The 144179-nt window shown below is 45.9% G+C and overlaps 5 protein-coding genes across 5 annotated transcripts; 2 read left to right on the plus strand and 3 right to left on the minus strand.

Annotated features, from left to right (window-relative positions):
• Window positions 1–1156: 1156 nt before the first annotated feature.
• LOC142563250 (uncharacterized) lies at window positions 1157–30041 on the minus strand. Its single transcript, XM_075673802.1, has 15 exons — window positions 29983–30041; window positions 29010–29092; window positions 26484–26566; window positions 21496–21637; window positions 19291–19388; window positions 13589–13670; window positions 12945–13091; window positions 10675–10710; window positions 7875–7961; window positions 6490–6558; window positions 4671–4760; window positions 2974–3107; window positions 2313–2366; window positions 1772–1807; window positions 1157–1178 (listed from the first exon to the last, which is right to left on the minus strand). The coding sequence occupies exons 1-15, from the start codon at window positions 30020–30022 to the stop codon at window positions 1157–1159; spliced, it is 1203 nt and encodes a 400-aa protein (XP_075529917.1). The 5' UTR covers window positions 30023–30041.
• Window positions 30042–33930: 3889 nt separating this feature from the next.
• Window positions 33931–44622, minus strand: LOC142563251 (uncharacterized). Its single transcript, XM_075673803.1, has 5 exons — window positions 44393–44622; window positions 40804–40877; window positions 39395–39600; window positions 35482–35602; window positions 33931–34011 (listed from the first exon to the last, which is right to left on the minus strand). The coding sequence occupies exons 1-5, from the start codon at window positions 44556–44558 to the stop codon at window positions 33931–33933; spliced, it is 648 nt and encodes a 215-aa protein (XP_075529918.1). The 5' UTR covers window positions 44559–44622.
• A 2289-nt stretch (window positions 44623–46911) lies between these two features.
• Window positions 46912–66559, plus strand: LOC142564090 (arylsulfatase B-like). Its single transcript, XM_075674932.1, has 10 exons — window positions 46912–47324; window positions 48260–48419; window positions 51987–52099; window positions 53973–54083; window positions 55529–55681; window positions 56291–56417; window positions 59804–60094; window positions 61893–62271; window positions 64256–64460; window positions 66354–66559. The coding sequence occupies exons 1-10, from the start codon at window positions 47214–47216 to the stop codon at window positions 66486–66488; spliced, it is 1785 nt and encodes a 594-aa protein (XP_075531047.1). The 5' UTR covers window positions 46912–47213; the 3' UTR covers window positions 66489–66559.
• A 23709-nt stretch (window positions 66560–90268) lies between these two features.
• On the minus strand, window positions 90269–90730 carry LOC142563252 (juvenile hormone acid O-methyltransferase-like). Its single transcript, XM_075673804.1, has one exon. The coding sequence runs from the start codon at window positions 90728–90730 to the stop codon at window positions 90269–90271; it is 462 nt and encodes a 153-aa protein (XP_075529919.1).
• A 14296-nt stretch (window positions 90731–105026) lies between these two features.
• On the plus strand, window positions 105027–113291 carry LOC142563253 (juvenile hormone acid O-methyltransferase-like). The gene is made up of 3 exons (XM_075673806.1): window positions 105027–105497; window positions 107510–107666; window positions 113101–113291. Exons 1-3 carry the CDS (start codon window positions 105027–105029, stop codon window positions 113289–113291), a joined length of 819 nt encoding a protein of 272 aa, XP_075529921.1.
• Window positions 113292–144179: the final 30888 nt, after the last annotated feature.

Genomic DNA, 144179 nt, shown 5'->3' on the forward strand with positions numbered 1-144179 from the left:
AGGCTAAAGTGAGGACAGTTCAAGGGCCCGCTAAGAAAGGCTCTTGCCAGGCTTGTCGGAAGTTAACCCATGCCGAGAACTGCCAGTATCATCCCGAAATGTCGCTTGCGCGCAGCGACGGTTGTTCCAGAGTCGATTTGCTATATGATTTAGTTCTGTTAAAAAGTGGCTCATGCAGTAGCGCTTCCCTCTTTTTAAAGCGTTGTCTCCAGCGTATCTATAAAACTTTCATCTCTCTCTTTTTCGTGCTCACAATTCAACCGCATGCACTGATCTTGCAGCGAGAAAGCGCCTGCGTTAACCTCCCACAACGCTTCCGTAAAAAAATAGTCTCCATGCACCGTACGTAGAATACAATAACTTTTCTTACGGCATGTGGTACGGGTTCTCCTCGAATTTCCTGAAACGGCAACAGAAAGAATGCAGACTCATTTGTTACGAGGTGCCCGCAACCACGCGTGACCCGCTCGTATAGGGTGTGCTAGATGTGAGCAGAGCTATTCGGTCATGGCACTTGCAAGGCTCCCCTTATGGGTCTTGCGTTTCAGAGTCCGGACAAAGCGATTGGAAAAAACTGCGGGGGAGCATAGGCAACTTTGCGACGTGAAGCAAATGGGCAGAGTGCTAGATTGTGACATATGGTTTTTGTATTTTGCATAGGCGACCACATGACGTCATCCTGATTTAATGAGAATGCCATTAAACACCATCCTCATTATTCAGTAGCATCCCCATGTCATGATGTCCGGGTGAAGTTAAGAATTTGAGCTGGTGTTCAGGGACTGGCGTGACTGAAGAACTCTGCTGGTATCGCGATGTTAGTTAATAATGTTCGTTAATACGATGTTATGTTAACGTTGGTTAATACGTCTCTGTCGCCAGAAAGGGATGCGTATAGAGACCGGTAGTAGACGGAAGATGAAAAAATAAGGGCACCAACTTACAGGAATTTTCCTTCCCTGAAAAAAAGAAGAATTGGAAACACATTTATCAGGCCGCCGTCGATGCCAATCAACCTTGTGACAGACTTTCAGTGCAGTGATTCTCATTTGTCCAACTAATGTGTCTGCAATTCAGCTGCTCCATCTTTAACGATTTCCAGTAAGACACGGTGGCAAAGAAACGCTAGAGACTAGAGGAACGGTGTAGGCTGCACTTACGGATCCTTAACAGGCCGCCTGTTAAGAAAAGAAAATCACAAGTGCAGTCTTAGAAGAACGTACGTGTGATTATGCCGCAAACTATATGAGCCAGAAATAAAACTGGCAAAGTTGCACAAAGGAACAGTCCGGGAACTATCTGTCGATTGAAATATTACCTTTCCTCTAATATGTAAATACCACATACGCGCATCTGCTTTTTCTATGAAAAAAAAAGATATGAAATATTGTTCAATATGCAACCTGGATTTCGTGTCGAAAGTATTTTCAGATTTGATACCGAATTCTCTTGGGTATGTCTAATGATCTCAGCAAGACTTTCGGTAGCAGATATAACAGTAACAGTAGTAGTAATAAACTTGGACGAAACCTATTCTCGGACATATCATACGGAACATTCAGCGACTATGGCAAGTTTGCGCAAACATAAGTTAAGGGCGGTATGCAATACGAACGTGAGAAAATTAATGTACATAGAACTCGGATAACTGATGCTTGGAGATGGAGTTGCTGTATGTGGCTTAGCTTCGCCATCTAGACTAAACGCTATAAATGAAATTTTGACAAGATATCCCACAATATCGTTTACGGAACGAAACAATGTAACTAACCTCCATTTGTACTGGCCAGTCGGCGCTTTAAAGCCGCTGTAAAAGCAGAAAACAGAGAAGCACAACTTGTGATCGGCGGTGTCAGGCGAAAAAAAAAAAACTCGCATAAAAGATGACAAAGCAGAGTCATTCCGGATGAAGCCGAATATAAGAACTCCATTCAATGTTGCTTAAACCCTGAACAAGTAAGTTTCACAACGAAATTTCTGCAGTACCAACTAGGTCCCCGGCAAGTCCTTACGTCGACTGTTGAAATTAAACATGCGGCACTGGAATGCGAAACATCCACGTCGTTCGGTGTAAACCGGAATTGAGAACGTCCACGTGACAGAAATAATAGAAAAAAAAAAAGAAATTCGGGTAAGCAGCCTATGCAGGCGGCTTGTCAACGCGCCCAATTAGGAGCACTGCGTTTTGAAGAAACCACCCACTAAGCAATCTGCTTCGTGTCGCATATTGAATAACCTTAACGAAAGGTTTCCGCAATGACCGCTGCAGGTGTATTGTGACTAAGCCCTGCATATGGAGACGCATTGCTCACCTTGGCGCGTAGCTCACGCTGAACCCCGTCGACTTGTCGTCCGCTGGACTTTCCCTGATATATGAAAATTGAAATAGCGGCAACGTTAGCGCTTCACATCGCATGTTCGAAGTGCGGCTCGTTGTTTTTTAGCGCGGTGTTTGCAGACTGGAATACAATTATCGTACCAAGGCAGCTTCTTATATGAAGAGCTGTTTCTTCCGGACCTGGGCTTCACATGGACACTTTCTTATCCTTGTATTCAGGCTTCTTTAGTTAGTTCTTTCTGTTAATTGTTTTTTTCTGTTATAGCTCAGCGGGCGCTATGACTGGACTCTGGAGTAAATATCGCAACACAGAAAGTGACGGAGCAACAGTACAGGATATTTTTGCGTCAACATGATGCAGGGCTCCAGTACGCAACATTATCTGACGCAGGACAAAAAGAAAAAAAAGAAAGGAGGAAAAAGGAAAGGCGCTGGAAAACCAGGTAAAGCAGCAAAAGAGCCCTTCTTTTGGGCAGCTATAACAGCAACGGAGAGAGGCCTCGTGTTCCGACAATATACTCTTGAGAGTAGTTCTGCAACTGCAATTAAGGGGGGCGTGAACTACTTTGCAAGTCGCCTATTGCTCTATAATAACGATTAAAAAAAAAAAAACATGTTCCGAAATTTGAACTCACACGGACTCCTCGACTTCGACGCCTTCGTAGAGGTAGTCGTCCATCTTCATCAGGTACTTGGAGAGCTTCAAGCCTACGGCGATCTGGGTGGTGAACATCCCGCACACCATCCACACCGCGAACCAGATGCCGTTCTGGTAGGAAATAGATTTGAACCAATGAAAGACTCGTCTCAAATTTTTTTAGAAGACATGGCCGACATAGATTCGGTGTACGTGACAGCTGTTCGTGAAGGAGCAGCTGCATCGCTATTTCTTTCTTTCTTTCTTTCTTTCTTTCTTTCTTTCTTTCTTTCTTTCTTTCTTTCTTTCTTTCTTTCTTTCTTTCTTTCTTTCTTTCTTTCTTTCTTTACACTGCCCCCCCTCCATCCCGTTACACCTATACAAGAAATAAAACATATATAATTATGGGGTTTTACATGTCAAAACCACGATCTGATTATGAGGCGCGCCGTTGTGGGGGCCTCCGGAAATTTGGACCACCTGGGGTTCTTTAACGTGAACCTAAATCTAAGTACACGGGTGTTTTCGCATTTCGCCCCCACCGAAATGCGGCTGCCGTGGCCGGGATTCGACCCCGCTCATCGTCATCAGCCCGACCACATGGCCACTGAGCAACCACGGTGGGTCAACCTACACAGGAGTGGAATAAGAGCGCAAAAAGTGGAAGAGAAATATATTTAGTAATGTTAATAGCTGCAGTAACCAATAATACCCCCTATTGAGAAATTCGACTGAAACCGTCGGATTATCATTGTCAACGTCAAGCGGTATAGAGGTATGCTGGGATATGCTGTCAGGGTCACGTTTAGCTCGATTGTTTTACAGTACGAGGTGTGTGGGCGCTGGGAGGAGCATAATGCAGATAGCGGGCCTTTCTTGAACATACATTAAAGAAATTCGCGGCCGGTGTGCCCAACTTTGCCGGCCTATCCTTACGTGCAGTGAGCGCCATCGGTGTGTGATAAGGAACGAGCACGAGTTTTACGCGTTACACAATAATCTGTTCAAATAGAAAATAATCACTGCAAATACTTATACAAGTATATGTCTTAACTTTCACTTGTTATGCGGCATACGAAGATATATGATCATAGGAATATTTTTTTACGAGGCGCAGGGAAACTCCTAACACCGAGACTTTACACATGCAGTAAAAACTTCGTTGTAGCGAAATCGCTCTGTTCGAAGTATCGGTTTGCTAGAAGCTATCGTAGGCCCTGACCGCAGTGCAGGCGTCTTAGAATTATTCGAAGTCCAGTGACACCATACGGTGCTCAATACAAATTACGAAGCGGCAAATCTGTGCGGGATCGCTCGGGTGCAGCCCACACGACGACCTGTTTCCTCGTACAACTGGCCGACACGGTGAGCTCTCCGAAGGTCACGTAAGTGGCGACAGTTTCTTCATAGACTGAATCCATCAGGGGATGGGACCGCATACCTCGCAACAGTTCACGGGCGTCCGCAGAATTTAGCCATGATCTGGAGCGGCATTATTTCAGTAGACGTGCTACCATTGGAGTGAGAATACCACATTACTGCGATTCCATTGCAGCTGCTCCAGTTTTATCGAAACACTGTTTATAACAACGTAAATTTTTCTAACCACATGACTTCGTTATAAGGAGAATTTACTGCCAGCTGTACACCTTGGGTTAAAGCTCTCGCATATTTGTTGCACTACGAGCCCCTCACCATGCATTGTAAGGTACCGTCACAGAAGACGTGGAGGCATTGCACGTAGAAGTCCCGGAGGGGCTTGCAGTCTCCGACACTCGTGAACACCTGTACGAGAGAGAGAGAGAGAGAGAGAGAGAGAAAGGAAGAGAGAGACACACACCTTCGATAATAAAGAACCGCTGCAGGCGTGTTTCAAAACGGGGAGTGGGCGAGTCAGACGAAATTACTACAGAGCCAGGGTCAAGGAATCGGAATATCGAATGTCTCGCACCTAAAGTTACGCAGAGCTTGAATTTGGGCTAGTTAGTGAAGCTCCATATTTTTTGCGCTAGCGTGTGGAAGCAACTCGGACAAAGACGAACGCAAAGAACGAAACTGAACAGGTGAAGCAGAGAAGATTGTTTTCTTCCGCTGTGAGTTTTCGAATACACGCAAGTTGGCAGTTTGTGCTTCACCTGTTCATTCTTGTTGCTTTGTGTCCGTCCTTGCCCAAGTTGTTTCCTGACGCTAGCGCTAGAAGATGTAAACGAAAGATACCTTCAAGAAGCAGACAAGTCCTCCCAAATTTTGGTCACGCTTCGGATATGCCAGCGATTCATTCATTTTGAAGTTGACATTGGTGCCCGACATAAGGAGGACAATGAATGCCTGCGATTCTCTGATCTGCTATTATGGAATGGGGCTTGTTGCCCCTTGTCTCCGTCGTGAGTTCATAGACTATCATATAGTTATAGCCAGTACCTAAGCATACTACAATCGGTGGAATACCGGAACAACGGTGATACAGGCTTTCCGTAGAATCGCTGGTGCGCCATCTTGCGACGCTTTCTTGAACCACAATTTGTCAGAAACAGTTTTGTGTTGCGTGATATATGAGGGACAAAAAACGAAAGCAGCATGAGTTCAGCTATGTACGCCTATTATTTTATACGTATCCGTATTGTGTATCCAAATATATGCGCAATTTCATTCCGAAACACCTGCTGGCTAAGTTATCTACCGCTGCAACGGGAAAGTGTTTCAGTGATGTAATGCGAGGCTGGCAGTGCAATATTATGCTGTGTCAGCGTGACACTCTGTTTCACACGCACAACGATAGCAATTTTCAAGTGCTAATAAATACACATTTCCCGCAAAAAGAGCGCACAAGGTAAACACATCGACGACTCAGTGGAGCACTTCAAATGTGGGTTGTCAATGAGTCTCTTTTTCTCTGTGTGTCTTCTAATCAGCAACTTCGCATTTCAGCAAATAACAACTAGGCTAACAAAGAGACCAGTACTGATTGTGTGTCGCAGAAACGTAACACACACACACACACACACACACACACACAAACACACACACACACACACACACACACACACACACACACACACACACACACACACACACACACACACACACAAACACACACACACACACACACACACACACACACACACACACACACACACACACACACGCACGCACGCACGCACGCACGCACACGCACGCACACACGCCCACACGCCCACACGCACACATACACACACGCACGCACACGCACACACACACATCAAAGCGAAGGCGTCCTCGCTCTCGGTGGTCAGTGTCCAGCAATGGAGTACCATTGACCGTAGAGAATATTAGTGAATCGCTACCCCTTTACTGTTGGTAGCTAGGCCTGTACCTGGAGCCTAGCTACCAACATGGTCAAGCAGCGACTGCGCATGCGTAACGCGTACATAACTGGCTGGTGGTGGAGACGGCACGGTTAACGATCAGGCGGTGGCGGTGTGCTAAAACAAATAAATAGAAAAAAAAAGAAATAAAAATCAAATGAAGAGCTTACCGCTTTCCTCGTGAGGTCGAGTTGGCTCAAAGGCGCGCGAACGCTTTCATTCGTATACTCGAGGTACTCCTGCAAACGTGAGAAAAAGCGAAGGAAACATGTTCATGTCGAATGAACCATAAGTAACCGCCGACTTCCCTTACTCCTCCATATATAAACACTCTACGCCGCTATAACCCAAAAACTATACTAGAATCACATTCGACTCTCTTATTTCATTCTTTTTATGCTATTTTATTTTTTTATTTTGACTTTTTATTCTTGGCCCTTTAATGAAGGCCCTGAGTTTCGAAACTTTAGAAAGAAGTACCGGCTCATCTCTGAACGCTGTAAATAATTTACTGCAATAGCTTTTTCTTCGAACCAGTTTGGTATCGCTTTCCATGGTTTTTCATTATTGCTAGGCATTCTTTGCCCACATTCTGGGTATATTACGTGGTAGGTAAACAAATAGGTGTTTCCTGTCTCGTCACGCTTTGAACCTCTGTAATAAAAAAAATAAAATGCAAGACTGACACTGTAATTGGACCTCTGCATGCCTTCCAGCACAGCGCTGCAACGCTGTAACCATTATAGGCCACGATCGCACGCACACTAGACTCTTGTGCCAAAGCCGACTAGCTATTTGAGACACCTTGCGCGCGCTCAAAGGGCCGTTTTCTCGTGTTCTGCCCTCACGAAGCTCGCGCTTTGAGACGTCATGTTAAGGCTTTATAGCTTTTTACAGCTGCGTACCTGGAGGGTAGCTTTTATAGCAATATTATGTGGGCCTCTCTGAAATGACCTTTCTGTAATCTTCAATCGCGTTGAGGTCGAGGGCCTCCATATGGAGCAAACAATGAAAAGACGGAAATGTCTAGTCAGTAAACCTTTAAGTTTATAGGTCACTATATCCAGTATCTAGGAACTTTTTCTTTTTTTTCCCACGCTTTATCACAAGAGATAACATAGACCTCAAGGTCGCTATACCAGGTGTATTTAACAGGTTGCACGTATTCATTCATGTGACCATTCATTTTCATGCAACGTTTGTTCAGCGAACATTTACTATGCACATTGTTCTAGCTTCTGTACATTTTCCTGAAACGATGCCCAACTTACTTTTCTTCTTTATTCTTTTCTTTCGTTCTTTTGGTATCACATGATGCCGAGCGCTTCAAAGTAGTTCAGGACTCCAGCACAAATACTGGCAGGCCTTTAGTCCTGAAGCTGCTGGACATTTCAGTAAAGGAATTCAACAAATTCTGGACTGACTGAACTACCTCACATTATGTTCATGTCTGCTGCCCTTTTCCTGCGTGGTACTTAGCGTGTTACTTCTTTTATTTTTAACCGTTTATCCTCGCGTAGACAAAGTTCACATGAGAACGACGCGGCCAACTCACCTTGTTCATCGAGGCTTGTAGTGCATTACGATACGCAGCATCACTCCCGAGTGCCGCGAAACCTTCCTTCCACCTTGCGGACACACTCTTCCGGCAATGTAAAAAAAAAAAAAAATCGAAATTAGCGAGAAGCGTATGAGACGATGCGCCGGCGCTCGGTTGAGGTTGCAATAGACGCCGGATGGGCTAACGAACTCGTAAATTCAGCGGCAACACAAAACGACTCTTCGATCCACGTAAGAGAGAACCTTTTCGTCGTGTATTAGAAGGAATGAAATATATGAAGCAAGCAGAGATGCTTGCCTAATTTGCTTAATTCCTCCAAGACATGCTCCAAGACAAGCCTGGAGGAATTAAGAGCCCTTACCTTAATTAAACTATAATCTTAATAAGCAAAGAGGGAAACGATGGATAGGGGAAGAAAAAGGAAAGTTACAACTTGCCGCCAGTGAGAAACGAACTCGCAGCATATCCTAGGGCTAATAATGCAAAGAAGGGGTAAGACGTGCGGATACGGACACGAGTGGACAACACGAACGCCGTTGTTACCACTTCTCTCCTTCTCTCATTTCTTTCACTTCTCTTGCGTGCGTGTCTGCACGCCTTACCCCTTCTTTGCATTATGAATCCTTACAAACTAGCTCAGCTTTCTGTCGTTCTAAAATATCCTAGGGCTAGATATATCATGCGCATATTGTTGGCCAGGAACTTATGATGTATTCTGCATTTCCGATCTTGCGGTGTCGTGGCGATTGTGCGGTATCGTCATCAAGCGCGCGCGTTGCGGTGTGACGGGTCAGGTGAGCGTACGTCTCCACCGCTAGCCCGGCCGTGGATTCGCACGGTTGTCCGCGCGGCTGAGCGCGTACGCCACCCACGCACTACCTTGCAGCTACTCTGCGGCTGGTGCAAAGTTCGGGCGAGCCAACGTGGCTGTTGGCTGCAGGTACGCCCTCTTTCCGTGCGTCTACAGTGCTGGCGGTAGTGTAATCTGAAGTCTCCGAAACGCGTTGAAGGGAGAGGCAACAGAAACGTTCGTCAGCGCTGTTGAGACGCCAGTGCTGTGACAGCCAGTGTTCGGTGTGATAGGGTGATGTCTGCCCATATGTATATTATGATACCATCGACAGATGCTCAAGAGACGAGCCTGCCGCAAGAAATACGATGAAGTGTCTGGGCTCTTTGCGCGAGCGAGTGTCTTCCTGGTGGTCTGGCTCCAGTGTAAATATCGTGTATATCTTATGTGAAAAAAACTTTTTGTGCGCAAACAAACAGGGACGAGGAAGAGGAGCAACACAAGGACGAGCACAAGGACGAAGCGCTCGTCCTTGTGTTGCTCCTCTTCTTCGTCCCCGTTTGTTAATAATTATGGGGTTTTACGTGGCAAAACCACTGTCTGATTATGAGGCACGCCGTAGTGGGGGACTCCGGAAATTTCGACCACCTGGGGTTCTTTAACGTGCATCTAAATCTAAGTACACGGGTGTTTTCGCATTTCGCCCCCATCGAAATGCGGCCGCCGTGGCCGGGATTCGTTCCCGCGACCTCGTGCTCAGCAGCCTAACACCATAGCCACTGAGCAACCACGGCGGGTGTCCCTGTTTGTTCGCGCACAAAATTTTTTAAAGAGATTAATCTGTTCCAACTAGGCCGACTCGCAGTTATGCTTTCTCTTGTCTGTGTCTTCTCACACGTAACAATATACATAACTCTGCTTCTTGACAGGTCCAATATGAAAGGACAGGCTTCTCCAAAGAAGCACGAAGCGTTTGCCATTTATCCCTCCCTCCTTCGAAAATAGAGCGGCAGCCACATAAATGCGACAGTCGACTCCATGGCGACTGTCGCATCTATGTAAACGCGGCTATTGACCTCCTGCACATGGCACCTTCTCGTCTGCACCATCTTTTAGGCGCTGGTTCGCTGCTGTCGAGTTGTACCTGCAAAGGCTGAAATGGACCAACTGATTTTATTTCACACCTGAGGCACAAAAAGCTCCTTCATAATGGCGAGGGATTTAGTGGCAAGGACGCCTCCGAAGAAAGCAAATGCAGGGACATGGACAGGAAGGATAAGAAACGACAGCGGGACTATGTGTAAACCATCACGATCACCATCATCATTAGCCTGTTTTTATGTCCACTGCGGGACGAAAGCCTCTCCCGGCGATCTCCAAGTGCCATTGTCTTGCGCTAGCTGATTCCAATTTGCGCCTGAAAATTTCCTAATTCTACCACCCCGCCTAATTTCCTGCTGTCCTCGACTGCGCTTCCCTTCCCTTGGAAACCATTCCGCAACATTCACGCGTCTCTGATCATAGCGGCCGCTGGACTGTGGAGTATAGAAGGGGCGCGCACACTCGATATCAGTGCCGCACCTATGTATGCGTGAGCCAAACCTCATAACGTGAGATAAAACTCCTCCATTCTAGAATAAGGGGTTTTAACGTGAGAGCGTTGGTGGCGCCATCTCGTGGTGGTGCCTGAAAACACGCATATTGACTTGAACATCAAACTAGGGCACGTTTCTTTCTTTTTTCTCTCTCTTCGCTTTCTACAAACATCCGCGTCGTGTTGTTGGTCTTATAGGTTTCAATCTGAATTAGCGAGAAGCTTCATCTGGACTAAGGTGACTTCTCACTACATCAACAATATAAGACCCCCCTCCCTCCCCCCGGAAAATTGATATTTCGGTGTATTAACCGAAATTCTACATTATGAGGGTATAGATTGCTGCGAGTTGAATGTAGTGCTCTTTTGTGTTCTACATGAGCGTAGAAAAGGATATTCCGGGGTCTCACCTTGACGTCATCAGTCGACTTGACGGTACCGGTTACCTTTGCGCGAGGAGAACGTATTCGTTTCAGACATCATCGTTGTAATATACACCGCTAGTAATTTCGTAGGAACACTTTAGATAATTCCTCATTAGGTTAATTATGAGAGAGACCTAGAATACTTAAGTCGCTTTCACCACGCGACCAATCTATTGACCTTTTTCTGCCTTTTATTTCACAGGTAACGCATGGGCCGTGCCTGTGAGGGAGGACGAAAAGAGGGGTTTAGCCTCCTTGACTGGGTTCTGACCCCGCCGGGCGCATCACCAACATTATGCTATAGACATAGCACAAGTCAAGATTACCGGGTAGCAAATAAATGATGGCTAAGCAGTAAATTCAAGAAGCAAACACTAATTATACGGAAACGGGATAAGCATAAAAGCATAATTGAAGCCGCGTGGCACAAAGAAAAATTACGTGATACAACAGTACTTACGAGTGCATTAAAGAAGATGAGAGAACGCGACATTTGCACACGAAAGATCAATGAAATTCAAATAATTTTTTGACGAGTGAGGAACACCAATCTACATGTTAAACAAAAACCGTATTTCTTGTTCGAAATGGCAGCGCGTACATGCCTTTGCCATATCAATTAGGAAAGGGTAATAATTACAGTAAAAGCGTAACCTGATAGTCGGTGTTTTGCTTGCCATAATTTGTTCCAGGTTTTTCTATCACAATTGCATGTTCTACGCGAGTAGTAATTGACCAACGTTTTTGTTCAGACAAGCAGGAGTAAATTCATTGCAATTCTCACAATTAGGTTCATTATATTATCTCTTCGTATACATACGTGTGATAACTTTATCTTGTAATTGGAGCTAAATGGATAAGTATTCCGTGAGTCCATATTTACTGTTATGTTTCCAGCATACCAAGTTATCAGTGATTGTATGACCCTTCTCCGTAAAGCAAAAAGCATGACCCGATCAGTTCTATTTCCGATTCCCCATATCAATAAACATTAGTTAAGATGTTAATTAATGAACGAAAAGAACGTTTGTCTTCTTAACCATGTTGACAAAAATGCTGCACACACGGTTTAATAAGCCAATGAATTTCGGCACCTTAATTCTAATCACTTCACATCAGCGCAGCTATATGAGCAAAACGCAACTTCTGCACTCCAATTCTCCAAGAATAGTTACCGACCTTATCAGTTGGCCATCTTCCAGGGAAGCCTGTTAACAAACGATACAGCTTCTACCATTGGCTATATTGTTGTATTAAACAGCCACCAGAAATTGAGGTTTTCTTTGCTCGAGCGAGCTCGGTAATGCCATTTTTTTGTAACAAAAAATAGTCTACAATATTGTTTCATCTTTCTGTGTCAAGCTTCTCGCCAGAAAACCTGGCACACTAAACGTTCAGTCGATCGACATTTTTTAGCGTCTCAAAGCATCACTAAGGTTATGATAGACGCCGTAATGAAAGGCTAGGAATTCATTTTGACCTGCCGCGCCTGCTTAACATGAACGTTAGCCTAAGTACGATGGGCGCCTTTGCGTAGTGCCCATATCGGGGTGCAGTCATCACGGTGTCGCCTTGAACCCGCGACCTCGGAGCGTACGAATGCTTACGCCGTGCCCCAGATCCCCGCTCCCCTCTGCCCCCCCCCCCCCCCGAAAGAAAAAGAAGAACGAACTGTGGCCATCACACCATCATGGCAAATACGAAAGAAACAGCAACATATGCGCCAAACAAAAATAGTTCCGTGAACATTCGGAATAAAATAAAAAGTCCGCCTGTCCTCATCATCGCGACACCCATCGCTCAAAGTAAGCATTCCTTTAGTTCATAGTCCGCTAAATACACTTGTTTACGATAGCGATTTATATGTGACGTCTGTACTGGTTACTGCAGCCTATATTGCGCATCGTAGCTGCGGCAGAGGTATTTAATTATGCAATATTTTGCTTGCACTTTGAGGTTATGCTTTTACTTTCGCGTGGTTAATGTAATCTTCTTTTTCTGAAAGCTCTCCTTTGTGAATGTGTGAAATCATTAAAGAAAAGAAAGAAAAAGAAAGAGAATAATCTTGAAAACACGATGCGAAGGTGCAATGAAATATCGGAGGCAGCATACATGATTCGCCGAGTTCATGTTAAATGGCGCTAGAATACCACACCACGGCACTAATGGCCACCGTGGACTCTGTCCCCAACTTACTTTCAGTAAGTTTTTGCCTGGAATACTAAGGGTTTAGGTGCAAGTGTGAGTCCACTTACAGCTGACGACGCATTTAGGGAGCTCAAATCGTCCAACGCGTTCTTCGCATCGTTGAGCTTGACAGCGAGGCCAGTGGGCAGGGCAAAGCTACTCGACAACGTCAAGGCCTTGTTTTCCTCCAGGAATTTCAGGTACATGGGGTACCCCTGGGCATCGATGGGGTGGCAAAAGCATGAGTGGTAAACTACCCCCTTTTGAAAAAAAGAAAGGCAACGACAGCGGTGCTGAAAAGTTCTTATTGTTGGAAGTAATCGCTTGACTTTAATTTAACTACACTTTCAAGAAGACTTCTGGCGTTTCCCCAATGTAACACGTAATGTTATGGTTTTAGAAATATACCAGCAGTTCAAATAATAATAAATTCAGTTAGCTTCATTCCCACGCCGTAAAAATGCGGTGTAACTTCTATGCACTTTCCGCAAGACAACTACAGGAGAGAATGCAAAGCGCGGCAGCCGGAAGCAAACATTGTGAACTAACCATGCGTAGTCTGTAACTTCAATATTCCGATCAGTTATTATTCAATATTCCCAATCGCAAAGCAGCCGGCTACCTTAGACAGTAAACCTGAATGAACAGTCGTTTAATAAAACCTGTATAATTTGAACCTAATTAATTATGATTTCATCGTCCCTGCACTCACGTGTGTAGTGAACATCATTGACGCGACGGTGATGTCCGGATGCGTTGACAAATGCACTAGTGGCGTCGTACCGTTGCACTTGCTGGGGAAGAAAAGAATAACTTCATTAAGATTCAAGGACTAACTTCATTAGGCTTCATTAGAAAGTACCCTGTTGGGGCTTTCAAATTCACATTCAGACCGGCAAACTTGCTGGATCTTGTGTTCTGCTGGGGTGTTCGAACTTCGAAATTTCAGAAACAAATCGAATGATAACGTTCAAGACAAAAGGACCTTCGAATATCGAATCGAATGTCGAACATGTTTCTCGTTTATTAACAATGTGACATAGGGTTTGTGTGGGGTTCGTTTGTTAAAACCAAGAAAGCTTACTCACATCGTAATGCCGTTCAGAACAAGACGGCCCGTGCACTGAAGCGCTGGCAGATCACAAACACAGGAAAAACACGCCGCCAAATGCACGTTGGCTCCTGTGCTAGTCGAATGAGCAAAGTGTAATGCTACAGTACCGCACGTAGTTTTAAAGGGGTGGAAACGTGGCAAGAGAGTTCAGATTAGGAAGACTTTAGCGTCGATTGAGCCAGTAAGTTGGTAAACTGCCTAAAGTTGAGGCATATGCATCCTCGACTGGAAATTATTGAGAAGAGGTTAACTGCGTTAGCTAGTAAATTTGTCTACTGTGCAAATGGTGCCATCTGAGTAGCAAAAACGGCTATATTGCAGGAGAGTTCTTCAGAACAGTCGCCACTTGCATCAGCCTTTCTGCAAGGTACACATGAATGAGCGTTTTCACCTCTTGTACTCGAATTAGAACTAATATTCGACAACATCAGATAGGGAATTCTCAAATAGACTGCAAATAGAATTATCTAGACTACTCTGTCCCTATTGGAAATTCGAAACATTGGCCACATTTCTGGTAACACCCCTTATTCTTTTCGTTCTTTGTAGTCGGGTTCTTGTCTGCCGTCAGCTGCCTCCGCAAGACTGACCTTTGCGACAAGTTCCATGAGAACACGAGGTGTGGATTCAAACCGTACAGAAACAAGGTAACGCCTGTGCTGTCTTCTAATGTCGTTGCGCAACAAAAATTTGGAGGACGCTTAAGCTTCGCCTTCAAGAGTGGAACGCGATAGCGTTATCGCACCCCGTTCGCACCGCCCACTCATTCGCTCGGCATGCTCTTGAGTAACACAGACATAGTTTTCATATGCAACACTTGTAAGTCCACAGCACAACGCAAGGGTATTGGGGCATCCTCGCACCGATCCCCGCACGAAGCCACCGCGCTCAAACGAGACGAAGGGGAGAAGCGGGTGAGTGGCGCGCCACCTGTCGGGGCAGCGCCGTACAATGCGAGGAGGGGTCTTCTGTGTTTGCCGCAAGATGGTTTGGCGTGTGCGCCAAGCATAGAAGAAATGTAGCGGAAACGTACTTCGGTACTCGTTTAACGGCGACTTCTGGAATTTACATGCTCATAATTACCTATATACACCGCAGTATAACTTTCTACGGCACGTTTCTAAGGCAACACCGCATTCACTGGAGGCACTTTTGTCCCGCTTTGAACCATCGAACTCATGGCTTAGCGACAATAAAGAAAAAAAAAACTCATGGCCTAGTGGTAGCATTTCCGTCTCACACCTCGGAGACCCTAGTTCGATTCCCACCCAGCCCATCTTGCAAGTTGCTTTTATTTATGAATTGCCTTGCGGAATTTTTCCCTCACGGCCAACGCCGCCGACGCCGACGACACGGGCTTTTCTGCGACACGAGCTCCTTAACGCTATCGCGTTAAAAACATAACTTCGTACTCGTATTTAGCAGAGAACGCTGACCCTTCCCCACACGAATAGCATCCTCGGGAAACCTGAGGGTTTCTCTAAAGGGCACGCTACTATGTTTGGGCATTACAAGCAGGCAACTTCGGTGCGTATAGGCCAAGTTCTTACGATCGCGTTTGCAAAGTATAAAATAGTGCAGCCCACGAAAAGAGCTGAACTTTCAAATCAGATCCCGTGCGCCCTTCCACCGAGGCAGCTCCGGTACCTATGTGAATGTACGCATTGCCTGCAACGTGGCCCATTGTGGCATTTGAATTCAGTAAATCATGCAAATATGGAGAACATGGCAAACAACTACTGGAAGCAAGCCGCTCCTCACACACAAAAAAGAAAAACGGACAGGATCAACAGTAGTTCGCATCAAGTAATGCGAAGCTTCCGTGATTTCTAGCGAATCGGTTATACGAATAATGTAACTGTTGCGGTAGCGATCGGTTACGTAGAGATGAAAGGCTGTAGTGGTTATACTTAAAACGAATAAGACAATGTTTCTAACGGCAATATATGGAACTGAAAGCGAACTAAAACCCAGTGGTGTGTGCTTAGTGGCCTCAAGGCGCATACCCAGTCGCCCCAGTGGCACATAATTTTAGACTGCGCTATCACCGGGATCGGCCCACCTGAACGGTGAGACACCACCATGTGCGCTAGCATGTGGCTGCACTTAGAGAAGAGTGTTTCGCATTAAAAGGGAGGTAGGGCTAGCGAGGTAAAACGTAAAAGCTCGATCCCTAAGCTTCGGTATCGGAGAAGGCACGTTGCCTGCGGACGCTGGTCGAGGCAAAGTGTGAGACCAGCTACGTCGACTATGAAGTTGGTCCGCTGGCAACATAGTGACGCGACTCAAGTTTCTCGTGTCTTAAAATGAACCGAATTGAAACATTCTTGCGGTAAAACTCTCCTCAGACGATACATGACTTCGCGTATACAACCATATTTTTTAATTTTTTTTTATTCAAGTATCCTAAAGGCCCATGCGGGCATTACGTAGGGATGTTACAATAAATTAGTGATAGATACAGTACACGTATTGAAAACAGATAATGCATGCTACAATTGTCTTCTGGGGCTTGGGTATGGATCTTTGAAACTAAACAACACCACCACCACCAGTTTGGACCTGAAAGCTTTTCTTTCAAAGCTCAATTTTCATTCATTGGGAGTGAAAGATGTTATAAAAAAAGATGATTGTTTTGCTTGTCCTGTTTTCATTATTTTGCGCTGAAACTTCAGCGCCCGCACGTATAACACGGGGTAATAGACGTCAATTTTTTTTTTCTCCTATTACTGCCATTGCGGAGCCCAAGCAGTTCTATTAACTCGTTGGGTTGAGTATTTGGTCCTTTAGAATATAATGGCAGTCGATGTAGTTACCGATAAACAACTACACGCCAATAGGTGCTGTAAAAAAATTAAGTGGAACCTCCCTGAATAGGAACTATCCAAGATATGCGCAGCATTATGTGGCTGTCGGCGTGGTGCGGAATGTGTTATGCGGGGTAATGATGCGTCGCTTGTGTTGGGGTTTGTGGCGATGTAGTATGCGTTATTTATTTATATATGCGTGAGGAGTACGAGCAGAGAGATTCACAAATTTGCATTGCCGAACATACGCAACCCGCACCTCGCGGACCCACCATGTAATGCTACACACATTTTCGGCAGTTCCAGTAGTTAAGGGACGTTCCGTTTAATGTGCAAGGTGCTCGGCGCGGCATAGCCAACGTGCGCGGCATAACCAACGGCGCGGCATAACCAATCAAAGGCATCGGAGGAGGGACGGCTCAGCGTGTATGTGTACTTAATGCACGAGTGGCGCAGCCTCACGTTTTCATTAGTCACGCTTTCATTAGTCGCCCCATTTGGTCACCTTCCATCCTCACTGGTCGGGTGTATGCCACGGCGTCCCATAGAGCTTGCTATGCCCCTTTTCGTATAGGCTTAGGAATTTCTGGCCTCCTTTCTATGCATGGCGTATGGGGAACGGCGGAAGCGGATGGGCTCACAGAATGCTTCGCGCCGGCGTGCCTATTGTTATCGCGTACAGGGAGTCGTTTGTCACTGTAATCCGGATGGCAGCTACCAACCGCGCACATGATGGGCTTGAACTCCTCATTTTTGTGCTGTATTGGGAGAGAGGTTTTCTGCCTTCACGTGGAATGTTTTCGACCGGCACGCCATATAATGCTACGCATTATTACAGGAACTCACGGCACGTTTGTGGGACGACTTCAAATCGGTGTCGCTACCCGTCATTGTTTGATAATGACTCTTTAATGACTTTCCGATCCTCTTCTTACGGCAAGAGTGGACTTTCTGCTTTCCTAGTAGCGCAAGTACACAAATACAGCTCAACCTTATGTTAACATTATCATGTCCGTAAATACATTATGCAGTAGCTCACGTAACATTGGAACCCTGGGGCACAGACATGCTCGGCAGCACTGGTGCCTCCATCTCCTGACATTCTCATGTGCACAGAACAGAGTTTCCGAACTCGAGTGGCGAACTATCTTCCTCTTATCTGCTTATGTAAGGGTGTTGGCAGCAGCAATCGTTCGCGTATAGCTGGACCTCAGTTTTTTTCTTTCTTTTCTTTTTTGTTTCCGCGAGAACAATGACGTAACACGGCAATGTTCCTAAGCCTTGTGAATGAAGAGAGCATCGCAAGACAATGTTACCAGAGCTGTTCCTGCCGCCTACTGTCCGGTATCCCGTAAACTGCAATACAACTACGGAGAGGCTTAAAATTCCTGTTAGTGAGGTATTCCTTGCGGTATTGGGGTGCGGCTACAAATAGAAAGCCCGTTGTTACGTTTCGCCTACGACGCGCGGTTTAGCCGGCGCGACTGCAACAAAGCGGCAGACATTTTGGCCCGTTCGGCGTCGCCGCTACGCTCCCCGCCAAGCGCGTCCAGGCATGTTCCGATGCCACGTGTCTTCATGTGCGTGTGTGAGTGTATGTGCCATTGTGCCCGACCGGCGGCGATACGATAGCAGGGGTCACCTTCTCCTCCCAGCCATTGTGCCCAACCGGAGGCGATACGACAGTAGGAGTTACCTTCTCCTCCCAGCCATTGTGCCCGACCGGAGGCGATACGACAGTAGGAGTTACCTTCTCCTCCCAGCCATTGTGCCCGACCGGAGGCGATACGACAGTAGGAGTCACCTTCTCCTCCCAGTCTTTGTGCCCGACCGGCGGCGCCACGACAGTATGCGTCACCTTATCTCATTGTACAATCACGTGCTCGTCTATTGAGGGGTTCCTTCTTGCCCTCAACTGCGAGAGTATAAAAACAGCTGCCCCCGGACGCAAAAGGAGGGCTCCGATTTCTTCTGTTGAGAAAAGGGCACTCCCGTCTCTCTACTTCGGTCAACCTGACCGCCAACTCTTTGCGATGTTAAAATAAACAAGTTGTTTTGTTGTTACCAGTCGACTCATGCTTTGCCGGGACCTTCGGATGCTTCCAGTTGTACCCCAGGCCGCCAGGCCAACGCTACCCTTGGGGCTTGCGACCCAGGTACAACCACGGGCGTCAGCGTCGAGTTCCCAACAGGTCGTACCATCGGTGCGACCACAACAACCGTTTCCATCGGTGGGATTCAAACACCGTCCAATTGTTCTTTCTCAGAAATGACGGCGAGCAACCTCTTCTTGAGTGGTTGGATGATCCTGTACACCAGCGACAATACTTGGCGCCGGCCTATCCTATAGATATGCGGGATATCCTTATCCTATATGCGTATATCTTCTGTCCTTGATCCAGCTTCTGCCACGTTTCTCGAGGATTCCCTTCCGGCTCATAGTTGCGCAGTTGATACAACACGCACCAAAACAGACGGCGAAAGGAGTTTTACCTTATCACTTGGCCTGGCTTGTAGGTAGTGTTGTACACTTCGTATTCTTGGTTCTGGATGGGATCCCACTTGCCTTTAATGTACAGTGCTGCTGTTACCTGAGAATGTAGAAAGGAGAGATGCACATAATTAAGCCGGCTTTTTTTATTAGACCCTAGATTACTGAAATTAAAGGAACAGTCAAAATCTGTGTACTCCTTAAGGCGCAATGAGTGAGAAAATGGGGAGAAGAGGGATTCTCAATGTTTATGAACAACTAGAGCACATTGAAGGTGACTGTTTTTTGTAATAAATAGGGAATGCTTCGTGGAAATAAAGTTGAATTTGTGATATGATATATCACGTTCACTTAAAAGGAAATGAAAGACAAATGAGAGAGAAGACAGCTTGTCCACCGGTGGGAGTCGAACCTACTACCTTTCCTGCAAACAGCCATCACCAGCAATCACAGTTTACAATGAATCCGTTAAATGGATAACTATAACGTCATACTTCTAACGCTAAAATGAACATGAAGTCCTTCTTGAATGCTCAATATACAGGTTTTAATAAAAAAGAAACTCACACAGAAAAGATAGTAAAAACACCATCAGATACCAAAGGTACCGACCATGCGTAGAGCGCTACCAGGACACCGTTCAACATGTAAATAATGGTGCAAAAAATTATCCTTTCCTTACCGTTTGCGGAATACCCGAATAATGGACACACTGAGCCCTCAGAGTGCGAGTTCGTGACGCTGGGCTCAACTAAACCGGACAGCATTAAAACTGCAACAACTCTGCTATACTCAACTTCAGGCGTAAAGATGTTGGCAGCAAAAAAAGTGACCATTTAGAGCTTATTTCATTCTCTTTTTTTGATGAGAACAACCGAGTCACATCGCATTTCTAACTCGTCGTGTGGTTGGAAAAAGCGTCACGGAATGTATCCGACTAGGACTGCTGTAGTCCGGTGTACCGGTATTTCGTATGATAAAACTAGAGCGTTTAAGCATGTTTGTAAACATAATAGAGGGTTTTAGCATGTTCGGTATTCCCACAAACACAAAGGCGTTTGCGGATTACTGGGTTACCGGAGGCGTAAACGTTAGCGGCTGAGTTGGTGGCATGATCTTGTGGCGCAGAGCTCAACCAGCTATTATTGCAGCAACCAAGTGTATTCTACTTCGCGGCTGGCGTAAATTTTCGTCAGCAGCATAATCATGAACACGTTGCCCTTTTCAATGCTTTTTGACAAAAGCGCCATGAAACACGAATAGGCGTCTGTAAGGTATTGTGGTTATACGAAGCGCCACACAATGGCGCTACCAGCGTCTGGTAACCCGGTGATCCATAAACACCTTATCGCATACTGGAATACCGGACACGGTGAAACTCTCTATTCATGCGGAATACCAGGAAACCGTAGACGTTAAAAGCAAGAATTGTGGCTCCATCTGTCCTAAAACATTGATGAATGTTAGCGCACACATGTATTATAGTGCCGAATTTCCGGTTTAAAAGCGCCTGCAACAGAATCATTTTGAACGTATATTGGTTCCATTTTTAATATGCTTCGCCGAAAATGCCATGACCTTAAGAAATCCACTCTCAACATTTGTGGTTGAGAAAATTAGCATGAGATTCTGGTGCAAGAATTACAATTAATATATAGACCAACTTCCGGCGCTCGCAGGAGTTTCCAGCATACGCACTACAACAAAGCCAAGCCTTCGAGAAGAAAAGGTGGGATCCGAGATCGGAGGGTGAAATTTGGGTTTCGATTTCGATTTCGATCAGTTTCGATTTCGTACTCCATTCTAACGCCAGTGTCATGTCTCAATGATTTCTCTGGAAAAAAAAAGTGTGCCTTATATTTCGGTAAATGCGGTACATGCAAGGAAAGGGTGAACATCCTTTTGTTACTCATGCCGCGTGTATTTTTTTGCCGAAATCTGCGTTTTGAATTTGACTCTGCAATGGAAATAGACCAGGAACACATGTTTCCGCGCTTGCTGGTAGTGATGAACAGTGGTCGAACAAGAAATGTCGCAGGCGCCAACGTTTCAACAGAGGGACCTGTCGACGTTCCTTCGTGCCGGACGAAAACGAGTCCCCTTCTCGAAACGTTGGCCCCAGCTACGCACCATCGTTCTGAAAATGTTCATCACTTCAAGCCTTCGTCTTTCAGTGAACTACCGCCACACCTGGTGGTGCTACTCACGTTGTCCAGCAGCTGGAGTCCTTCAGCGCCGCCGTACTGGTACGGCATGCAGAGGTATTTGGCTGCTATGACGCCGCTCAGCATGTAGAGGATGGTCGACGGAACCAAGACGGTCGTGAAGAGCCACATGAAGAAGGTCGACCTGGGCGTGAAAAAGGAATGGCGATTGAAGGTGAAACGATCGACACGTAAACTCTGATGCTGTACTCTGCAAGCGCATACCTGCACGAAGCGCAGCACACTGGTGTTGCGAATAACACGATACCAACTGAGTCTTCGACCCAATTTTTGTTTCATTTGTACTCGACGAGTTATGGTGCTAAAAATGTATGTATGTGTGAATTTTACATAGTTATTTCGAATGGGAGGTCTATCTTTGTTTAGGTCATTTGGTTTTAGTTTTAAGCAAGTTATTTTTGCTGTTTTTCTGAAAACATTTGCCAAAATGACTAAGTTTTTGCTAAAGAGCTTATCAACATCTTCAGCATGGTTCAGGAAATTTAAGAGGACCAACCTGATTGCTCTGTGTAACCTAGCAAGGTGGACCTGAAGCTAGATGGAGTAACAAGGTTGGCTTTCTCATGAAGAACCTGTGATACCATGTTTAGCGAAATCTGAGGAGCTGATATTTTGCAATCTTCCAGGAGGATTAAAATAAATGAAATTTGTATAAAATAAAGATAATATCATAAAATAAAACTTCACCTCGTTATATGGGAAGAAGCATATAATACATATATCTACGCGTTTTCATCACAAAGTCTTGAAAGTTAAAGACTAAAAATTTTTGGTCCTGGACCTAGGAGACATCAAACAATGGACTTTTCTAGAACCGACGTTTCGGCTAAGCTCGACGTTTCAAAGCGAAGACAAGTCCGTTTGTCGAAACTTTGTCTCCAGAGACGTACCTTACGCGAGCCATTGTTGGTCGTTCAAATGTTCATCCTCCTGTGAAGCTGTCTTTTATGTTAACCCATTAACGCACTATGTACACAGTTGTGCATATTCTGAGTTTCCTCATTTTTACACAGATCAGAAGCATATCTTCCTAAAGGTGGTGGTGTTTGGCTTACTTCTGAGTATTTTGGATACAACCTGTATGACATAGTGCGTCATATCCTGAAGCATTTTAAGCCAAATATCTCATTTACTAACACATGGTGGCTGCCGGTACTGCCAGACGAGCGAGTGGTTTATGCATTTGTTATTGCTCCTGCTCATTTTCATTATTTATAATGAACATATGTTCTCTCATCTCTAACAAAAGAAATAAGTCAAAGCAAGACGACTCAAACTCAACCTTCTCACATCACACGTAACCTGGCAGGTGCTGAAGCGCTACGCACAGAATCGCGTGCATATATTGTAGAGTTAAAGATGTTGTGTTAACCTTCCGCTATTCGCATTTCAGGCATACGCGTCAGGGTAGCCTAACAAAACGCACGACTTTTGCATAAAATAACAAGTGGTGCCTAGAAGGGTTAAGTTAGTTTTCTTTCTTAAGTATTGCAAACATTGATTTGTATCCATGTTTAAGTGAAGCAAGTTAGGAGCGGAGAAAAAAAAAACGCAAACAGAGTGACATACACGACTAGCGTGATGCCGCTTTGGTTGGAGATCAAGCTGCGCTTGTTTGGAGGCACCTCGGCGTCGTGTACCCAGGCGCCCACGATAAAGCTGAACGCCACCACCATTTGCAGCACGAACGCCGCGATGCACGCATTGCTCCCGTAGCCCAAGCTGCACAAGAAGAAGTGCGCCACACATATACTTCAGGGAGTTTTAGAAACAAGGTACACGCAAGAAGCTTATAGCATACGCAAATATCGCTCCGGGGGTTTCTGCACAAGTGACGAACACAGGCTTCGCTTGGGTGATTTTGTAGATTTTTTTTTTCGCAGGAGAAGCGGGTTTTTTTTCCCGAGGTCTCCCGCGGATTCCCGTTCTACGGAAACTGCGTCATGGCTTAACATATGGCGGCACGCGACCTGCCTGCGTTAGGCCTGACGGGTAGCCGTGGCTAACCCGTTTGTCCCCCTTTCACGGGCAGTGAACGGTTTTTGTAGACTTTCTCTGTAGCGAAGCCCTGGCGTTATATCGACGGTTTTCTTGAGATTGCTTCTCGATGTCGTGGGAACAAGGCCTATCCGCTTAGCCTTTCTATCACACAGGCGGCTTCGCCATTGTCACTGTCTTGGATTGGCGTGACTTCAGGCAGCGCGCGTTCTCCGTTCGCGCCGCTCGCCCCCTCAAAACAACTGAAACATACATGGACGTACACAAACGCACGACACCTCAAAATGCCAAATTTTAATAGACGCAATGGTGCAAAATAAATGACCCCGCAGACACGTATCACTCGTGCTACGCGCAATAGATATCTATACTATATCAGCCGAAGCTTCAGCGCTATTGTGAAGTGCTTGAAGGCGCAGACGGAACGCATAAAACTACTCCGACTCTTTCGGATTTCGTTAGCTTGTGGAAACGTCCAAGAATGCACGAATACCGGTTGGACGCTTCCACACATCTTTCTCGACTCCCAAGCGTATCCCTCGGCGATCGGCCCTGATCACGTGGGAGCTAGAGAAACCTTGCAGTTGTAGTTCCGTGTTCAGATTTATAAGCCGCCGACCGGCACACCTAGCTCAGCGACGCTTCTCCACAACACGCCATGGACCCGTCCCGAGGAAGCACCGCAGCAACGGCAAATAGTCCATTGGATCGAGTATAGGTAGCACCTTCAGGGGAAGTGCAGACTGAGGCCCGTGGGAACCAGCGAGAAGCGCTGTGAGCACAGTAGTCGTGCACTGGGACTAAAAGCCAACCTCGGTGCTATACTTACAGACATCTTAGCTATTATTCCCGTGGTTCCTGCAGCGCTCACTGGCCTCGGCTTCTGCGGGCACATAACCTTGTTCAGAAATCAAATGGCCCCGTATATATCCTTGCCATTCCTTTTAATCGCCGTCTCAGTCACGGCATACAAATTTCTCTTGGCGGCTCGCTTTTGACAGTCATGTCCAGCGGTGGGAATGTGTAGATTGTGCAGAAACCATCGATGACGATTGCAAATGTAAGCGAATAGCCGCAAGCTTCTAGAAAGCTACTCGCTTTATTAAAGAACGACGCGCTCGAAGGCGCACGTAATTCTTGCATTGAGAACATCTAGGTGCCGTTTTACGTTTCCGTGCGTGACTCGGTAAAGAACAGAGCCGCTTACCACCACGTTTTGTAGCGGTAGTGCAGGTGGCCGTACATGTAAAGCTGAGTCGTCACGTGTGCATATTGCCCCGAGTGGCGCGAACACCTATGCGGAAGGCGACTGCCACCCTCCTATCACGCCGCCGGAGCCCTTTCTCGCAGCCGCCGAGTGGGCAGAGGGCTGTCCTCCGCGAGGCCTCCACCGCAGAATCTAAAACCTTCAGACTGCCAATGCTCTCGCGTGCGATCACGTGCCACAACGAACGTGCCCTTGCAATTCGGTTGTGCGAGATCACGTGCCTTGGAGGCGTTGAGTCGGCGGTGAAGGGCCGTACACCGACTGCCGCGAAAACGGGCGAAAGAGCCAAGAAAAGCTATTCATCGCTTTGAATAATCGTCGCAGTGCGCTGCACGCAGACTGAGCCCCCCTGCAAAACTCACGCGGCTCGATTTCAGTTCGCGCCCAGCATTGCCTTACACGACCACCTTGGTGAAGGCACCGTTATGTCTGACAGGTTGGAGGACGTTATGCGTTACGTTAGCGGTTATGCGTTCCGTCAGCGCTTAGTTGCAAAATTTTAATTACGGGATTAACATCCCCCACCCCCTCCTTAAATCTGCACGACGGGCTACGTGGGACGCCGTAGTTTATGGCTCTCAGTTAGCTTTGGACCACCTGCTGTTTTTGAACATGCGCGTGAAACGCGGTTCACGAGCGTTTTTACATTGCGGAACCAGGCATCGAACGCGCTACCTCCTGATCAGCGGAGCAACGTCACAGCCACATGAGCCACCATGGTCGGTGTAAGTACACCGCAAGCCGATTTACACCTTCAAGGGCCCGTAAGGGTGCAAGTCGGTGCATAGCTCATACCCTTGCACCCGTGTGAGTCATAAAGAGAAAACACCCTTAAGGGTTAAATCTTACAGTGTAGATAAATAAAGGTATGTGCACGGCACAGATGAAGTAGTAACGACAGGGACATCTTTCTTCAAGAATGATTGCGATGGCATCGAAGAGGGGATTGATGAAAACTTATTTTGTTGTGATAGAGATTATACGGTCACTCCAGGCGAAATTTCGCTGTCGATGTCGGCGTTAGCGTGTAGATCCGCATGTATTTAAATATATGTACGCCATATACCATGCCATGCTTTATGCCATGCTGTATATGCGGGTTATAGTGCTACAATATTCTATCCATAAGGTTGCTCATACCAGGCCTCAACATTTTTGACTAAATTATTCTTGAGAATTTTGAAAATGGCAGCCCACAAGCCAATGTCACGAAATAACACCCACATCGCGTGCCTTTTGTCTTGCAGTTGTCTCAGAATATTTAATTATTAAAATTGCGAAAAAATATCAGAGCTCAAGCCTAATAAAAAGTCATAATAAAATAAAGTCAATAACTTTCTGCCGCGGCTCTTTACGAGCGGCGTGGTGGAGCCTGTGCGATATCATTACAGGCCCTACACATCGTGGTAAAGCTTTTAAGGGCGCCAGAAATTTTGGCGCACCCACGTAGCCACGTTAATCGGACCCGCGTATAGTTCGAACGTCCGAGAAGTTCAGGTTCAACGCTAAACCTTGTTATCGCAATCAGTGCTTCGCCCTTTGAGCGAAACTGCAAATTTTAGGTCTAATTTCGTCCCCAGCATGACGGGCGATATAGGGAAGACCTCTCTTATGCTAAACACAAATTCGCTACTGCAGACTACAAACCACAATGCGCGGTCTAATCGCCAGACAATCTTTTTAACTCGGGTGCTCTGCAACTCACCCCCTCTCGAAGATGTCACCGTAGGGATTGAGGAGCGCCAGTATGCCAAAATCAGACATTGTGGGGAAATCCTTGGCTTTGACCTGGGGGAAAAATTATCGCAGAATTCACATTTGCTGACAATGAGAATGCGATAGCGTTTCAGGGTACGAGTACACTGACTACCGACGAGAATGCGAGAGCATGTGAGCGTTACAGTACACTGACTATCGGTGAGAGTGCGATAGCATTTAAGCGTTACAGTGCGCTGACTATCTACGAGAACATGAGAATGCAATAGCATTTGGGCAATACAGTACACAGTGACCAGTTATGGGAATGCGATAGCATTTGAGCGTTGAAGTGCATTGTGACACAATTCGTAAATTTTTGTTTTTGTACTGTGGTTAGGGATAACACTGAGCTCAACCAAGAAAATAAGTCAATTCCCAGATTCATCTCGCTCATTCGGTTGTCTCAACTTTGGCAGCCCCGATGTCATGAGGCAGCATATGAAGGCTTATAGTGGCCAGTTGCCTGCTCCTAAGCTCACGCACTACGTGACCGCACGCGTAGGGCGGAACATGCAGGTGCAACTTTCATCTACAAATCGTTTTACAGCGAAACTGTTAGTGCGACTGGAAGCTCTAGAAAGCGTTACATAACGGTACATCCGTGTTTTCAGTGTGTTTTGGAAGAACCAGATGATTCGCGCAGTTTTTAAGCGGAGGTAATGTGTGGAAGGTTAAGGACGATGTGCAGGAACATGTCGAGTCTAAGTTTACTGGAAGCTATGTGAAAACTGCTAAACCCTAATCTCTCTAGCTGTTACAGGAATTATATAAAACGCTTACAACATTTATCCTCTGTCCTGAAGAAGCTAAACGCGGTAACAATTATGTATTTGCTGATAATTGGGGTGACGTTACGGGTGACGCGTTCAGAACGCTTGAAATGTGTAGGTTAGTTATGATCTGTGTAAAAGAGTACTTATAATGGCGTTTTAGAAGTTTTGAAGCATATATTAGAGGCCACGCAGTAAGTTTACCGGATGTCCTGAAAAACCACAACGTGCCAGGAAGCTCGCATTATGAGAGCAGGGGGCATTTTATGCGTGACATGTGGCTTAACTTTCAAGAGCGTCAGTTTACTACAGGCTTTGTAAAAAAATCCTTAAGCGAGTGCGCGAAAGCGTCATACGGCGGTTATGAGCTGTTTTGAAGTGTCCCGAGAGAACTCTACGCCAGGCAGAGTATATTGTGCAAAAAAAAGAAAAGAAAAAAGGGGAACATGATAAGTGAAAATTGTTGTGAAAATTCAACGCTGCTGCTTTAATTATCAGCTTCTCAAATATTTAGTGAACACGATCGCTGTTTCTCCATTTTCATAAGTTATAGTACGAGAATTGTAGTTGGTTATTCCGGATTAAACTTCTTTAAACTTTGAGGAAAAAAAGGGGAAAGCTCTGGTTATTTAATGTAACGAAATGAGCTTGGCCCTAAAGTGTATATTAAAACATTACATAATTAATCTTGGTTAATTAACCAATTAGGCGGAATATAAAGAAAGTACTCTAAGGTGTGCCACATGATGGCAAACCATGTGTCGTTGGTTTCATTCAGCAGTGGTTAACCACATTTAAAAAAAGATCCTGGCGCCTAGTTACTAATTTCAAGCGCTCAGGAGCGTTATAATTGTATTTCACAAGCAGTGTGGCGTTTATCCCGCTATCCTAATACAACTGCAGCTATCATCAATATCAGATTTGCTGAAAATAGGAAGGACATTATGATAAATGAGCGCGCAACGTTAAATATGTGTGGATGAATTACAGCATTTGAAAAGAAAGATATATCCTGCAACAAGTGCTTGAAAGCATGAGTCAGCCGTTATGCGCTGTGTTTTCCAGGGCCGTAACATAATCGCACATCATACCTAGTTCACAAATGGCTTCGTTGCTCGAAGATTAGTTTAATTTGCAGAATTACTTGTCTAACTGGTGTATCGAGTTATATTCAAACGCAATGACTCTATGGTAAAAGCAAAATCAGTTATTTGCTCTTTCTTATGTTTGGGGAATTTCGGACAAGTTTTGGGAAACACTTAGTTTTTAATCATGCTAAGATGCAAGAAATGTGAGAAAGCTAAGGTTGAAGACTGGGTGTGTTGGGACAGCATATTAGAGGTTCGATTACGCAACATTTTGACCACGAAAACGGAAGAGAAACATACACTACAGAGCGCCACACAATACAGAGCGCCTCTGTAAGTGTGTGTTTCTCTTCTGTGTGTGCCGTCATAATGTTGCGCAGTCGAACCTCTAATACGATAAAGCTAATTTGAGCGAACGCAATGCGTTGGTGCCTGCAAAGGTTGAAGCAGCTTGCATGCGATCGCTGTAGTGAGATTTTTTTGTCTGTTCTTTTTCGGTAAAACTTAAAGAAATAGAAAAAGAAGATAGAACATTTCACGTTTGATGCGCCCGATTGTGCATCGTGTGCCAGGTATGGTTAATTAAATCCCACACTAATGAGTCGCTACGGTTACCTCTGAGTACAGTGTGGCCAGCTTCTGTTTGTTGGAGTTCCAGGAGGTGCCTGGCTGGAGCTCCCGGAAGGCCGTCGTCCCGGCTGAGCCAGGTTGCCGGGAAGAACAGGATTACGATTCACGTGCGATCTCACGCTATCCTCCCCACCATCTCAACATAGTAAGTTAGCCCCGTAGAATTGTACAGCGGATATCTTTCTTTGGCTCTTTCGGCCGTCATCGTGGTTGGTGGTCGGGCCCGGCAAGACGGAACTTGTTGTTCGTTGTTCGCTCGTTTGTTTTCTCTCTCTCTCTCCACTTCTTGTTAACCTTCACGCTCACTCGCTTGTTCGTTTGTTCGCTCGCTCGTTCGACCGTTCGCTCGTTCGTTTGTTCGGTCTATTCATCTGCAGTGACAATGACTATCCTATAGTCGATGGTTCCTGCACAATTTTAATGCAATCTGCATTCTTGGGGAACTTCAAGCACCTTTAGCAGACTTCCTGCCTATCTTGCTGGGTTTCTAATCATTTTCCCGCCAGCTTGGAAACCTGGGCAGTCTATCGTTAAGTAGGTACTCCGTTGGGCTGCTTTGCTAAAGGAATCATAACAGCTTTCTGTCGTTATATGCCGAAGGAATATGATTCGAAGAGAACCTTCGGACCAATCTCGGTCTTTCTTTGCCGACTAGCAATGAACAGAATAATTACCGAACAGACGCTGTTGAAATTTGCGCCTTCAGAGAGAGAGAGAGAGAGAGCTGGCGCGGGAATTTCGTGATGGCATCCCCACCCTTCTTTCATTTTTTTTGCCTCTGTTTCTGGCTTAAACAAATTTTTTCTTCCAATGGTAAGAGTGACCCTCTTGCTAATACATAAGAAGCGTGATTTACGAACAAACATTCAGTGTTTTTCAAAGCATTCTAGGATGTCAGAATTATGCTAGCGAGCGTTATCGAAATATTGCGAGTAAAACGTGTCATTTCTCCGCTCACCTCTGTTGTATTCCTCCACCGTCGTGCGAAGCTCTGACATGACCGCGTTCGATGCATCTTGCACAGCCTGCGACGTCGGAAGTTGCGCGGTTTTGCACCGACCCCACGCTGTGCATACAACGCGGTGCAAAGCGGACTGCACCTAATTATCACTCGGATAACAGAGGCGATCAACGTTTTCCGGAACTCTCCCTACGATAAGGAGGGATCAATCCCAATTCTACCTAAGCGTCAATAATCGATGCGCCTTCTTTTAAATATGTAACTTTAATTGGCTCAAGCACGTACCACCTTGGTACGTGATCGATGGATCAGGTTTAACGTCTGAATCCAATGCAGGAATGTGACAGGCGCCGCCGTACATGACTGCAGACTGCTTACGACCAGACCATCGGGCCTTCTCTGCCGTGAAATCAAAGTATGTGGCATCACGTGTGCATTAGGGCAGGATGTGTATGCTGTTCAAGGCATGGTCCTCACGACCCCTAATAAAGGCAAGAAGAAAATACGCAGAGTACCTGCATAAGATCGGCGCATGCCGTGGCACAGGTGTCGAACTTTGTGCGTGCATCCTGAGGCACGTTGTCGTCCTGCAAGATAGATAGATAGATAGATAGATAGATAGATAGATAGATAGATAGATAGATAGATAGATAGATAGATAGATAGATAGATAGATAGATAGAAAACAAACGTAATATAATCAATCACCTGTCAGACCCCTAGTACTTCCGAAGAACGTGAGAAGTCGTTCACAGAGCTTCGCTGTGTGACCTTTCACTTGCTCAGGCTGCATACATCTCAAAAATATTTTTTTTACATCCAAAGACCGCGGTGGGGGGTTTTACACGAGGGGATCGTTGCCACGTTGTAGTGTTCTTCGATAAGGATAAACATTATGGGGCTTTTTCTAGCAGCGTAAACGGTGATGAGAAGAAAGATGCGCGCTGCTTACGATAGTTAATACTTACTTTAGCCACGTCCTTGCAGACTGTGAAAGATAATTTACAATTGTTTGTGCCACATGGTGGGACGCTGTTCATTCTATGTATGCCACGTAGCATTCTTTCGTCCCGTGCTGTTCGTTGCGAAATCCTTAGTCTCCGTGTAAGTTTGCTTACCTTACACATCAATAAAAGCAGAAATGCTTGGACTATTTATACGGTCTACAAAATGATTGTACTGTGTAAAGCTTGTACACTGGTTTCGTATACACTCACACAAAAATTTTTCGTTGTTACGCACCAAAGTTGGAAGCCAAGATGCAGGCAGCAAGGCAGTAATTTGGGCTAGTGGGTGTATCAAAGTTGCAACTAAGATTTTTTGTTCCATCGCTCGTTGTTCGTTCCTTAATTTCTTTTCAATCTTCTTTGTTAACCCCAAAACTTCTGTGACAAACACTGGTACCTGTAGAATGTAATGACTGTAAACTTTTCTTTTCAAGGATAGCGGCAGGACTGCAGGTAATGATAGGTTTAACTGGCTACAACCATCGAGTCTGCGTTAGCAAGGCCAGCTCAGTGAACGCCCCCCTAATGAACAAAAACAACATTTCTGCTGCTGCGTCAAACACACAACGCGCTATCTTGTGTTACGTACAGTTACTGATATCAGTGACTTGTTCTTCCGACGGAAGACCAGACTTCTCTAGGATCAGGCCGACGTGCTTCTGCAGTTGGTTTAAGTATTCTGAAGAAAAAAAAAGACAGCAAATGAAACAGCAACAAACAAGGACAAATAAATGTCTCCTCATAGGGGAAGCGGCTAGAAAGTTTTGCGCGTACATTTCCTATGCGCTTATCACGAGTGGAATTATACACTCGAACTACGATATAACGAAGTAGCACTTTCAGCAGAAAATTTCGTTAATGCGCGAATTTCGTAAAGTCGAGGCATCTGTGTTTTAGCGGTACGAAAAAAAATGACTTCATGGCATTTTAAACACTTTTTCAAGCTGAAGCACTGTTACAGGAAGAAATTATGAACGATGCTAGAAACCTAGGAATTAGGTAACTTCGTGGTGTCTCGGTATGTAGACAACGTCTGCTGGGGACTTTTTAATGATAACTCAATATTACACTGTACCATAGAGAAACTGAGAGTCATTAGATATATTGATTCCTGAGGAATTCTTCGAACAAAGATTCGCATTGAAGCAGGAGAAGACGTCTTGAAATCGGTGACGTCCTACTGTAAGGTGGTTATGGCATAAATTTAAGAAGGGACACTTCGTCCATCATCTTAAATGCAAACACGATCTTAAAGACACACCTGGGAGACTAGAATGTGTCGCGTTGAAAAGTCATGCAGATTGTACTACGATATAGACCTTGCTCATAATATATATATATATATATATATATACTTTGCTCATGTCCTGGAATTTTAGACATTGCACCTGCGGCGATCTGTGAAACTACCGCATTGCACCAGCGCAACCAAATATGCAGCATGATGTTTGTTGTAAAGGCCGCTCGAATTTCATGGACTCTTACTTAGCAACGGGGAGTGGGTATGCACTTCTAGTAACATGCGCATTTACGATCAGGTGTCGTAAATTCGTACGTAATTGTAAGGAAGTATACTCGCTCGACGTTGCTGAGTGAGAGTTGTTGATATTCGGCTTATTTTTGGAAATATCACGCTTTCTTTTATTGCAGCTCATTGATTCACGCTGCTGTATTGCGATGTAGTTCGATAGGTGACCGAAGAAGAGGGGGAGGGGGGCAATCTTCCAAATTCCGGGTTATCGACGAGGCTGGAGCCCGCGTAAAGCTGAGATACATATTGATGCGTTGGGTTCGAATCAACTTCTATCAGTCTCACCGCCAGCTGGCCCCAATATTGTTGACAATGAACAACACAGTGATATCACACAACTTTTCAGTAAACGTCATTATGAGCGAGAACAGGTGTGTTCCATGATCTGGATGCAGCTTAAAGAGACCCGGGCGTGAATAAATTTTTAATGAACTGACGGATTATTTTCGCTAACAGCGCATATCATACACCGTGTGTTGCTTCGAGGAAGGCTTGACGTTCAGCTAGTTGGTAAAGCCCCATAATGAACCCTAGTGTTACCGGTTTGTACTGCAAAGTTATACGTTGTCTTTGCGCACACCGTATATCCCTTCTACAATACAGACCAAGCCACTCTTACGACGAGAATAGGCTTAGTCAGAAAAGGCGGGAGAACTAAAGAACGGTGGCGACGGCACCTTGATGCTTTCGCTCCGCCCCGCAGTGACGTCACAGATTTTGACGATGCATGCTCGGGGCTTAGCAGACTAATTGTTTACAGGTAACGAAAAACTAGCACAACAATTACGAATCTCATCACTGACCAAGAAACGACGAAATTGACGTTTCGATGCCCGAATGGTAATCTTGTTCCCCGAAAACTCAAAAGAAGTGGCCGTCGCTGAGACAACAGTTGTTTCGGCGATGGAAACGTCTTCAGCGATGGCCCCATTTCGGTCTCCGCTCCCAAAATCCCGCGAAGACGAGGTTACACCATGACACCACGCATTTCTACTGCAACTCGCGGACGTTGGAACATTTCGTGGAGAAATACTCCACAGGCATTGACCGGGAGAAGCGTTACCTGCTTGAGATTTGCTGACGAGGTCGGCGATTTTCTTCCTGGAGGATCGAGCAGTTTCCACGGAGGTCTTCAACTCCTAATAGTGAAAATAACGGTAATACTACTGCTACTACTACTACTAATAAAAGAACCAAGTAGCGAAACGCTGTGAATATGAACATTAGACACTTTTATTCTAGCTTTCGGAGCTGCCGCATGTGCGACACGCAAGGACGCTGCTTATACATGCAAGTTATTCGCCAGACCAATTTAAGAACGCCTTCATATGCGTCTCAGTGCGGGCAACTTAAAAAAAGAAATCAACTTGCGTTTATTAAGCGGGTTCCTCTGGGATCCTGTCGTGCTCACGTGACTATGACATTGCGCTGCCGAGCACCAGGTTGCGGGTTCGATCCCGATCGTTGGTGGTCGCATTTCGGTGTGGGCTGAAGGCAAAAAGACCCCTATGTTGTGCAATGAACTCTGCAACTGGTCGAAATTATGCTGGGGTCTTCCGCCACGACGTCCGCCATAACAACTTTGCAGTTTTGGCACCTGAAGTCCGAAAGTTAAATTTTTTTTTTTGCTAAAACGCCATGCAGCAAACAACCCAACGACTAACTCTTTTACAGTGCGTTCTACTGTAGCAGAAAACAGGCTGAACATTGGGTGACAACAAAGAAAAAAAAGTTCTCGGGTTTTACAAACTAACACAACGATCTGACTAAAATATACGCCGTAGTGTGGGATTGCGGATTGATTCTGACAACCTTCAATTCTTTATTGTGGCACCTAAATCTGCATGCACGAGTGCCTCTAAGGCGAATATTTTTATTTGCCAATGTTTTGTCAGTTTTTTGGAGGCTAGTAGGTGTTCAGTAGGGGACATCGGCATGGAAAACATTCATTCGTTCGTTCTTTCGTACTATTCGCTTGCATTGACAATCCCAGTGGATGATTTCTGCAAATATTTTTTTTTTTTGCAATTTGCCCCCATCGAAACGCGGCCATCGCGCCCGGAATCGTACCCACAACGTTGAGCTCGGCGGCAGGAAGCCACAATCACTATAGGCTATCACGGCGGGTGAGGATCACGATGAAAGCCGACAAGAAAACACAAGGATCGCGCAATGAGCGGCATGGAGCGGAGAACAACGTCTCCGGTTCATAAAAATAAGGTTTAGGACGCGTATACAAGGGCCGTGCGCACTATACAAATGAACTGAATTAGGATTCTTGATTCGGGCGAGCATGTCGAAATTCGTGGCACGATCACAGCGCAAAGCCACCACTGTGCGGAAAGAAGGGGGGTGTGTGTGTGTGTGATTAGTGGGCAGGGGTTCGAGCACGAGCGTTGTCACAAACTTGGGAAAACGAAACAATGGATAAGGTGACAACAAAACAGAACAACACGTCTTATATTTCTTTTTTTTTTCGTCAGTTGCTGAGCGGGCCTTAGGTTCTTGTGAAGTTTCCTTACGAGTACAGAATGATGGGCGCGCTAGTCTCCCGTATTTACGAAGTACAGCGCGAGAAACAAAGGACGAGAAACAAGTACGACACGAGCGCCGACTAGAGTCCCTCGTCGGAAACACGAATGTATATTGCACAGCACAAGCACACGTTAAATGAAAAAAGGACAAAAATGACAACAAAAAAATCACGACTTAGAGAGATGTCATCAGTCTCTAACTTATGCAGTATCAGAGACGGCCTCGGAACGCACACGTAACCGGAACCTCGCTAATAAAGAGAAGCTTCAGTGATCTCCCGCGCGGTTCTATCTATGTGCCTCGATAACACATTCGTTATATACCGCAAAGGCTTGAATTTGAGCTTGCATTTGCAGTATCTTTTTCGTTGCGCTTCGCTTTTGGAATACCGTCTATCGGTAACTGTGGGCTGCACACACTTACGTTCAAGCCGTCTAAGATTCTGCTCTTGATGAAATTGTGACCTTCGTGCATCACTTTGACGCTGTTCTCGTGCGCCGTTACCAGCCGAGTCGAGCTGCCGTAGAGCCAGGCCAGGGACACGCTGCGTGAAAGAATTAATGAACAACAACAACAACAACAACAACAACAACAACAACAACAACAACAACAACAACAACAACAACAACAACAACAACAACAACAACAACAACAACAACAACAACAACAACAACAACAACAACAACAACAACAACAACAACAACAACAACAACAACAACAACAACAGCAACAACAACAATAATAATAGCTTTGATTGCGATTTATTATGTACATGCATTTCTTGCCCGGTCTGCCGAAGTGTTTCGAGGGCTTGCATGGCAGAGACCTTACAGTCGCGGTAAAATCATTCACAGGTTCTCGAGCATAGCTAATGATTCCAAAATATAAATGAAACCTCTTCGTTTTCAAGAGCACATGCAAAGAAAATTACCAAGAAACGCAAAATATAGAGCGACAAAGGAGCTACCTTTCGTCGTCAAACAAGACGGGTCACACTGTTACATGAATACGCACTAAATTGGCGAATGTACTGTAGAAAACCGGGAATTTGATACAGGTACGATGTTCGAACCATTACACACAAATAAAAGGTAGCTTCATACGAGGAACATTACCTTTATATCCCTTCTTTTAAGGCGTTGTTTAAGTCGGATAAACTTCCTTGCTCCAGTACTAAGGTGGGGAGTTCATCAAATAAATTAGGAATATAGTATTGTCTTTGCCCTTTGCCATAATTAGTTACTGTTTGAGGAACAACATATGTGGAGGGATCGCGTAGATTCAGGTGCTTTAGAGTGCGTATGCAAATTTTTTGTTCTATGAATATCGCGGCACAACAGACAGAACAACTGAATCAAAGTTTGGCATATTCAGAGGCCTGAATGGATTATGCATATCAGAATCTGTGTTGTAGGCTACACTTTTTTACAATATTCTGCAATAGACTGTCTACTTTGGATTTCCGTGACGTGCTCCAATTAAAGAAACAGCAGGTACCATATCTTATATGCTAATAAGCTAACGCGTACACGATCATGTTCTTTATTTTAATAGGAGCGTAACTCCGAACGTGGTAAAGTAAGCGCGCAGCTCGGTGAAGTTTAGAACAAATGGAAGCCATGTCAGCGTTCCGTGATAGGTCGTTGTCAAAGTGAACTCCTGGATATTTAACGCGGTCTACATATTCGGTCGGTGTACAGTCACAATCCAAACAGTCGGAGCCATGCAAATGGACAGGAAGCGTGTCATCAAAAACTTTTAAGGGATTTCTCAAATGGACTGATTGCGCTTCTTGCGCATTAACTTTTATTTCCTTACTTTTACACCGGTCTACGACGTTTACTGCATAAATATGAAGCAGAGTAACAACCCTATCATATTCAACATGTCTTGAAACAAAACGTAATGCTTGCGACAGCACGTTGCTAGTGAGCAAGAGAAGGACCTTGCCGAAGAACTTGCTGCTCAGGAAAGGGATGAGAAGTGAGAGGCTAGAAGAGACGGCATCAGTTATATTCGAGAAAAATGGAATGAGTGTCAGGATTTCTTTGGACAACACAGCACGTATAATAACTGCAACGCACGCAGCGTTGAACCTCATGAAAGACAACTTTCGTCTTGAATTTTTGTAGGGTTGTGGAGCGCAGGAAAATAAAATCACATTGCACAGATATCTTGCTAGCACTGAGGCTGCAGCAAAGAGAGAAAAAAAGAGAGGACGAAAGACCTTCGGGATGGTTAAAAAATGTCGCTAATCAACGCTGTGATGTTGGTTGGACAGCGAAGCTGTAAACGACAACTAGAACGACATACTTTGAAATTATTCGCGTGGCGACATGCACGTGTAATTTACCTAATTATAAGCCTAAGATGTTTCGACGGCCTGCGACTTGGCTCGCGCCGCTACTTCGTTCACCTACAAAAAGTGGACCAGGGCAGAAGAGAAATTCGTCGGACCTCGTAAGCGCGCTGCTCTTCAGGAGTCCTCACTATACGGGGCCTTCCCATAGCACGGTCACCGTAGAAACCAATTGCTAGGTGGGTTATTCTTTTACGTACATAAGTGTAGCTACGTCACGCACTGCTTCGCATGCTGCAGTCAAGCTGCCGTCGCCGCGGCAGCTTGCGCAACAGTAATCTTTACTGGAAAACGTATGCGGGCAGTGCCACGTGCATTGCATTGCGTGAGGACGCAGGAGCGCCTTGTCATCAGTTATGTGGTTCGGATGCTTGTTTTGAGCTTGTCATTTATTGAATGCTGTTCTGTATGTTGCATGAGTGTTTCCTAAGATTGTATGCGCTTTTCGCTTTACTTTGCTGAGTACTTGTGGCCTTTGCTTTACGGAGTTGTGAGCCATTGCATTTGGGAGTACGAGCCATAGATGGCTGTAGTTTTCTGTCGACGTACGTTAGGCCACGAAGAAATTCCGGCATCCTAGCCGTAGACAGCTTTGGTGTCAAAATATTATTGAGAGTGATTATGACTTCAACCAATAGCCATCCGTCATTCACCCGTGTGCGTGTACCTTCGAGCGACTGTTTATTTTCTTCATACGATCACTTTCCTGCACTACGCTGTACCAAACATTGAATTTAATTATTGATAGGCAGTTCATGAGTAATTATGATTAATAATGGAATTAATTTTTTGAATTTGCAGTTAAGATTAACAGTACAACATACTTGTCAATATAGCCCCAGGACAAGCAAACCAATTCTTAACTACGCGTCGGCACACTCAAAACTAGTGAAAAAAGGAATTGGTATGACGTGTTTAGGTTCCGCATTTACAAAGTCATTCCACCACCTCGCCAATCTGATCTTTTCGCAACAACACAATCGTCTAGAGAAGGCCGGTTTTGCAAAATCTATTATCATGTCAATATGTTAAAGGCTAGTGAAGAAAATAAAAAAAGGAGAATCACCCCAAACACAGATCGAAAAAGTAAAAAAGTATGCAGTCATCCCTTATGTACATCAGATGGGGCATGGGTTAAAAAAGACAGCCATGAAATATGGTGTTCCAGTCGTCTTTTTAGCAAAGAACTCGTTAAACGAGATTTGCAATCTTGTCAATAGATCTAAACAGGCGTCCAAGGCTATGTGCCGCGTGAAACACTCGGGGCAGCTTGTGGCATGCTCTGTGGGAGTGATCTGCGTCATTCAACTTTCGTGCGGCAAATAGTACTTTGGGCAGGGGGGACGCTGCCTTAACATCCGCCTTAGAGAGCACCAAGGTGAGATCAGGAATGAAACATGTTCTAATCTGGCCGCGCATTGTAGGGATTGCTTATGCAAACCTATGTTTGAACAGACGGAAATATTATATAAATATATGAATCAAATCAACCGCGAGATTGTGGAAGCCTACTTCATGCATGTAAACTCAGGTGCGTGCGTCAGCGAGACTCCTATCACTCTGCAGGATAAAGAAACTTAGTTTTCGAACGGCAAGATAGGCTAACACCCTTTCACCCTTGTAAGCGTCACTTTACACATGTTTACATAATCTGTGTATTTTAGTACTTTGTTTGGAAAAATAAACCAGTTGTTAGTACGCGCTCGTATCGTATACTTCCTCTTGTCTTTCGTCCGGCTTGCGCTGCCCTCCCATAGGAACATGTTCAGTCACCAACTCGCCCAGCTTGCCGTGTGAACACATTTCTGTGCAGACATGGTCAAAATGGGCACGTATAATGCGCGCCCATTGGCTGCATACGTTACTGCATGCTCCCCCGACCGCAGATCATACTGCATCATCGTCACGGTTTTGCAGTCTTCCGATGTTCTCGCTAGTGTACAAGCGTAGCAAGCGTAGGTACGCATACACACTCACATGTTGAGGCCCGCGAGCAGCGTCATGGTGACGGTGTGCAGGCGTAGCGCGAGCATGTAGTAGCCGGTGATGTTCTGCACCTTGCGGCCGCCGAAGGCTCCCACCATTCGCATGAGCACGAAGAACAGGCCGCAGAACACCGAGGCCAGGAAGAGCGCCAGGGCCAGCACCACGACCACGCCCAGCAAGGGCTCGTGGGAGAACAGCTGCGCGCGGCCGTTTGAGATATTAGCTCCTAAGCGCTTACGCAACAGCAATAACTGTCGTAGGATTTCGCGCAGGCACAGTAAAGACAACATTGTTTCAGAACGTACCCGTTAATTTTTTCTTGATTTCGCCGTGAGAGGATGATTATTAGGCCTAACTTCCATTTTTTTTCTTCAGAATTTCGAGCCGGAACCTCAGGGTTGGCGCGCTACTTTGACGTCATCGATTTGGAAACATTTTATCGTTATTTGGGCTCTTGTCGGGTGCCTGTAATACTATACAGAATCTGCTAAATTAAGGCCTTGGCTCCTCGAAAATGCAATTTGGTTCACCTTTAGCGGTAGCAGTATTAACCAGGCCCGAGCGGACGTCAAAGTAGGTGACGTCACGATGAGCTGGTTCGGGAACTTCAAGGTGGCGTCGCCACTGGTATCCCTTGTCTCTTTCCCGGCCCTATCACACCTCCTCTCAAGGTAACAGCGGCTCGTAGAACATCGTAGAATTCACAATATTGTAGAAGCACAATTTACTTGTGCAGCTCATTTCGCATTCCTCTTTACCGTCCATTTAACCCGTGTTCGTTATTCAAGCGACGAGTGCACATTCTAAAGAACTATGGAGTAAAATAGCAAACTGGAACTCGATGCTATGACGATGTCGCTCTTGGCAGCGAAGTAATGATTTGTCGAAAGACAAAGGACGGCCACCAAAAAGCCATTAATATGGGGGTTAATCTATAACAGGCTAAATGCGTTTCAAATTATTCATTAAAGTGGTGTGGATAATAGCTTAAAGACATTTCATCTTTCATTCAGAAACCTTAGAAGTGCAGTTCATATGTTCCAAACGACCAAGCTTCTACACACACCCCAAACATCTTAATGCTATTAAGCACACCTTTTCGGAGTGGTAGCCCATGTGTCTAGAACCGGTTAACCACACGATTAGAAATCGGGAACGTGCTCCTTTCAACCACGTTAACCGCGCTACGTTTTTGAAACCGTCCACCTTACTACTCAATCAACTATAAAATTTTAACAGTTCTAGGACAACTTCCTTGAAGTCCCTCGACGTTAGCGCACGTGACGTTCCACTATACGTTGTTCAAGGTTAAGCTATGTACTTGAATATTCAATTTTCTTTTCTGTTTTGAGCATTTCCACGAAGTGTTTTTTTTTGTTCGTTGGACGTTGTTTACTTACAGCCACCATGTAGTCTAAGTAATCCGTTTCCAGACCATCCTCTCCCTTGATCTCGACAATCCTCCTGATGAAACCTGTTGGTGTGACAAGAAAAGAAAAAAAATGTCATGAGCCATTCCACTCTGTGAAGGTGGTTGACCAGCTAAGCTGGTTAGCACATGACCAGAGATTACACATAATTTTGAACAATGGTACGAACTCATCTACTGTCTTGAGATGGGTGGTCATCGTGAAGAAAGGTACGCCCACTCAGTTATTGTCGTGATCGGTGGTCATTATTTCACTCGCAACGACAATCACATTGTTTGATAATGTCAAATCGATGCACGTACGCTGCTGGGTGGTTGGTGGCATCGCAAGGGATATGTCTGCAACACGGAACGCGTAAACCACTCCCTTTTCGGTACCGACACATCCACATTGAAATCACCAACAACAACAGGGTTAGCGACATCGCAGCTAATTCCTGCAAAGTGAGTAGCCATGAACCTTACGGGACTATGAGTCATTGCATCTTCTGCCTGCTTACGGGGGTATGAGCCATTGCTCACGGGGGTTTGAGCCGTTGGTGATGACAGTTTTCGACATGCTGTTCTGTATGTTGTATGCATGATCAGAAAGAGTTGAAGCACTGTTCGCTTCACTTCGCTGAGTGCCTGCAGTCTGCCTTACGGGGGCTATGAGCAATCGCATATTTTGCTTGCTTACGGGGGCATAAACCATTGATGATGATAGTTTTTGTTCACGGAGAACAGAAATGCAAGGAACCCTAGCCACATACAGCTTCGCTGTAGAAACGCGATTGTTAGCATTGCTCGTGCGATAGGAGACTGACATTAGCCAAGGCGTGCCGACGATGTGACAGCGTTTGAGGTGCTTCAAGGCAATTGGATTGGTTTCTGACAATAACTGCGTAGCCGATAGGTACAAATGAACAAGGACGCTGCAAAACTAAGGCGATATAAAAAAGGCTAAAAACTGTTGTATTTATCCATAGTCTATCCCCGCTCTACCAAAACATGTTATAACAAACAAATCAATATAACGAAGTAATCGTAAGTCCCCCTTGAAATTAGTACAGAAACCCAGCCGCTTAAAATCTTGTTTTAACGAAGTAAACGCGTTCACCAAATGGATAGAGTGAACCTTTGCTTAGTTCAGTAGTAGTTTTACTCAATATTTTAGTGGAGCCGGTGCTTACATACGCACTTCACTGCCGCGTCACACATCACTGTGCCAACGGCGCCGGTTACCGACCCCTGTTATTTGTTTCGAAGTTTAATATTACACAGTTCAGAAGAATACGGCTGGTGCAACATTTGCTTGGGCAATCTCAGTGGAAAAGTTCAACTATGCTGATTCAGATTACCTCTTTCCGGCTACACTCTTCGCGGAAGCCATTTCATAGGACTATCTGCGCGACCGAGAGGCGGCGTGTCGAAACCATTTCCTTTTTTTCGTATCAGCTTTATAAAGACACGCTACCGGACAACGGCTCCTCTTCGAGGTATCTGAATTTGCCTTTCGTGTGTGTCAACCGCAATATTGCCACACCAACCATTGCTCAATCGCGCTATAGGTTACTCTGAAAAGCTCGTTCTCGGTAAATGTAGGCGCGACATTGTCCGCTAAAATCGGCTTACTTCCGATAATCTAAACTAGAATACCATACCCGTGCGTTCGATTCATGGGGCCGTATAATTAAAGCTATTGCGTTCCGATTTTATTCCAATTTCCTGACGTCAGATTTACGTAACCATTAACGCATGAATCGGGCCGTGACCTGCAGAGTTGTTTGAACGGTCCAGATAAATGATCGCCATCTTTATAGGAGGTCACTTGTTTCCTTTGGAAGCAAATAATATCGACTACCTGCGCAGGTTTTCTTTATCTAATAAGCTGACAAGATGCGTCGAGCGCGTAAAAGTGGAGAGGGTTTCCGTGGGTCCGAGCTGGCGCAGTGAAATTATACAAAGGAATGAGGAGGTTGGATGAGGATGCTGGCGTGTGCAATTGGTCCGCTTCCCCTTGCTTCCTTGCGGCAGCTAGTCGAAAATCGCGGTGGTGCAACTGAAGCCTAAGCAGACCTAGCTCTAAAACATATGCTCAGCCGAGAACAGTTGGCAGAGCGATGTCATATATACGTGCCGAAAGGGCGTGACAACGCTATATTGTAACGCAAAAAAAAATTTAGTATGCGGAGAGAAATCCATTCTTCCAGCAGCTTCGAGTAACCAGCTCGGGAGCGATCCTCATGTTGCCATCTTCTATTCCTTCCGGAACGGGGCAATTAATGCATCTTTAGTGCGTACACGTCATTCGGACGTGGTGAGTTCTCGCGATTTTGTGACATCGTGGGACGGGCAGAACAAGTGGGCGCAGTCCGAGAAAAGTTTGACTAATAGCGTAGTGCTAGTGGTGAAAAAGGCGTACAATTGAAAACATTTTGTTTGTTTATTCGGCGTAATCATGGATAATCAGGATGTGCATGTCATATCACATGAGTTTTCGTGGTTTTCGGGACGTCGCGTGGCACACAGGCCATGTGGGTCAGGTTGGCCTGAAAAATTTTTTGACCATTCGTGGAGGGCTAGTGGAAAAAAACGGAATAGAAATAAATGGCTGCATTTTACGCCGAACGTTTCCATTTTCAACGCTCAATGTGACTTACGCAGCAGCGCTTCATCTTTCTTTGTTACAGCCCCTAGCTTTAGCAATAAAAATTAATTCTGGCAGAATGTACAGTAATTCAATACTTTCCGAGTTGCCGTTTGTCTCTTCGGAGTGCCTGCCAAATACGCTCAAACACATTCTGTATCAGTCTCGGGCATATCGCACACAATGCGCGTTGATTGGCTAAGCCTGTGAAAGGGGGTGTGACGAAAGGGAAGCACAGCCAGCGCTATTTAGCTGAGCAAACCGCCACAAGATATCGCTGTCAGCGCTGTCGATGAGACCACATCTCCGTTGTTCTGGTTTTTCGTCAGCTGTCAAATATATTGCTAGCCACATAATTCAGGAACGCCTCGTCGCGTTTTCTTTTCAGTCACTACGATTTCATGGCGTTTTCATGTTGCACAACTGTCATTGTTTAAAGAAAACGGCTACTGCACATTAGTAATTATTTTTGCCACCGACGTCCCTACGCCAGCTTCAGAGTACCGCAATGACAACCACTGCAACAATAATTCTGTGCACTCTGGTGGACTTTGCACCTCACTAAGGCGCAACAAGAATCACTGCTCATCTCTCATTCTCTTCTCTGGTGCACCCTAAATTGCAATTGAGGTAAACGTGAATGTAAAGATATCCGCGAGACCCGAGCATCATGTTTTTGAATCGAGAGCTCCGTAAAATTGAAAATTTTGTGAACTCAGGTTTCGCTACTTCGAGGTCGGACTGTACACACTTGCATAGGCTTAAGCTCCATTATAACGTCACTGACGTAACTCACGCCCGTGTAGATATCGGGCGTAAACGCGTGCCTCAATCGAGTGATCAAATTTGCGTATAGACCCTGTTCGGCGCGGCAGCGATCGGCAATGCGTGATGACGGGTCGCAACAAAAGCGGCGGGCCTTGCATCTTACGCTCGTCCTTGGCGCAGCAGGAGATGAAGCCTATGGTCAGATGTACCATGTCCAGGAAGGCCTGCAGGTAGAGCGGCGGCTTCCGGGCCTCCTCGGCCAGCTGCCGGTTGGCCTCGAGGATGGCCCACTCCACGGGGTGCAGACTGCCATCGTACTGACGGCCCATGAGGACTTTCCCAGGCGTACGGCTCAGGGGAGGTTCGCCTGACGTGCAGGAAGGGACGACCGGACGACCGCAGCAGGGCACGCAAGTCTTCTTCTGCTTCTTCTTTCGCGCGCGCTCGCGTTGCCTGCGAGTGTAATGATGGTGACGGGCTCAGGAACTGTGGTGCATACCTGGTCCTGAATCGACCACGCTTTGCTCGCCTAGTTCTTAAACCGTACTCGTACCTCATTTTGGTACGTTCTTCGTATCCATCGTCTGTGTGCCTCGGCGATGATGAGGCAAGTTACGGGGCTCATACTTAGTTTAGGCGGGCAGCATTTGACTTCCCCATGATAAAGCAGGGGAGACTGGATTCGGAAGCGTTCCTGGGAGCTCGGGGGATGGAATAATCATTGCACTTATAACTGGACGCTTCGCGGAAAATGATACGATTTGTAAATTCTCGAAGTAGTTTGCAGCTAGAGGATGCATCTTTAGCCCAACCTACTTACTGTACTCATCAGTGCAATGCTGTTTATACTTGGGGTTCCGGTAGACACTAGAGTCGTGAGTTCGCTCCAGCGGTTTGTTTCTGTAGGACACTGGGGCTGTGCACCAGGCGAACCACTGCCTCGCAGGTGCATGTCTCGCATGTGTCGTCGTTCTTGGAATAATCCTCTGGCGACCGCGTGGAAGACGAGAGGTTCGCCACCCTTGCCTCCACTACGCGCGCAATCGGCTGTTGTACGCAGGTACGAGGGTGGCCAGGAATTTTATGGATACTCGTTGAGAGCAAGCTCAAGCTCAGGGGCTCCTACGTAAATTCATGGGAACGAAGGAATCGGTTTTCCCAGCAACCACTGCACCGCATTTGGTGAGGTTTGTCTCGTTTAAAAGATACATTTCGAATTTGGTGACTGTAGGAAGCGTACTTTTTATTTGAGCCGTTCATGTTTTACGAAAATTGCCGCAAGCTGCATAATTTTAGAAAAGGAGACTTTAACCTTTTAGAACGCTGTAACTCAGCAGTTAAGAACGGTATACACCCCTCTGAAACATACCACTAATTTGTGAGTCGGACTTTTGCAAAACCTCTCTAAACATTGTAACAAAGTTATGTAAGGTGCAAATTAATATATCGAATTTGCCCGCTTTAGATGCTCAAAAGCATCTACTTTACAAAACTGCGGTAGTTGGTTTTGGTACAGAGTTATGGATTCATAAACTGCGTGCTTCAATTTTCTTTAAGCTTACCAAATTTTCGACAAGTCTTGCGAAAGTTCCAAGCCATAAATTAAAATTGTCCTTTTTAGGGTTGCCATAAGTTAACTTTCTCCTGCAACAAATTTTATTCAAATAGGTCCAGAGGTTGTCTCTCTAAATCATTTCTGTTATTTGGACATATTTAAATTGGCGGCATCGGAGTTAGCTCCGAGCAAAAGCTGCCTTCTGAGAGGACGCTTCACCAGGACAGCTCTTCTCTCAATGTGTCTTCCTATTGTGGTCAGCATCAGAGACAGCCTAAGTAGACAGCTAAGGAGCCAGCTTCGATCCCAAGTAATGGAACGCGTCTGGAATTCGTCTGGAAGACGTCTCTGCGACGTCCTGTGCTTGCATTCGGGTCTCATCGGAAAGCGGTCTCCGCAGGTGAGGCCCAAACTAACGTCTTCGCACTCTGTAGCCCAACATGGTACCCAGTGAGCTACAATATTGGGTCGTTGATAGGGGAACGTGCATGGAAAGGTATCGGGATACGTTATATAAACTGTGCCTTTTTAAAGTAACGTTCTTGCACTGACACGTCTAGCACGCAAGCGCATCATGGTGACGACTCTTCCTTAATGATAGAGAAATGTATGATGTGACTACTATTCTGTATATATGTGAGTGAGCGAGACGGAGAGATGCAGGCTTTAATGACAACTGGGAATACCTGCGTAGTCGTAGGCCCAATGATGCCCTCTAGATGATACGGTGACACACAAAAAAAGAAATAATGTTAAGCAAGAAAGACCAGAAGTAATAGAAAAAAAAGAGCTTGCAAACGCGCGTGTTCATTGAGGAAAAGTACCCGAACAGAACACGAAGACAAGCGAACTTTACCGAGATCGATTACGTATGGAACACACCGAGCACACAACTCCCATTAAAGTGCTAGATATACCAGACAGACTATGTTTGCCACCTCTCTCTCTCCCCCCCCCCCACCTCTTTACTTTTCCGTTGAATGTTTGTGAAGGTTATTTGACTATATAGCACGCTTTGCGATTTCTCAAGACGGCAGCCACACGCATTCGATAAGATACGAAAAAAAAGGAAACGCAAACAAAGAGAATCCACCTTATCTCGGAGCTCTCGAGTATCGGGGCCACGCATTTCGCTCAAGAAGCCGGCTGAGGCGGTGAGATCATTGCAGCTCGTGGTCGCCATATCGCGACCGAGAAGGAATGCCCGGGTGCAGAAGTGGCGTCTGCCTTTGCCTTCTGCATAAACCACCGGTGCACCAACAGAGCACTTTCGCTTTTTCCGTTTTAGCGAAGTGACGGGAAGGATGGGGACACTGGAGGAATGCGTTGCGTAAAAACAGGGCTCGCGGAGCCGGCGGCGGAGTGTATTGCGAGAGAGTTTTGCAAGGAGCGTGTGTAACGCCAAGCCGCCCTGTCGTCGCCTGTCAAGATGGAGAGTGCGAAGAAGCTTCTGCGTGTGTTGGCTTGTGTGGTGTGGTTTTCGAGTCCAGCAGAATGCGCTGCCAGACCCAACATCATCGTTATAGTGGCCGACGATTTGGTTCGTATAAACTTGCCTTGTTTATCTTATATTTGGCGTGTTTTTGCGGCAAAGCTGTCTTAGAGGTCTGTTACGCAACGTGAACATTTTCTAGCACTACTGCGATCGGAGCTCTTTCGGGCGAAGGGTTCTGCTACTGTCTCCAGGAATGTATACAAACGTGTGACAAACTTTTTCTAAATGAGGAGGCAATATTTCACGGCACTTCGAGTTGTCCTAGTGTTTTTTTTGCGTTTTAATAGAGCACGGTTCTGGATATATACACATCAATTAGGTATTGCTGGTCACCACGTCCCTAAGTTTAGATTCGGCCTGTTTCTAGAACTGTTTACTGTCTTTACGGCTCATGTGTTGACAAAGTTCGAAAGAAAATTAAAACTGAATTCAGGTGTATCACGTGTCAAAACCACGATATGATTACGAGGAACATCGTAGCGGAGGACTCCGGAATAATTTCGACCACCTTGAGTACTTTAACCGTGCGCCCAATTCAGCGTACGCAGGGGTTTTCGGATTCACTCCCTGTATCAAAATGCGGCTGCCACAACCTGGATTGAACCCACGACCTCGGGGTTAGGCACAGTCACGGGGCCACCCCGGCGTATTCTGATGAAGTTCGGCACCTACCCATCGCCGCCTAGTGTTATTGAGAAACGCCGTATGAAGACCTTTTCTCTTGCAATACACCCTCATCGACCCATCACGTCTAACTTGTGTCGGGATCACTCGATGGTTTCAATTTGGAATTCAGTGCTGAGGAGGTGCAAACTGTGCAGCTACGACGTACAGTGTACCTTCGCTTTGTTCATACTGTACCATACTCTATCCTGGTACAGTTTATGGTACACATTATTGTTAGCTGCACTATATCCTCATCTACCCTTTCCCCGTGTCCGACGTTGGAATCACGTGGCGCTTTCAATGGATGACTGCAGGGCTGGGGCGATGTGAGCTTCCACGGGTCAGAGCAGATTCGCACGCCCAACATCGACGCCCTGGCGGCAGACGGCATCATTCTGGACAGCCACTACGTGTCGCCTATGTGCACGCCGTCCAGGGCGACACTCTTGTCCGGGAGGCACCCGATTCACACCGGTGAGTATTTGCGGCGGAGTGGTGGCAAACCGGCTTAATGGGCGTGTCGTCTGCACGAGCGTCCTGTTCCGAGTGATGCCTAAATTTCGTCCCACTGTCTTCATGTCGCTTTGCGAGTTTGAAAACTCATGAGTTTAGACAAGATATTGCGTCATATGTCCAGCATTTTGCAATAATCGTGCATGCATGCACACGGAGTCTTCTTACCTTGGCGTGTTTTGTAAAATTGGGAAATATTAAAATATAGAAAGATAATGCGCAAGAATTCAATGCCGCGAGACTGTCCGAAGCCACAATGCGAAGGTGAGACAAATCTATAGATATATACACGTACCACCCATAGTTTCCAGGGTACCTGAATCGTCGTTAGGCCAAAGTTTCCTCCAGTAAATTTGTGCCTCTCAAAATTGGACCTCAAAATAAATTTGGCCCTCAAACAGAGAGCAGAGAAAGGTGCGCGTGGAGGCAAAAATCAATTTCACTGCAATCAGTGAAATATAAGCACCCAGTCTGCCTTGAAGAATTCTCAAAATTGTTACCCGTATATCCTCAAAGAGACACTCAATCTAAGCATAAAATAAGTTCACACTGATAAAACACTTTTTCACATTATTTCAGTTAATTTTGCGATGGGAGGTTCATTACCGGAACAGAAAATGGAAGCTGAAATTTCATTCTTTAAAATGTTGCCCTGAAAATTCGAGCGCCGGAACGTCTGGGTGACATGGCGTCACTCACGTCACGGTCTATTTTCTCGGATTTTGACCCTGCGGGCGCTGTAAAGAAGCCGGCAACATTATAAGTTCAATCTTTGCCACTTTTAGCCTAGAATGTGGTCTGCGTCTTCGTCCAAGAAGGAAGGTAATCAGACCACACCCGACGCAGTCGAAACTGCTCACATTTCGGTAAGCTGGTGCGACAACTTCAATGAGGCTTCGCCAGGCATGTCATGAGTTATTGCGTTTTTCCCACGCCCTCTCCCCAATCCCTCAAACATATATATCAAGCCTTCCCGAGTATTAGGTAGTAATCAACCTTAGCGTTCAAAAGAGCAGGCAACGTCTTCGCATTAGGCAGGAGGCGCGTTCAGTCCAGGACACCGTGGGCCCTGGCCGTCAGCGTCGCCCTGCCCACCGCGTTCGCCCGATCTTCAGGGTCGGTGCTGGCCACCCTGGCCTCCCACTGGCTAGTGCGTGCTCTAATGTGTACAGCATTCGGCTACTGCGCTGAGGGAACCCGGTTACAAATCGACCGCCGGACCAGCTTGGGTCAGTGGGTGCGACACTATAGGTGTGTGCCGCTCTTCGCTGAACCTCTCTGACGCAAACTTTGGTCACCATAGGTATGTGCCATCCGGTATGGGCCGCAGTTCACTGACCTTCCGTTGATAACAGCTTGGGTCACTGTTGACGGGTCACTGGGTATGCGTGACTCTGCAACGAACCTCTTTGGCTTCAAGCAGGGTAACAATGTGACGCATAACATGTGCCGCTCTTCAATGGAAAAACAAAATGCCATTTAGAATTTCTCCGGTGCTGCGTTGAATCGAACCTGAGTCATATATAATCAGACAATCTTGTTAAAATGTGTATACACGCAAGCGCCACTCGCGGACTTTGGGGCGGCGCCTCCAGATGGCGCAACGTTCCCAGAGGGAAGCGCGAGAGAGCCGCCTGCTTGCATACACGCCTCATATATACATGACCCGTCTCCACGCTGGCGATATGGTGTGCCGTTACATTGCTTCACTGCTAAGCGCATTGCCATCGACATTCTTCTAGATGGGTTCATCCGCAGTTTGTTTTGCTTACTAGGACGTAAGAGATATTTACTAATGCAGCGCACTTGACTTTTCTTTTAAGGTCCCCTGAGGTGTCATTTCGTGCGGAATAGACAACCAGAGAAATAATTAGAGTACTGCTCAGTAGCCCGGTGAGAACAAGTTTGCATCGAAGTATGACGGTGTTTATGCTGTAACGATCTAAGACTACTATTTGGTTTGTTTCTGAAAGGAATTCCCGAACTGGTAGCAATTAAATTTGATATTCTAGGGAAGAAAAGATAACGCAGCAACAGTGGCCCATGCTGCTTACCTTCCTGTATTTTTAGCATAAAAACCGGTCGTTGTTTAAGCGCGCTGATTAGGCCCTGTTGGTTATTCAACAGTTTCAACAGTAACGCTTTCGAGCTCATCAGGTGCACGAAAACTTCAGAACATCCACAAAAATATATTGGGCAGTCCGTAGAAACTCTTTATATGTTTTGCTTTATTGTCTGTAGAATATTTTTTGTAGAATAGATGATTAGCGTACTTGCGACTTCACACTTTTGTTTGATATTATCTCAAGATATTATGCGAACGGATCTTTTAATATAACCATGAAACACACGAGGTCAGTGGAAAGGAAGGATATAAGATTGTCGATGACTTTGTCTACATACAGATTTTATCAGTCCACTTACAAAAGCACAAGGCTGACAAGCGGGTGTATCCATCTACTGTATTATTATAGACTCTCCATAGTGTCTAAATTATTCATTATAAGAAAGTACCATGAAACCCCGTCAAATATAGTTAAGGGGTTGTGAAAAAGAATATAACATGTATTAACTAAAAGGTTACTACCACCGCCCCTCTTACATTTTACTGATCCCACTACGGAAGCAATAAAACACACGATGAAGAAAAAAAAAGCACTTGCAGTATCACTCCTCTTTCAACCAGTATAGAAAAAACGGGTTTTGTGAAGCTTTACAAAAAAGAGATGTATAGCCTTAAAGAACATAATTGTTATGAGTGTACCTCAACAATGATGTAGGTATAATATAAAAAACATTCACTCGCCATCCCGGCCCTGCGAAAGTGCATGTCCGGTGAAGCTGTTGAAAACCGCCACGACAACTGCTGAGTAGGGTATTCGATGTTTAATTGCTTTAGAGTAATGGTGCAGTAATTGTAATATAGAATAATGCTAGTAATGTGAGTAATCATATTTCTGACAGCACGCAGCCGCTGGTCTATTGCCTTTTCTTGTTGCTTTTGCCACTTCTTATAATAACGCTGCTCCTAGGAAATCATAACTGTGTGTTGCCTACCCATAGCGGTGCTGCAACGACAACGAAATCAGTTGCTAGGCTGGTTCCTTTATATACGAAAGGCTAGCGACGTCACTTCCCACATCACAAGCTGCCGTCGCAGCGGCAGCTTGCGCAACAATATAATCTTCACCAAGAAACGTATGCGGGGAGCGCTACGTGCTTCGCATACGGTTGTATGCTTGTTTTGTGCTTGTTCTTTAATAAAAGAAATGCTGTTCTGTTTGTTGTGTACGTGCATCCAAAAAATCTATCCACTTTTCGCGCTACTTTGCTGAGCGCTTGAAGCCTGTTTCACCACCGTCGTGGGTCGACCCTTTATTGCACTGCCTCCGGGTTGGCCCGGAAGCAAAAAGCCCATGGACATGGACACGGAAAATGCCGACCAATAAGAGGCTAATAGCTTCGCTGTAAAATAGATACTTATCGGTAGAAGTTGTGCTACAACAAAGTGCTTTATCTGGTTCGCAGGACTGCAGCACAATGTAATCTATTCTGCCATGCCGTATGCGTTCCCGCTTCAGTTTAAGCTGATGCCCAACTACCTCAAGACACTTGGATATGAAGCACATGCGGTGGGAAAGGTAAGCTGCTTACTTCATAGCAGAGCTTTAGCTTGCCTTTAAGCAAATTGCCCTTGATAGAATACTGGGATACCGCTGGCGTAGACGTGAGCAGCATAAGTTGAGGCGCCATATAGCGAAGTCGAGTTAAACTAGGGCACAAATGAAAGCATTCTAAGTTTTCTCAGTTGCTGGTTAAAGCGCTGGCGACAGCCCAATTGTGGATGTATAATGAGTGCAATCTTTCTTTTTATGCAAGACCGGCATTATGAGAAACAACAACAAATAAACAAAGCAATTCGGGTACTTCTTGGTTGGACAAACCATCACAAGAGTTGTTACACGCCTTGTTGCGCAGTTCAGATCACTAGTGTTTCGGTACTCCGTAAACTGCAATAACCTCATCGCTACCAGTGTCCAATCTTGTGGGCACTTTTTCTAAAGCCAAGTACTCGTCAGCGAAAAGTTTCGACGCCTTCAAATTGTGAACCTTTTTCATTCTGGACCATGGCTTGCCCAACTTCCGAAAGAAGACTCGATATTTGGGCTGGGGCGATCATTAAAAAAAAGATAGAAGATGGCTGTCACCTGCGTTCCCGCAATTCTTCCTTTTCGCTACGAGAATCCACGATTGTGCGCACTTGTTCTAAATCCGAGTATGCCTCAGCTAAAAGTTCCGATGTATTCAAATCACGTGCCCTTCTCAGCCTGCCTCATTGTTTAAGCAGCTCCCAAACGAGAGCGCCAGATGATGGCTTAGGCGATCGTTAAGATAAAAGAAAGAACATGGCTGCGAGCAGCTCAGGAGATGCTGTCTAACTATGTCTTCGCGCTACATTATATCGGTAAGAAAACATCAACTACCCCAGCAACAAGTCAATCTACAGAATATCAGCACTCTATTTGTTCCTATAGTGTAGTGGCAAGCCGCAATTCGGATTGACGCCGTCTGGGTCAGCGGCCGTAATAAAGTGGCGCAATGATGGGATGTCAGTGAGGGTTGGTGTTGAATACTTTGTTTTTAAGTCACTGGCCGTGATTATAGCGTGACGACCAAGCATGACGCGTTCGATGAGACTGTATATCGTGCTTGATTGGTTTATAAGGAGACAAGATTCCCTAAGTGTCCGGCAAGAGCACATGTTGTTTAGCAGTATTGCCTCGTTTTTCGTCACGCCTGAACTACGAACTATTACCAATTTATCGAGCAGTACCGGCAGCAACAAAAGAAAATTTGGCTAAATGATGCAAATCAAATGATAAGTCTTCATGTTGTCAATGCAGTGGAAACACTACGCAAACAACTTGTTATGAAAGTTTCATTTCGCTGCCCGTAGAAAGGCAACCTAGTCTTAAATTTATTGCAGAGGCTGTTCAAAATGTGGAGGTCTATACCTATTTTATAATGCTTTATTGAATTTACATGAGTGGTACGATACTTAATCAATTCCGTACTATAAGCATGAATTGAAATGCAAACAGGAAATACCTGATCATACGAAACGTCCGTTACGCGTAATTAAACAAAATAGGCGTTAAATAAAGACACGTTTTAGCCGGTTTACAAATGCAGACAAACTTGAAAACCGAAGAATGCATTATAGTAATTTCGCGATTGTTCCCGTTTGAGTTTATGCTGGTAGTACATTGCAGACCAGAGTCACGCAGTCTCGAGGTGCTCCGGGACAGTCAGTAATCCTTTGTAACTAAGTAGACTGTACTGCATTTGTAACTAGGCGGAAGACAAACAAGACAGAATGCAATATTACTGCAACACCAAAGTGAGGGGCAATAATAAATACAAACGCAACAGTGTTCGTTAACTGCTTGCCTTGCATTTGGCGCTGTTCACCGAATCTAGCAGAGTTGTAACTTTCCTTTTGTTGCGGCCCAGTGGCATTTAGGTCACATGACCCGGAACCATACACCGACTCGCCGAGGCTTCGATTCTTTCTACGGCTACTACTGTGGACACCATGGCTATACGGACCACTCTGCCTTCGAGGTAATGAGCTGTTAAGGAACAACGTACATTTGACTTTTGTGTGCTTTTCGGTGAGGGTGGTGCGCTGCCGCATCTCACGCAGTTACTTCAGCAAGGACGTAAGTAATGGTGAGCGTAATCGGCGGAAGTGTTCTCGGTTGCTTACCATGACATCTTGGGTGACACTACAAGCATATATTTTCGTCCAGAGCAATGCGGTTCATTTCTTCTTATGTGGTGATTTCACTACGCTCGCTCAAGCCTCGAAGACGCTTGAACTAGGCTGGCCTTGGACAGTTGTTCCAAGAACATGCGTGAGACTTACTCGAAAGACGTTACACATTATAGGAGAAACAACCACAGATTAGGCATGTGTAGTGGATTTGTAGTGCTAACAAACCTTTCGCTCACAGGTTACATGTTGCTGCAGTCTAGGCGATCGCTATTTTTCTTTTGCTGCAAGTAGATGTATATTGTGCAGGTACCTGTTCTTTATCACGAGAACCTGGTACATGCCCAATACCTTCCGTGGGTCGAATTGACTAACTATCGAACTTGTGTGTGCCGTTGCGGAGACGAGCATTCAACTGAGAGACTGAACAGAAATCGCAGGCTAATGCCGCAGCTCGTGAAGCGCTACACAAATTAGGGCATCTTGCTGGGACATATCCTCCGAAATCTCTGGCGTTGTGCATGAAGCGTCTGTAATGAAGTCCATGGTTGGTGCAGAACGGAGATCTTGGAGGCCTGCTCGAATGGATCGCGCAGCCCTCGTTAGATGACACAGCGACGCTACATGTAAGACGGCAGAGTACAAAGGCGTTCAAGCAGCAGCTCCTTGTCATCAACACCACTTTAGCATTGACATTGAGAGAAAAAAGAAAGCACTGATAGGAAAAAAGCCGAGTCACTGTTGCAGAAATTAAAAGAGAGGCTATTTGCAAAGATATGTGTATTTGTTAAATGGTTGCTTAGTACTTGGAAAACCTTTTCATTTTATATTTTCTTGAGTGGCAGCTATTTACAGGGGGTACACGAATAATAAATATTTTGAATATGAATCGGCTTGTACTTGGTGTTTGATTTACATTGGACTCGAGAACAATACTTGCCATGTTTTTGAGTACTCCCTTTCACCCAATACCAGGTAAGGTACAGTTACTTCTGCATGCGGGGGTGCTCGCCTTGTGCAGTTAACATGTGATGAGACAGTCGAAATACGAAAATGCGGATACACTGTGTGTGTCGCTAGGTCAAGGACTCAGCATCTGTGCATTCACTGACTTTAGTCAGACCCAAGTGCATGCTTTCAGATGGGAAATGTTCAGCTGAATTTCTGGTGTACAAGTTGCGTGCTTATTTTTTATATGTAAAATATATTCAATATTGTGAGGCAATTTTTAAATATGTCTGATTAATTCAATTAGAGGTGAGATGTCTGAATATAATTATTATGTACTTATCAGGAGTACATGGATGATCCCAAAAATCCGTGGACAGGCTGGGGTCTGGACCTTTGGGACAATCTAGAAGCAGATAAATCCAAATCTGGGAACTACACGACGGAATTGTTCACGCAGAAGGCAGTAGAGATACTTAAGAATCGGGACCGCAATAAGGTGAGTACATTTCGTATCTATAGAAGCTGTGAAAGTTACCATGCGTAACCTTATTGCCTTCGTGTGCTTTCCTAGTGATAGTGCGGCAGTACGTGGAATAATTACCGTGGTAGCAAACAGTGAAAACTCCTTCACTCCTTGGGACTGAGAAATCAAAAACAAACAGTGGCTGTTTATAGTACGTAAATGGTGCGACAAAAAGACATTTTTTCTAATCGGGTTGGAAATGAGAACCTCTATCTATTCTGTCTTGCACGCAAACTTTATTTTATAAAGCGGAGTGCGTCACTTTGTTCTGGAGATTAGTGCATTGAAAAATGGTTCCTTCTCACAGAGTCCTAGGAATTGATCAACCTTATACAATTACTGCTATCTTTTTTTTCGCGATACTGCGCAATGACAACTGGCTGCTGTTTTTGCAAACTCAAAAACGACTCGTAAAGGTTTCTCCGCTGGAGAAACAACTGCTGGTGCGAAGATGTTATTTTGTGCGTGCAGTTTGTTCCGATGATCTTCGTAAGGAGAGAACACGAAGTACTGAAGCCAGATGACCAAAAAATTACTTTCTAGTATTTGATTAGTGAGGGGATGCAATCGCTTCTTTTGCAGCCTCTGTTTTTGTACCTCAGCCACCTGGCAGTTCACGTGGGCAACTTCTACGCCCTGTTCGAGGCACCGGACAGGTATATCGAGATGAACAGGCACATCAAGAACCACAAGCGACGACATTTTGCCGGTGAGATGAGATCAGCCAAGCATTGTACACGTTATGGCCCACTATAGGGAACAGACGGTCACTGCTCAAGCCAGTGAAACGTCAATAGTTCTCCAACTCTTAGAAGACATCGGGCTAGTACGCCACTCTAAGAAGAGGTACGCTCGTAAAAAACGAGGTTCAGGTGTTCATTTCTATTTTGAGCTGTAATCAGTGCTGGACTACTAAATAGGTAGGCGTTTCTTGTTACAGTCGACGACACTGTACCCATATTCTGCTGCACGTGAATGAAAACTTCAAGGTTTGTTGATCGAAGCTGCGCTGTACGTCCCATTACTGCAGAGTACTGTGGCGTGGAGGGGCAGGTGGACCTGAGGATGCCTGAATTTGCGAGATCGCGCTCCTAATTTGAATTGGGAGAACTGAGTAACATCGACAACACATATGTAAGATCTATAATAAACTGTTGGAAAGGGAGCAAGGGCGAGGAAAGTTTTTCTCTTACAACCGAACTATGAAGCGAAGCGCACATGCATCAGTAAGGTGACACAGGTCTGAGCCAAACTTTAGGGTTAAATCCAGGTGATTTTTGTTCAGGAAATGCATAGCGCGTGTTCTGTGTGTCTGACAAAAACGAAAACCGCGCCATCTATTAAAGTGTGAACGTGTTACGCTCTCAGTATGCGATCGATGAGAACAGCCCACTTTTAATGCTGTTAGCATTCTCTGGGAGTGTCTGTATCCATATATGTCCGCGCCTTACCTTTTTCCCGCCAACTTGGCTCACTGGGTAGTCCATGATCAGATGGGTCGAACATTCGGCTCCTGTGCTGAGGGAACCAAGTCCAAACCGACCCTTGGACCAAGTTGGGCCATTGGGCATGGACCTATCGTAAGTGGCCCTGTTTGTTGTGAACTTGGGTCACTGGGTAGGCAACACTGTGTATGTGCAGCCTTTCATAATAATTAATATAGAAAACATAACATTAACGGTGTGCGAGACATCAGATCGATCGCTAATAGCCATAATGTCGCCGGTTCTCTAAAGCACTTTTACTCTGAGAATTCTATACATGAAGTTGAATGTCCGAATGTTACCTTTACATCGAGCAAATGCATCAACCATTTAACTTTTCTTGTAGATAGCTTGGCTAGTTGTATTAGAAACGGCTGCTACAGTGCTCCTAGTTGTCTCATTGAAAATTACCAACTAGGAAAACATGTACCGTTATGAAACAAGCAACTCTGGCCCTATTAAGTTGCAGCTTTAGACTGCTGTAAATATGAAAAAGAACAACTGAAATACCACGAATACTTCAGTGCGGGTCCTACAACGCTTAATCACCGTGCCTTTCGTCGCAGTATATTGTCGCATGAATCGTTACTATTTACGAGAAAAAAAAAGGAAGGCAGGAGGAAGGGGCTTGTCTGACGAGCTCAGCGCTGTGAAAATATAACCTCGGCGCTATAGAAGAGGAACAAGAAAGAGGTCGGGGGAAGGAAAGCGCCATTAGCATAGGTAGCACCCGGTTCGCTGTTCCTCGAATGCACAAACACAGTTCCACATACATCAAGAAAGATTAGAACTGGTTCACAGTAAAATGTTATTGAACTAAAGACTTATTTGCTAATAGCGACTCCTTTGCTGGTGATTAATACTCTCGATTATACACAACCGAAACATCGCTCCAGGGCTTTAAGAACGCTGTTATAGTTCATGAGTTACGTTTCCCGTGCTTAAAATGACGTTTTGAGCTGTAAACTATATATATAGCTGTCTAGACTCACGTTTTCTCTCTCTCTCTTTCACTCCCCATTCCCCTCCCCACGTGTGGGGTAGCAAACTGGACTCAGACTGATCAACCTCTCTGCCTTTTCTTCTTCCCTTCTCTCTCGCTCTCTCTGAGCTGTAAACCTCTGCGTAGCGTGATTGAAACCTTGGTCATCACGGGTCTATCCTACATTCAAGCAAGATAAAAGATCGCCAAAAAATTTGAAAAGTTGGAAGTGAGACGCTCGACTGAGCCACAAGAGCGTATACGGAAAGGACGCACGGGACACGTTGGCAAGGGTGACACGCGGAAAAAGCGTGAATCTTAGGATGCTGGTGAACGATGTTAAACTGAAGCAGGTAGAGGGACCCACGTGACCGTTTAAGCGCACACGCGCGCGCGCTCAGTTGAAGGCGACACAAAGGTGCTGCATAGTACAGCTGCTTGGCACGTAGGAACAACAGCAGCACCCTCATTGTCCTAAACACATCCTAGGCTCTGTCGAGTACTTCGCTCGCGTTACCCTTTTCGTTTTTTCTTCAAGCGGGGAGTAGGTATCAAGCTAGAAGCACGAGCCTGCCCTTGACGTGTAGCGCTGTGGCGCCACTGCGTAACAGGTTTTTAGGAGGATCCCCGATGTCGTCCCTTTAAAATGAGGTCTCTTTCCTGCTTTCTTTTTTCGTGAATACTCTAAGCTTCTTTCATATTATATATGCAGTTGTTCGGATAACGCTTCCGTCCGCCCCCATTGTGATGATGACGATAACTTACAGTGGAATCTCTTGCGAAATCAGGCGGCGACAAGCATTCACCAAGCCCGCTTTAGTTAATCAGCGTTATGTAGACGCAACACCAGTCTGGCGTCGTGCCCACATCTCCTAGGTATTTTCTATCTTCATTAAAACCTATCTTTATTCTAGTGTTACCTATACGCCTGTAACGACTCACATTTTAACAATTTATTCTGTGCTTTTTTTCCTACCGATACTCTAAAGTTGTCTTGCTTACCTCGAGTGTTGAATGGGTAATGCTTGCATCCGCTTTGAGTACCAGCTCTCTTGGAAGGTGGACATCAGCTACGGGTCTTGCCAGGTAAACACAGTGGCATTCCATTGTAGTGTGCGGTGTCGTTTGCAGTTATCGGCTGCAGCAGGCACAAGCTTCATACTTTTGCGAATATTTGTTCCATTTTGTTATTTTCTCCCTCACGCAGCCAGCTCAGGCCTCAGATAGCAAGGAACTATCTTTTGTGTTATCCTAGAAACTTTCCCTACTGATTTGTTTCATGTCATTCTTGCAAATATCCATTGTGTCCTTTTTTATCCTTTGACTCCAACTTACCGTCTCTGTTTCCGTCAATTTTATTTTTTGACGAACCCTGGTTTTCTATTATTGCCTGTGGTTGCGTCACTACTGACACAACTTGAGCTCCACCTGTCGCTGGTAAATGTTACTATCCTGGAAATACGTATTTCTTGTTATTTAAAAAAATGTCATGCAAGCCTCTGCAGTTCTGTAAAAAAAACGCACTTTTCGAACTAACGAGTGTTTACCTTTTTTATTGAGTTACTTTACAATTACCTTGAATAACCAGCAACGTTGCCAGCCAGAATTAGTTGTGGCACTCGTTTGCAGCCATGTTGTCTGCGCTGGACGACGCCATTGGCCAACTGGTGGAGGCCCTGAACGCAACGGACGCCATCCAGGACACCATCATTGCCCTCACCACAGACAACGGTGCAGCCACCGGCGGCATTGACCAGAGCGCCGGCTCCAACTGGCCTCTTCGCGGCACCAAGATGACCCACTGGGAAGGCGGCGTGCGAGGAACCGCCTTCCTCTGGAGCCCCCTGATTCGCCAGCCCAGAGTGTCGCGTCAGCTCATGCACCTCTCTGATTGGTTGCCCACACTGTACTCTGCAGCCGGTGGGTGCGCAATTTCTTTAATATCCGCCTCTGTGGCGCGCATTGGCGGTGGCGTTCTGCTCCGGAGCGCGTGGTCGCGGATACTGAACCCCCGACCACGTGAGAAATAGTAATGATAGTAAGTTAGCATAAACGAGGCAAACCCGAGCAAAAAGAACAGCATCTGAAGCAGTTAATATCGACAAGCCTACAAGCAAAGAATTAAAGAAAAAAAAAAGGTAGTACATATAATGAAAAGTAGATTTTGAAATAACGGTATCCTATGATCGGCTAAAAACTTGTTTATTAGTAATGAACGAACAATACCGGACAATGGATTTCAGTGCTCTGTTTTACGTGAAAAAGAAGAGGTGCATTTGAACGCGTTAGTAATACCGAGAAAAGGCATTAGCTTTAAAGCATGAGACGTGCGAGTACAACTTTCTTTGTAAAGTGGGATATGGCTGCAGTCACAAAACCCAGAGACAGAGTCAATGATGACCTGCAGAAACTTTGCAGATGCAGATTCAGTGTGATAATGCAGCAAGAGCGGTTGGAAGTTCAGGGACTCCAGTGCCTGCGTTGGTGAAAACAAAACAAAACTACAACCGTAATTATGCCAGGTGAAGCAAATAGATTTTCTTCGTGCAGATTCAACTCATTTCACACTGTTGGTATGGGTACGAAACCACGGAGGCCTATTGAAGAACGGGGCGAATTAAAGTTTAATATAAAAACAGCTTAGTATCCACGCGAGGCCTTAGTTAAAGTGCGGCACAAGCAACCTAGTTTTGTGTTTTCTTGTTTACGTGTTCAATGTGGTGAGACCAAGAAAGACCACTTGTGAAAATAGCAACCAGAATACTTATATTGCAACACTCGTGTTAGCCTAACGCCATTCCAAGAATAATAAAATGCGTGATACTTAATTCTGTTAGTAAATGACAAAAAAAGAATAAGGGAAGAGGAAAACGTTCGTTTACTTTGTTTTACATCCCGGTTGAAGAACCCTAGATGGTCAAAAAATCCTCATCCCTCCGCTGCAGCGTTGCTGATAGCCCCAGTATAGATTTGGAACGTTGAACCCCGGTGACTGACTGACAGAATCAATCAATCAATCAATCAATCAATCAATCAATCAATCAATCAATCAATCAATCAATCAATCAATCAATCAATCAATCAATCAATCAATCAATCAATCAATCAATCAATCAATCAATCAATCAATCAATCTCTTTAAACAATAAGCATGCTTCAGCGATTCCTTGGGCTCTCAACTAATTTACTGCGACAGCATCTATTTCTGACAGGAGGCAACAGCCTTCTCAAGAGCAGTTTCATTACGTTACCCGCGCGCAGTCGCCTTCGCACGCTAATGCGTTGCCTGTGCGGCTTCCCGCACATGCCACTGTGGCCTCTCATACATGCACGAATACATGCAGGAATGCCAACCCTCTCAGAGTGGCGTATATATTAGGGCCGCGGGAAAATACAAGCGCAACCTTCATAACTTCATACCTTTATCTTTATATGAAACTTGTATTCTTTTTTTTGGACCGTTTGTATTATAGCTTACAGTGCGTGCATACGTGTTGCTTACGATGTCGTTCGGGAAATGTAGCGTTTAACAATAAATTTTGTTGCCCACAGTTGACGTGGCAGTAAGCATATCCTTCCACGTTCCTCGCAAATCACGGTGTCCGTGTTCTGAAACACGGAGCCCACCGCAAGTTTTCCCGAGTGCCAGGATTGAAGATGTGCGCTCTGGTTAGCCTACTTGCTTTTCTTTCAACATCCCTCTCGCTCTTCAACGCAGGCGGCAACGTACAAGACCTAGGCGACATTGATGGCATCGACATGTGGCACAGCCTTATCACGGGCGTCGGTTCTCCGAGGGCTGAAGTGCTGCACAACATAGACCCGATATGGAACATGTCTGCCCTACGCGTTGGACGCTACAAGTACGTCAACGGCACGTACGGTGGCGGCCACTACGACGGCTGGTACGAGCCGCTGAACGTCAGCGACTCTCAGCTCGGAATTTACAGAGTGGACAACACCTCGGGGGACAAGTACGGTCTGCACCACCTCTACGACGACCGTGGTACAGATTTGACGACTGCCGGGGACAATACGAAGACGTGGCAGTACGAGCCTTACACACATCCTGTTCCTTCGTCGGGAGCAGGCCGAAGGTATACGTACTGCACGTTCTCGAATGAGTTGGGATTGTTGCGTGCTTGCTGGAGTACCCCAATGGGCGAAATGAAGAAACAACTCTATGAAAAAGGATCCATATGCTCGAGACAACAATTCTACGTGATTGCATATGTTCATGTGGGAACATACGGATTCTTAACAGGATCGTACTATATGGAAATATAGTGCTGTGAACCTTCCAACACTATTTTTAGCTTTGGACTAGCAACAGTTTTATTTTGTTTGTTTGTTGGCTTACTTACAATAACCTATAGAAGAAAGCAAATGAAAGAGCGCCACAAGGTGTGCACTTGAGTTTTGGCGAAACTCAAGGAGCTCAAGGTTGCCCTTAATGCTTGTCATTGAGCTAATTAAGACCAAAATTTTATTCAGACATAATGTAGGGGCATGGCTATGTTTTCTATTGACACCTAGTTTGAGGGCAGTGAAACTGGAGAGGTCGCGTTTTCACCTACTGTTCAATTACAATTTTCGTTTACTAGCTGGCACGGCCATTCCGAGAACTGTGCCACTTCAGCCAAAAGGAATGGGTGAGGTGAGACCTAAAGGGACGCTTAAGAAACTATTAGGTGAATGTAGATGAGCGAATCAAACATTTAAATAAAAAAACTCACATTTTCCTCAGCAGAAGCTTAGCACGTAATACCACAACGCAACGTCGAAAGGCTCGTACCGATGCCCTGGTCGATTCTCCGAAGTTGCTCTCGATTACATAGAAACAAGAAAGATGTGCCACTACAACGAAAGGGGGAGGAGACAGTTGAACACATGAAGCCACTAGAGTGATAGAACAATACATCTCTCGGCCCGCATGTAGTTAGTATGCTAACGTTATTTCGGGCTGCCTCCAGACTAAGGATTTTCTTATTCGGCCACTGCTGATGACTTCCCTTACGTGAAAGATTTTGAAATTGTCCGATTGGCCATCGATTCTGTTATTCATCTCTGACACAAAATTTGCGAACAGAAGTGAGAACCTGAGCCAGCTGTCTTTTGTGGAAGTTTCAAACAGAAATGTGTGCCAAGGGCCGAGTTCACAAAGCCTTCTTTTATCTTGCATAAACTCGTTCTGATTCTCAAGAAACCAGTTCATGCTCACTGCATACCCCTTACTTAGGGAGAAATATTTGGGGGTCCTGCGGTGAGAACTGTGAAATGTATGCACACTATAGTGATACAGAAGTTACATGAACAGGGATAAATTGCCTCAAAAAGGCTGGCCAACGTTTAGACAGGTGGACCTACCTGTGTCAAAAGCGATAGGTGATAGGTCCGCATATCGAAACGTTGGCCAGCCTTTTCGAGGCAGTTGATCCCTGTTTATGTATTACAGTGTTTAGGTATTACAGTGTGCTACCTTATCGCTCGACCCCATTCTTGATTTTGAATGCACGCAATAGAGGGTCTCACGGCTACACTCCAGTCGCCTCGACCCCTTGCAGCCAAGGCGGATGTGCTGTAAAGACTACACGCAAACGTTGCACAGAGGCAATAGCGTGTGTAAATCTCACCACTTCCATCATGCTCCTGAGCTTAACCTTTCCACGCGTCTTTGACTTCCCACAGAACACTCTCTATTGCATGAAGTGCGCGATATGGTGGCTGGAGCCACATCACTGAGGCCGACCTACCCATTCGTATCCTAATAAAGTTCCTCTCTCTGTTATATTGTGGGGCAAAGCGAAACAATAACGAGCACTGGTTGCGCCACAGTGGTTCTTCTGAATTATTTTGATTTGGAATGTTCCCCTTCTCAGTGGGTGTGTTTTGAATTTAGCGGAACACAATTTTTTTTGCAGCAGTGGGCTGTTTTCTCATAAATCTGTCCGGCCTCAGACGAGTTTCTTTCTTCATGCGGTTACATGCGTTGTTTGAACGGCGTCTTTCAACCAGTAAGGACAATCTCTTGTGCCCGAACTTGGAACTTGTACGTTGTTGACGAACATTACGTCCTACCAGGAACAACGTCTTGGATCCGACGTGCGCGGCGGCCCGGACAATCCTGTCCATCGGTCGCACCTTGCCGAGGCACAGTCCCCGAGAAGTGCTGACCGAGTGCGGCCAGCCGAGGAGGAAAGAATGCAAGCCACTCGAAAAGCCGTGCCTCTTCGACATCGACAAGGATCCCTGCGAGATAAACAACATAGCCGAGGAGAATCCGCACGTCAGTAATTACTTTTTCAAATGCGTAGCAACACGACAAATGTCGTAATCCGGGCGAGAGATTTGAACAGATGCTTTTCGGTGTGTTGCGCTTTGTTTTACTTAAGTTTGTATGAGCTGTTTTCATTAGGCCAGCCGCCTAGGCTAATAACATGCCGAACCTTATGATTAGCCGACACTTGATCTTACAAACAGTTTTTGTCTAAGAATGTGTTTGTGAATACGTATCCTATCCGGTTCTCTGACTTCGAACATGCAGCTGATGCAAAGAAGTGGTCATTCTTGAAGAAAAATTTTGGGCTATGAAGGAGAACGTAAAAAATTATATCTACTGCAAGGTACCAGCTCAGCTGTAACCTAAGTTCACTAAGAATTTGAGAAACGTTGTCAGCAAGGATCAATTTCATACCCACCACGTGCGTTGCTTGACGTCAAAGTTCGTGTTGGGCGGAACTGCGTTTTGCGTTGTTACTAAAGCATGTGTCACAATATCTAATGCCTTTGACGTAATAGTTCTGCGGAAACCTGCAGGGTGGAGGGAAGTAATTAATAAAGGGAAAATCAGACATTCAGCCGTTCATAGGAATTGCTACAAAGGAAACCCATACGGGTTCCTCGAAAGGAAAGCCCCGCAGTTGAAGAAAAATTCGTCCTGGTTCGGGACACGAACACGGGACCACCGCCTATCCGGGGCAGCCGCTCTGCCATCTGAGCTAACCAGGTGGCTAACAGATGGCAGGGCGAAGTCGAATTTGTCAACAACTCGAAGCAAAGGCTATGGTTTGACGTAATAGTTCTGCGGAAACCCGCAAGGCGGAGAGAAGTGATTAATAAAGAGAAAATCAGACATCCACCCGTTCGTAGCAGTTGCTAGAAAGGAAATCCATACGAATTCCTCGAAAGAAAGCCTCACAGTTAAAGGAAAATTTGTCCGTGTCCCGGACCTGCACGAATTTTTCTTCAACTGGGAGGCTTTACTTTCGAGGAACCCGTATGGATTTCCTTTGTAGCAATTGCTACGAACGGGGGAATATTTAATTTTCCCTTCATTAACATCTAATGCCGACTGCGTATAAATGCGTAGTTTACATGACCTCTGGGGCCAAAATCACAATAATTTCGATTCATGTGTGTTGTTTTCCATTAGCCACCTGGGGTTCCTTAAACGTACACCTAATGCACATCACACGAGCAGCTTCGCATTTCGCCGCCAACGTAATAAAGCCGCCGTGGTCGGTAACACCATAGCGCAACACCATGGGTGCTTAGCCACCGCGGCAGGTGCATCTGCTCTTACGTGAAGGTCTAGCGTAAAAAAACATACTTATGAATATGCACACTCGTATTCACAAGAAAAGTTCATGTAGTTCTGTTGGTCCGCATTACCGAAGATATTGTTTCATTCATCAGAAAATGTTGAGCATCGGAGCTTTGCGTATAAGCGTAGGCTAACATAAAAAACATGCTTATGAATATGCACACTCGTATTCACAAGAATAGTTTATGTAGTTCTGTTGGTCCGCATTGCCGAAGATATTGTTTCATTCATCCGAAAATGTTGAGCATCGGAGCTTTGCGTATGAGCGTAGGCTAACAGTCTCTTTAAAACTGAGGTTGAACAGCGCGAATAAAACAAGGACACGAGGAAACAAATGCCACAGAGAAGCGCTTGTCTATGGTATTTTTTTCCTCATGTCCTTGTTTTATTCGCGCTGTTCGACCCCTCAGTTCTGAACATGAACCAACTAGCCCTCATCAAGAGCTTACTAACAGTCCCTTGTTATTGGTTTCCTCATAACATGAATGCACGAAGCAACACAACCGCCCTTCGAGAAGACATTTAAAGATGCCCAAGTGTCTAATATAAGCTTTCACTTGTTTTTTTTCTTCTCAGATAATACGAAGCTTGGAAAACCGTCTAGAACAGCACAGGAAGACGATGGTCCCACCCTTGAACAAGCCACCCACAAGAAGAGCGGACCCGCGATATTTTGATTTCACCTGGGCACCTTATATGGACTCTGTGTGATATTCCGAGTTCCATGGGCAGGGACTTTTGTTACATGGAAAAAATTTCACAGAGTAAATATTGACAACTCATGTCGAAATTGTTTTCCGTGAAGGATCGGCTAAAGAGCTTCTGCCGCAATTTTTGTCCCCGTGTGTTGCAGTATTTTGTAAACCTATGTACCTTGATGGCTTTAGTCAAGAGGGAATGACGTTTGTTATAGTATATGCATTTGGGGAACATATCTCGTCAGTCCCAGAATAAAGGGAAGAAAAGTACAATCACGCTGAAGGGGCATACGAAATCAAATGTACCCAACTTTTGAAAAGACGACTGCTTTTGAATTAACCTGTTAGCGTTAATGACAGACAACTTTCGGAACGGATCATCCTGGAATGCCTGCTTCGAAAGCCGTCGAAGCAGAAGAGACGAAGGCAATTGTTACAATTCTAAAGGGCAAGTACTTGCATACGGCTTCAGCAAGCCTTAAGGGGACATGCACGTTGAAAACTCTTATTATTATTCAATTTATTTTATAAATGTTGATTGCGAAATTACACGCGAAGATTTAATTTTCCTGAGTAAAACGATCCAGGCGTCTCTCTAACCAGAAGAGTGCGAAAAATGACATTAATGGAAGCATGGTAACTGTAAGGTAGCTCAATCTGCACATTTCACTAGTGCTCAAGCGAAGGTTGCGCTTCTTACACATGAGAAGCAAAATGAGGTCATGTCAATCACCATCAAGGTTTTTGAACCCAAAATGCATGATACCTATTCTATAAACATCTGCAAAGGGAACCGTGGGAAGTGCTTCTACATAAGACGATTAGCATTAGTTGTAGAAACAGGCGGTCACTCTGAATTAAAATATTACCCCATGAGCTCACTTTCTTAGAAACCTATACGTCTGGATTGAAAATACATTTTATGCTGCAGAAAAAAAAATGCATCTCAGCTGTAGCGCGGGATCGCACACAATATCCAATCGCGATATTAAACAAAACTAACATAAATGTAATGAAAACAGAAAAGAAAGACAGCGCACGCCATATACATGGATAAGTGAGGATTCCATGTGCAGGTTGTAACCATATTTTATATCGTGAGCAAATAAAACAGGCGCGCTCGCCTTTCCTGTCAGATATCGGCTGTAGATGGTTTTCAGCAGCGGCGCACGGGCGCGGCCATGTTTAATCACGTGGTCGCGCCGGCATGGCTGGCCTTGGATCAAAGGCCAGCGAAGCGGCCGTACAGCTGTAGACATGGGTGACGGTGCGGCAAGCACCGTTGTTTCGGGTCCACCGATGCACAGCGGCCGGATCGACTACAAAAAGATCTGGTCCATGGTTCAACGAACATGCATGTCCACCACTGTTTGTTATTTTCACGTTGTATATGGTCGCACTGGAGTCATCTGACACTCGATCATCGGGCATGTGAGTCCCTCCTTCGCGCCGAGCGATTCAAGCTCACGAAGGCCTCTTCTGCGCCAATCATGTCAGTTCGCTCGCGAGTTACAGCTATTATTTTCTTTTGTATCTAGTGCGGTGTATTTAATGAGAACTCTTTTCGCGCAGACGTCTTTTCTTGTACGCAGCAGATCGACGGAAGAGGCTGTCTAAAACAAACGTGTTGCGTAGACCTGTGGCCTAGCAGCGGTATCAACAGCGTTATAGGCCTTTCCGTATGTATATCATAAGAAGCCAACAAACACTGACTGCAAGGACAACATAGGAAAAATTGCTTGTGCCTAATAAATGAAAAACGGAAACGATAAATTATTGGAAATAAAAGAGGTTGAAAAAACCACTTGCCGCAGGTGGGGAACGATCCCACAACCTTCGCATTATGCGTGCGATGCTCTACCAATTGAATTACCGCGCCACCGTGTCTCCATCAAAAAAAGAAAAAGAAAACATCCATCGCCAAGGTTTGTGATTGGTGCCGCTGGCTCACACTCCCAGGGCTCTACTAGGAAACATAAGTACCCAAGAAAGTGGATGGAGAAACGGCGCCGCGGTATCTCAACTGGTGGAGCATCGCACGCATAATTCGAAGGTTGTGGGATCGTTCCCCATCTGCGGCAAGTTGATTTTTAATCCACTTTCATTTCCAATAATTTCTCGTCTCTTTATTTCACGTATTAAGCACAACTAATTTCCCCTATGTTGTCCTCGGTGTCAGTGTTTGTTGGGTTCTTATGATATCTCCGTATGGTGGTGGTGGTGGTAACAACTTTATTGACACTCTGCTCAGTTATGACCTGGCAGGCCCGAGTCCTAGAATGGCCCCTCACGAGGAGCGACCCTTTCGGCCCAGGCAACGAGGGCTTTTTGTACTTTTTCTTCCGGCGTTCTGAGCAGCTCTTCCCACGTCTGTTGTGAGGGAGCTGGCAGGAGCGACCTGGGAGGGGGTAAGCGCTCGCACCCCCAAAGAATGTGATTTTGGGTAGCCAATGTTTGATTTGTGCAATTTTGACATATTGGGTTCCATTGCCCGTTGGTAATTATGGATAGCCAATGTGGGTTGGGGAACGATTTAGTTTGGATTCGACGCAGGATCGAGGCTTGCGCTCGCGTGAGGCTTGCGTTTGGAGGCGGGTAAATTCGCCTTTTTTGCTTGTAATAGTTTGTTATTTCCTGGTATGTCGTCGGTGCCTCATCCATGGGATCCGAGTCTGAGGGGCACATCTCCCGGTTGATTAGACCTCGGGCTACCCAGTGCGCCTCCTCATTCCCTTGATTCCCCGAATGGGCAGGGACCCATACGAGTTCAACAGTGTTTTCATTATTAAAGTCCCGTAGGACTCGCGCTGCACATACGCCTATGCTGCCTCTCGAAAAGTTGACTATTGCCCTTTTGGAGTCGCTTATGATTGTTTGCACGGAGGGATTCATGATGGCCAAAGCAATGGCAGTCTCTTCCGCTTCCACGGTGGACGCTGTTTTTATGGTCGCGGCGTTGAGGATACTTCCCTCTCCGGTCACGACGCTCACTACGTAAGTTTGGTGATTTTGCTTTGCTGCATCGACATAAGCGGTGTGCTGGTTGTTTTGGTACCTTTCCTGAAGGGCCATGGCTCTGGCAGGCCGCCTCTTGTCGTGTCTCCCAGAGAGCATGTTCTTGGGTAATGGTTTTATAACCAAACGGCTTTTGACCGCACCGAGTAATGTTGTTCTTCCTGCTGAATTCATAACGGGATTCAGCCCGAGTTTACTTAGAATAACTCTGCCAGTTGCGGTGCGGGAGAGTCGTTCACGTTGGGCTGTTTTATGGGCCTCCACGAGTTCGTCTAGGGTGTTGTATATACCTAGCTCAAGTAATCGTTCAGTGTTCGCATACCTCGGGAGACCAAGGGCAGCTTTATGAGCTGTGCGAATGACGCTGTTAACCTTTTCCTTGTCAGAAAGGCGTAGGTGGTAGTAAGGGAAGGAATACACGACGCGACTGATCAGGAAAGCCTGCGTCAAATGGCAGATATCAGCCTCCTTCATACCGCGGTGTCGTGTGGCTGCTCGTCTGATTAGGCCACATATTTGGCGGGCTGTCGTCCGTAATCGGACAATCGCCTCAGAATTATGGGTGTTATGTTGAATTAACATGCCCAGGACTCTTATAGTCAGTACGGGCGGAACTGGGCCGTCTTCCATACTGACTCGTATAGGGAAGGTGGCGTCCCTTTCGGTGGCGTGTTTGGTTGATTTATCACGGATGACGAGAAGCTCCGATTTCGTCGGCGAGCACGCTAGACCATTCTGTCGCACAAAATTTTGTACGGTATCCGCGGCCGCTTGTAATGCTTCCGTGATTTCTCCATCGGAACCGCTATTGGTCCAGATGGTGATATCATCGGCATAGATGGAGTGTTTGATATGCGGAATGCTTTCCAGTAATGGAGGCAGGTTTGGCATGGTCACATTGAAAAGGAAGGGGGAGAGGACCGCACCCTGAGGGGTGCCCCTTGTACCTAATTGAAATTGTCCGCTTTTAATGTCCCCAAAATGTATTTCTGCAGTGCGATCCTTGAGAAAGCTTGTAATATAGCTGTAAGTGCGCTTCCCGACATTCATTTGGGCTAGATTTGTGAGTATTGAAGCATGTGACACATTGTCGAATGCTTTACTCACGTCCAGCCCTAGAATTGTACGGGTGGCTCTTATAGGGCCCGGATGTAGGATATCGTGCTGTATTTGCCACATAATGTCTTGAGTGGACAGATTTGATCTGAAGCCTATCAACGTATGGGGCAGCAGCCCATTGCTTTCAGTGTACTCGTTTAGCCTGTTAAGAATGACGTGTTCCATAACCTTCCCCAGGCAAGAGGTTAAGGAGATAGGGCGGAGATTCTCTAGCTCCAGCTTCTTGCCTGGTTTGGGCATGAAAATTACGTTTGCATGTTTCCAGCTGGTGGGTACAGTTCCCTCTTTCCAGTGGATGTTGAAAAGATTTGTGATTTCGGTAACCGACTGATCGTCTAGGTTCCGTAGCATTTTATTGGTGATGCGGTCCTCGCCAGCCGCCGCTGTTGTCTTGATGTTGTTTAGGACAGCACGTACTTCACATTCCATAATGTCGCTGTCTAGTTCCCTGTTTTCCTTTCCGGTATAAGCTACGGGTAGAGGAATATCGGTGCTTGTATTAAAGTAGCGGTTTTTTAGAGCTTCAAAAAGGGCATCATTATCTCCCGGGAAAGAGTGTATGATCCTCTGAAGGTTCTTTTGTGATGCTGTTTTAGTCTGACTAGGGTCAAGTAGGTGTTTAAGCAGGAACCAGGTGTTTTTGCACCCTAGCTGGCCATTAAGGCGGTCGCATAGCTGGTGCCAGTGTTCCTGACTGAGCTTTCGTGAGTATTTCTCGATATCCCGTTCCAGTTGCGCGATGCGTCTGCGTAGGCCATGGTTGTGTTTCTGCGCGAGCCAGCGCTTCTGCAAACTCCGCTGCGCAGACCATAGATGAACCAATTTAGCATCTGGAGCCGGGCCGTCCTCCTCCTGGTCTACCTCCGTGGTCGAGTTAGCTGCGTCTTTGAGAAGAGTGGATATCCATTCTTCAAGGTTTGTAATGGTTGCGGGTTCGCGTCTATTGCGAACATACCGGAAAGCGTCCCATCTAGTGTGCTTAATTTTCACCTTATTTCGCTTGTAGCCTCTGGAGGGTACCGTAATGGAAAGAATGTAATGGTCGCTACCAACGTTTAGTTCGGTATTCTCCCAGATGGCATTGTCTATGTTCCTGGTGAAAGTCAAATCAGGCGAGGTGTTTTGACTCACGCTATTGCCTATGCGGGTTGGTCTTTCAGGGTCAACAAGAAGAGTAAAACCAAGGTCTTGAGCGGTCTCCCAGAGTTTAGTGCCCTTCTTTTGACATTTTTGGTAGCCCCAGGCCGAATGGTGCGCGTTAAAATCTCCCAGCAGCACGAGTTGTGTATGCTTTGCAGCTTTATATGCTTTGCCTATTAGTGTAGCTACTGCTAGGCTTTTATCCCTAGGGGGGCTATAAACATTCAGAATGTAGAGCGTTTGGTCCGATCGTCGTTTTGGCAGGATTTCAACGAAGGTGTATGACACCGCCGTGAATTCAAGGTTTAATTGGTTGGCGGTCAGATTTCTGTTCACCATGATCGCCGTGGCCGGAGAGATATCTGGAGCGGTAATTTCATTGTAAGCCGCAAAACCTGATAATTTTGCCGCTATCCCAGTTTCCTGAAGGGCAACTATGTCAGGTTTGGTTTGGTGATTTTGAAGCGTGTATTCCAGAGACCTGCGTTTACGGCGGAAGCCCCTGCGATTCCACTGCCAGATTACGATTGGTGCTTTGGCCATCACGTTTGTTTTTGCGGTTTCATGCACGGTGAAACCGTGCTAGGTGTTTTTGTGAGCACTCCGGAAGCGCGTTGAGTCACAGAATCGCGTAGCATGTTTGGTTCTGGCGTTGGTGCAGGCGGAGTTACCACCTGAGGCTGAAGGTAAGGTTGCGGTTGGGATTGGGGTTGTGCAGTGGTTAATCCAATGTGGGACATAACTGCAGTCATGGCGGAGCTAAGAGCGGCAACACTTTCTACCAGCTGTTTGTTTTGGGCGGCTTGCTGAGCAACCATACTCTCGATCACGCGTTCCAGTTTTGAAATTCGGGGGTCCGGCGCGGCGACACTCTCGACAAGTACTGCGGCGGGGCCTTCCGCCTTCCGTTTAGTGCGGCGCGCACCATCTACCTCCATGTCGTTTTCTGCATCCGCTCCACGCTTAGCACAAGCCACGATCTCGCTCGCGTTTTTTGTGCTGGGGGCATTACTAGGAGTATGTCCATTTTCTATTGTCGAATTTTGTTATTAGCTGCAGCTAATTGTTGTTGGAGTAATTTCATTTGCTCCGCCAGCTCCCTTACCTGCGGGTTTTGGGGCAGCTTCTTCCGGGGCTTCGGCTGAGGCTTGGCTGTTCCCCAGGCGGCTTGTGTGCTCTTGGAGCTCGAGCGGTCTCCTGGTGGCCGGGACGCCGACCGGTGCCTCACGCTATCGCTCCGGCCGCGAAGAGGTGGAAAGGACTCGGTTCGGCTCTGTCCGCTCACCTGACCCCGCTCCTGTGGTCTGGACGTTCTCACCGACGCCTTCTTGCCGTTTTCGTCTCCTCCACATGGTGACGGCGTGGTGTTAGCATTGGCTGGCTTGGCGGGCTGCTTTTTTCGGATAAACCGATATTTGCAACTCCTGCTGCCGGTCGGGTGGCCTCCACCGCATACTACGCAAGAGGGAGAGCAGGTTGGCTTTTCTCCGTTGGGTGGCGAAGGGTGTTCTTCCCCGCAGCGCCGGCATCTTGGTTCTGTCGGTCGGGGTTGAGGGCACACGTCTGCTCGGTGCCCCAGCTTCCAACAGTTGAAGCAGGCCTCCGGCCGTTCTCGGAACGGGAATACTTCAAACGTGAAAGCCAGGTAACGTACGAATTTCGGGAGCTTGACTCCGGCGAAGGTGATCACGAAGTGGCGAGTCGTGCCCATTCTCCGCGCGTTCACAATTGTCAGGTCAGGATTTCTGTTGCGAAGCTCGGCGTAGATGGTTTGGTCCGTTTCATAGCTGTATGCCCTGTACACCACCCCTCGCACCGAGTTGTCGGGCGCCGGAATGTACGTTGTCACAGGCGTATCAAGCTTATGCTGAGCGTGCTGCAGCTTTGTGATGTTGTAGTAGGCCTCGGCACGCTGCCGGTCCGGGGTACTGACCGTGATCGTGTTGTTGGTGGGGTGGATCCTCACCTGGTCAATAGGGAGGGCTTGGCGAACGTCGAGGTTGGCGGCGGCGCATATCGCGTCCGCGAGTACAGCTGGCCCAACCTCGGTCAGGTTGACGGCACCTTTCGGTCGAAAGACCACCTTGTAATCGTCCACTGGTAAGCGTGGCATGGGTCGACGGCGCACGATCGGAGGCGGGCGGGCCCGTCGTCGCGGTATCGGTGTTGGCTCACCCTTCGGCGAGGCTTCTCCGTTGTCGGGCCTCGATGCGGCTCCGGTCCGGCGTCGATATCTCTGCTGCATGTCCAGGGCCGTCTTCCACGTCCCGTCAGACAGCTCGGCTGGGTCAATGTCTTCGCCTTCTACGGCGTACTCCATGGCTGGGCTCGGGCGAGGCGAGGCAGGCAAACGCCGCACAACGCGGCCGCGGCGGAGGCGAGACGCCGGTTGCCCTTAGGCAAGCGTGGCGCCCCGGCTTGATCAGGATAAAAGGGCTAACTGCCAAACAACTGTTACTTGCAGGGGTCTTCCGCTGGTAAAATCGGGTGCCGGATGAGTTAGGGAAGATCCATAGCAACTTTCGTGGTCATAGGTAGCCCGGTTGCGGTGAAATTGTAGAAAATATGCGGACGGGCGAGATGTGTTCCACAAGAGAAGCCATCTCCGTATGTATATCGCAATTCGACGCGTGAAGTGCGGGGACACTTTTGTCTGCGCAATCCCTGTTTTCAAAGCATATGTCAGCAACGTTGGCAATTTATTTGAGACGATGCACTTGCTCGAAATTTCCCTCTACATAATATAATGATCGCACCACCCATGGCGCTCACTCTGACCGCAGGCCCCAAGTAACCACAATGGTTAAGCGAAACATTCCGGTCATACAGCATCACACAGGCATTCATACAGCAGCCCACATTTTCCTGGAGATCATCCCGTCTGCAAGGCGCACGCAACAGAGCCTCTTCATCCTCAATGTGTACAGCTGCCCCAAACAACAACATAGGTTTCTACGACTTTTCACTAAAGCGGATCAAGTGGCCAGGGGAGCCCGTATGCTCATTGTAGGAGACCTAAACGCTCCTGCGGTGGCATGGGGATACCAAATAGACCGCCGAAAGGGAAGACAACTATAGCTTGACGGACGAAATCTAGGTCTTACTCACGCTACGGATCCATCTTGTCCCACTTGTATGGGAAACAGCGTTAGCAGAGACACTACTCCGGACTTGACATTCACAAAACAAATTCCACAAGCAGACTGGATCAACACACGACAAGTTGGGCAGCGATCACTATTTAATCCAAGCAGCAGTTCGAGCGGGCCCGCCGTGAACTCCGCATAACTAACTGGGACGCTTTCCGGCAGGCCAGAGCCGTCGCCTTTTTCTCCTGTACCCGACCCCCTTCCGAAGATTGGGTCGCATCCTTGCTGCAAGACACGAACGAAGCCACTAAATTGGTGGCTGAGGAAGCCAATCTGCAGGAGGCAGATAGCAAGTTACTGCATATGTGGGAAGCCCTCGCCATTCTGCAACGCAAATACAAATAGAACAAGCTCAGCCGAACGCTCAGGAAACGTACTAGCACTCTCACCCTTCACATTGAAAACTATGCACAAAAACTTACTCGTCAAAATATGCACAGTCCCCGCAGGGGCGTCTGCGTCAGCAGGCGTTTGGTGTGTTGCGACACCACGTACCCGAGCACACGAGGGTTGGCCCCTCCTGCGTGTAGCCGTGCGCGGCTTAGCCGTGTCTGGGGAAAGGGGGATCCTGGGGGTTGAGCCGATGCCGGGTGTTCGGAGCCGGCATGCCCCCCAGCGGAGGCAACACACCTCTTCGGCCTCTGCTTCACATAGACGGCACCTCCAGACTGACCCACCTGGGGAAATCGGCAGCCGCCTTTTACTGCCCACCTTCCCGATCTTCGTCTTTCTCTGTCGCCTTTTTCATCTTTCCTGTCTCCTTCTCTCTTCTATTTACTTCCTTCTCCTTGGCGGCAAGGGTTAGCCCTGTGTGGCTATCCAACCTTGGGTACACCATATTTGGTTATAGTGACGGCGTACGACTGGCGTCGTGCAGACTTGTATGCAAGCTCTGCCGCGTCCCCTCGTTGGGCTCCGTTGTGGGCGGTCGGCGCTGTCGCCGAATGTTTATATATTTTCATGGAAACTACTTCCCCCCCCTTTCTCATCGTCCTCAGAAACGAGGGCGCACCGAAGATCTCTTCCAGTTTTTAGGACACCAAATCCAGAATTTCCCCCGCTTCCACGTTATTCACTCTTAAAAGTCAGACAAACCATGTGCGAACCATTTTTCCTTGTTTCAAAGTCCTTGACTGATGTTTTTGGTCCAGGTTACAAGGCGTCGAGGATGGCAAGCGGTGACCTCCTCTTGGAGCTCCGCGATCTGAAACAATATGAGAAACTACCGAAACTAGTGTCATTTGGGGAGACCCACATAACAGTAACCCCGCAGCGTACAATGAACACCACTCGTGGTATTGTGTCGGATGATGATTTGCTTGAGCTGACTGAAGCGGAACTTCTGGAGGGCTTCAGTGAGCAAAATCTGATCAATGTCAGAAGAATTAAGATGAGGTGAGATGGCAGAGAGATTCAGACGAAGCACCTAATTCAAGTGTCTAATTCAACGAAGCACCTTTGGTTCAAGTGCCTTGCCCGAGTCAATCGAGGCCGTATACATCAAGCTCCGTGTTAGGCCGTACGTGCCAAATCCGCTCCGATGTTTCAAATGCCAGCGTTTTGGCCACAGTTCGCCGAGCTGCTGAGGCCGCCAAACTTGTGCGAAATGCAGTGCCCATGAACACACCTGTGAAGCTTATGAGAATGCTCTCCACTGTGTAAACTGTGATAGGGGGGACGTCGCGTACTCGCGGTCGTGCCCATCCTGGAAAAAAGAAAAAGAAATTGTAACGATCAAAGTAAAAAAATATATATCATTCAAGGAGGCACGCAGGCGGGTTTCATACCTGCTCAAGAAAACCTTTGCCGATGTGACGCGTCAGGGGGCAGTGACACAACGGCTTCCGGCGGCTGTCCGACCCACAAGCAGTGAGTCGGCAGTTACGCCATCTGCCCCCGCGGTGGTTGCAGCTAGCGCTGCTCCGCCAACCCAGAAGAAGGGACCATCGACCCCGAAGGTAGGCGTAGCCAAGGCTGCCTCAGCCTCTCCGGCCCCCTTCCAGCGCTGGCAATAGCCGGCGTTGCCCGATACCACAGGCAGCCCCATCGACCTCCGGGCTGGTGGGCGCAGGAGCCTTGCCCTCCGAGGCGGGACTCTCTCAGGAAACTTCTCGCTCGCAAGAGCGCGTGTCCGGCGCCTCACAAGAGGCAATGGACACTACACCTATCCTCATTTGCACCAAGCGCCCAAGGGGCGGCGAGGCTCACTCAAACGCTCCAAAAAGGGCAAAATCCCCGTTACAGGTCCTTGAAAGAGCTCTGCAATCTAAAACATCACTTCTGTTTCTGTATACACAGCACCAATTTACTTTAAATATGGATACACAAATCATTCAATGGAACGTCAGAGATCTTCTTAGAAACCTTGATAATGTGCAAGAACTTACCCACGAACACAATTCAAAAGTGCTGTGCTTACAGGAAGCACACTTAAAATTAAAACAAAACACACAAGCTTTCTCCGAAAGTGTGTTACGTTTCGCAAAGATCGAGATGATGCCGTCGCATCATCGGGTGGTGTTGTGATTGTCACTCATAAAAGTATAGCGTGTCAATCTTTACAGCTACAAACGCCCCTTGAAGCAGTGGCGGTTCGAGTTGTCCTCCTAAACAAACTCATCACCATTTGCTCGCTTTACATACCCCTACATTATCAAATGAAGGAACATGGATTCCAGTCCTTTATAGATGAATTGCCTGAACCATATGTTGTTGGCGATTTCAATGTCCACAGCTGCCTGTGGGGCGACTCTCGTATAGATGCGCGAGGTCGTCTCGTTGAACAGTTCCTTTTTTTAGTGCGTGTCTGTTGAATAAGAAGGAACCCACATATTACTGTCTTGCAAACAGAACCTTTTCTTCAATTGATCTTAGCATAGTTTCCCTGTCTATACTGCCTGAACTTGAACGGGATATTACCAACAATCCTTACGGGAGCGACCACTTCCCCATACTGCTAAGATGACCCAAAGAAAACGACTATCTACCAAAGGCTCCTAGGTGGAAGATTGATGCAGCTGACTGGAAGAAATTTCGAACTCTTACTAGTATCTCATTGGCTGACATGTCTTCGTTAGGAATTGATGCTGCAGTGGAGTATTTCACAGAGTTCTTGATAGATGCAGCTTCTAAATGCATATCTGAAGTAAGTGGCTTGCCATGCAAACGGCGTGTCCCGTGGTGGAACGAGGAATGTAGAATCGCTCGTAGGAAACAGAACAAAGCGTGGGGGTTGCTACGCGCTTCACCCACTGCAGTGAATCTTGTCAACTTTAAGAAAGTAAAGTCCCAAGGCAGGAGAACCCACTGACAGTCCAGAAGAGAGAGTTGGCAGAAGTTTTTATCGAGTATCAACTCGTACACAGATGAGGCCAAAGTCTGGAACATAGTTAATAGGATAAGAGGGCGACAAACATATTCACTCCCTTTGACAAACACACAAGGCAAGATCAGGCAGACTCACTTGGGGAGAACTTTGAGAGCGTGTCGAGATCAACGCATTATTCTCAATTCTTTCTCAAATATACACAAATAGAAGAATGTAAGCCACTCACAAGAAATTGTCAACAGAATGAACCGTACAACCGTCCTTTTAGTATTGCCGAGTTGAGAGCTGCCTTGAGCGCATGCAAGAGCTCTGCACCGGGATCTGACAGAATCATGTATGAAATCATCAAAAACTTACAGAATGACACCGAAGTTACACTACTCGCACTTTTCAACACCATTTGGGCTGTAGGATACCTTCCAATGGCATGGAAAGAAGCCATTGTGATCCCTGTTTTGGAACAAGGCAAAGACCCTTCCTCAGTGGCAAGTTACCGCCCAATAGTCCTCACAAGTTGCCTTTGTAAGGTATTTGAACAAATGATTATTCGGCGACTCACCCATTTCCTTGAACTGAGCGAAATGCTTGATCCCTATCAGTGTGGTTTCAGAGAAGGGCGGTCCACAATCGACCATCTTGTACATATTGAAGGATGTATCCGTGACGTATTTGTACACAAACCGTTTTTCTTATCTATATTCCTCGATATGGAGAAGGCGTACGACACAACATGGCGCTACGGCATCTTGAGGGACTTATCAGAAATGGGAATTCATGGCAATATGCTAAACCTAATGGAAAGCTATTTGTCGAATCGTAACTTCCTGGTAAAAGTCGGTAATGTACTGTCACGTCCTTTTATACAGGAAACCGGTGTACCCCAAGGAGGTGTGCTCAGCTGCACACACTTTATTGTTAAGATAACAACACTTCGTGCTTCACTGCCACCAGCCATTTTTTATTCCATCTACGTAGACGATATACTAATAGGTTTCAAATCCTGCAACCTCAAAGTGTGCGAAAGACAGGTACAGCAGAGCTTAAATGAGGTATCCAAGTGGGCAGACCAAAATTTATTTAAAATCAACCCCCACAAAAGTACTTGTGTTCTCTTCACAAGAAAGAGAGGCCTGGTCCCAGTTCCTAGTGTAGAACTGGGCGGACAACAAATTCCTCTCAAGAAAGAGCACAAATTTCTATGTGTTATACTTTACTCCACGCTTACTTTCATTTCACACATAAAATGTCTTAAAGCAAAAAGCCGAAAAACAATGAACTTATTAATACTATCCCACAGAAAATGGGGTAGCGACAAGAAGTGTTTACTGAATCTTTACGGGAGCCTAGTTCGATCACGCTTAGACTATGGTGCCGTAGTACATCATTCTGCCGCCCCGAGTGCGCTAAAGATGTTAGACCCCGTTCACCATTTCGGTATCCGCCTGGCCACTGTCGCATTTAGAACAAGCCCTGTTGAAAGTCTATACGTCGAGTCAGATGAGTGGTCACTCCATTTTCAGAGAACGTACATCAGCTTTACCCATTTCTTAAAGTTCGCTCATGTAAGGAACATGCGTGTTTCACAACCGCTAATGACTTGACGTGTGAAACAATTTTTCGTAATAGACCCTCTATGAGAGTACCTTTGTCACTGCGTGTAAGAGAGCTAAGCGAAGAAATGGATGTCCCAATTCTCGAACATCGCTGAATGCCTCCAGCTAAGCTACTACCACACTGGGAATGGCAGGTGATAGACTGTGATGTATCCTTTGTAAAGGTCACAAAGCACGCTCATGACCTCGAAATGGCTATGCATTTCCGTGAACTTCAATCGGAGTACAGCTGCTCCGAATTCTACACAGACGCGTCAAAATCACATGCTGGCGTATCTCATGCTGCTGTTGGTCCTTCTTTTTCTAAATCTGACGTATTGAACCCCTTACAAAATCCTTACAAAAGGTTACAAACCCTGTTTTAATTGAACTTTACTCACTCTTAAGCGGTATTTATTTATCATATAGACATGTTGTAATATGCTGGATACCTGGCCATAAAGGCATCGATGGTAATGTAGTAGCTGACAAAATGGCCGCATCACTCACATCACTAGCTATTATTCCTACGGCTACTGTCCCTGTCATAGATCTGAAGCCTTTCTTACGTAAGAAACTGCGAAACTACTGGCAACGTATGCAGGACGCAGAAACTAATAATAAACTGCGCTGTATAGAGCCACAGCTAGGTTTTTGGCCCTCCGCAACAAAATCACGGCGAACAGATGTCCTATTCTGTCGTCTCAGAATAGGACACACATTTGGCACCCATAATTTTCTACTTACTGGAAATGAACCTCGAAGCTGTATTAGACGTGATGAGAGGCTGACCGTTTTTTATGTCCCCGTGGAGTGTCGGCAGCCCGAACCTGATAGAAAGAAATATTTTCCTCTGGCATACCGTTATTACATCCCTCTTCACCCGGCAATGTTTCTTGGCCAAGAACCGCTATTTAACACCAATGCAGTCCTCGGTTTCTTAAATGATGTTATCTTACATGTTACAAGTCCGTTAAATTCTTAGAGCATCCTCATTCCAGAGGATGCCGCTGCGATAACTGTTTTGCATAGCACATGCCTCCAGGCTCTTGCATTTCAAGGGCTTTAAGGAGGCAGTAATGCTCTAGTAAATTTTAGAATCAGATATATTTTATACATCGTATCATTTTTTTCAAATGCATCCTAATGTTCATAGTACACGTCACATGTCACGACCCTAATCTTATTATACAGATTTTACGCACTTTAGAGCGACTAGTTTTAAGGCCCCTTTACAGCCACGTCACATCAACTTCATAGAACTCATAACTACACGTCGAACTCATTACCAACGGCATGGCGCTCTTTGCCCATACATGGCCCTTGCGCCATTAAACACCAAACATTCATTCCTTAAATATTGGCACGGCACATGCGACAGTATGAAGCGGCGACCAAACCTGCCCAAAACGTGGAATATTCTCCGTTGCCTTCTCGATTCAGCCAACAGCAAGAACACACAACAGCACAAAAAATTATTCACACCCATCCGGGAACGGAGACACAAGTTCTTCAAGAGCTGATAGACCGATACGTCGGAACTCAACCTACTACACCGGCTCCAGCATGCACTGGCATCACTAACGACCATCCGGACGCGCCCATACAAGCAGCAGAAGTACGTGAAGCCATCCTCGCACTCCACCCTAACTGGGACCCGGGACCTGATGGCATTACTAATAAAATGCTTCGCAACCTAGATGAGGATTCTATACTAGCCCTCACAGCTTATTTTAACGCGTACTGGGAAACTGGAAACCCCCCCTCACAATGGAAAGAAGCCAAAATTATTGATTCCCAAACCAAGGAAGCGCCTCTTACTCGAAAACCTCCGCCCTATCTCCCTTACTTCATGTGTCGGAAAGGTCCTCGAACACGCCATCCTCACACGTTTACACAGACATATGAACAACAACGACCTCTTCCCCAATACCACGGTTGGCTTCTGCGCGAAACTTTCTGCTCAAGATATTATGATTGAGCTCAAGCACCAAATTATCGATGACGATAAAAGCTCTAGGCTGGACACCAGACCCTTCTTGGGGCTAGACCTAACCAAGGCCTTCGATAACGTCACGCATGAGACTATACTGAACCAACTGGCGCAACTCCAGGTCGGACATCGAGCATATATCTACGTGAAGCATTTTGTTACAGGTCGCATGGCCACCATTACCATCGGAGGGTTGCAGTCGCCAATTATTCACTTCGGCAGCAAAGGTACGCCGCAAGAATTGGTTCTGTCCCCTTTTCTCTTTAACGTGGCCTTGCTCAGACTACCGCCTGCATTAGCTAGCATCCCCAACCTCAAGCACAGCATCTACGCTGACGATATCACCCTGTGGGTCACCGGGGGCAGCGATGGGGACATCCAGGACACGCCGCAGTAAGCCATCAACGAGGTCGTCGCATACGTATAACTGCGCGGCCTGGCGTGCTCCCCACAGAAATCGGAGCTCCTTCTGTACAAGCCTAATTGGGGAGGTCGACGTCCAGACCCTCACCTGGTCGAGATAGAACTCCCCGTGCACCAGCAACGCATACCTACTGTACCTAGCATCCGTATCCTTGGTTTACGCATCCAGCAAAACGGCAGAAATACGGAGATACTCAAGCAATTAGATACTCATGTACACCAAACCACTCGCCTCATAGCACCCATCGCAAATCGACATGACGACATGAAAGAAAACAACCTTACACGCCTAGTAACCACCTACACCCTGAGCAGGATCAGTTATATCGCCCCGTACCTCAGCCTCAATGCAACTGACGAGCTCAAACTCAATATCATGATCAAGAGGACCTATAAGCAAGCCCTACATCTTCCCATCTCCACCTCTAAGGAGAAACTGGACGCCTTCGGCATTAACAACACCATAGACGAGCTTATTGAAGCGCAGCGTATTAGGCAATACGAACGACTCGCCAATTCCACCCCGGGCAGGTACATTCTAGGCACCCTAGGCATAACCTACACTACCCAATTCGGACCAAAAGTACCCATCCCTCCAAAAATTTGCGCTCAACTAGTTATTGCGCCCATACTTCGCAATGTGCACCCTGAACGCAATCCGGAGCGACGTGCAGAAATAGATAAACAACTACGAAAGCGCTACGACCAAGCCGCTGACGTAGTCTACGTGGACACGGCGGAATACCCCAACCAAAATGCATGGCTGTCGTCGCAGTCGCGGGCTTGCAGTGCCACCTGGCTGCGGCTGCATCAATACTCACCACGCAACCCGAAGAAGGAGGAGAAACGGCCATCGCTTTGGCCTACGCGGCTACCAATGCACACTGCATCATCAGCGACTCAAAAACGGCCATTCGCAACTATACAAGAGGATTGATAGCGCCCCAAGGGCAGAAGATACTCTCTGGCACTCCTCCCTCATGGCAACGCCGCGTCGAGATCATCTGAGCCCATGGTTACTCGGGTCTGGCTGGAAACGAAGCCGCCCACGATGCCGCCCGAGCTCACGCACACCAGGCGCCTCATCCTTCTCCTGCGTCTTCCGATCCCGACCAGCTCTCTGTTCTGCATCGCCGTCACGCGCGGGCCGAATGATCACGTTCAGAGAAATTCTCCTCCACTACCGCATAGAGCGGTTACGCTGCCCCCATAGCACACAAAACACTGAATAAATATCTATCAACCACTTGGCGACTCCTTCAGACGCGAACTTTCCCGAACCCCGTGCTTTACAAACCCCAAAACCTCATCCACCAACACCTAGCGCACTAACACACTCATCATAACTACCGCCGAGCCGTGGGAGACTTTGCTACTCAGCTTGGACCCAGAGGAGCAGCTCTGGGCCGTCCGGATGGCTGAAGACGCCACCAGAAAGCAAGGACTGGCCGCCGTCTGAGGAGGGGGGGACTGGGGGTTAGTCTCCCGACCCCGCCACTCCTGAACCCCATCAAGGACATAATAAAGTTATATCTCTCTCACTCTGACCGGACGCGAGCGCATATAATTTGCGGCGTGCGATCAGCCCGCGGTATGCAGCTGGAGCAGGTAAAGATCAAGTATTTTGTATATGAGTATACACGTCGACAGTGAGAAGACGACGTAATTAAGTAACTGCTTGTCACCTGAAGCTAACTTTAAGTTATGGCATCGTAGCTAAAGCACGCACTCGAGCTACGTGATTGGTCGCTTCATTTAGATTTTCCGGGTTTGTGCAGGTATACGTGCCGTGAAACCTGCAGTCACAATAGAATCAATGTGAGTGTTGGTTTTTATGCACATGTTGCAATCTTCAGCTAATAACCGAAACTGACGGGAATATTTCTCATGCCACGGACAAATGTCATTTTTTTGCGCATTGCGTTGAACACGCACATTAGTCACCGATGCAACGAAACGAGGATTTCGCCTAGAGTGAACTCATGCTTGATACTTAACGCAACACAACCAGACAAAAGACTTTCAAAGTACAGGAATAGAAGGTACGCTGGTGTTCTATATTGATACATTTTAAGGTAACAGAAGCCAGAATGCGGTCTCATGCCTCATATACAAGGACACGCAATAAAACTCTCAGGAAGGTTTTCTTACGTCCCCTGTTCTCTCTACTAGAATGCAGTTGTATAGCATTAACTGTGAATCAGAACATTACCTTTCCACACCTCTCTCACCGAAACCCACACGTCTGGGTTGAAAGTCAATTTTGGGTCATAGAAGAAATAGAAAACGAGAGCGTACACACCTGCATCCACATAGGACACTCAAAAGAAAAAAACACAATGAAAGACTAAAGGAAAGTACGCAGAGACACACATGGGACGATGTCGAATGCAGGTTTAATCGATATTTTATATTGCGAGCAGAAAAAACAGTTGTCCACGTGTTTGATGTATGACTGTAGCTATAGAGGAAGTGGCTGTCATACAATACCCCAGCTCACGTTCTAATGGACGTACCTTGAGAGATAGCCGTGGGGCCAAAATTCAAGTACAAATGTCTTTAAATTATTCAGGGCGCCGAAGGAGTCATTTCGATTTACAGTTCATCAGATATTTCAGGTATAATAGTTAATAGTCTTAGGGCAAATTTTTTAGTTATTAGCTCATTAAGGCGCGATGATGAAGTTTAAAAATGGCCAATTTGATCATTCACGGTGAAGTAAACGTTACAAGCGGAGTTTTTTTACCTAGCCTTATGTCATAAATGCGCATTATTCAGCCGTACCTCGTTGAAACGGCACTGAGGATATATCAAAGTGTGTACGTCTTCAAATCAAACATAGCGCAGTAGTAGTCCCTCCGCTGTACAGTTGACCTTGGCATTATTACGATTCGATGCTAAATACCAGAAATGACAAATTTGGTCACTAAAACTCATGGTTAAGAATCGTCAAAAAGGCCGTAAACGTATTTAGTTTCGAAGCATTGCTTTAGACTACTCACTGCGGATACGCCAGCTACGTCTCGTCAAAACGGCACGTGGCGATAGTAAAAACAGAAGAAAAAAATACAATGCATGCAGAGCGACGGACTTTAATAAACCTGTGAGAAAACATTTTCCTCTCGACGAAAGCGACTCCTTCATTCAAAATGCAACGCGCATGTCAGAAGCCTCTCTCTCAAAACCACCACCACTACCACCACCATCACCAAAAACAAAAACAACAATAACAACGACGACGACGACGACGACAACAACAAAAACAGGGATGTCGTGACATACCGGGCAGAGAATTCATTCCATTTTTGCTCCGGTCTTGAAAACATGCTCATAAACAGTAATTAAGATAGGGATTGTGAGTCCGACGAACACGTTCGCGTCTCTTAGGCGTGCTCACCCTGAATGGCCTCTTAGTCTTCTCCGTCTTCGAAGCACATTCATGAAAATGCTGATAGCGTATCGAAAAAAAGAACATTGCGTACAAGGCGGCCGGAACACCCGAAACGGTGCACACCAAAGGTGACCAACCTTGGTGAACGACGAAAGATTCTCAAGGTACCCCAAAACACACAAAAGTATTTTCTGAGACTTCGTTTTTTGTTACGCGCTTTAATTTATTTCGCCTCGCTAATCTCTGGCAAACGTGTGACGTAACCGTGTGTGGTCTGTCCTGTGCATAGTCGAAGCGTTAGCTTTGTCGTGCTACCTCAGTTCCTGCCGCGGTACTGTTCTTGTTGAAGAGTACACTTGCTGCACCTTGAAAAGTAAGCAGTACCCGTCGTGTTGTTTTAGTGGCCGTGGCGTTGCGCTGCTAAGCACGAGGTCGCGGGTTCAAACCCCGGCCGTGGCGGGCAGTTCTCGATGGGCAGCCAAATGCAGAAGCGCTGGTGTACCGTGCACTGAGTGCATAATAACGAGCCCCGCGTGGCACAAAATTATTCTGTAGTCCCCACTGCGGCACGACTCATATTCAGATTGCGGTTTCGGCGCGTGAAACCGAAGGACCTAATTTAATTTAATTGTTTTAAAGTAAGCTGCGGGCCTGCTCCTCGAAGTAGAAAACTTTCGACAGACGAAGGGGCCAACATTGAATCGACTACAACCCGCAAATATAGGCACTTAACTCCCGCCGTGGTGGGATCCGTCTCTATGGACTCCTGCTGCTCAAGGCAAGGTCGATGGTGCGATGGCTGGCCGCGGCGTTCGTATTTCAAATGACGAATGCAAAAAATGAAAATTTTTTTTGTGTACTTAGATTTAGGTGCACATTGCAGGAAGGGGGGTGGTAGAAGTCAGTCCCGAATCCTCCGCCTTCTCATAGCACAGCGGTTACATTAGGTAGTCAAACACCGCAATTTGATTTTGATTTCTCGCATCATTTGGTTCCTCCAACGCCACTATTGAAAAATAGTTACTTTGGCCTAAAACTAGACTGATAGTGGACTTATAGTGTTCAAAGGCAGTTAAGTTTACTTGGACAAAGCGCAATATCTTGAATACTAACCGACAGAGACAGTACTTCACTGAAATTCGGGCACCCTTTCTGGCATTAGTCATCGATATTATGCACGATGTACCGAACAGATTGGACATTTAGCCTACTTAGCTTCGGGATAACAATTCATATATTTTCATTTCGTCTTCTGGCCACATTATGTTACGGGGCGGCTTCACAATTTGTTCCTGCTCTTTCACTCACAGACTTTCTTCCACTTCAGTGGAGGGTACCGAACCTAGGCGGGGGGCATTTTATTTCCCACTAAGTCTATTTTAGATAACATACTTCATAAAGATGCGGCAAAACCGGTTAAACTACAGGAAACTTATTGGAGTAAGGAGCGCCTGTAATTTTAGAGTAAGCGTGATTCTTTAAAATTAAATGAATAATGAAATTATTATGAAAAATAACTTGCCGCAGGTGGGAACCGAACCCACAAATCTGCGAAATGCGAATATTGTGGGTTTGGTTCCCACCTGCGGGAAATTGTTTTTTGATCCACTTTAATTTGCATTAACTTATCGTTTCTTTATTTCATTTATTAAGCACGAGTAGTTTCCCCTATGTTGTCCTTGGTGTCAGTGTTTGTTGGCTTCTTATGATATGACTACTGAAAATCGGGCACCTCGGTTAACCCCCTTTCTTTTCGTTTATATATATATATATATATATATATATATATATATATATATATATATGTATATATATATATCATGTCATTGTGTGTTGGCTTATTATGAATTGACTAATAGAGTCGGGCGCCACGGTTTCCGTTCTTATCGTTCATATCTCTAATTTCAGACAGACTGTTCTGTAAGTCTGGTATGCGAGTAGTTTAGATAGACGAAGCACACATCATACGAAAAAGGCATGTTGCTTGCGTTTCGGCAGTGGCATAGCCGAAACGTAAGCAAGTAAACGTGCCTTTTTCGTATGTGTTCTCATTTTTTTCCAAGGTGTCTCACTCTTGCCCGCTGTCCCCCCCCCCGCACGCACACACACACACGCACACACATACACGCACGCATACGTAAGCACGCACACGCACGAACATATATTATTTTCTTTATGTACACGCTCTTTTAAGCTTTCCTCTCATACATACGAGTTAAAATGAGAAGCATGTATAGCATACCTGAAGCTGGCTAGGTGACCATTTGACACCGCCCTGTTTCAAAGCGGATGCCGATAAATCCTCATCATCCTCATCATGGTGGCTCACTAGATAGCGCGGTCTTTAGATGCGGCTTGAATACTTGTAATACCCTTCAAAATTGTCTGATGGAATCCTAAGACTGGTAAATAACTAACGAAGTTGTAAGGAAACGTTCAAGTGTATGTAAAGGTGCTAGTGAATCTCAAGGGTATCGGGCCTCGGCTGCCGATGTTCTCCGCGAGTCCTCCGAGCTGTGATACAACGGGCTCGAAACATCGCCGGAATCATCTTAGGGACCCTGGACTGAGGGTTCCTCCCACACTGCTCTCGCCATTCATATATTACTAATAAAGATGTTTTACTCTCTCCACGAATACAGAGCGGGAGTTTAAATAGATCCGCTAAAGATTGTTTGACCTACCCAGGCACGCTAGAAAAACAAAAGGCCTGCAGCTTTAACGTTGCCGATGAACGCGCATTGGACATCGCAAGAAATTATTGCGTGTTTGTATGCTGGCGTCAAAAGTCCTTTGTGCCAGCTGGCAGCGCATGGTGCATAGGTACTTACCGGCCAGTAGTTCGAGGCTGTGATTGTCGAACGCAGTGGACACTGGGAGCTCCAATATGCTCGGTGAAAGTCAAGCTTCTTCCAGAAGCCTGGAAATGTATGAAATGCGCTCTTCGTAGTTCATGTCTTGTGTCTTCGGTGCTAAGCGGTCGACGACCTGGAAAGCGAGAGAATGGAGTCAAGAAACGAAGGCTTCAAGCGTTATTTAAAAATATTCGCCACATTAGTGCGCCGTATGCTCTCTTGCCGAAAAGGTGTATTGAACGATGGACAGTTTTTCGAGTTGCGTGATTGATGCCGAGAAATGCCCCTTACACTAGAGGGTGACGCCGATGAGAGCGGAAACGAATGAAGGCCGAGTTTAGTTCACCATACAAAGCTTTACGGGCAGCTTCTTTACTGGGCACTTCTTTCGCACGTGTTCATCAAAGTTAGATACTGAGACTGGACATCTAAATTACCCTTAGTATTCTTGAAGGCTGAAACTGATCTTGCTGGAGACAGCTACCTTAGCGCTTGTCCATGCGTGCGGACAAGCTGAATAAATCAATACTAAAAAAAGATACTGTTTAACTTTACTAATAAAATAAGCTTCGACGGCAGAAAATGAGCAATTCCTGCCGTTGCACGAGGCTTGGGGAAGCAGGAAGAAACAACACAATAACGAAAAAAATCAAGTGAGGGATGATTACGCCGTGGACTTCTCCCGTCAGGTCTCCCTGACCTCATGGATTTTGACTGTGTTTACTCGAGTATAGCTAGACGTTCGAAGATGAGGTAGGATTTAGAAACAAGCTGAAGGACCAGGAGACTCAACGTATTCATCTGAAGAACGTTTACTGCACATAAATGGCAGAAAGCGGTAACGAGAATACGCTTTGTAACCTGTCATGTAACACTGCCACTCCCGGGTGCTGATTTCGCAGCAAGAAAAGAAATCTTGACCGGCCCGTTCTCCAGCAGTAATCGACATTAAAAGAAATGCAATTAGATTTTTGAAAACTATTTCATGCCCTGAAAGCTATTTAGTATTGCTTTACAGGGTGTTTTTGAAGGCGCACGTATCCCGCCCAAGGTTCGCCTATGCTTGGGATGGTAATCTGTAAGATTTAATAAAGAAAAATTGGCTACGTAGTGCTCGTGGTAGCGAAAGATTATTGTACTGCTCACAACCGTAAAGGAACGTTTGTCTTGTACATCATCTGAACTAGTTGCAGATTTAGCATGTTGTGCGACTGTCAAATTTGAAATCTTTCTGAATTCGGAGCTGACTTCACGTTGCATTACGTTGTTCAATACGGCCACTACTACTGCTGGCTACATAGTTTGCTGGGGACAAACATTTCGTCGATCGCGTGCCTCCCCCCAATATGTTTCTATATTAAATTGTTTCGGCAATCAGGCCTACTTGAGTGGACTTAAAGAAACTCTAAAGGAAAAATATAGAGTAGAGCTAGTTTGATGGATAGAGATCATGTAATTGTTTTCCATGGGCCAATGTGTCGCTTTGTTGTGCAGAGAATTGGTGGTCCCCAATTTAAACTACTGGCGCCAAAACAGGCGACTTGAGTAAATCGCCAGATCGCAGCCTTCTATGGTGGTCTTTGTGAGTTGTCCCGTGCAGGCGTCACAGGAGAGGTACCACAGCTCAGAACCGGTGCCACCATTCCGATTTCTCATTTTTGCCTTTTTTCGCTTACGAAACCTCTGCTTTCGCTACGAATGACGACGAATTTATTGCTAGAGAAGCTAATCTTTCAATCTACCCCTACCTAATATTTTCCTACAGTGTCCCTTTTAAAACACCAATGCTCAATTGAAGCTCACGCGAGAGTACTTGCTCCAACGCTGCATTTTAACGAGGTTCCGATAGACGTCCAAAAACCGCACATACGCGGGGAAAAAGAGGAGGCACTCTCCGCGAGGCTTCAGGAGCCTGGCCACGTTCTTCAGCGCCTTCGCTTGGTCTCGCACCCAGGTGCCAGTGTGAAACGAGTACACCCTGTCGAACAGACCGTGCTCGTCGATGAACTCGGCCACGTCCGTGTCCTTCCCCATGTCCAACTTCATGAACTCAAGCCTGTCGTGATGACAGTAACGAGCAGCATGCTCCACCATGTCGGCCGACACGTCGACGGCGACGATGCGCCGGCACGGCAGGCATCGATGAAGCAGCTCCCCTCGTGTCAGGTCTCCGATACCGCAGCCAACGTTGAGGAACTGCTGCGTCTCGTCCGGTTCATCTGGGGACACTCTCTGGCAAAAGTCCAGCATCCACCTGGTTTGCCGCCTCGGGAGCCGCTTGTCTCCTTCGAATTGATGCGGCTTGAAGGTGACGACGTTGCGGGTTCCACCTTGCGACACGAATGGAAAGAAGCAGAGGCGGGGTTCTTAACGAGCTCTCCTTGCGTCTGTCGTGGTGTTTAGTTTATTTTTGTTTTCTTTTACATAGCGGCGCTGCTGCAGAGCAAAGTTAGGTCGCGTGTCTGACTATAGGTCGCAGTGACAGGATTATGATGAAAGGAAAATGCAGAAGCGTACGCGTCGTGTGACCTAGCCGCGCATTAAAGAACCCGACGTTGTCCAAATTAATAAGAAGCCCCCCCCCCTCCCAACTATAATGTCACTGAGATCATTCGGCGCAGCTTAAGGACGGTAAATTAAAATAAATTACGTTTATTGATATAAAAGGCGCTTTAAATGAGAACACTGAGAGACTTAACATTGGTGAACGATCATATTGATCCTACAGATTCATACAAATTCACAGGAAAGGTAATATTCGAGTACGACGAAAAGTATGCGGCCTTTCGCGATTCGGTTTTCACAAAAGTGAAAAAGGGTACATGGGATTTAGAAAACCGTATTTTATTGGCAGAACAGCTACATTTCTCGCCCCCAGGCGCCGCTTCAGCTGTGTCAGTTGTGCATGTAGCGGGACGCTGCGTAGCGCTTGCTATCCGTGGCAAATGTAGCCACTCAAACAATAAAATTGTGCTCCCGTGAAGAAATTAGATCTATTGTTTTCCTCGGCTTTTTTCTCAAAAGTTTAGCTTTCTACTGCCTAGACTTTTCGATAACCCTTTTTCGGATGCCCTTGTACTTCTGTCTGTCTGGCGGAAAAGGGTTAGTTGAAGCGAACGAAATAATGGCCAATTTCTCAATTGTGGTTCTTATGCCCACACCTAAGATCGGCTATTCCTGGCGACGACACAACTTTTAAGGTAGTTTTGCGCTTTAGTGTGCCTTCTTTGTTCAAAACCTTGTGGCATGGATTATTATTTCGTTTAAATTGAATTACAATCCGGGCTATCCAGGCTTTTTGATGAGCACATAATCAGCCTTGAACAAGTAAAGTCAAACTACATAACGTCATGTGGACGCAATGCGATATATTTAAGGAGTCAGAAGTCAATGGCAAAACGTTTATAAGATCGCCATCGACGTCAAAGCTACCCGATGCTATAAAGGAAGTACCTGCAGATTCCTCAGGAGTTGCCAGTGGAACACAATATAACTGAAGGATAAAAGGTCTTGCCATTGGAAGATCATGGCTCCCTCGCCCACATTTCCGGTGACGTGCCTGCCCTTCATCGTCAACCACGGCTTCAGGTGCATGTAGACCAGCTAGCCGTAGCTAGACGCACGTACTGAGCGCCTTCGTAAAGTCTCTGTGTCAGCTACAGTGGGTTTTTCTGTGTGAGGATCCGGCGCGCACTTTTGCATTTCGTTCCGTTGTTTTGCGCTTTTTGCGTGATTACACATATGATGCACAAGAAGCTTCAGACAAGCGAATTGATCAGCCTTAGTGTAAACATGTGAAACTTCATATGGCATGGAAAGTTTCCGGGGCCCAGGGATCATTCCTATTCGCGAGAGTCTTTTCCTGTGAAGTACTTCCCCCGTCAGTGGAACCTAGGAGGCTGGCAATAAGCTAATAAGTTAGGCAGAGATCCTCGAGGCAGAGGTCGTTTAAGCTGAGACTAGGCTTGAGCAGCGCTCAAGGCAAGTAATGGTGAATACAAGAAGGGCGTCAAGGAAGGAATAGGATGCACAAATTAGCCATATTGTTGTTCACCTTTCCTTTTGTACGTTTTCCCAACCTTTAGATATTACATTTTCTTCGTCACGGCAAAAACCTTTCATCCGTATATTCTCCAGTGTGCCGAGCGTGGAACTATCGATCATTATTTATATGTGTCTCCTGTGCAAGTATTATAAAAATAATGTTACTTCCCTAAGCGGAAAACATCGGTGATGTGCGTAGCATTATATGGCGGTCAGCGGGGTGCAGAATGTGTTATGTGGGATAATGGTGTGTGAGCGAGGCGCGGGGGCGTCAGGCTGATGTGCTATGCGTCACTTATTTATATATACATGCTGAGGATGAGCAGAGATGTGCACATATTTGCATTACCGAACATATACGCTCCGCTCCACACCGACCGCCATATGACGCAATGAACATCTTCGGCCGCTCCAGCTCAGGGAGGCTCCCCTTAATTTGGAAAATCCCCGGCGCGGCAGAACAAACGCGTTAATGCCGTCATATGCAGTGGAGAGGGGATGGTTGCGCTTGTATATGCGTCATTAATCGAAGAGCGGAGCATCCGGTCCTTTTGGGTCCTCTTTAGGCAGCTACCATCCTCACTGGTGGGTTGTTTACAGGGGTGTCCCGCACTGCTTGCAATCACCTATTTACTATAGGCTTAGGTATTTCTGGCTTAGGTTTAGTGCTTGCTTTCTATTATGCGGAACGGCGAAATCAGAAGGGATCGTATAATCTCTTTCACCGGCGCGTGTATTGTTATCGCGGACAATGGGTCGTTTGTCACCGTACTCCGCATGGCAACTATCAACCGCGCACACCAGGGGCCTAAACTGCGCATGCTCGCCCCGTATTGGGAAGTGGGTTTTCTGGCTTCACACGAAAGTTTCCGACGTAACACGCGCATAATGCTATGAAATAAAAATATTTTTCATGTAGGTGCTATACAGTGCAATTCTGTGAAACAGGGCCGCACAGCATACTTCCCACGAGCAGATTATCTGCGGCCCAGGGCCTATTTGGATCTTCATCTTGTGCTGGTGCTGCAACCGAAGGATGGTGATATGAAAAAAAGAAACAGGTGATTTTTCAGCGAAAAACAATCTACATGAACCATGGGCGCCATCCGTTACGTTAAAGCAATAAGGTTGTGAAAGGATAGGATTGCTCATTGGGAAAAAAATACTAAGAATAAAATGTGAGCACCGAACCTGTTCGCCAAGTTACCAGTGACAAGTTTACATTACTGGTGCAGCGTTCTTATTTCAACCAAAGACGCACCTTCCCGATATATTCCGAATGAAATATCGCTTATGGTAGCGCCGGAGGACAGCAGCTTTTGTTTGGTGTAGTCAGGTTACCTTTCCACGCGACGAGTGTTAGCTCACATTTCGGCACATTGTAGTCACACGTTGCAGCTGAAACGCTTCTCTGGGCTAGTAATTGCAAGATAAATCGAGAACAAGCCTTCTTCGTCCCGTGAGCTTCCCTGACTTCATTGACGCGGCGCTTGAGGAAACCTCCACAAGCCACAAGGAACATGTTCAAAAACGACCAGTAAATGAGAACGCTTTCGACGAAAAGAGGTTTAGTTGAGCATAGTGTTCAATTTTTCGTTTGTTGTAGACAATAATATGATTCAACCACTTCCTTGCAGTGCGGCATGCATGTGACTTCGTGCGCCGGAATAATGGTGCATATATAATAACTTCCAAGTTCCATTTCAATAGGAGCGATGCAATGTGCAATGTATTGTGCAAAGGTCTCAAAAGGAAATAGCAGAATCTCAAACTTTACGGAACAGCATTTCTGGTAGTAGTTGTTTGGTTTCGCCTGAACAGGATCAAACATTGGCTGTGTGCGGCCTTGTTCTTCTTTTACTTTTCTTTAATGTCATGGTTCAATATGGGAACCTTTGGCTTCCTCAGGAAAAGTACGTAACATTTAGATGGCCTACTGGTTATACTGGGTAAAAAATACTTCTTCAGGTGCTTATCCTGGCCTCCGCCCGTACACGATCAGTCTGTGGCCCAATCACTCCGTCTCTAGCTCACTACCTGGTTTTTAAGGGGAAGCTACCTGGGGCAATATCGTCGGTGTTTGACATTGCGCTTGACAATGAGATTCACTCTTGAGATACCTCTGTGATTTGATTGGCTGCGATAAGGTTGAGTCTGCCCAAGAAAGAACTCGACTGAATGTGGGGGCACGGTTGGGGCCCAGTAAATGTAGATCGCTAAGTACCGATGCATTTTTCAACGATAACGGAAGTTAGGCAACGCTGCTGCTATTCAAAGCACCACGAAGGTTTCCTTTCACAAGCTCTTCTTTTTTTTTCGATAGCGAAGCTTTCAGCGTGCGTTGGGTCTGCATGTGTTGAACGTGCAGGTTGTTTGCACAATTTTTCTTTCCTCTCCGAACCTTTATACTTGTGAAACCTTTAAAGCATTTTTTCGTTTTTGGAGCTTAGGATTTGGAAGACTATGTTTCTTTCTTTCTTTCTTATTTCTTTCTGCCTTAGCGTGCGCATTGTACTGGGCACATACGGGTTTTTTGAATTCTGCCCCTTCCCCTCCTGTGCCCCGCTTACCCCAGTTCCCTTGTCAGGATACAGTCCTGCAGGCAACGAGGGTCCGGATATGATCGAGACACCATACGACGAAAAAAAAGAGATATGCCGATATTTTTCGCAACGTCGCCACAGTGAACGATTTTTTATTTACGAAGCAATGTGCACTTGTTAACAGGGTGCGTACATCCCTGTTCTATCGAGCTATGCTCATCCTTGGCAGTTTGCGCGTTTCCTTCGTTTTTGTGTTTTTTTTTCGCGTATTAAGCGGACTGTAAGCAATAGCCTCCATACGTGTACCGTCTTTATTTGTGTGTAAGGCGTAGTTGTTCGAAAAAAATACACTAAATTGACGTGGGCATCAGGCTGGCATACGAAACAAATCCCACAATAGTGACAAGCTAATATCTGTGCCAATAAAATTTTCTTTAATTCGACCCAGTCCACTAATCAGTGGAGCTGAATGAGGTCCGGTAGGTTTGTACCCACTCCATCAGATCATTACAGGGTATCACATATTTAAAGCCCAGTGTTAGGCTGCAATGCACGGCCTGCAAGGCATTTAAGAAATGCAGTGTCTGAGATGTTGTAGAGGGTACGACTGACGAGATTCTGCGAGTGACTGATCGTGATAAGGAAGGCTCGGCGATCGACGGTAACTTGTCGTTCGTTGTTTTTCATTATAATTGATACTGATAATCACACGCCTACTTTGTTTATCTTTTTTTTCGGTTACATTTTTTCAAAGGCTAATCACTGTTACAAAGCTATCATTCGGTGCAAGCACACCTCCACTTGCCCGCACTTTCTCCAACGCGATTGAAAATTTTATTGTGAATGAATCTTGTCTAATCGGAGTGCGTGCGCGAGGCAAGTAGCGCTGTACGTCCCTGAGCGTATGCGAGGACCAGCGAGTACGCTGGTGGTCGCGTACGTAATCCAGCCATTACGCTTGATCACGTTGTGCTTCGAGTGCTGGGCATAAGTTTGCCCAATGGGTCGCTACTACGAACTTGTCACTACTCCTACCATTTATCATTGATATGAACAAGGATACCACGATGCGTGATGCCCAGTCTACGCAGCTCGGATACAATAAATTTTCCTTCGCCAACTGAGACCCAATCGCCTTTACTTTCCCTGTTTACTCGTGGAACTTTTATTTTAAGAATCAAGGGCACTGCTTTCATGACTGGCAAAAGTATAAAAATCAGGGCGCGTGTTAAAAGTTCTTCTATCACTAAAGTTGCTGGTACCTTGTCTTGCATTGCTTACAGAGTTGTTCCTCGGAATCTTGTGATTGCCCACAAACAGATGTCACGAAACAAAACACTGACAGCCTCATGCCTTTTATGCCTGTGATGCGGAACCTTCTTGCACGGAGATATTAGAAGTGCGAAATAATTACAAAAGCTCGTTTTCGTGCATAGCGTTCGCCGCCAGCGTTTCCCGGTGAACACTAGGTTACATCAGCTGCATTTGCCGGAAAGCTTGAGTAGCAGTCAGAGATCTTTGAATGTTATCGCGTTCAACTCTTAAAAGGTGAAGCTTCAGCATCCTTCAAATTTTGCTTTAAACATTGACAGATGGGCTTCACGAGCTTTATCTCGTCTAGAGACCCATTGTGAATCCATTTTCTGCGAAAAGAAAGCGTTGGACAAGTAAGGTACAAGCATAGTTGTTAGGCGTACTCATAATGAAAAAAATTTCAGTCGCGGAGTCTCTAATATGTTTTCGATCTCATATTTGGGCTTGCGAACTTGGTGTCTGCGCGGTGAACCTCTGTTTCTGCTCGTGTGCTTTGTCCCAAGGGGAAGCTTCGTTCGGGCCGCCATGATGTGCGAGTTAAACTTACCCGCATTTCCGGTGGCGACCTGCGGAGTACCATGAGGAACAGCTGAAGTCCTGGTTCTCTGAAACTGCAACTGGGCGATGCATTTAACACACGGTCGCAATGAAGTAATTGCGTATGTCTTTTATATGTGTTGTCTATGTGGCTCCTAGCAGCTATATCTTTATTAATTGGAAAAAATGCAATTGGAATTGGAATTGGGGTTGTCTGAAAAGACCAATCAAATCCTCCCCGCATTCATAGGAGGTCACTTTTGTTTGCTTGAAAAACGAATAACATTGCCTGCACTTAGCGGCTTCTCTTATCTAATTGGCTCACAAGAGACGAGGAGAATGCTCAAGTGGAGAGGGATTCGATGGGGCCGAGCCACTGCACTAAATATCGATAACCGGATGAAGAGGGTGGTGCCGGCGTATGCGATAGGTCCGCTTTCTCTTCCTTAGCTTGTGGTGGCTCGTCGACAATCGCGGCAGCATGCAACGGAAGCTTAGGAATGACGCTAAAACGGATCCTCAGCAAAGAAGAGTTGGCAGAACGAGGTCGTAAACGTGCCGAAAGTTATTGAAAACGCTACATTGCCACGCAGAAAGTTTTATTGCGCGCAAATAAACCCATGCTCTCTGGCAGGGGTGAGTAGCCAGTGCTGGAGCGATCGCGGCAGCCATCTTTTATTCCTTTCGGAAAAGGGCAGCCTGCGGCTATTCAGAAGAAAATTCAGTTTTGTTCGGCATATTAATGCATCTTTAACGCGTACGCGTCACTTTGATGCGGTAAGTTCTTGCCGTTTTGTGACGTCGCGTGATAGGCAGGCGAAGTGGGTGCAGCCCGAGAACATTTTGCCATAGCCGAGGGCTAATGACAAAAAAGGTATCGACTATTTTTTTTGTTCAATCAAATTATGCATAATTAGTGTGTACACGTCATATAAGATGGGGAGCTATCGCGGTTTTCGCGACGTCGCGTGACAGACAGGTGAAGGGGGGGGGGGGTTTCAAAAAAGTTTTCGTCCAATCGCGGCGGGCTGATTGCAGAATTGGAATAGAAAAATTTGGAATAGTCTTACGTTAAAGCTCCCCTTGTTTACATAAAAATTTGTCATCTCTTTTTTCTTTTTTTACCTAACCTTACAGTCAATGCATTGGCTACAATGAAATTAGTGCCGTTATCCCTGTATATATTCTTGTAAAGTTGCGTTCTTCAGGCCCTTAATTGTGTGTTTTACTTATTTCGGAATGTGTATCTCATACTGCTGCCTTACTTGGAGTATTTGTTTAGTAATGCAGAAGTACTCTGTTCGTAACTAGAATAAGAATCAGTCTTCATATTTCTGCATCATATCTTTGCACCACATGCTCGATGGTGCCACTGACAACAAACCTTGTGGGTCTCAGGAGCTTGTCGAGCTACGGCTCTTCTTCCCGAGGTCCTCTGCTCTTTGAAGCAGGAAATAAAATGAAATGAAATGAAATGTGTGCTCTTCCCTTTTCATGTTTAACAATTCTTCCATGCTCAAACCCTTCCACTTCCAAGTAGTGACCGACTCAAAGGCAGCCTACAGAAGCTTCCGCAGGGGGGTAATCTCCTCCGCGAACCGAGCCATTCAAGCCAAGCACAAGCCTCCGGGAAGAGCCATAGAGCTCGTGTGGGTCCCGGCTCACTCGCAGGTAGCAGGCGACACCATCGCCGACTACCATGCCCGAGAAATGTCAATCCGGGACGAGCACGAGCCGGAAGAGCTACCGCACTCGGTTACCAGCTTTCGGGACATTACCCGGATGTACCGAGAGGAAAGGTGCAGACTGCCAGAACCGCTCCCCAAGCTGACCAGGCAACAACAGACGATCCAGCGTCGGGCGCAGGCGGGATCGCTTGCGCATCCCGTACTGATGTACCCTGCGGAATACGATATGCTCTGTCCTTTTTGCAGACGAGAAAAGGGCACCCTGCCGCACGTCTTGGCAGAGTGCACAGAACTCAAGACCCCCCCTCCTCCCCTTCCCACCAACACCCCCAATCCCCAACCCCTTGAGCGATGGGAGACCTTGTTATCCAGCCCCGCCCTACCGATTCAGCTCGCACTGACGGACAGGTGCCAGGAGCTGCTGGAAACATATGGGTCCCGTAACTAGGGAACCATCCCATCTGGTGCCTGCGGGCACCACCGATTTATTTCGGGCCCAGTAAATGTTGCTTCATCATCATCATCATCCAAGTTCCTGCTCATCTACAATGTGTTTATTTGACTAGGGTGCCCGTTAATAAATTCTTTTCTTTAAAGGAAACTGCCGATTCATTCGCAAGCACGACGCTTGGCAGCCCTGCCCTTTTTGTTCTACTAATTACAGCACACGTAACGTAGGCAATATTTCAGATGCGTTCTATTAATAAAGCACTGTCCAATACAGTGCTGACTGATTCTCCAGAATATAAGAACCTGCTAATTTCCTGGTGAATTTTACAACACAAGGATGCTTCAAGCCTCCGTCACAGAACTACGTTGCCGCATTTTCTCCCACAACTTTACTTGCACAGGTCTGATACCCTCCACGCTATGTTATTTTGGAAATGAGAAAGAAACAATTGATCACTTCCTTCAGTCTTGTCCCCACTTCAGTGCGGCAAGAAAAACAACAGTGAAGCTACCTTCCTGAAGACTTGGCCTGGTCTTCGCAGAACCCATTATTCTTTCCTTTCAGGCCTCCACTCTGGGATTCAGCCACCGGGATGTATGCTCAGCTGTCCAGAAATTTCTTGCGGAATCCAACCGAATGCCCTGTTAAAATTGTATCTTTTCCTTTGTATTTCTAATTATTGATCATTCATTCTTCCTGCTGTTATTGCTTTCGCTTCACACAATTTTCCCTTTCTACAACACTACAAGGGAACCGAAGGTGGCTGCAGAAAAGCTCCTATAATAAAATATTTTGCGGCTCTCTGAAGCTCGTCACTATACCTTTTATAATTTAGAGCTTTAGGACCTTATTAAGGCAAAAATATAGGCAGTCTAAAATATCATATCAGTAACCATCGACGGCAATGTTTCGTAGAGGGTGTCTAACAATGGGCTTCTCGGTGGAAGAAAGAAAGAAGAAAAAAAGTCATTCACATAAGAGTTACCCACAAAATAAAAAGCAGTATACAGGCTTTGTGAAGATCAAGTTTTGCAGTATGATCACATGAGTACAATTAATGCAAATGTGCAATTCAGGTAGGTAAAACACGCACAGAGAGCTTGAATTAAAAAAAAAAAGAACAGCTTCTGAAATGAAGGCGTCGTCGGGCTTGTTAAAGCAGCTGTTTTGTCTAACTTAACCCATAGCGATTGGGAAGCATTATTCTTTCATGATATCTTGGAATAACCCACCCGTTCTTTGTCCAATCCCCACACAGTGGGTAGGATCCACGTGTTGTGACGCAACCACAACAGCTACCCATGGGGAACGTTGCCCGATAGCACCGTGGTAGCGCATCCGTGTCGCACGTGCGCATAGCCGCAACGGTATGAGACCGATACACCGTGTTAAGGGTGGGAAAAGTGAAGTCGTGTTTTCGTTTGCCCCACGTGCTGAGATTCCAGCCCTACACGACTGTATTTCGACAAGGGATGCGAGCGAAGGCAAGAAAACGCTTGTTTGCCATGCTCTTCGCGCCAAGTGAGGTACTGAGAGACATTTTCGACAATTCATTTTTTGCCTTAAGTGAAAGTCCTGGACATCTAAACACGTGCTAAATATAGTAACAAGCCCCAGAACAATGCTTTTAGGGTAATAACACGCGTTTTATTCTTCTACTGGCAGTTTTGGTTTGATTTCCCGGAAGATACTGTGTCCTGACGTCCCGGCATGGTATGTGGGAGCGAGACATTGCGACGTTTGGACACGCGTAACCGCTCGGTCAGCCACACTCGTATGTTGCTTCTCATCGTGAGGGCCGATGCAGCAGCATAGCACAAGACTGGGCGAGCTATCTCGAGTGTCAAGAAGTCTCAGTTTCCTGCTCTCACGTGACCGCTTACTGAGTCGCGACGCCAGGACACAGTATCTTAGTGGGAAACGGAACTGAAACTGGCTGCAGAAAATCACCCATAATAATATATTTCCTGGTGCTCTGAAGCTCGTCACTGTGTTTTCTATAATTTAGAGCTCTAGGACCTTATCAGCGAGAGAATATAAGCAGTCTCAAATATTAGGTCAGTGACCCTCGAGGGCAATGCTTCGTACAGGATGTCCAACTTTGGCTTCACGGTAGAAGAAAAAAAAATAAAAATGTCATCTACATAAGAGTGACCCACAAAATATAAAGCCCCAGAAGGTCGTGTTTTGCAGTATAACAAGATGAGTACATTCAACGGAAATGTGCAATAGCGGTAGGTACAACATGCGCAGAGAGCTTCGCTTAAAAAAGAAAGAAAGAAGAACAGCTTCTAAAATGAAAGCTTCGTTGGGCTTGTTAAAGCAGCTGTATTGTATACCTTGCCCTAGGGCTCAGACATACACGAACTAACGTTCATTTCCTGTTCACCAGATGAATATACAGAAAATAACTAAGCGATGGTAGCGCTATAGTAAAGGCATAGCTGAAGGGATAGCATAGCTTCGCGCTGAAGGGAAAAGGGCTTGCCTCACGCTACGCTCGGTAGAGCTCTTCCAGGCGCGAACACTTCACCATACTGCAGTCGATCGGTTCTCCCAGGCACTTGAAGGCCGAATACCATCTAGAAGCGTTATGTCGCACCCTCATGCTAATGCCGAAGGTATGTTTTCCGTTCAAGCTAAGTATTAGGGAGCTTTCCCACCACTCTAAAAAAAAAACTCTTGCCGCAAAACAATAATTGTCATATGTTGTGCTTGATCTTAGTTTATTTTTTTTTAAAACTCGGCGCTGGCTACTTTCATGCTGAAAAGTGTGCAGGGCTATTTTGAATGCGAGAACTGCGCAGAATTACGGGGATTCATTTAGCACATAAACGCAATCTTGCACAAACGAAGTTACACTAGTCGAAGCCGAGTGTAGTAAACTTCTTTTTTCACCACAATGATATGAGCGCACTCGTACGCTTAAAAAAAAACGATTCTTACTGAGTTTTGTGTTCTACACTTAAACAAAATTTCGAATACATAAATGCAACACATTTTCAAATTGTATCGTAGTTGCATTTGCGCAGAGGCTATGGTCTAATTGAAGTGCAATGTTTACAACTCTGCATCAAAGAAATGTATCGCAGTTCTGTAAAGCGCAGATGCTACAGCATCAAAAGCGGGCAAAGTTCATTCGTGGGATTACAGCTTATGCAACATTATTACGTTAACGGTGCAGTCTGAAACGTCCTACACGCACATTGGTATGTGTATTTCGAAACCAGGGCCATCCCCAGAAGTCGTTCCGAGTGGTTTTGCCTAGCGTACTGACCGGCTACAATTTGTAAATTGAATGTGCCGTTATTAGTTTAGAACTTAACTAGCGATGTTTTTGTCAATTGGCGACTATGCATGCTGATGCGATGTCCGCATCTTGGAGTAATCCAGTTCAAAGACTACAATAGTGCTACCTGCCGGAGGAGACTTTTAAAATTTTGCGTGCAGGGTAAAAAAAAAAAAACGCCGTCTTACAGTCAAACTTACAATCTCGTCAAAGCTCTGGAATGTCCTACAAACCAACACAAAAAAAGGAAAGAGAAAACTAAGGATCGGTCACTATTTGAAACCCTCTTATTAGCTCACGCACGATAAAGTCTAGGAACAGATTAATGATATCGTGGCCATCCATTTCCATCAAATATAACCTTGGGTGCGTCTTAGTGTTCTCTCGGGACATTGTGAATAACGATGGTGCGAGGTTTTCAAATATTTCTGTGAGACGTTTTTTTTTATTTGCAAGGGCTGCATTGGGGCTCCACATACATTTAAGTTCTCACATGGCATTCCCCCTACTTTGGATAAGTTTGACAACGGCGCAACTTGTAGTTCTGTCAACGCAGCTGACTAACTTCTATGGCACTTGTAGAGCACACGCATAACCTTTCAGAGGACTTGCATGCGTAATTTATTGCAAAAACCGCATCTAACAAACCAACTTACAGCTTTTCATGCGCATCATCCATAACCTGGCTCTTAATTTCAACGAAACTTAAAAAAAAAGGTGCGTAGTTTAGTTCACCGAAGACACCGCAAAACCGTACTGCCAACTTCGTATAACGAAGGAAAATACCGTAAAAAACGAGGCTTCAGCATTGACTTGCAGCGCTCCTTTTTATTCATAGCACATCACATTTATAGTACACGTTTATAGCACGCCTTTTATGAGATTCTTCTTATTTCAACAAAATTCAGGCAACTTGCCTCGCATAGGTAACCGAGAAGACCGGGAAAAACCGAATAAGCGCATCGTAGAATGCATGAAAATTGACATAAAAGGGAATAGTCAGCATTTCTTCTCAAAGCACATATTGGCCTACACACTTCGAACCGTCCGTACATGAATCGCAAACTGCGGCATCAGTATTACAAACAGGGATCAGGTGCCCCCAATACGCTTGAATACGTTTCGATAGCTTGGCCTATTTTTATCAAAGGCGGGTTTGTCATCTTGTCATGCTTACCGAAGTTCTCAAGCATTTGACAAGCAGGGCAAGAAACTTGCGGTGTAGTTCATACAGTTCGACGGACTCTCAGAATCGATATCGATGGTTCATTGTCGTGCTGTAGGCTGCAGGTCAGAAGTGCCAATGGGAGGATCTCACCGGTCGACTATGCGTCGGGTGGTCCCTCTTCCTGAGACATTCATCCTCCATTTGGCGAGGATGTCATTTCGTACAGGCGGCTGCGCTGCGGGCCTGTTATAAAGCTACCTAAGCTAATTTAAAGCTGCCAGTCATCGAAATTTACACTATTATAATGAGTAAATGTCTTCGCTTTACCAATTACGCACTTATTTCCGACTTACAGGGCGTTACGGGACAGATACTGTCTCTGGGGGGTAATCGCCGAAGAATGCTCACGCATTTATAGCTAGACGGTAGCAGTGTGAGGTTTCCAGAGAAACGCTCAGCAGAACATGATATCCAGCTCCTTCAATCGGGAGAAATATTATTGTGTCATCGGCAAGATTTATCACTGACAGGTAGCGATACCCTGTGAGCCACTCAAGTGGCACCTGTTCCGGATAAATGTAACTATTGTTGCCATAAGATATTGTTTTTTTTTTCTTTTCAAATCCCATGTGTGGTGGAGAACTTCTGGCACAACTGCACTGCTCAACTACACATACTTTACATTCAAGTACTAAATCTTCTGTTGATTGGGATGAAAAGGTGGGGTTTTTACAAGTGGTTCACCACCAGTATTGACTGGTTCACTGTTGTCAGTCATTCTCCCTCTACACTAAAATTTATTTTGAAAGTTTAAATCGAGGTCCTTTAGCTTCACACTGCGCCATAAGGTATGCCGTAGGGGGGGGGGAGTCTTCGGATTAATTTTAACCAACTTGGGCTCTCTAACGAGCTAGTTCCTATAACTAAACCAATGTTTCCCATTTTGCCGTCATTAAAATGCCGTTGCATGGCCGGGCATCAGACACATGACCTTGTGCTTATAGCAGGGCCTTTATTTAAAAAAAATGAAGACCATTTAACGGCCACTAGAAGTCGATGAAAGACAATGTTGGTAGTGATAATGGGACTGAACCGTATAATTTATTGTGAAAGCCATGATGGAGCGTCAACGTTTTGCCGACGTCAACTACAGGTCGAGTCACTTTCCGTTTTTTGTCATCAGTTATCCTTATCATCATTATCGTCATCGTCATCGCAGTCATCGTTGTCACATTCCCTGTGGTCCTCTTTGGACGAACTCAGTGGCACATACAAAGTTCCGCTTATATTTAGAGAGTGTTATTTCCGGGGAAGGCAAACCAAAGAGGCTCAAAAGAGACGTCAGAAACAGCACAGCCGGTGCAAAAGAAAGGTTACAAAATACTAACCGCCACGAAAGACACATAAAGACAGGGTTAACAATCGCGTATCTTCTTCTTTCGGCTGATCTCGCAAGGCGGAACCAGCAACGTCGTGACCTTCAGGCCACATCAATTCGAAGGGGACAAGAGGATGCCGCGGGAACATGTCAGGTGGATGCTTGACTTTTGCCAGAAGGTGTTCCAGCGCGAACCGGACGAGACGCAGCAGTTCCTGGACGTTGGCTGCGGTATCGGAGACCTGACGCGAGAGGAGCTGCTTCCTCGATGCCTGCCGTGCCGGCGCATCGTCGCCGTCGACGTGTCAGCCGTAATGGTGGACCACGCCGCTCGTCACTATGATCATGACAGGCTTGAGTTCAGGAAGTTCGACATCGTGAAGGACGGGGACGTGGCCGAGTTCATTAATGAGCACGGTCTCTTCGACAGGGTGTACTCGTTTCACACCATCACCTGGGTGCCAGACCAGACTAAGGCACTGAAGAACGTGGCCCGACTTCTGAAGCCTCGCGGCGAGTGCCTTCTGATTTTCCACGCGTCTCTGCGCTTTTTCGACGTCAACCGAAACCTTGCTCAGATGGGGCGCTGGTGCAAGTATTCGCAGGTTAGTGTCGAGGGTCACTGGGGTTAGAATTCAGTTAACTCAGCCTAACTATATAAAGAATACTAAAGTAATATTCTTCATGGAGGCCACCTATACAAGCTGCAATAGTGGTAACAGTGTTTTAAACCCTAATAAAATGTAACGTCAGCGTCGACTTCGCGAAGATTTCGCATTTGACATATTTCACTAGATCAGAAGACATACAAGACGAACATGCCATTATGGTGTGTGCTGCGGATTTTTGGCTCTGGGACGTGGTTTCTTTTTGTTTTCTTAGTACATATAGCTTTTGATATTGTTGTTTCTGCTATAGAAAAAGGAGGCAGTCGTCACCACTACAGGGTGACTACATGCCTTTATTTTATTTTATTTTCTACAGAGAAGGTGCCCTTATGGTTTACAACGTGCTAAAACCTAAAGCTACCGTCGACAAGACCGAGCCAGCTTTTTTTCATGTAATCTTATCAATTATCTCAAGTTCATGCGGAGCATCGGTGCAGGCCATGTACAGGGTCGCATGCTCTTAGTAAGAACACCGCGCAGCTTCGATGTCGTCTGTCGCCTGCCAAAGTACGGCACGCTCCCACGCTTTAGCAGATGACACGAAGCCCCGCCTCCTATTTCCTGCGCGCCTGCACCGCTTAGCTCCGATGCGCGGCCACTTCGTGTACGCGGGCGCTCAGCGGAGCGCGGCCACGCTGCGCCGTGTTCTTACTAAGAATGGACGACTCTGTACATTAGCTGGACTACAAAAAGCAATGCTCCATTGTTTTGTATATGCGACACATTTTCTTCAAATCCCTATTTTCATATTTTTCATGGTAAAATTTTCTACTGGAGGAAGTGTCGGCCGAAAATTGGCTTTCTTGAAATTTGCACCCTGTAGACATTTGCACCAAGGCAGCTGCGCTGAAACGTTGCTATGACAAAAATGGGCTCTAGTATGGGCTCAAAAATGGGCTCTAGTATATGGGCCATCTATGTACAAGAAATGTTTTGAAAAACGTTATCCTGAGTGTTTGTATGACTTACATTCTTGCTAAATCCTGATTTAACAGATGTTTACCTATAACCGAGCAAAACGCCGTCGAATCGTACGACGCCAGGGAGACGACGCGAGAAAAGGCTAGTTGGATTCGACATCCATCTTTTTGCGCTGTGTTAAGTTATCTTGCTCGACATTCTCCAGCGGCACGAGTAGCCTCCTTCTCCTACGGCCGAAGCTTAGTGTACCCGTAAAAGTATATATTACTTGTTAGAGTTCATGTGATTCAGTTTATCACCGCGTCACACCACGGCGCCCGTGTAGGTATCTCCTGGATGCTCAATGGCAGGTTTACTAAGTGTAGCTTACATGTAAAGTCAAAGTAACTAAAGCGAATTAACAGGAGCAAAAGCAGTGAACCTTCAGAAAGTAGCCAGCATAGATTTGTTTGACGACGCAACCCTCAGCCCTTATCAATGCCTCCTTTACTAGATGCCAGCCGCGTTGCTCGCTTTCCCATTGCGGCGGCGATTCCCTTAGTTGAAGTTAGTTCAGCATAAATTCCGTGAGGCGGCGCTCGTTGCCTTTTCAACTTCCGGCGGATGTGGCAGCCGCGGCTGAATGCTCCGCCGGCGCTTTATATGCGCGGTCGTCTGTTAGCGAGCGTTATCGCGGGCCTCCGAGATGGCAACAGACGCCATGGTAATCTCAGAGGCCGCAGCACGTGATCTAGGTTGCAGACGTCCGCCAGAAGTGGCGCTCGTTGCCTTTTCGCGGAGGAGAGAAAAGGGAGAGGGTCAGGAACCGAGTTAACGGACAACGCGGCTGGCATCTAGTAAAGGAGGCATTGCCCTTATTTAGACGGTGGTGTTCTGAACTACAACGAGGCATCATCTACAGTAGGCCCCTCTGTCATTCTCGTAAAGCCGTGTCATCGTGCCATTACCCCATTGGGAAAGGAGTATACACTGCACTAAAAGATTGCCACAAGCCCACGTTTCCTGACTCCTTCCCCCCTGCTGTCCAGGTGGTCGACCAGTTAGCACCGAAGACGCATGACATGAACTACAACGAGCGCCTTCAATACATTTCCAGGCTTCTGGAAGAGGCTGGACTTTCACCGAGCATATTGGAGCTTCCAGTGTGCAACATGCTCGACAATCACAGCCTCGACCTCTTGGCTGGTATGTTCCTTAGCCACCGGTTTCCGACTGGTACCGAAACAGATGCCACATCGGTATTGAAATGCTTAACAGCCTAAATGTAGTCTAGTGCGCTTTCATGGAATGCTTTATGGCTACAGTAACATTTGATTAGATACATGTGGCGGGCAAATAAACTTTAGCGGACCTATTTGTATTTTTACTAGGTATTTGTGGCGAACACGGAGAGCTGACAACGGTGCCTTAGTGAGTTCCGCAAGCATCTTCAAAAACAATGGAACCTTCCTTACAACTTTGTCAAATATTGACTAATCTTAAGATTCAAGCGGACAATCTTCAACGGTGTTACAAGCATGTACGTTCGCAAAAAAAAAAGAGATATGTTTGCCGTATTTTCCCCGACCTCACTTTTTTCAAAGATTCCTTGCGCAGTTGTAGTGAAGATCATCATCATCAGCCTATTTTATGTCCACTGCAGGACGAAGGCCTCTCCCCGCGATCTCCAATTACGCCTGTCCTGCGCCAGCCGATTCCAACGAGCACCCGTTAATTTCCTGATTTCGTCGCACCACCTAGTCTTCTGATGTCCTCTACTGCGCTTCCCTTCTCTTGGTACCCTAATGGTCCAACGGTTATCTAATGTGCGCATTAGATGACTTGCTTAGCGCCATTTTTTCTCTTAATGTCTAGCTCTCTGATCCAAACCACTGTCTTTCTGTCTCTTAAACTTATGCTTAGGATTCTTCGTTCCATCCCTCTTTGCACTGTCCTCAATTTTTTCTCAAGTTTCTTTGTCAGTCTCCAAGTCTCTGCCCCACATGTGAGCACCGGTAAAATGCAGTGATCGTGTACCTTCCTTTTCAATGATAACGGTAAGCTTCCAGTCAGGAGCTCGCGATGTGTGCCGTGTGCAATCAAACCCATTTTTATTCTGTGAATTTCCTTCTCATAGTGAGGGTTCCCAGTGATTAGTTGACCTAGGTGAACGTACTCCTTCACAGACTCTAGAGGCTGACTGGATATTCTGAATTCTTGTTTCGTTGCCCGGTTCTTGTTCCCTTGCCCGGGCTTCGAAATCTTATAGTACCACTTTAGAGGGAAACTGCAACAAAACTGTGAACCGCGTGCAAAGCACAGTTTTAGATATTGTGTGTACTTGGACTTCTTCTTTTAATGGTACATAATTTTTGAAATTCTCAACAAACACTCAAATATCTCCAAGTTTGGAGTTGCGCCTGACATCGGCTAAAACGCTGAGAACCAGTGGGGTTGTACTAATCAAATTAGGAAGGCCCACTAAGCTTGAACAAAGTCACTCCCCCACCAGAACAGGAGTTGGGCTGCCTGGCGCAGTACTCGGCCACTACCTCCCTCATGACTCCTACATTTAACCCTTGGCCCTCAGTCCCCAGCAGCTGCGGAACACCTACAGACAAGGCGCCGGCCAGACCTTGTAACACGGCAGAGGGTGTTAGGAATCTCTGGACCAGGACAGGCCGCCAATGGAAACTCATCCTTACAACATTTAACACCGAACTCTTTCGAATGAGGCTTAGTTAGCAGGACTCTTTGAGGAACTATCAGGCATTGTTTGGGGTATCATTGACCCATTCGTTAGGCTAGAAGAACTGGTGAGGCTTATACAGTGCTGACTAACGACCATGTAATCTGCGATAGAGGACTCCCAGATGGGAAATTATACGCGTTAGCATACCTAATATATAAGGACATGGCGGGCAACAGTGACGAATTCTGCAGCATTAATGTGGGGGTAGTAAAGGTTGTGCAAGCCTACGATCCTACTACAGTCATGATAATGATGACGTAGATCAGTTTTATGAAGGCGTGGAATAATCCATGATAAAAGTGCAAACTCAGTATGCAGTAGTAATGGGCGACTTCAATGCAAAATTGGGGAAAAAGCAGGCTCGTGATCAAGCAATTGGCAACTATGGCATTGGCTCTAGAAACACTAGAGGAGAGATGCTGGTAGAATTCGCGAAAATAAATAAGCTATGACTAATGAACACGTTCTTCAGAAAGCTTAGCAGCAAAAACTGGACCTGGAAATGCCCTGATGGTCAAACAAGGAATGAAATCAATTTCATACTTTCTGTCGAGCCCAGCATGGCGCAGGATATAGAAGTATTAGGTGAAGTGCAGGAATCATAGGTTAAGGAGGTCTAGAATTCACCTTAATTTGAATAGAAGAAGAGTAGAATTGGTCAAAAAGAAACAGGCCAACCTAGACGCAATAAGGATAAAAGTGGACCAATTCCGGCTGGTACTTGCAAATAAATATGCAGCCTTAGAACAGCGAGGTGTAGATAACATAGATGTAATGAATGAAACATTAACTAAGCTGGCTTCAGAAGCAGCACTTTAATTGGGAGGCAATACATCAAGGCAACTAGTAGGTAAGCTCTCTCAAGCAAGGAACGACCTAATAGAGAAACGACAAAGAATGAAACAGCCCAACACGAGAGCTCAGATAGAGTTCGCGGAATTGTCAAAACTGTCAACAAGGACAAAATAAAGGATATTCAAAATTATAACTTAAGAAAGACCGAGGAAGCAGTAATAAATGGACGCAGCATGATATAAGCGAGAAGAAAAGTTGGCATAGGACAAGCCTCGATGTATGCTCTGAAAGATAAGCAGGGTAGTATCATCGTCAATTGCGAAGATATAATAAAAGCAGCGGAAGAATTCTATACTAATCTATACAATACCCGGAGCAGCAAGGCCACCTCCTTTGAAAGTAGTAATGAACAGGTTACAGATGATCCTTCTATACCTTGCGATGAAGTTAGAAGCGCCTTAGAAGGCATGGAATGAGGAAAGATGGCAGAAGAAGATGAAATAACAGTTGATATAATCAGAGATGGAGGAGACATCATGCTTGAAAAGCTTGCGACCCTTAATACGAAATCTCTCATGACTTCAAGGGTCCCAGAGAACTGGAAGAATGCCAACATTATACAAATCCACAAAAATGAAGACCAAGATAATGTCTAATAGAATAAGGGCGCCATTTCACTTCGGTAAACCAACAGAACAAGCCGACTTTGGTAAGCGACACTCTTCAATGGACCACATCCGTGTAATCTATCAAGTAATCTAGAAATCTGCAGATACAATCAACCTCTCTACCTGGCTTCCATAGACTACGAAAAGACATTTGAATTAGTAGAGATACCAGCAGTCATAGAGTCACTACGTAATCAAGGAGTAGCGCAGGCTTGCGTAATCATCTTCGAAAATATCTGCAAAGATTCTACGGCCACCCAAATTCTCAACACGAGAAGGAGGAAGATACCTATAAAGAAAGGGGTCAGAGAAGGAGACACAATCTATATAATGTTATTCACTGCGTGCTTGGAAGAAGTGTTCAAACTATTAAATTGGGACGGCTTAGGGGTAAGGATCAATGGTGAATAGCTCAGCGACCATCGGTTTGTAGATGACATTGTCCTATTCAGCAACACTGGGGACGAGTTGCAACAAATGATTGAGGACCTTAACAGAGAAAGTGTAAGAGTGGGGTTGAATATTATTATGCAGAAAATAAAGATAATGGTGAATAGACTGGGAAAGGAACAAGACTTCAGGATCGCCAGTCAGCCTCTAAAGTATGCGAAGGAATACGTTTACCTAGGACGGTTACAGGGTAAACTGTTGATGAGAAGTAAATTTACAGAAGAATAAAATTGGGCTGGAGCGCATACGGCTGATTTACTCAAATGCTTACCGAAAGCTTATCATTATACTAAAAAGAAAGGTGTGTAATCAATGCATTCTACCGGTGCTAACAAATGGGGTAGAAACTTGGAAACTCACAAAGCTGGAAAACAAGTTAAGGACCGCGCAAAGATGGGCGAAATGAACAATGATAGGCGTAACATTAAGAGAACGGAAGAGAGAACCAATGCGAGAGTGTGCCAATGAGAGAGCGAATGGGCATAGCTGTTATTCTAATCAACAGTAACACAAACAAATGCAGCTGGGCATGTCATAACCGGTGGACCATAAGGGTTACAGAATGCGTGCCAAGAGAAGGGAAAAGCAGTCGAGGATGGCAAAAGACTAGGTGGGGTGATGAAATTAAGACATTCACTGGCGCAAAGTGGAATCGTTTGGCGCAGCACAGGAGTAATGGAGGTCGGAGGGAAAGGCATTCGTCCTGCAGTGGACCTAAAATAGGGTGAAGATGATGATAACTTTAGAAACTTGCCCGTTGCAGTACTACAGTTCTACTCCTTGAGCTGAATAATCAGAGGAGGTGAAGATCACTTGCTCGGGAAATTCTAAAGCGTAGTCTACTAATTAAGAAAGTTTCTAGAATTCTGTGATAATTAAAACCTTTGAGACATACAATAAATTACGAATTGCAGCTTGTGAATTCGCAAGACTAGAAAAAGATTCTGAGGATGACATCAAATTTGACATTCATACCTCTAAGTGCGTGATGAAACACACCGGAGTTGCAGTTATTCTTGGGCGTCAATGGAAGAAAAACGAGTCTTTGTAAAAAATACCCGCCGTGGTTGCTCAGTGACTTTGGTGTTAGGCTGCTGAGCACGAGGTCGCGGGATCGAATCCCGGCCACGGCGGCCGCATTTCGATGGGGGCGAAATGCGAGAACACCCGTGTGCTTAGATTTGGGTGCACGTTAAAGAACCCCAGCTGGTGGAAATTTGCGGAGTCCTCCACTACGGCGTGCATCATAATCAGAAAGTGGTTTTGGCACGTAAAACCCAATAATTTAATTTAATTTGTAAAAAATAATGAGCGGAACAACATTGCATTTTACCGCAAGTCTGATGGTGCGTATATCGAAATGGGTGCTTGCCTCATAATTTCTTCAAGGTGAATAGGCCTTGATGACATGTATCAATTTGTTAATTGCAATATGTGTCCTAAGATAATTAAAGAGCGTATATAATGAAGTTTCGGTAATTAGTGAATTTCCCGTTTCCTTTCTTCATGCTAGGAAGAGTTATGTTTCTCTTCGAGAAATGCAGCTCATGGTCTAAAACTGCGCTATATTCCGCTACTAATTCTTAAAAAATTCAGTTTGTAATAAAAAGACACTTGGAACACTAACTTGCATGCAAATTCTAGCGTTCCAAATATGCGTAGAGGAATCACAAAAAGCTGAGACAAGTAGACGTTTCTTATACTAAAACTTAAAGAAGCGCTGTTATTATCGCTAGTCCTAAATAATGCCTTACCTGAAACATTGAGATTCTACATGGCACCTCGGCACAGTCCTTGAAATCAGGCGACTCTCTAAGCATGTTGACACTCTCGGAGGTGGTGTGCTGAGATATGCGTCACCTTGTCTAATGTAATTTCATTGTATGTATTGAAACGACTTCGCTCAATAATTTTGTTATACAAACGAGTGAAAGGTATTATTTCTTGCTTTCCTTTGTATCTTTGTGTATTGCAGAGATATATGCCTCGAAGAGTCCGTTGACAGCGGTCGTTTCGGAAGACGAGAAACAGCAGTTTCTGATAGACTTGGCAAAGGAGACAGCGAAAATGCACTCTCCCGACGTCGATCGTACTCGATACCGGATTTACGTCATCAAAGCGTCGAAAAGGAACAAACAGAGCTGCGACTTGAGCAGCCGCTCATGAAATAGCACTAGGCCCACCTGTTTCATCCATACAATGAGACAAATCCATAATAAAGGTGGAAACTACAGAGTCAACGTCTTCTTGTTAGGTGAACGTTTGTTTAATGTTGCAAATTACGCAAAATCCGCATATTAAACGAGATGAAGAAAGCCAGGCAAGATAGCCATTCTTGTCCTCAAAACGATTAGATGCACACTTCAGGTATAAGGCTAATTTTGGAACCGTTCATGAACATAATCGCGCGTTTTTCCTTCATGAGTGCATTTTTAAGTTATTCCGGAGTCTCACCTCGGCGTTTATTATTGACTACGTATTGATTTGGGACAATAGACTCCATAATGGCCCATGTGCAGAAATAACTTTCGCATGCGCGAGAAAAATATTACCCACGAAAGGTGCTTATCTGAACGTTCCAATATTTACTAAGGTGCGTAATGAATCGTCGTACACCTGCACGAACGCAGTTTTTATTTACCTCGCGTGACTGACCAGTGGTGAAGAGCGCTAGTTCTAGGCCGCGTTATCGCTATCTCGTGAAACGCAGAAGATCCAGTCCGAGTGAGCTGGCTGAGAAGAGGTAAAAAATCCCCGATAGCGGGATTATGCCTTGTTTTCCAAGCAAATTTTGTAAGTCGGCAACTGCAGCACGGAAGAGGACGCGCAATAATATAAAAGTCGTTCGTTGCCGCCTTGGTGACGTAGTGGCTTCGGCTTTTCGCTTGTAAAGCCATGGACAGGGTATCAAATTTTGCCTGGAGCGGCCGCATTTCTATGGGGGCGAAAAGCAAAAAATGGCGAACCCTTCTCCTTCCGGAAAAGGGCGGTAAGCGAAGCTTGTCCTGCGTGCACCTGACATTCGTGAGGCTTAAATAACCCACAGGTAATGGTGCCAGATTCATTCGGTTTCCCGCTTCCTCATTTCAGAAGTTCCGTGTCGATGCTGTCGTATTGCCTGGGCTCGGGAGGCTAAAAGGGCTGGATCGGCGCGCCGACCTCCAGCCCGTTCACAGGCGAGTTCTCAACGCCGCTTGTCGAAGGCTGCCAGTTCCTTGGGGGAGTACACAACGCGTTGCCGTCCCATCCGTTTTCTGAGAGTGAATTGAACGGAAACGAAGCCGCCGCCGCACGCGCGACACCCTTTCCCATCCTTTCCCTCCCCGGCGGTAGCAAAACGGCTCTGATTGGTTGCGCGCAAGGCATGAGGGCGCACCTATGCAGCTGGAATTCGTGCTAATGACTCACGCTCCGGCGCCGGCGCATCTGTCAATTCATGCTCTGGTCTTTGAGCAACTGGGTTTTTGCGTGACTACGGCAACACCACTTGTGAGCCAACACATTTCTCCCACTACAGCGTGCCTCATAATCATATCGTTGCTTTGGCCCGTGGAACCCCGGAATATATTTTTTAGCTCCAGCATTGAATTTTGTAATTTCTGCTGCCTGATTTAAGACTTTCTTTACCGGAACGAGAATAGATTTTCTACAGTTCGCCTGGGGTGTTAGTGTGTATAATGCTGAATTTCGGTAATATAGAATTGTTTGTTGTCTGAGAAATGAGGATGAATCATACCGTCGAATAAGAGACATTTCGGTCATATTTTATTCCGCTACTAGGTATAATGCCAAATTTAGGCAGTATTAAAATTGTCTGGTGTCCAAGTTGTGAGAATGTATCATACCGAAAGATAAGACACATTTCCCGTGGGGTGTTCACCTTAAATAATTCAGAATTCCCGTGAGAAAGTATGCCTTGGTGTAAAACTAAAAAACCATGCCCTGAAACTTTTGCTTCACCTCGATGCTTGGAAATGAGTGCGCCTATGTGTCGGCGTAATCTCAAAAAATGCCAGCAGCACACTGTCCTGGCAATTACTCGACGACTCACCTAGATGTCTTTCCAGGCAGCTCATAGGCATCCCGAAGGAGACGTCCGACCGCGAGAAATCCTCTGGCCAAGATTTCGTTCTATGTTTTTTGAAAACATTTTTCTATTGCTGACTTCACAGGAGTTTGGCGCATCTGGGATGCGAGTCTCTTGTAACCATATCCATAAGTAAACGGCACTTCTGCGCCTACAGAGAATCCGCGGAAGTTGCAAATGGTATCAAAACACAGGTCTAACTAGAAAAGAAATACAGTTATTCACCGAGAAGGCAAGTTAATTGTACTGGCATAATTACAGATAATATAGCCCAACGTAACTACATTGCGTGAAACACCTGTAAAGGGTGCTTCACTGTAGATAGAGATATGGTGAGGTAAAACCACCGTACTGCACAGTTGTGAGGAATGGAGCCAGTTTAGACTAGTCGATGCTGTGGCGAGCTTAACGTGTCTGCGATGCGATAATGCCGGTGCCCACAAGAAGCCAGAAATAGTTGCGCAGTAGGTAAAATTTACATTACGAACGTAACTAGCACCCCTTTCTTGGGTCCACGTCTTTTATATAACTAATTTACTTATTCAGTTATGCAAAACAAACTATTCCAACAATTAATTTTCCTGGATATAAGCAGCTCAAAACAACCACGCTGAAGACATACATGTTGTTTCAGCGAACACGTTCAAAAATCTTTAAAGGCCGCCTGTGGCAGATATCACAATTCCAGTTCATGAGTTGGCCTACTCGAAGCGGCGGACAACACTTGAGAAAAAAACTTGAGATGCAAAATCGACTAATTATTAAAAATTCACTAATTACGTGTTTACTCATTACATTATGGCCGATATAGCAATTTACAAATTATAGCCGTGGAGTTCGCAAGGCGGATCCACTTGGAACGAATTTTCAAGATGACACCAGGTTCGAGATATAAATTTCCAAACTATGCGGAGAAATGCATTGGCGTTCCAATTAACTTGTTTAAAAAAAAACGACGTTTCAAGCTCTGAAGCACGCAACTGGAACGGTAGTGCACTTTTCCGCGACGTTCGGGAATTTATATCTCGAAACTGGTGCCATCCTGAGAATTCGTTTCAAGTGGATCCGCCTTCCACCGCTAGAATTTGTAAATTGCAATATGAGTCATAAATAGATAAACAGTTAATTACGCAATTCTTGTCAATTAATGAATTTTTAATTCTATGTCTGTACTAGTAGTGTCCGCCGCTTCGAGTAGACTGGCTCTTTAACTAGAATTGAGCTACCTGCCACAGGCAACCTTTGAAAAATTTTGAAAGTGTTCACTGAAACACCCTGTATATTACATCTTATTTTAGGCACTAACTACTAAAATATCCACGTGTTAAACAATACGAAATATTCAGGTTCCGTACAGATAGCTTCACACACACAAAAAACTGCTTTTTAGCGTTGTAATATTCTTACATAAAATGCTCATAAGAACTGAATGTCAGAAGAACTAAACATTTATCTAAGAAACAAATGAGATGTAGTTTTGTCTAGTCTACCATGACCGTACTTAACCGCAACCACTTGTGCTTACCTAATAGTTGTGTTCTTTGATTAAGCTAAGCGTATTAGTACAGCACGGAAAATCGTTTTCGAGGAATGTAGGCGATATTTACCAAATTTTATATCGACTAGCCTAAATGAAGGAAAAAAAATTTGAAGGCTGCATGAGGCAGGGCATGCTGACTTAACGGCTGGATATTGTTGTGGGAAAGTAAATTTCCCCAAGCCTTCGTTCAGAAGCTCTTGCAACTGTGTAGCAACCATGCCTCCCTTGCATCAGAGTCATTCGGAAGAGAAGCCATTTGCAGCAATATTTTTGCTCCAACAGTACTTGTAATCCCTTAAAGTATTTGAGAGAAAAATATTTTACATATCGGAAGAGGGATTTCTGGTATTGAAAAACAATTGAATAATGGAGAATATTTGGCTTGCATTCAAATTCTTGAACATTCGTACCCCCTATGCTTTACGTATGTGAACAAGTTCAAACTTTCTGACGACGTCCCCTTGACTGATGTACCGCCTAATGATAACTTTGTATGAGGCCCCATTTTTTAAATGATTAGCTCTTCTTTGCGCATTGCTGAATTTTGCTCTCTTGATACCGTCCGCAAGGGTGGGCCAAATTCTGGAGAGAGTGCCGCCTACAGTTCTATTGGCTATTCGTCAATGGGTACGTGCCAGTGGGTACGTCGTCATTCCGCTGGTTCTGTGCCATCGTCGTCAAGTCATCATCGTCATACAGTCGTCGTCACGCTATCTAGCGCCATCGTGGTCATTGAATTCTCGTCACGCGACCGTCGTCGTCCCGACGTCGCAATCCCACAGTCGTCGTGTCGTCGCCTTCGTCCCGCTATCATTGTTGTACAGTGGTCGCTGTAAATCAGTCGTCACACAGCCCTCGTCCCACCATCGTCGTAATGCCGTTTTCTCCATAGCGTCCTCGCGGCTGCGCCATGGTGTGCGGTAAAAAGCCGGCGAGCACTCGGGTATCGCAAATGGGAGTAGCCGTATAAGGAAAGAACTCTACGGTATATCCCTTTACACTGAAACGTCATTGATGAAGGGCACTTCCAGACTCTCGAGCGGTTCGGCGAGCTTGAGATCTAGACCGAAAATACCGAACCCACGCCACAGCTAATTGCCTAAGCAATCAGTACTCGTAACCTGCCTGTGAGTTTTTGTCTCCTTCCGTATAGGAACGGCAGCGCGAGTACGGTTCGTAAATGCTGTCCCGGTTGCTCACTTATTCATTTACTTGATTTTTTTCTATTTTTCTATTTAATTATTTATTGTTTAGTTGCATGGCATACCAAAAGCTCAGCAAAATTTTATGTATTTTTTCCTCTGTGCAGGATCTGACGACTCGAAGCGACTGCCGCATTTATGTTGAAACTATAATACTTCCTCGTGATGCCGGCCTGGAGTGCTTCTCTCCTTTCGCGTAGGGCTGCAACCAAAGAGTGCTCCACTCGCACATTTTCGCCGCCTTGATGGCGTAAACGCGATTGCGAATGCGATCCACGCCAGGTGAGTGCATTTTCTTTATATCGTGTGCCGTGCCTATGTGGAACTCATGCTTTCCCTCTTCGGACAGGACAGCGAAGATCGGACTCTTGACCACGTGCATGTCTCCGATGAGAAAAGACAAAGAAACAAAAAGGAAGTTATTTCGCAAGATCTTCTCAGTCGAAGAATGAAAATATTTTTGGGGGACTGTATCAAAGTTGGCACAATATGCCTCGAAAACTGAGAAAAAGAAAAACGTTTAATAAACGAAAAAAGGATAGCTACATGTAATAAAAGGCAAGCCTTGCCGTTATTCCGGCTAGGTGCCTAGATTAGGTTAGTTGTTTCGCTCTTTAATAGGTAGAGCAGGAAGCTGTCGTATAGAAGTGTGGTTATATGGGCTAGTTGCTTAGGTAGAGCAATTGGGGTCATAAGGCTGGAAGACGCAGAGAAGAGCTAGGCAACAGGACGGGCGTTCTCTCGCTCTTGTCCGTGTCTTCGAGTGCTATGACCCCCAAAACTGCCGCATATCGCTTTATGGTGGGCAGGGGTCCCTTTTGGAAGGATTCGGTCGTTTAGTCTAATGACTGAGCTCTGTAGCCCAGCATGGCCGCTTCTTCGCAGGGAAAATTCAAATGCCTGCATTTACAGTGTGAACTAGAGAGCGGGAGAGGGAGCTTTATTTATTTCAATCATGAGACGATGGTGCCGAACACCGTCCCGCGACACGTAGTTAACTAATTTCTCTAGGTTTCGATGTGGCCACAAAGTCCGTTAAGCATTACTGTGGTTATCTTTCTTTTGCGTATGTGACTGTGCTGTTCCGAAGATTTAGGTGCATTTCCGCAATGCCTGATGGCTTCCTTCCCATTGACCCTAAAAAAGAAGAAGAAAAAGAAGAAACGGGAGTGTACGGGTGCACAACGCAGGTGTAGTACTTGCGTTTCCTCTGCTCCCGCGATTTATGCTATTTTTCTAGTTGCCCTACCTGGTCATTGCTCCACCCTCGGCAACGACGTTGCTTATGAAGCTGCTGCACCAGCCAACGATAACGCCCAGACGATTACCTACCTCTATCAAGAACGGACGCAGCCAGGGAAATTGCGCAAATTGGTCGTCACATCCCGCAGGCTTCTTGGGAGGCGCTAGAGTATCGCCACTGTCGGTTGCTCATACTTGATCCATCACTGCATTTGCGATCTATATCAAAGCTCTCCATGTGTTACACTACAGTGTGGTGCCAGCTACGGTTGGGCGGGGCTTTCACAAAGTCTTACTTCTTAAGTCGAGGTTCGAAGGCAGCGCTAGAGCACGCTAAATGTTGCAGAAGGGCGCTTCTTTTGCGATAATTATTCCCTCGAGGAACATCGCTTTCAACGCTGCCGCCATATTGTATAGTGAACGGTGTTTGCACCACGCGTTCTCTGTGAGTGAACGAAGCGATAAGAGAGGTTACGAAGCTAGACGGAGCTGCAGTTCCCTACATCGGAAAGCGGAAAGGAAAGGAGATAAGAAATCTTAATGCACATACACGCGCAGTCATGCGTTTGCCGTTAAGACTACAGCGATAGCTTGGATCGATAGATTTCCTGCAACAAAGTGAAGCGAAAGCCGATATCTACTTTTGCAACTTTTTGTACTGCAGTTGCAAGACGTATTGAAGCAGGTAAATTTTCTCTCTGTGAAAATTTCGTGAGTTTAACAGCTTCAAGAAATTTAGTATGCGGAAAGCATAGGTTTAAACATGCGTAAAGTAAAACCTAGCATCAGACAGCGCAGTGGGAGCAAAAGTAAAAAAAAATTGTCAGCAGTAAAGATGCAACCCAAAAAGAACGCGATGTTGAATAGGTGTTAAAGGCTTGCATTCATTTTTAAATTACGAAGTGAAAGTTTTATGAAATGTAGAAGGACATCATAGTTAGTGCAAGAAGAACGGCTCAAAGAATATTAGAGTACAAATAAGATCACATATAGTTAACTTCTCCTTTGTCTCGTCTGAATGGCTCTTCTAATTTAGTTACAGGGTATCCGGGTCCATAGACCATCGACGGCATGCAGGAAGCCATCCATACAAACCAGGATGTCAAGCGTGGTGGCCAACAAAATTCGTGGTTCAGCCGTTGCTGCGCCTATGGAAGGGGAAGAACAACTTCTAATAGCGCACGCACCGCAATAACAGGCGTGAGAGTTGCCTTCGAAGCGCTTGAAAACAGCAATCGAGATGTTTTAATTGAATCCGCGTCTTCGTTGTCTGCAATGAACTACTCATTGGAATGGGGCATTTGGGAGTGCGCCTTATGTTTATTAAAATATCATTCAAGCGTTGTAACAATATCCGTGGTACTGAGGACCGTGGTCAAAAATGCCACTACACGGACTTGACTTGAACAGAAGCCTGCCCAAATGGAAATAGAAGTAAGTACAGCCCAGCAACAACATGCCTACTGCAAACAAAAAAAAATTGCGTACATGATCAAAACAATTATCTCGGAGACAGAGCATCAGAAATTATGAAAAATAAATAAATGTGGTACAATGCGTTTTTAACAGTGAAGACAGGCAAGGAATTCACTATATTAGGTCATATATACATGCGCACTAAGTCTAGACAATAACAAATAGTACAAACTATAAACACCGAATCACGCGATATAAACAGAACAGTACATCACGCATTAGTTAAAAAATGGTACACCGAAAGCGGTCAAGCGATATAAACGAAAGGGTATCAGCACTACTTAACAAACTGCATACAAAGAGATTTAGTGTCGATTCAGCCGTAAAAGTAGGAGAAATGCGTTAGCAAAACGTCGCACCTCTTCGCGGTCCCGGATCTGTAATTTAAATAGAGTTCATCATTGCAAAGCGTTTTTCACGAGCTCACTGAACACAAGTCCTGCCTCTTCGAGAAGCCAAGTGCAGTTGTCGCTATGCATGTTTATGATGTTAACATACATACATACATACATACAAACATACATACATACCTACATACATACATACATACATACATACATACATACATACATACATACATACATACATACATACATGCACGCACGCATACATACATACATACATACATACATACATACATACATACATACATACATACATACTGATGTGTTGTGGTTTCTGGACACCAAAGTAGGGTCGCAATATTTTGTGCCAGCCCTTTCCTTCGCATATTTTCGCTGAATAAACGGTAGTTACGCAGTTTTACGCTTATAACCTAATGGTATCATTTTTGTGTTGATTCGTACTTATGATGGAATAACACTATGGAGGCTTTTCGAAACGAAAGCATCGACGGTAAGGAGGCATGACTATATATATATATATATATATATATATATATTGTGACGTTGAAGAAGGGCACACACATGACGCTGATAATATACAGGGGATGAAGTGCAAAATAAATGCCCACACTAATTTCCTCCGTGCGAGAGCAGCCATCCTGGCCACAGCCTAAAGGTACGGGGAACGCCGCGTGAAGGGTTTCATATGAGAAGCGTGGGCCACTTTGGCAGAGCGGCAACGCCGGTGAGTTGAGAGAACAACATGGTTCACATGATAATTAACGGGAGAAGTCATTCCCAGGAAAATGTATATGGGCCAATAAAGGGGGACTGTAAAAGGGGACTGAAACTTTTCACACAACCCAGGAGTGTGAACTGGTGTCCATAGCAGCACTTCACCGCCGCGCTGGTAGAAAACTACGCGATGAGATGCGTCGTAATGATCCTTGCGATCCTGTTGTCTGCCTTCGGCGTTGAAGCGGGCACACTGGCGACAAGGGTCGAGGCAGGAAACATGTTCTGCGCAGGAAGATGGAGATGGACTGACAGGGGCAGAAAAGAAAGAAACGTCGTGAAATTAACTGGGCGAACGGCCATAAACAAGGTAGAATGGCGAGTAACCAGTTGTGCTTTGAACGGCGGTGTCATACGCGAAGGTGAAGAATGGCAAAATTGCGTCCCAATTTCTGTGATATGGTTGAATATAGGCGGCTGTCATGTCAGAGAGCGTATGATGAAACCGTTCAGTCAGGCCGTTGGTCTGAGGATGGTAGCCTGAAGTAGTCTTGTGAGTTGTGCCAGAGGCTCTGAGCACTACGCCTACCAGTTCTGAAAGAAATGCCTTTTCGCGGTCGTTCAGAAGGACACGAGGGGCAGCGTGACCCAGGATTATGGCTTGAAGAATGTAGGTAGCAACTTCGGAAGCAGATGCAGAACTGACACAAGCTGTTTCGGCATAGCGCGTGAGGAGGTCTACGGCTGTAACTATCCATCGACTACCGGCTGGAATCATGGGAACTTGCCCATAGAGATCAATGCCCACAACCTCGAATGGTTCCGCAGGACACGAGACCGGTAGTAGCTGCCCGGCAGGAGCTGATGTTGGTCGCTTCCGACGCTGACAAATGGCGCAGCAAGACACGTATCGCGCCACACTGGTAGACAGGCCAGGCCAGTAGAAGCGACTTCTTATGCGGTCCTAAGTTTTCTGGATGCCAAGGTGGGCAGCAGTAAAATTCAGCAGCAGCTGAAGGACACGAGCACGAAGGCTGCGAGGTAGTACGGGCACCCAGCGTTGTCTGTCTGGATGGGGGATATGACAGTTTTGTAGTTTGAATTGTATCGGTTGTCTACGGAGCCTGGCGTTAGGAGGGCGCGAAGCTCCACGAAGGTGGTCTATAAACGTCGACAGTACAAATCGGCGAGTTTTTGAGACGAAAGTGATTCATGGTCGTCCGAAGTCAGATGGTCAAGAGTGGCGAAGGACAAAATCACCGTAGAAGAGACGTCAGGGATTGCGTCCCTGGAGGTGGTTGCAGAATCATCGATGAGTGCGGCTGTAGGGAGCGGGCAGCGAGAAAGAGCGTCCACGTCTTGGTGCTTTTTACCAGACTTGTAGATAACCTCAAAGTCATATTCTTGCAGACGAAAAATCTATCGACCAAGACGTCCTGACAAGTTCCTGAGTATGGAGAGCCAACATAAGGTGTGATGGTCCGTAACGATGATAAAATGGCGGCCGTCTAGATAAGGACGAAACGTCTGGATGGACCAAACGACAGTAAGCCAATGCTGCTCGGTGATGGTATTGGTCTTCTCGCCACCCGATCAAAAAAAACACTCACAGATTGGACAGCTTTTCGCAAGGAGCGAGCGGATGACTCCTCAACGGGTATTACGGACCTCGAACAGTCGGTACAAGAGCTCCAAGAAGACGTAGACAGACATTCAAAACAGGTCACACTCACCACAGACATTCCGGCCATAGACCCGCGCCTTCTTCACCTCTGGGAAGCACGTCGAAGCCTTGTTAGGAGATGGAAGCGCCAAAAACATTGCCGTAAACTGAAGCAACGTATAGTGAAACTCACGGCAACCGCGGAATTTCACGCTGGGGAGCTCACCCGTCACAAGTGGCGACAACTATGCAAGAAGTTGCAGGGAAATCTTAGCATGGCCAAAAAATGGTCGCTGGTACGCCATATTCTTGACCCCACACAAAGCAAGGTAATTAGCCAGCAAAAAATAGAACGTATCCTCCCCAACCATCCGGGTTCTGATGACTAAATCCTGCAGGAGTTGTGGTCGCGATACATAGGCGATTCCGAACCCGCGCAAAAACAACTTCCAACGTACAGCGGGGGTGACAATTACGACCTCGACAAGCCGATCCCTATCACTAAGGTGCAACGAGCACTCCATGCACTCACACGGAACACCACCCCAGGCAAGGACAAAATAACGAATAAGCTCCTGCGCAACCTGGATGATGGCACCATTCAATCTTTCACTGACATCTTCAATCATCACTCAGAAGCGGGTACGCTACCAGCAGACTGGAAGCACTCGGGCATCGTACTCATTCCGAAGCCAGGCAAACTCTCCAGCTTAGAAAATATGAGACCAATATCAGTGACTTTATGCCTAGGCAAGCTTCTGTAACATGTCATTCTGAACCGACTTCAACCTTACCTAGTTCAGGCGACCTCATTCCCGAAACAATGTTCGGATTCCGCCCCCACCTTTCTACCCACTGCATCCTTCTTCAGCTGAAGGAACAAGTTCTTAAACACATGTCACCACACAACACCGGAGCGATTATAGCACTCAATCTCAAAGGCACTTTCGACAATCTGGCTCACCATACCATCCTTACAAACCTAAGTCTCACGAACTGTGGCCGTAATACTTGCAATTACATACGCACCTTTCTAAGCAACCGCACGGCCACAATAGGCATTGGCTCACTCAGAAGCCCGACGTTACCTACCCGCAACAAAGGAACCTTCCAAGGTGCTGTTCTATCAACCATCCTTTTCAACATTGCTATGAGGAAATTGCCTAAGAAACTCAACACAATAAAGGAATCAGGTATGCAATATACGCCGGTGACATCACTATCTGTACCACCACTGGTTCCGAAGGAGAGAAAGAAGACGCCCTTCAAGGGGTTAGACGTCGTCCAGAAATATGCCGAAACAACTGGTCTTCGGTGCTCCCCCAAGAAGTCAGAACTGTTAGTCATTCGACGGAAATCACGAAGAGAACTTAATGAAATACCCCACATCACACTCACCCTCGACGACCAAGAAATACCCACAGTAAACCACGTCCACATTCTCGGCCTCCACATACAACAGGAGCGGAGGCGCATACACCATCCAACGTCTCAAGCAGACCACTTTCAAATCATGGGAATGGTCAGCCGCGTCACCACTAAACAATACGGACTGAAAGATGAGGATGTAATACAGGTCGTCCAAGCCCTGATAATCAGCCGCATTGCCTACGCTGCCCCGTACTTACCCCTTACTCACAACGAGATAGATCAATTAGACGTACTTCTTCGGAAAGCGGACAAGCAAGCGCTCGGCCTACTACCGGGAACAGCGACACTCAAGCTTGAAGTACTAGGAGTCCATAATACAATAAGAGAAATTATAGACGCCCACCTCACAAGCCAACGAGAACGCCTAGCCCTCACACCAACAGGAAGAACAGTCCTAGCGCGCTTAGGCTAAGAACATGACGGCAAAGGCCACGAACAAGCAATCCATCTGGCCCCCAACTTCCCGGAGCACATCAAGGTTGCCCCTATCCCCAGAATCATGCACCCGGAACATCATGCCGATCGTCGCCAAGCCCGCGCAAGGAATCTACAGACAAAATATGGTAGTCTCCCCACCACACAATACACAGATGCCGCGCAGTAACCCCAAAAAGCCGCCATGACGGCTAGCGTTGTCGACCATAACCTTCAAGAGGTGGTCTCGATGACGGTCCGCACTACCAGCGTCCTCGTAGTGGAGGAGACAGCCATCGCCTTGGCCATCACCTCTTGTCTGACCAACGAGTACGTCACAATTATTACAGACTCCCAGGCAGCTTGCCCTAACTACGCGAGAGGCAGAATATCTTCGATCACCCACGGACTCCTTAAACAAGCCTCCCAATTCCTGGTCGTTGAAATAGTATGGACTCCAGGACATGAGTCCCTCCGTGGAAATCAGCGTGCGCACGCTGTATCCCGAGCTCATGCCTCCCGGGCGCCACAAGAGAGGGATATGGCCGCATCTATGGGGCCCGTGGGCCCCGTGCGGGCTCGGTGGCTGCGCCACGACACTGTCGTTTAACCCACTGGTTTTCTCCATGCAGATGATCGCCGCTGCCCTTTCGTCAGTTCTCAGCATCTTCACCGCGAAGACCAGTGAACAGATGGGGATGACGCCGCTGCCCACTGATGATGAGACAAAGTGCGGCTTGCGGTGTCGAGATGGTTACGGTAGAAGGCGCCAGGCTGCTAGTCTTGCGACATGCTGGCGGACAGGCAGCACAAGCGGTGACCTGAACGAAGCTCCAGGGAGTATGCCAGGCGTGCAGCGGACAGGGGATTAAGAAGCTCCTCCACACCTTTTGAGGTCACAGTAAGGGTCGATCTTTATCCTTTATTGAGCCTGAGAGACGCGGCAAAGGATCCTCGGCACAGTCCACTATGATGCGACTACTCGCACGGTGAAGAAGGGCACACACATGGCAAGCATATATATATATATACATATATGTGGCCCTTGTGTATATAGCTTGTAAATATATTGTCAAGAGTCTTTCCTCCCCGTAACATGGTGGGATGGTGGAGGTGCGTGGCTCACGTTGTTTTTTTTTACTTGTTTAAGATTCCGGTGCTCGATATATATATATATATATATATATATATATATATATATATATATATATATATATATATATATATATATATATATATATATATATATATATATGACCACGATCTCTTTACATCTACTACGATACCACTTTCCCAAACTTCGCACATACACTTTTTTCCAGTTTGGTTCTCCTAATACTAACATATTAAAAGTGGTAAAGAGATATAAGAGGCGTACATCAAGCATTACTTTAACGATACCCTACAAACAAGCAGCAAAGTGTCGTATGCTATATTTCAACGCAATGACTATTACGGCACCAAACATTCGCACGAAAGAATCAATCGATAGATAGACGGAATCGATAGACGGAACTATTTCATACCTGAAGTCAGATCGCTATCGAACCCGTACTAGAATGGTTCTGAGCCTTGAAGGATCACAAGTCAAGCAAGCGTTGGCGCACTTCGATTCGATGCAGTGGAAGTTTTTCGCACACCTTTGACACAAGCTTCGTTTATTTGCAAAATAAGCATTCACGAAGCGGTATCAAGGTTATCATGGAAATAGCGCACGACAGTATCTCGAATGTCAAAACACTTGGGGTATAATCTATGTGTGTTCGCACGGTTCGCCTATTCTCCAGACATATCCTGCATATTTGGCTTTCCTTCTCTGAGGACTAATGCCTCAAGGGTAGTTAACCGGACGCGTGTCTGTTTAAGCTTGAATTTTCTCTCAGTTCCGGTGCTTGATGTCATGGCGAACATTTATGTAAACACTACTACTAGTACTACTACTACTTCTACTACTACTACTTCTACTACCACCACTACCACTACTACTACTACTATTGGTGATCAGCAGTTGTCGTACAAGGAATTTCGCTGGAGCTATAGTTTTAAGAACGGGAGTTGAACTTGGTCCAGACAAGTTGCTGCCCCGACAGATACCATAGCGCCCACATCGCGAAACGTTGGCTGCAGCGAAAATACCTGTTCGGCATCTGCTGATCAGTCCAAAGCTCCATTTTCCTGCGAAACATCTTGTTTAGATTACAACTACCACAGCTACTACTGCCGGTACAACTAGTGCTATTACTACTTTAAGGTGAACCTCGCCGAATGGAATCGTAGAACTATATCAGAAAAGTTTACTACGCCGCGTGTCTCAGAGAGAGAGAGAGAGAGAGAGAGAGAGAGAGAGAGAGAGAGAGACAACTTCATGTAGTCGCCTGCAGAACGACACCATGACTAAATGGCGCCGTGACGCGGGCCCTGACGTCTTCTCAGCGGGTGGTCTCTGCTCAACTCCAGCGCGTGTTACTCCCGCGGTTGGTCGCCCTGTGGGGCATCGTTCTGTCGGTTTCGCTCGGCCTTTGTCTTTCAAGAGCCGCCGAGACCTGCTGGACGGCCCAGGTTTGGCTTTCGTGGTCGTAGCATTCCGCCGCAGCCGCGAGTCGCGGAGGAATCGTTGTACTTGTCGAAGCCTCATTGGGGAACTTGGTGCAATCCCATAGGATGTGCGTCAGGGTGGCCCTCTGCCGCTCCGCGTGTCTCAAACATCGTTTAGAATAAACCTTAGCTACCATCAATCGCTAGCCGCAAGTCATTCTGAGCGACTTCATGAATATTTGCCGCAGCTGTACCTTGTACCACAAAATACGCCACACTTCAATCGAAGTACTGAATATATATACAGGTACACATCTTCCTTTATCTATTATGATACATGGAGACGATACTAAAGGAGTATTGTAAGATGGTATCTAGGACACATGTATCTTCAATGCTATCCACCCCTGGTTCACTGGTATCTGCTACTGGTTGTCCGGCACTCTTCAATGAACGTCTTTGACCCCAACACGGTTCACTGGGTATGTGCAAATTAGCATGCGATGCTCTTTAATGAACCTCGTTGTCGCCAACTCGGGTCTCTGGGTACCTGCCAGTAGCTATGTGCCACTGTGCATGGCCAGCTGTTCAGTGACAAAAAAATCCTTTAACATTTATCCGGTGCTGGGTCGAATCGACGCCACATCATCGAAAATCAGACAATCTCGTGTGAAGATGCATTCACGCACGTGCCACGAGCGCACTTTGTGGCGCCGCCGCCAGATGGCATGGCGAGTCTAAATCTAGATTTAGATAAGCAGCCGAGGTAATCAAGAGCTATTTGGAGTATAGGTGGGGAAGAAAAAAGCAGGGAACAGATTGGTACGACCGGATCCGTTACAAGATTATGTAGCGCTGCAAAGTACATGGAGAAGTCTTAGTAAGAAAAATAATATTAAGGAGACGTACACAAAAATTTGGAGGACGTTTAAGCTTCGCGTTTAAAAGTGCAACGCGAAAGATTTCAAAGATCTTTGACTGCTTGTCACGCTTCCCGGCAAGCGCAGCTTTTTTTGCGCTAGCGCGGAGTCGGGCGCGAGGGTGTTGTCGCAAGGAACCGAGCGAGCCATACAGCTCGGAAAGAAGGTTTGTGTTTCAGTCTACGCGCAACAGAATCGTGTTTTGTGGTATATTCAAATTTAACTCCTAAGCTATCACGTCTGTAGCTTGTGCTCAGGTCGCACTTTACGATTTTTTTGTCGTGTATCACGTTGAGGAATTCAATTAGTTCAGTAACCGCTCTGCGCCACGCGGAGGGCCTGCGTGGTTATGGTCCGGAAAATTTTTTTGCGAAGCGACTTCCCACGCCAAGATCGCATTTTTTTGCGACACGGACCATCAACGCTTTCGAGTTAAAGTGCTACTATGGCAAGCATGTACAGCACACCGGATTAACTCACGCACGCTAGGTGACTATCTGTCACCACCCAGTTTCAAAAGGGATGCCAACAAGTCATCATCATTATAATTGAAGCGCAGGCAAGATGTCAATCTACATGCTCCGTGATACATGAAGTGTTTGAGCAGTGCAATGCAGTGTGTCGCTGCACATTCCTTAGATGCCAATCGCATTAACATCAACAGTCATCGTAAGGTAGGCTCTGTAGGAATTTTTTTTCTTCTATCATAAAGTCAGAGACGATTCGCAAAATTGAGCAGGACTGCTGATATCAAGGGGACTCGAATTGACTTGCGCCTTTATTTTCAACTTATCTCACTGTATGGATGAAACATGGAAGGACGTTCTGCCGTTTCATGAGTGGCCGCTTGAGATGCAGCTGCTGCTTTTTGACGCCTTGATGATACAAGTGCGGTAGCGAGAGCGATCCACGTCGAGAGAGTGCATTTTCGCTGTCTCCTGTGCCTGATCTATCAGGAACTGCTGCTTCTCGTCATCCGACACGACAGCCGACAACGGACTCTTCGAGGCGTATATCTCTGCGATACGCAAAAATACAAAGAAAAAAGAATAGATTAAAGCAGACCACTGTGCACTTCAGAGTTAAACTTAACAGCGTCACACAAGACAAAGGAGACACATGAGCCAATGGCTAGCTTTCATAAACATTTAATGGCAACTGTTGTCTTGAGGCAACGCACCAGGATTTCTTTTATTGTGTTGTGTTTCCGATATTATTACGGAGTTCCTCACTAAGTATCTTGGGTCATTCATGGAATGACACGGGGAAAGTATCATTTGTTGGACCGTAACCGCAATGAAGGACGAAAAGAAAGTTTAGCGTACGCTTCGCCTTGCTTTGAAAGAACACTCCGATGTAAAATCCACGGTTGTAGTGGTGCGGCGTTGGCCCCAGAATGAAGGAGGCAGACCACAAATAAAACCCTTGTATTGAGGACCAGGGCGGGCCATGCCTAGCTCCAAAGGTATGCACTATGTCGCAATGTCATAACGCCACTGTCGAGTGGAACACATCCTCCGGCGTCTACCGCACTGGCATTGAGCAGCACGGCGCACGCTACTCCTGCCAGCGTTCGCGAGAAGAGAAAGCGCTTCGTTGTCGTTGTCACCGTCGTCGTTGTCGGAGGCCCGACGCGTGCCGAATGGCTCGCTGAGCCTGTTCTCGGATAAATGTGGCCGCGGTAGCCTTCACAGGTGAACCCTCTTCGTTATACCGGTCACTTCATTGTAAAGGTCGCGCAGCGCGCCACTCACACAAGAACAGGGACAGAGTTATTCCTTCTTTATATAGGTTATTCCATTTTAGAGGCGTCCGTTGTAGAGGTGCTCAACAGCAGTTGGCGTCGGCATGAAGAAAGCTTGGGAAAGGCGACCCACTTCAGTGGTACCACACACGTAGAGCAGGTCAAATGCAATGTGCACCTTTGTTTTCTATGCGACGACAATTACCTGTACTAGTTGCGCATGAAGCTACAGGTGGATTGTGGGGAAGCACGCTTCAGTGTTTTGCCTGTTGTTCCCCACATATTGCTGGAAATGTTCGCACAAAATGTCATTTTTTTCTTTTTGAATGCCGTTATTCTCGATACAGTTTGCACTGCTCGATGACAGATAATCATTTACTTTACTGTGATTATGTCGGTCTCCATGCTTGTCACTCGCGTTTTGTGGCGCCCATCCTGCACTAACCAACTAGTCCAACAACACGTTCAGACCATTTTCTTAGGATATTTTGTGTCCTTCTTAAAGTGTTAAATCGTTTTTTTCACAGGTGAAGTACGAAAAGAACGCGAAATAGTGTAGTGATTCATACCACGATATCTGCCACGTACGAATGATGTACCTTGTGACAATGTCGCTTGGTTTCCGCATAAAAGGTGGCACTCTCACGTTGTATACGGACCTGCAGTCCTGAAATTAACGAAATAAAGAGTTGAAAGAATAGTCCATGAGTCCAAATTGATATCGGTCTTTTTTTTATTCAGCGTCCCTTTAACAGTTTCGACCATGGACCTTCTCACAGTATTTATTTAGCAGTGTCGGCTTTTCAGAGCTAGCTCATGCTTTCGCGCATGCACCCTCCGTCCATAGGGCCATGCCTCAGTGCGGAGTAATTTTCAGGAAACGCTGCATATGCAAGTGAGTTGAAAGATTGCAAAGGGTGACGATTGCATGCGCAGGCACCAATCGCTTCCTTAAAATCCAACGGCCCCAAAACTTCCCCTTTATTTAAATTGAATATATGCACGTGGTAGTAGTCGTGCCGAATACCATCGCGACTAAGCTGAAGTGTGTACAAGTCTAATTGTCTGATTACTCTTTTGCCAGACCTAAGCTGATGACGTGTGCACTTCGGAGCTTAGAAGTTGTGACGAAGATCAGATCACTTTAATATTCGAGATAGACAGCCAGCTATGGACACCTAAATTTGGAGAACGTGTCGAAGAGTCACGCCAATTTTCAACGGTCTAGGTTGTGCGCCATTTTCTGGTTGGGGTAATGAGGCATGTGTGTGTGTTTTATGCGTTAGCAGTGGGAGCGTCAACGTGTATGAGCAGGAAGTCGGTCACGTGGTAGAGGTAGAGATGAGAAGAAAGTTTGAAAGAGAGTATATGTACACGGTTACCATTTTTGGGTTTTATGGAATTTTAAAAGTCGCCTGTGGGAGATAGCATAATTATTTTCCTTCAGCTGGATCATTCGATGACGCGGACACTACTAGCACGATGAATCGAAACACTTATTCAACTAAGTAACAACAATTCACCTGTAAACTTCTTAATTACTTCATGAGAAATATTGAAATTTACGTATTGTGGCCTGTGAGCTTGCAAGACGTATTCATTTGAAATGAATTTCCAGGATGAGACCACTTTCGACATATTTCTCAAAGTGTGGAACGAAATACATGGGACTTGCAGCTGCTTTAGTGCTTCAATGCATAAAAAGGTTTTTTCTTACAAGAGTTAGTGGAACGACAGTGCATTTTTAGAGCAGATGTGACGGCACATATCTCCAAACGGGCGTCGTACTGAAAATTTGTTCCAAGTGGATACGCCTTGCAAAAAGATAATGAATTTGTTTTATTTACTTGAATAGGTGCTTTGATTTTTCGCGCACGCAATTAATGTGCCCCTCTTGGTAACTGTCACCGCCTCGTTTCAAGGAGGATGCCAATAAATGATCGTCATGATCATAATGGCGGCTCACTAGATAACGCGGTCTATAGAACCAGGGTACATACTTGTCCCACCCTTCAAAATAGTTCGACGGAATCTTAAGACTAGTAAATATTTGACGAAGTTGTAAGGAAACGCTCAACTTTATGTAAAGGTGCTTGCGGGTTTCAAAGGTATCGGGCCTCGGCTATCGGCTTCTCCAGGAATGCAGAGTGTGAGGCTAAATATATCCGCTAAAGATTGTTTGACGCACCCAGGTATTTGAGAAAAGAATGGTGCTGCAGGTGTGACGTAGCCGATGAATGCGCGATGGACATCACAGAAAGTTACTGCACAATTGCATGCTGGCGTCAAAAGTACTTTGTGCCAGCTGGCAGCGCATGGTGCATAGGCACTTACCAGCCAAGAGTTCGACGCTGTGATTGTCGAACGCCGTGGACACTGGGAGCTCCAATATGCTCGGTGAAAGTCCAGCGTCATCCAGAAGCCTGGAAATGTATGCAATGCACTCTTCGTAGTTCATGTCTTACGTGTTCGGTGCTAAGTGGTGGACCACCTGGATAGCGAGAGAATGTAGTTAAGAAACGTAGGCTTCAACCATTGTTTCGAAATATTCGCCATCTTACCTCACCGTGTACTCTTTTTGCAGAAAAGGAGAATGGAACGAGGGATAATTTTACGAGGTGGGTGAATGATGCTGAGAAAGGCGCCTTAAAGTAGAAGGCGCCACCGATAACGGCGAAGACGGATGAGGGCAGATTTTAGCTCAAAACACTCGGTGCTCTTCCACGCTGTCAAGAAGGATGACCAGCGAAGCTGCGTATGTGGGCCCCTTAATGGCGAACTGCACCTCCGACGCGGGTCGGCCGGCATTGCACTGTCTTCGGGATCGGCCCACGCATGGGGAGTGCTTAATGCCTGCTTCACCTCCGCCGCGGGTCTGACAGGCACTGCACTATCTCCGGGATCGGCCCACGTACTGGGAGTTTTTTGCTTACGACACCAAAATTTCCTTGGACGGTAGAGGTATGTAGCTTCGCTGTAAAATTGGCCACGTGGCGCTCGTGGTGGCTGAAGGTTGCTGTAATGCTCTGAACCGCAAAGGAACGTTTGTCTTGTATATCGTCTGAACTAGTTGCAGATTTAACACGTTGTGCGACTGTAAACTATCAAATGCTCCTGAATTCGGCACTGACGTTGCTACGATGTTCGATGCTGCCATTACTACTGCAGGCTGCATAGTTTGCTGGGGACAAACATTTCATGGAGCGCGTGCCTCGCGTCAAAATGTGTCTGCGTTAAATTGTGTCGATAATCAGGCGCACTTGAGTGGACTTAATTGTTTCATTTATTTTTTAGTTATACCTCAACGGTCGCAATGGGACATTAAATGAGCGTATGGGCACGTAATGGGCGGGAATGGTGATGATGACATTAGACAGATGAGTCGGAACGCTCGATGACAGATCTAAAGCGCGCTGTATCGCACATGAGTGCAGTTTGTCTCGGACGACCATTCCATTCTCGGGCAGTTCGGACGAAGAATGACTGCAGGAACGTAGTGGTGCGGTCTTGTGCCCAGATTACCGAGTTTGGATGGCCTGTTTGACGAACACGATGAGCCAGCTGGACCTGCTGGCCGTCACGGCGTGCGCAATAAAAAAACCTGTGATAGAACCATAGGCGAGAAATGCTACGACGAGAGGTAAGAGGCGCTAGGTCTAGTTTATATTTTAGTGATGCAATGCTAGTGTGATACGAGTAATCTGAAAGAATAAATCGAGCAGCACGGTTCTGAACACATTCAATGGATTTAGTGAGATTAATTTGGTAATGGTCAAACATAGCACATGCTTATTAAAGTTTTGGTCGCACGAGCGTTTTATAGGCACCTAATTTCACGGCTTGTTGTGCCATGAAGAGATTACGGCGAAGATGACCAAGAATTTTGTTAGCTGAATTGTGTGGCTCACATGATTTGTCGAAGACAAATCTTTGGAGAGGTGAATTCCTAAGTACTTGAAGGAGTTGGCGGTAGATATAGTACAACTGTTAATCTTGTAGGCAGGGGAAATGTAGTTAGGTCTATAGTGGAATGAAATGTGTAGTCTTACTAATGTTCAGGGACATGAGCCACGTAGCACATCAGTCTTGAATATGAAAGAGATTCTCCGAAAGGAAAGAGACGTCAGCGGCGTTATTGATAGGGCGGTATAGGACACAATCATCAGCAAAAAGACTTGTAACAGAGGTTACAGAGAATGGTAGGTCATTACGTAGAATAAAAATAGGAGTGGGCCAAGAACCGTGCCCTGAGGTACACCAGACAGAATGTGGGAAAGACAAGATGTACGGCTGTTAGCATATACGAACTGTTTATCGGTTTAAAAGAAACACTGGATCCAGTTAAGAACAAGTTGGTGGATCTTTAGGCGTGATAATTTTAGCAAAAGACGAGAATGTAGAACTTTATCGAAAGCTTTTTCGAAATCTAAAAACAGGGCGTCAGTTGGAATCTGACAGTCGAGGTTTAAATGTATATCATGAACAAATAAAGCTAACTGCATTGCGCATGAGTTATCCTTCCTGAAGCGATGGTAATTAGGGTGAAAGTATTTCACTGAAGTTAGGAAGTTAGCAACATGAGAGTAGATCACGTGTTCCATGATTTTCGAGCATATGCTGGTGATATAAATGGGACGGTAGTTACCTGGGGAAGACCAATCACCTTTCTTAAAGACTGGAGTGACCTTCCATATTTTCCAGCCTCTTGGAACAGCGCCTGTGTCAAGTAATTGCTGAAAAATGATACAAAGGATCAAACTACAGACATACTTCGCATTTTTTAACATTTTAGCAGTACTACCGTCTGTCCCGCAGGATGATGAGCACTTCAGGCCATCTATAATCTTAACGATGCCTTCTGGCCTAAAATCAGTGCCTTCCACTGGTGAAAAACCGAAAAATGGGAAATGTGGAAGTTCATTGGCAGATTATTTTTTAAACATTCAACAAAATGCATTATTCGAGGCATCAGAAACATGAGAGTCAGAAATGGTTGAGTTAGAATTATCACATAGAGAAATATAGCTATTATTCTCAGGTTTTATTGCTTTCAGAAAACCCCGCTGGTTAGAGTGCAACATGTTTGGAACAGTAGTAGAGAAGAAATCAGGCTTTGTGTGTGATTTTAATGAGTTGCATTGTTCAGTGGCTTCGTTATAATTTTCCCAGGCAGAAGTAGAACATGAACATTTGGCTACGCGAAATAAAAGTTTTTTTCTTATTGTTTAAGCGCGTTAAAGTAGTGTTGTAATATGGGGAACGCGCTCTTTCATTTATCGTGATAGTCGGAATGTAAAGATTTACAAACGCAGCATCCCTGTTTTGAAAAGCGCCCAGTTACTCTCGGTCGACTGCTGCTGAGACGTAAGGGCAAGTTCCTTATAAAACAGAGAAAGCTCATGATTAATACTTGAATAATCGGCGTTATCATAAAGTGTTCGTACTTTCATATTTTACTTTAGAGTACATTGCAAGGAAACGTTGCATGGATGAAGGTTTGATCGCTAAGACCACTGACGTACGTAAGTGGAGGCATCTTAACGGGGTGTGGAACTCTAAAGGAAAGGGAACTCGAAAGGAAAAATATTGAGTCAATGTATATTAATGGAGAGGAAGCCTGTAATCGTTTTCTATGGGCCAATGTTTCATTTTGTTGTGCAGAAAATTGTCGCTCAAATTCCCACTCGTGGTCCCCACTTTGAACTGCTCACGCCGAAACAGGCGACTTGAGTAAATCGCCAAAACCCAGCCTTCTATGGTGGTCTCTGTGGATTGTCCAGTGCTCACGTCAGAGGAGAGGTGTCATAGTCCACAACCGCTGGCGCCAGTCCAATTGCTCATTTTCGCCATTTTCTCGCTTACGAAAACTCTGTTCTCGCTACGAATGACGAATTGATTACTTGAGAAGCCTAATCCTTCAAACTACCTCGACCTAATATTTTCCTACAGTGTCCCTTTTAAAACACTAACGCTCAATTGACGCTCACGTGAGAACACTTGCTCCAACACTGCAGTTTAACGAGGTTCCGGTTGACATCCACAGACCGCACAGACGTGGGGAAAATAAAGAGGCACTCTCCGCGAAGCTTCAGGAGCCTGGCCACGTTGTTCAGCGACTTCGCTTGGTCTCGCACCCAGGTGACAGTGTGAAACGAATACACCCTGTCGAAGAGACCGTGCTCGTCGATGAACTCGGCCAGGTCCTTGTCATTCACGATGTCCAACTTCCTGAAGTCAAGCCTGTAGTGATGATTGTGACGAGCGGCGTGCTCCACCATATCGGCCGACACGTCGACGGCGACGATGCGCCGGCACGGCAGGCATCGAGGAAGCAGCTCCTCTCGTGTCAGGTGTCCGATACCGCAGCCAACGTCGAGGAACTGCTGCGTCTCGTCCGGTTCGCGCCGGAACACTCTCTGACAAAAGTCCAGCGTCCACCTGGTGTGCTGTCTCGGGAACTGCTTGTCTCCTTCGAAGTGATGCGGTTTGAAGGCGACGATGTTACGGGAGACACCTTTCGAGATGAGAAAGAAGAAGCAGAGGCAAGGTTCATAACGAGGGGTCCTTGCGCCTGGGGTAGTGATTAGCTTTTGTTCATATATATATATATATATATATATATATATATATATATATATATATATAAAGGCATGGCTGCCGAGGAAATTAAGGTCACGTGTTTGATTATCGGGTTATCGGCCGCAACGACCGGATTATTACGAACGAAAAATGAAAACGCGTCAGTGTAATTAGCTTTATGTGCTCATTGATGAACCCCATGTGATCAAAATTATCCTGCAGCCCCCCCCCCCCCTGTGATTTTACTGAGAGCATTCGGTGCAGATGGAAGATGGTACATTTAAATAAATTACGTTTATTGAGATAAAAGACATGTTAAAAAAGAGCACTGAACCCGTTAACACTGGTGAACGATCTTACTGATCCTACATATTGAGGCGTAAGCATTTAGTGGGTCATGAGTGTCCGGGCCCAGTCCGTGGTGGACGCAGGAAAGCGGTGATCACTGGTGAGGGGAGCAAGGAGAGGAGGCGCCATGCCAGTAGCGCGGTGCAAGTTGGCGCGGGGGGGGCGCACATTAGCGAAAAACCTTGCAGCCATATGGCTGTGATTGCATCCCATGCTCGCGGCCCCGGCGGCGTCCGTTCGCGGAGCAGTTCAGACAACCGCAACAGAGGCAGTCATAGACAGGATTTCGCCTATCGCAATTTAGCTCAGCTAAGCGCCGATAGATTTTTCATCCAAGTTAACAGAAGTGGTAATATTCAAATACAACAAAAAGTATTCGGTTTTCACGAATGTCAAAAGTAGTACATGAGAGTAAAAATAAAAACTAATATTTTATTTGTAGAATAGCTACATTTCTCACCCGTAGGTGCTGATTGAGCTGTGCTAGCTGTCTCTATAGTGGAACGCAGTGTAACGCTTCCTGTCGGTGATAAGTATCGCCATTTAGGCAATAAAGTTGTGCGCCCGTGAAGAAATTAGATCTATTGTTGACCTGGGAGTCTTACAGCGAAGCTTCATACCTCTACCCTCCATGAAGTTTTCGTGTCGCAAGCAAGAACTCCCCATACGTGGGCCGAAACCGAAGTAGTGCAATACCGGCCCGACCTGCGACGGAGGAGAAGCAGGCATTAAGCACGACCCACAAGTGAGCCGCTCCCAAATATAGTGCAATTCCGGCCCGACCCGCGGTGGAGGTGAAGCAGACGTTAAGCACTCCCCATACGTGGGCTGATCCCGAAGATAGTGCAATGCCAGGCCGACCCACGGCGGAGTTGCAGTTTGTCATTAAGAGGCCCACATACACAGCCTCGCTAGTCATCCTTCTTCACAGATTGGAAGGACACTGAGTTCTCTTTTCGGAAAAGTTTATCCTGCTACCATTTCTGTAACCATTTTTCGGATGTCCTTGTACTTTCTTCTGCTTGGCGGAAAAGGGTTAATTGAAGTGAAATACATTGAGGCCACTTTCTCAATTGGGATTTTTACGCCCGCAGCGAAAGTCGGTTGTTCCGGGCTACGTCGCAACTGTGCCTTTTTTGTTCAAAACCTTCTGGTTTGAAGTATTGGTTCGTTTAAACTGAGTTACAATGAAGACATACTGACCAGCAAATAATCTGCCTCGAACAAGTAATGCCAGACTCCGTGACGTCATGTGGATGCAGTGCGAGAACTTTAAGATAGAGTCAGAAGTCAAGGGGAGAACGTTTATGATGTCGGCATTGACGTCAAAGCAACCCGATTGTAGATAGAAAGCGCTTGCAGCTTCTTCAGAAGGAAGAAGTGGCAGTGGAACAAAAAAATAACTGCATAAAGAGTTGGCAGTTGAACGAAAAATAACTGAAGAGTAAAGGTCTTGCCACACGAGGTCATGGCTCCCTCGTACAAGTTTCCGTTGGCGCACCTGCTCTTCATCGTCAACTACCACTTCAGGTGCAGGTTGACCAACATGCCCTGGCACTCGCAAGTACTGGGCGCCTTGGTAAAGTCTCTGTGCAAGCGGCAGTAGGATATTTCTTTGTCTGAGTATTTGGCGCACAATTTGGCACGTTATTTCAAATTGTTGCACTTCTTGCGCGATTACATATATGACGCACAAGAAGCGTTAGACAAGTGAATTCATGAGCCTAAGGGTAAACGCTAGGTGTAATTTCATATCTGATGTAAGATTGTCCGGGCTCGCGGGTCAATTCTATTCCCACAGCCTTTCCCGTGAAATCGTTTCCCCATCAGCACAAACTAGGAGGCTGCCAATAAGCGAATAAGTTAAGCAGAGATCCTTGAGACAGCGGTCGTTTCAAGGACATCCTCCTCTTTTTACTTTATGAACCTGCGCCATTTGAGCTACGGACTAGGCTTGAATAGTGCTGAAGGCAATTAATCGTGAACCCAATAAATGCGTGATGACGCACAAACTAGTGATATTGTTTTTCATCTTTCCTTTTGTATTTTTACGTCCTTTAGGTATTACATTTTCTTCGTCATGATAAAGTTTTCAGCCATATGTTCTTCATTGTGCCGGGCGTTCAACTATCTGTTAATATTTACACGTCTCTCTTGGGCAAGTCTCAGAAAAAAATTCATTGGTACTTTCCTAAACGGAAACAATAGAAATACACGTTGCATTATACGGAAGATATGGGATGATGATGTCTGTGGGTGTCAGGGGAGGGGTGTTACGCTGATGCATTATGCGTTGTTTATTTTTGTATGCATGATGAGGACTAGCAGATATATGCATCTATTTACATTAACGAACACATAGACTCTGCGCCACGCCGGCTGCCATATATTGTTATGCCCATATTCGGCAGCCCCATTTCAGGCCCCGTAGGGGCGTCTGCGAAGGCTTGTGACACCACGTAACCGAGCACACGAGGATTGGACCCTCCCGCATTTAGCCGTGCGCAGCTTAGGCATGTATGTGGAAAGGGGGATCCTGGGCGTTAAGCAAATGCCGGGTGTTTGGACCTTTACAGCCCCTGGGTGGTAGCAACACACCTCTTTGGCTTCGCTTCACGTAGACGGCCTCCGCGGACAGACCCAACCGGTGATATCGGTAGTTGTCTTTTCCTGTCTCTCTCTCCCTCCAACCTTCGTCTTTCTCTCTCGCTTTCAATCTATCCTGTCTTAACTTCTTTTATTTCCTATTTGACAGGGAGCAAGGGTTAACCTGGTGTAGTGTATCCAAGCTCGGGTCTATTATGTTGGGTTATAGTAGCTATGTACAGCTGGCGTCTGCGTTTCCTTCGGCTCTCGTAGCGTCCCCTTGTTGGGCTCTGTGGTGGGAGGCTAGCATAGCCACCGAATATCCAGGAAACTGTACGGCATAATTATTTCCCCTTACCAGATCGCTCTCAGAAAGGAGGGCACGCCTATGCCACATTTCAATTTAGTTTCCGAAAGAGTACCCCAACATACGTGAAGTAACATGTCATTCATAGTGTAACAAACACTTCTGCGAGGAAGCTTTAGCCATTTTGGTGGCAAAGAGCCTCACGCAAAAACTCGGACCAGCCTACAGCGCTTCAAAGATGTCTAGTGGAGATTTACTCCTAGAATTAAAAGGTAAAGCTCAAGTTGTGAAGCTTTGAGATGTCACCAGTATAGGTAATATAGCAGTCACAATTTCATCCCACCACTCGTTAAATACGAGCACAGTCGAGATTTTCGAGGAAGAAGACTGAAAGTGATGAAGAACTCCTTGAGGGTTTTAAGGAGCAAGGCATTGCAATGGTCCAAAGAATCGTTCTTCGACAAAACGATTAAGAAATTCCCACAAAGAATGTCATTCTAACATTTGCCACCAGTGCATTGCCCAGTTCCGTTGAGGCTAGCTATGTCAAAGTCAATGTCAGGCCGTAGGTTCCTAATCCGAGACGTTCTAAGTGTCAAAGGTTTGGCCATGCTTCTCCTTCTTGCAGAGGCAAAGCAACATATCCAAAACGAGGCAGCAACGATCACGACTCCGAAAAGTATAGTTTTCCTCCACATTGCGTAAACTGCAAAGGTGATCACCCTGCCTACTCACGGTCGTGTCCAGTTTGAAAAAAAGAAATGGAAATCGTGGCAATCACAGCAAAAGAAAATATATGATTCTATGAAGCCAGGAAACGCCTAGCGCCACATAGGCTCCGCGAGCCTACAGGGTCTATTAGCAGTAGCCCTGTGGTGGCTCTTCCAGCCCCCTTGGTGGTGGCAGCCAGTGCTGCCCCATCGCTTCCAAAGGATACGGAGACTGCGGGTCTTGCAGGATCTTAAGACAGCGGGAACACCAAGGCCTGAGGCTCCTGCTTCAGTGCCAATCACTCGGTTCTCCTGTGCTCCTGAGAGGGCAATTGAGGTCGACGCCAAAACACTGCTGTCATTGTCACCGCAAGACCAGCGCTCTCTCGAGCGCGCAAAGAGGGATAAACTGCCAGTAACCGCTCTAAAAAAGGACAGGTAACCTAACGGTTACCGTTCTTAGCCATAGTCGGTTTTTAACATATATCACCTATAATCTGCATCTAAGGACCAATCTCTACTTATATATCCCCAGTTCTGTTACATAATGCCTTCATTATACAGTGAAAACACGGGGAATGCGGGAGATGGAAATTCAAGATGAGCAAAACGTGAACAAGGTGAATGCAGGAGCCAACTTTTCCACAAGTGAACTTATCTTCTTCAAGGCGACGTACGGTTTCCTCGCCACAGTATATATAGGTGGGGTCCTTCTAAAGGGGACAGGGTGTGAGGTGGGAGTGTGCGGCAACGATGGAAGGCTATGTTCACAGCGTTTCTTTACTCTCAATTCGACACGCTAACACACCTTCCCTCGTTTACGCACCCTCTCGCCTCACACCCTCTCCCCTTTAGAAGAAACCCACCTATATATACTGTGGCGAAGAAAGCGTACGTCGCCTTAAAGAAGATAAGTCCACATGTCGAAACGTTGGCTCCTGCATTCACCTTATTCAAGTTTTGCTCATCGTCTTTATTATACAGTGCAACTGCAGAGGCCTACAGTGGAGTCTACTACATAACTTAGGTGACATAAAAGACATGATAAATAGCTTCTGACCAGTTGCCTTTTGTTTACAAAAGAAATGTAGGCCCCGAAAGCAGGATTTCTTACAAAAGTTTTCTGTCTTTCGAAAAGACCGGGAAAGACTAGCCCAGTGTCTGGAGGAGTTGCCGCTGTTGTTAAAGGCGGCACTCCCACCCGAGAGGTTAAACGTAATACTCGTTTCGAAGCGGTAGCCGTGACTATTCTATCTTCCAAAACTATAACAGTCCGTTCTTTGTGATTACCACCCAACAAAAGTGTAAATGGGAAAGAACTTCAAAACTAATTGAACAACTACCGGACCCTTTTACGTTTGGAGGTGGTTTTAACGCCCGTTGAACTCTTTGGGTAAGCGAGAAAAATGACCAAAGAAGACAAGTCATAGAAGATTTTATTCCATCTAACAACATCTATCTTTTAAATTCAGAAGCGCCTATTTATTTTTCACAGACATCACGTAACTTCAGCTGTATTTATTTAGCTCTCTGTTCACCTTCTCTTTCCATTGAATTTAACTGGGAAGTGTTGGACAATCCATACAGTAGTGACCACTTACCTGCCATAATAAAACTGGCATCAACTTTACCCAACATCACTTGCAGGCCCCGTTGTTGGAATATCCATCTGGCCGACTGGACACTTTTCAGAGAAAGAGCCAAACTTGAACAAAATTTTTCAGCCCAACTACGTGTCGATGAAATTAATAAAACATTTACTAATTGCATAATATCGGTAGCTCAAAGAGCTATATCCCAATCTAGTGGTGAACATCGAAGGAAACTAAACCCATGGTGGACAGATGAATGTACTTTAGCAAAACAAGAACATAATAAGGCCTGGGACAATCTTCGTAGACACCAAACTTACAACAACCTCTTAACTTCAAACAGCAAAAAAGTCTATGCACGATACATTCGCAGACAAGTCGAAAAACACTGTTGGCAAGAATATATCTCCTCAATTAACAGTTCAATCACCTCCAAACTCATATGAGAACAAGTAAAGAAACTTAAAGGGGATTACTCATCGATACTATTCCATTACTCTCAAGTCCTGGTAATCAAACAGCACTCGAAGAACAAGCAAACGTTTTGCCGGAACACTTCTACAGAGTATCAAGTTCAACCAACTATACGGCCACATATTTAACATGCAAAAACTGTGCTGAAAAACAAAGACTACAAAAGCAGTTGCATCGAATTCCAGAATAAAATAAAAAATAATGTACTCTCTGCTGCAAAGAAAACTGCAGTTGGCATGGATCGCGTCGACTATACCATGCTTGTCCACCGGTCAGAAACCTCAATAAAAACATTACTAAAATTTTTAACAAGGTCTGAGAAACTGGTGAAATGCCAAAGACATGGAAAAATGCCGTAATTAAAGCTTGCCTAAAATTTCGAAAACCCCCAACATCATCCAGCATCTACCACTCCATCACTCTCACCAGTTGTTTTGCAAAATCGTTCGAATCTGTTGTGAATACCAGACCAACCTTTACCCTCGAAACTAAAAATCCCTAAACATACATCAATGTGGTTATAAAAAGGGTTGTTCTACAAATGATCACCTGTTCCGATTAGAACATCAAATACACAAGGCTTTTCTACCCAAACAACACTGCCTAGCTATCTTTTTCGACTTGGAGAACGCATATGACGCCACATGAAGATTGGGCATCTTGAGGGCCTTCGCAGACTTGGGGATTCGGGGCAAAATGCTCGAGTGCCTTTCCAATTTTGTGTCCGATCGAACATTTCAGGCGCGTCTTGGCAGGGTGCTGTCACGTGTATTCAAGCAAGAAAACTATGAGCCTCAGGGCTGCGTTTTAAGTTCAGCACTGTTTGTGGTTAAGTTGAACTCTGTTAGCAAGGTCACACCATCCACCCTTATGAATTCTCTTTACGTTGACGATCTCCTAATTGCTTTCCGCGCCTCTAACATAACTACATGTGAACGGCAGATCCAAATAACTCTAAACAAATTGACAAAATAGGCTAAGAAGGACCGCTTCCATTTTCTTAGGAAAGAACTGTTGCCGTTATGTTTTCTCAGAAGAAGGGCTTACAACTGGACCCCGTCCATAGACTTAATGAAATGATAGTGCCAGTTAAACAAGAACAGATGTTTTTAGGGGTCATATTTT

This window comes from Dermacentor variabilis, chromosome 11 (assembly GCF_050947875.1).
Source record: "Dermacentor variabilis isolate Ectoservices chromosome 11, ASM5094787v1, whole genome shotgun sequence".
NCBI lineage: Eukaryota > Metazoa > Arthropoda > Arachnida > Ixodida > Ixodidae > Dermacentor > Dermacentor variabilis.

Bases quoted from the DNA above. Each gene is read 5' to 3' on its own strand.
- LOC142563252 (XM_075673804.1), bottom strand. From the start codon at position 90,730: ATGCTGGACTTTTGCCAGAGAGTGTCCCCAGATGAACCGGACGAGACG.
- LOC142563250 (XM_075673802.1), bottom strand. From the start codon at position 30,022: ATGTCAGAGCTTCGCACGACGGTGGAGGAATACAACAGAG. The intron at 26,567-29,009 runs GTAACCGTAGCG...TTTTTCCCCCAG, and splicing joins TGGCCACACTGTACTCAGAG to GTCAAAGCCAAGGATTTCCC. The intron at 10,711-12,944 runs GTAAGTGGACTC...CCTCGCGCAAAG, and splicing joins CCCTAAATGCGTCGTCAGCT to GTAACCGGTACCGTCAAGTC.
- LOC142564090 (XM_075674932.1), top strand. From the start codon at position 47,214: ATGGAGAGTGCGAAGAAGCTTCTGCGTGTGTTGGCTTGTGTGGTGTGG. The intron at 52,100-53,972 runs GTAAGCTGCTTA...GTTGCGGCCCAG, and splicing joins AAGCACATGCGGTGGGAAAG to TGGCATTTAGGTCACATGAC. The intron at 54,084-55,528 runs GTAATGAGCTGT...TGTACTTATCAG, and splicing joins CGGACCACTCTGCCTTCGAG to GAGTACATGGATGATCCCAA.
- LOC142563253 (XM_075673806.1), top strand. From the start codon at position 105,027: ATGCCGCGGGAACATGTCAGGTGGATGCTTGACTTTTGCCAGAAGGTG. The intron at 105,498-107,509 runs GTTAGTGTCGAG...CCTGCTGTCCAG, and splicing joins GCTGGTGCAAGTATTCGCAG to GTGGTCGACCAGTTAGCACC. The intron at 107,667-113,100 runs GTATGTTCCTTA...TGTGTATTGCAG, and splicing joins CAGCCTCGACCTCTTGGCTG to AGATATATGCCTCGAAGAGT.
- LOC142563251 (XM_075673803.1), bottom strand. From the start codon at position 44,558: ATGGGCCGTCAGTACGATGGCAGTCTGCACCCCGTGGAGTGGGCCATC. The intron at 39,601-40,803 runs GTAAGTAAACAA...GGCCGCGCGCAG, and splicing joins ACTTAGACTACATGGTGGCT to CTGTTCTCCCACGAGCCCTT. The intron at 34,012-35,481 runs GTAAGTGTGTGC...TTTTGCCTTCAG, and splicing joins GAATCTTAGACGGCTTGAAC to CCCACACCGAAATGCGACCA.